We start from the raw sequence: 142,693 nt of genomic DNA, 5'->3' as shown, positions 1-142,693 counted from the left end.
CTACAACACTACTGCAAAACCCACCAAGTGTCAATGTCCCATGTCAAGATATGAAAAACAAATATCCTACGTCCAGAAATGATTTGTTGATTGAACTATTCATTCCCTTGTCCATCTGTAACCAGCCTAAATCACTGGATTTTGACTCCAACAAGTTCTCAAACAGCATTTTTCTTGCTTTCCTTATCTGTAAATTTCAATGGTTATTGATAGAAATATTTTGATGGGTTTGTGTGTGTACAGTGAAATCAACATTTAAGGATTAAAAATCTGATCTTTCCAAGCCTGCTTCTAGAGGCCATTCATATCCCTCACCTCACCAGGGATGAATTCTCCTGCACAGACATAGCATAGGGCTGTCATAAGCAGCCATCTGTTGCCCCCTCACAAACTCTGGCACGGTGGGTGTGCCAGGGATGGGAGGAGTTGGGTCCATAGCGTATGGCACTACAAGAGTTCTGTCTGGTAGTCCATTAGAAGAGCCTATCCAGGGCTGCTAAGCGGCCTAAAGGAACCTGTGGGCTACCACACTCCTTCATTCCCCCTCTTCAAGCTTTGCCTTCTCAATTTGACCCAGAAGCATCTGCTACCATTAGTGCATGCAGCACTATAGAGTTTTAAGGGTATACACTTGGGATTGTAGAAATGGGGGAAGAGGACTGTGTGGGAGAGAGGGCTCTTGCTGGACAAAATCCCTCCCACCCTACAAGCCCGAGATGTAGAGGATGGTTTGTTTGGGTCCTTCGCTTGGTTTTGTCTTGCTTTACCTATTTAAGGTCACTGTCTCTGCCTGCAGACTTAACCTGAGATCTGAGAGTCAAGCTGGGTTCTTTCTGACTTGTGCATCGCCATGGAGATTTTTGCCTTCAGTGACACCTATGCTGTTCCATTGGTAGAATATACCCTCGCTCCAGTTGCAAAACTAACCGTTCTACTAACGACGCACGAGGCAGAGCCGACTTCAGCTCTCTTTGAGCTGTGTAGGCTCTGCTGTGCTAATGGAATTCAGAAGTAGTAAAACTGGGGGAGGGTGTCTTCTGCACTCAAGTTGGCACCTCGGACTCTGCATACACCCAGAGAGCAGATCTACTGAGTGAGCAGCCATTGTTTTTCATAGTCTGGTGAACTGTATTACTAGGTGTCCACTGTGTAGCTTTCCTCTTAGAATGGAGCCCTTAGGAGCATCCTTTCTCAGTTTAATGTGCATGTCTTTCCTTTCAGGGACGCCAAACACGCCTCTCCAGGTCCGCGTGCTGTGCCTTACCTTGGGTTACTTTATCTTTGACCTCAGCTGGTGCATGTACTTCAAGACAGAAGGAGATCTCATGCTGTCTCATCACACACTGAGTATTTGTGGCATGGTGCTCGTGCTGGGGCTCGGCAAGTCAGCCACCGAAATCAATGCCATTGTCTTCGTCAGCGAGATCACCAACCCGCTGCTGCAGGCCCGCTGGTTCCTGCGGGAAACTGGGTGCTACCACAGCTTCGTCGGGGAAGTGGTGGATTTCTCCTTTGTGGCTCTCTTTATGGTGCTGCGGATTGGGGTGGGAGGCCAGATCATGTATTCCGTGATCGTCTCATCCAGGCCCATATGGCTAATCAAGGCTGGAGGCCTGGCTATGTACATCGTGTCCCTGGGGTTCATGATCGCAATCTGCAGCTTCGCTAGGAGGAAAGTGTTGAAAAAGTACCATGCCTGGAGGAGTGCGAGTGGTGGGTACGTGCCCCTGAAAACCAATGGGCATCTGACATCTCATTAGCCTTGTGCTGAATGGACTAATGTGTCTAACCTGGCACTAAGGGGCTGGAAATCCTGTCCTGGACAGTTGAGTCCTGTGAGAGAGAGAACCGTTCAACACTGGCAATAATGTGAAATGGACCATTTAACACTGGTTATCATGAGCTAGGCCTGGATGAGCCGGAATGAGATGGTTCTGTGGGTGTCTAGCAAATGCTGATGGGGAAGGGAATCCTACAGAAGGGTGTGAAGGTACTAACTTCTCCAGCACTGTTACAGACTCAAAAGGGAGGCTAGCTACCACTCGAGCTGTTCAGTCTGCTCCAGGCAAACTGCACAGTCCAGGCACACTCTGTAACTCCAACTTACTTCTCGGAGATAGTAGGTCTGTGGGGAGTCTGATCTTCCCAGCTCTGTTGGCTGTGTGAAGTCGCTTGCCGTCTGCCTTGCTTTTCCAAGCTGCATAATAACATAATGCACGCTTGGACGAGAGGCACCACACAAATGCCAAGTATTTATTGTGGTTAAGCTTGGTATCTTTAGAAGAAAAGTTGTTTTTTGAAGGGATGGGACTGTAGTTGGGCTAATAACTGAGGCAATGTCTTTGCCTGGTTGTTTCTAATGAAATGCCTCTTTCTCCCTTAGTCCTGCCTCTGCTATTGGTATTTATACTCTCACACAACCCAATTCTGGTTTTATTTGTGGCACTGTAACTTCAGTGGAGTTACTCTGGTGTCTCACTAGCAAAAGTGGGATCAGAATTGGGCCCATCTGCTTAGCACACTTCTTTTTAGAGAGGTCTTCCCATGGAGTGGTTCTTGTTGGCATTCTTGGCAATGCAAGACAATGGACTGAAGGGGCTATGGAGACCGAAGCCCACCCCTCACCCTGCTGCTAAAGGGATCCTTCCAGGGGAAGGATAATAGAGGGGAATCTTGTCCCGATTCCATACCTGCTCTGCATATGAACCATCTCCAGAGGTGTGAAGCCAGACGCTTTTGTTAGTGCTAAAGTCACATGAAAACCAGACACTGTTTTGCAGACATGACTGTTCAATGTCTGTGCGCAGGTGTGTAGGCTTCAATGCAGTGCCCCTTCCCGGGCCTTGTTGCCCTGGATCTGACGCAATGGGTACCAGTTCTCAGGGGCACGTGTGTTTTCATCTCCCTGCACTTGCATTTGATATCCCTCTGGCTTTACTGTGTGGATTGCATTGTGCTGAAGACAGCCGCTCACATTTCAGCTCTGCTGTAAAACCTCTCCTGTTACAGCCGAGGAACGAATGGCCATGGGTTGGCCTCAGGCTACCTAGGTTGAATTCCCCACCCCTTCTGAAAGTTCATCACGCTGGGAAGGGTGAGCCTTCCCCCTGCTCTATCAAAGCCATGGTGTCACTACTACTGGGGGAGTTTGAAGACAGGATGAATGACTATAGTGGGGAATACGGCTCCCGTGGTGATCAAGGGTCTTCTATTCCCCACCCCCTTATTCGGAGCCTATTGTTGCTGCCCGGCTTTGCGCTGTTATCTGCCTTGGGGTTGAGGATGGGGGAAGTGGTGCACTCAGGTGAATGAGGAATGCAACAGTGTGTGAGAGGTGGGGTAGTGAAGGGGAGTAAATAGGGGGAGAGAATCTCATGTGGGGACAGGAAAGGAAGCTGCAGTTGCAAGGAGCAAGTCGAAAAATGAAGGGGAATTGGAAGAAAAAGAGAGACGATGCAGCCTCAAAGGTGGTTAAATTTATTCTGAATGCGTTATGGCTGGCAATACAAATGGAATCTTTATGGAAATAGACGTGCAAATCAGCTGGAGCCCTTGGCTATGCTAAGGTTGTGTGACGGGATTAGCATGAGGCATGAACTCCTTGCCCAAGGATTATTAATGCTTGATTATTAATGCTCCAAGCTGATAAGATTTCTAATAAAGTGACAGTCTTTTGTAACATACATTTGCTGTGCACCGTCTCTCTTTAAACGCAGGATGGTAGGACCCAGTATGGTTGTGGCTTGCTTGCTGACCTCTCTCCTAAAGCAAATGCATTGCCTTCACCTGCTAGCTGCTGTACTCCAGAACCTTTTTGGGTCCAGTTCTGTTGGCCAAAGCATCTGCTTGACAGAGCTAGGAGCCAAGAGATGACCCAGAAGTCTGACCCTTACGGTACTTGCTTTTCTCTCTCTCTCCCCCCCCCCTCACCCCCCTGCATGGCTGTGGACTTGATTGGGAGATGGGTGCTCAATGGCTTAATTAGGCAGGAGGCTGATTAGCTGTTCCCAGCTGATGGACTGATGGTTCTGAATAGCTCAAGGAGAAGAAGGAAGTGCAAGAGGAAAAGGTAGGTGGGTCCAAGGGATCAGGATCTCAGGCAAGGAAACCTTTGTGTCAAAGACTCCAGAGAGTGGGCTAAAGTGTCCACTTGTATGTCGCTGCACAAGGCTGTACTGATGACCTGGTGGAAGGGACCAAACAGGTGGTTATAAAACTAGAAAGCATCCAGCCTGTTTTTGGTTGCCCAAAGGACAGAGAAGGTAGTCCTCTTACAATCAGCTTTGGGACACCTAGACTCACTTCTCAGAAGGGCCAATATGGTTCTGATAGCAAGTACTATGCAGTATGTGTATAGGTTTTAGGGGGAATCTTAGATGAGACCCTTTTAAACCAAGGTAGTGTCCGCTCTTGCTGGGCAGGAAAGGTCCTATGGCTCTTTGCCTAAAACAGAGGTCTTCTAAAATGACCTTGTCTAAAATTCCCTTCTTGTTCTGACTGTACCCTGTCGTCCACTGCTCCACTGCTGACGTCCAAACCAGAGGTGGCTGTGTTTTTTAGGAAAACCTTTATATAGTAAGCAGCTGGTAAAATGCTTCGGCAGGGACACTCAATTAACATTAAAAAGAGGGACTATGTGAGAGGCCTTTATGTCCCAGTCTCCCAGTGCTAGCAGCCCTTTATAGTTCTCCATCTTCTCTTCCAGGTGTAAGAAGATGAAGTCTCTTTATGCACCATCCCCTTCCCAAACTAGAGACAGCTGATGGATCTGAGTTAGAAATCACTGTTAAATCTGCTATTGTTTTGGATGATTTGATCCTTAATAAAAACAAGCAGGTCCCCGGAACGATGGGATAGTTGGCAGATAAAACTACAGGCTTTTTATCAAAAGGAAGTGCCCAGAAATCTTCAACTAACTCGGCTTGTAATTTGAGGGGAGCTACTGGGGCTCCCCTCAAATTACACAACTCACTGTTTGACAAGAAATATCTTTGAGATTTGTAAGTCATGCAGCCTAACAAATCTAGCGTTCTATTACTGTGCACGTTACGCCCCTCGTACTAACTGGAATGGAAAAAGGAAAAAATGTAGGTTGAAGGATAGCCTACAGATGAAATGACTGTCCTGGGACTCCGGAGATCTGGGTTCAAATCCTGGCTCTGCCCCATACTTTCCCCTGGGACACTGGGCAAGTCACTTGTTCTCTGTACCTGGGTTTCCCCATCTATAAAATGGGTATAATTAGACCTGGAAGAGCTAGATTTTTATTGGCAAATTTCAATTTCACTGACCACACCAAAACTGACATTTCCATCCATAATAATCAATTTATAGATCGGCAAAGTAAGAGAGATGCTGCTTGAGAACTTTTCAGAGCTTAATTTAAGGATGTTTACTTTGTATGTTTTGATGTGATATTGACCATTTATGTTTTAACTGTTGTAAAGTGGTCACTCGTTGAATCTCACTATCGACTATTAAAAAATTGTCTGGTCCCTCCTAATTTCCTGCAACTGTGAAAATTTGATAAACATAAACTTAATCATCACTTTGTACAACTGAAAATGTAAATTGATGCTTAAAAATAAATGTGTTGAAATTATTTTAAAAAATCAAAAATTGAATTCTCCCAGGTGTAGGTATAAAATTTCCTGTGTCTGTCCTGTCTAATAAGACTTTATCTACAGCACCTGGGCTGATGGGGGGCCCTGATCTCAGTTGGGCCCTTAACACTGCTGTATTACTGCCAGTCACGGTGCTGGTTGTTCCTCCCTGAGTCCTTCAAAGCAATGCACTACCTCCGACTTCCTAGGCTGTGGCTGTCAACACTGATTCTTGCAATCTATGGTACTGGCAGCAGCAGATCAAATGTCATGACTCTGCCGGTTTCTCAAACAGGATTTGAGCCTGGGGTCTCTACAAGCCTGGCCTACCTCAGCAAAGGCTCAGGCATGTAGAAATGGGGAAAAAGCTGTGTGGGAAAAGTAGGGTTGTTGCCTTACAGGAGAGGTTTAGTTTCATCACCCCTAAACTATGAGCTGCTTGAAATAATAGGAGCCTATACCTGATCTACCAGAAAGCCAAGTTTGAGTGATACATAATGCACGGCACAGTGCATATGGGAACTGAGCCATGCTCTACAGCACAAACCACACCCGGCCAGCCTTAAAAGTCTCATTAGGTAAAGCTTGATAAATGTTTCTCTTGTTGCAGATGTGGAGGACTGCTTTCATCTCTCTCTCCTGCGTGAATCTGAAAAACATACACCCTACCCTGAGGAGGATTTTGTGGGTGCAGTGATGAGCCTGGGTTGGATGAGCAGAGGCCACTGAGTGCTTCAGTGTGGTTTAAAAAAAAACCCATCAAAACGCTCACCATTTTCACTAGCTAACACAAGAAGGCCCTTTAGTACAGCAGCCTTCATTGTCGCATCCCCTGAAGAGGCAGATGATCTACATAATTTACATGTATTGTAGTAGCATCTACTGCCCCCTCCCCTCCGTGTTCAGGGCTCTAAAGGGTACGTCTACACTGCACACTAAGTCTGGGATCTGATATGAGTTTGAGCCCAAGTCTTCCTTTCACCACACACAGATCAGGCTGACTCAGGTCAGCAAGCCCCCAGGACCCAGGTTGAGGAAGGAGGGGGGGGAGGGTATCCGACCCTGAGTCCTGCTGTGATGTAGGTCCAAGCCCTCTTATTTTGCAGTGTGGATGCAGTTAAAGCTGCAGAACTACAGCAGCAGATCTGTCGAGGGCCGTAGGGACTTGTTTGCAAGGCTGTGAGTTCCAGGTCCAGCCGCTCTAAGCCTAAGTTTACGATGCAGTATAGACGTGGGCTTGGAAACACTGAATCTGTGGCCCAGGATCCCAGGGACAGTGTCAACATGCCCTGTGGGGCTAGGTTCTGTTCACACATCAAGGAGAAAAGGAGTCCCTGCCACAAGACTTTCCAATCAAAGCAAAGCTCTAGGTTTTATAACCACTGGGTGGATCTCTGTGGGAAGGAAGGTTGAGAAAGGGGGTTATGCTTTGCTGCCCCAGATCTGGGCATGTGAAGTTGTGCTTAGGGTGTATGGCTCTTTTCCCCCCTCTTGCCTCAGTCTTTACGTAAGGAACAGTGGCTGTATATTGATTTAATGGGACTGAACTATCAGAACGGACATACTGGGTCAGACCAAAGGTCCATCCAGCCCACTATCCTGTCTTCCGACAGCGGCCTAGGCCAGGTGCCCCAGAGGCAATGAACAGAGCAGGGAATCACCAAGTGATCCATCCCCTGTCGCCCATTCCCAGCATCTGGCAAACATCAGCTGTCTGAGCTGATGCAGAGTTGCCCCACCAGTGAGTCAGTAATGCAGCCATTCACTAGGTGAGTGTCTATTGCCTACAGGCGGGAGTTAGTGGTCCCTCCTTCCCCATGCTCTGGATCAGCACACAGGGTGGAGTGGGTTAAGTCGTTCTCTTTCCCTACCTCTATTTGTGCCTGGGGATGTCCTTCTCCATGGCCAAGCACCGCAAGGCCCTGATTCGGCTGGGGGGTGTCTTTGGGGGTGCTAATACTGTAATACACATCATGCCACTGTAAGTCACAGCCTCTTCTCCTGTGCGCTGGGAGAGACTGCGGGCGAGGGCACAGGGGGGCTGGTTGTGTTTCTTGTCCCTCCCGCGCCAAAATAAATAAATAAACAAATCCCCCCCCCGTACGTAGGGGTCTGGGGGGAGTTTGTTCTCTTCTCCCCGGCAACTTTCTGCTCCGCTGGCCCCGTGCTGCCGTCCGTCCTCCGCGCCAGCAGGCGACTCTAAGCCGAGATCCTCCCCGGCTGCCGCCGGCTGCCGGAGCCTCCTGCGCGGCGCTCTGTGGTTCCTGTGGCCGAGAGACGCTGTTCGCTTCCAGGGGCGGAGGGACCGGCGGGGTCCCGGCGGAGGCCTGGCGCTCTGGGCAGGTAACCTCGCCAGGCGCGCCCGGGGGGCCCCCTCTCTCCGGACCCAGGGGGCGCACGGGCGGGGGGGCATCTCTCCGGACCCAGGGGGCGCACGGGGGGGGGGCATCTCTCCGGACCCAGGGGGCGCACGGGGGGGGGCATCTCTCCGGACCCAGGGGGCGCACGGGGGGGGGCATCTCTCCGGACCCAGGGGGCGCACGGGGGGCCCCATCTCTCCAGGCCAAGAGGGTGCATTGGAAGCCCCATTCCTCTAGACTAAAGGGGGCGCACAGGGGGTCCCCTCTCTCCGGACCCAGGGGATGCATTGGAAGCCCTATTCCTCTAGACTAAAGAGGGCTCGCGGGGTCCCCCATCTCTCCGGCTCAAGGAGGCGCACGGGGAGGGGGTCCCGTCTGTCTAGATCAAAAGGGGCCCATGGGGGGGCCCCATCCCTCTAGACCTAAGGGGGCACACGGGGGGGTCCCCATCCCTCTTGACCAAAGAAGGCGCATGGGGATCCCCGTCTCTTCGGACCCAGGGGGTCCATGGGTACCCCATCTCTGCAGGCCAAGAGGGTGCATTGGAGCCCCATCTCTCTAGACTAAAGGAGGTGCACAAGGGGGGGTCCCCCATCTCTCCGGCTCAAGGAGGCACACGGGGAGGGGGTCCCATCCGTCTAGATCAAAAGGGGCGCATGGGGGGTTCCCATCTCTCCAGGCCAAGAGGGTGCATTGGAAGCCCCATTCCTCTAGACTAAAGGGGGCGCACGGGGGGTGGCATCTCTCCGGACCAAGGGGGGCGTACACCAGTTCATCCTGCCCGGGCTCAGGGTGGCGATAAGGGGTTCCCCATCTCTCGCCGCACTGGTTAGTACAGGGTGGGGGAAGAGACCCTCGGCATTGGGGGCTGCTTCCTTATTAGACTGGGCAGCCTCCCCCCGACCCCCGCCCCGTGGAGAAAGGCCATCCAGCTCTGCTCCTCCTTGCATCACGCAGGATACAGCGATCAGCTGCTCCTAAACTCCCTCCTAGCTCAGCAGGTCAGGGGGGGATGTTATTTCAAAGTCCTACTCGTGCTGTGTTCCCTTCCTGATGTATTATTTTGGCTGCATCCTTCCTCTGGCGCAGCCTGGTGCTAGGACGAGCTGAATGGCATTCGCCAGCTTCCAGCATGACAGGCTGCCTCTGGGAGTGATCTTTATTTCGTTATGTTCAGTGCTGGTCTTTACACGGGCTCAGGGCTGGACCCAAAGGCGATTCAGGCCCTAAAGATTCCTTCCTGCAGCTCAATTTTCTGTGCAATTTTGTCTCATTCCTCTCTTGCTCCCTCTGCTGTTTCCTGTGTCATGTAGGGAAAGCGTGAGCCCTGGTATCTGAGCTAGGATTCAGACTCAAACTAGATGGACAAGTCCTGCCTTGTACCATTAGAGTTGGCTTTTTCGGCCCCCACTAGTCCCAGCTCTCTACACCCTTTCCCTCAGCGATATCTTGGAGTACCAGTTACCTGCCCTATTCAAAAGAAACAGGAGCATCCATTTATTCCCAAGATTTTGGATCAGACATTTGTGCCTGCTATAACAGATGGAGAGACAAAAACAGTGACCAGCACATGTGCTGTGCACTCGCCTTCACCCTGCAACATTTTGAGTTCAGACTGAATATAAAGTAAATTGGAGGATATTGTGGTGAGGCGGGAGAGCGGCAGTAGGGAGGTGGAGCCCTGGTGTGATATGTTTTATCCTGGAGAGGAGGGAGTTACAGTACTGGGCTGGGATTCAGGAGATCTGGTGTCAATTCCTGACTCCTCCACGCAGTTTCTGTGACACTTTGGCCAAGTCAAGGATGATTTAGTTGGGGTTGGTCCTGCTTTGAGCAGGGAGTTGGACTAGATGACCTCCTGAGGTCTCTTCCAAACCTAATCTTCTTTGAATCTAAGTCACTTAGGCCTGGATTGTCAATGGGAGAAATCCCAGCTTGCTGTCATCTGTAAATTTTGTAAGTGTACTCTCCGCTCTGTTATTTAAGGCATTAATGAAAATATTGAATGGTACTGGACCTAATTCTGACCCCTGTAGAGCCCCACTTTGGTTCCTTCTCCCAGTTTGACAGCGAACAGTTGATCTGCTTTTTCAGTGTGGTCTTTCAACCAATTGTGTACTTCCCTGACAATTGTTTCATCTAGACCACATTTCTCTAGTTTGCTAATAAGAATTTCATGTGGCACTTTGTCAAACCCCTAAGTAAAATCTGGATACATCCCATCTAAAGCTTTCTGCCATCTACTGTACTTGGCCAGTAACTCTGTCAAAGAGGGACGTTAGGTTGGTTTGTCATGATTTGTTCTTGACAAATCCATGTTGGCTATTCCTTATATCCATATTATTCTCTCAATCCTTTAATGTTTGTGACAGGCTTCAGTCCTCGGGTGGCAAGTCCTGTAGGAGTGCAAAATATTTCTCTTGTTCCGGCAGAGGTAGAATTGAGACGCTGCCCTCCATGAGCAATGTTACAAAGCAGGGCAGGTGATGCGACTGGCAGACCTTTCAGAGGCAGAAGGCACGGGAGGAGAAGGAACCTTGAGGCCCAGGGATGACTCTCTTATTTGGAGCGCAGTCTTAAAGCTTTCTGAAAATGCAGCAGCCTGCCACTTAGGTAGAGTAGATGGCTGAGAACACATTCCACCTGTGCTCTGCCCTCTGGCTGTCAGTCTGATAATGGGTCTATTTCCAAGTCCTGGTCTTTAAGGACCCAACTGGGCTAGGACCTAGTGGCCTAGAAGACCGTCTCTCACAACACACCTCCTCACAACAGGTATGACTGGTGAGGTTGCTTCATCTGGCACTCCCCATGGGCTGCTTTCTCAATACTGGGCCAGCCACTGGAATTCACTCCTAGTGGGTCTAATTCTCATCACCTTCAGAGTGTTCCGGAGGATGCACTGCTTTCAGACAGGCTTTCTCCTAACAGAGTCATGGAGGGTTCCCTGGCAGTAAGGGTTAGCCTGTTCCAGAATTGAGAGGCAAGAGACCTTACATTCCAAACCTTGCGGATGAGTCCCAGTGTGACCAGGGGGAATTCATATCGCCTCTCTGTAGCTCAGGGTCTCCATCTGAAAAATGGAGATTATGATGCTGATCCCTCTTTTGGGAAGCGATTTGAGAGCTGGTGAGGCTGCTACTTATTGTATTCTATCCCATTGCCTGCAATGGTTCCCTACCCAAGTAAAATGGCTCTGTCAGAGGCAGGGGAAGAGAGAAGGTGGCAGCTGTAATAGGATTTGCTGCATGCTCATGTGCTATGGCAGCAGGTGCCTTCAAAATAATTTGTTATAACAAGCAGCAGCAGCAGAAAATACTAATTTATACAGGGGAGGAGTCAGAGCAATTTAGTGGTAAGTCTGGAAATGCTGTGATGAAGCCAACTGACTTTGCATGTGACTAGATTAACTAATCTTTCTCTGTCTCCCTGCCCTGTCCTAGGATGATGGCCTCTATGCCCCTCCGGGTGACCTGCAGTCTGATCTCCTGGCTGTCTCTCTACACCTGGTTCTGCCATCGGTATAAGCACCGTAGCTACGAGTGGAGCTGCCGGCTGGTCACTCTGACCCACGGTGTCCTCGCCACCTGCCTCTCTGCTTACATTGGTTTTATCGATGGCCCCTGGCCTTTGACTCACCCAGGTGTGTTATGGGAGTTTTGCCCCAGGTGACTGACCTCATGGCAGAGAGTAGTGTCTTCTGAGCAGCAGGAGCGCACCCATCTTCCTCAGTGGATCTTGCTGGCTGTTCCCTTCTTGAGCTCCAGCTCCAGCCAAAATGTAATTGGTTCCAGGAAGGGGGGATTCTAATTAGTGTTGTTAGTGCTCCCTTTGTCGCCTTCTTCTGGTCTCACTCTGAGTCTCTTTGCAGCCTGCTCCCTCTGGAACGGCTTCATTCAAACCCGCTTCTCTCCCCTGCCCTGCCATCAGATTGGCTATGGCTAACTCTCCCTGCTTCTTTGTCTGCACTGTATCTGTGCATTTTGCTGGGGATTTTAAACTCGTCAAGGCTGGGATCTCTCATTTATGCCCCAAAAGCAGACTGAAGTAAGTAGGTGCTAATCCCATGGAAGCCTCTGGGGCAAGTTCAGCATGTAACTGGTGTACACTGCTTTTGAAATGGGTGTGAGGGCAAAGTAATATTATTGCACTAAAGCTGTCACTCACCAAGCATGTAAGGAATATGAGAAACCTGCTAGTGAGTAGGAAACTGAGCCTGATTTGTTTGTACAGGGAGGGGGATTATTTCATATACTTCTGAAGAATATGAGCCTCCATTTAAAGAAAAAATCTTCTAAGTCTTATGGTTGCAAAGACAGCATTCCAAACGTGACCCGATGCAGTGCTGCCTTCCTGAGTGCAGACAGACAGCCCAAGTGCCTCTGTTGCTGCTCATAGCTTTGTCTAGGCAACAGCAGTGTGAAATTGACAGAATTCTTGACTCTCCTCACCCCTGCCCACAAGATTCTGAGCAGCTGCAGTGAAACTTAACAACCTCTTGTTAATTTCACTCTGCTACTTGGAAAAGTGCTGAGTGGTGATAGAGGAGGCTCTGGAGCTATTCACAAAGGACGAGGAGGAGGACACAAACATAGGCTGATTGATCATGGTGAGAAAGTACTAAACCCCTCCCCAACATGGGAAGAGAGAGGGAAGGTCCTGCTAGATTCCAGCAGCCTGAAGGGGGCTTCTAATGTATCAAATCTGTGAACCAGCAGCTGATATGCCCTAGTAGGAATCCCAGGACTTAGAGGATTTCGGGTAGTGATTTGCAGGGGAAAGGGCCTCTCCCCAGGCTTCTGCCTCTGACCATAGCTGTTGTGGTTCCACCTTCATCTCTCCTATCAGCCTCTGGCTAGTAGCTCTCTGGTAAGCATTTATAAGCACTATGACCATGACCGAGGGGACGGCCTAGAGTTATAAGCATCCGTTTCCAAATCACAGGGGCAGCTTCGTGCACCAGTGCAGGGGCAGAGTTGGGCACAGTTTGTGCCTCCCCTGTTGAGAGGCTGCCAGGGGTCAGTACGGGCTGGTGCAGCTCTGAGGGCTGCCTTAACTTGTGCTCTTTCTTAAAAGACCCCTGTGAGATTTTTGCAGGGATGCAGAATAATGGGGACATAAGAATCCCACCTCCCGTTCCACCCCCTCTGCCCCTGCCCGTCCACCCCAGAACAGCCCCATACCTGGCACTCCTGTGGAGGGGGAGCTAGTAGCTCTGTTCTGGTCATAGGAGGCCCCTGCACTGGAGATATTCCCAGGGTTCGGGGAGGGGGGTTACCTCTGTCCTGCAACCCCTTTCTGCCAACCGAACTGGCATAGAGGCTTTAGTGCTGTGAGGAATCGGGCCTGTGACCCTCTGGAACCACAGGTTTGAATTCTGGTAGGGCGGCCCCTCTCTTAGAAGCTGCGGTCCTGTCTGCTGTGAACGTCATAGCTCCCCATGATGGAGGAGCGCTGTCCCTTACAGGGAGGATTTTCCTCCCCACCGTCTTATGTGCCAGCGTGCATCCGAGTTCTGCCCTCCACAGGAGGCCTTGCTACATTTGGTAGAGAAGTGACTCATGGTGTGTTGGGGGGAGGCGCGTGTTTCTGTAATGCTCTCTGGGCTCCTTTTGGGACGGGAGGTGTTTTGCAAGCATAGAGGCCATTATTGTGACTTCCTCAGCTTTCCCTTGCTCAGTGCCAGGCGAAGCGGCCATTGCTGGAAGAGAACACCTTGCCCCTTCCGCAGATCCTGCCTGCCTGGTGTCTCCTCTCTTTAATGCACCAGCTGGTGTCTTTCCTTTCCAGGGTCACCGAACACAACCCTCCAGGTGCACGGGCTGTGCCTTAGCTTGGGCTACTTCCTCTTCGACCTGGCCTGGTGTGTATACTTCCAGGCAGAGGGCGCTCTGATGCTTGCCCATCACATGGTGAGCATCTTGGGAATCACGGTGTCTCTGGCCCTGGGTGAGTCGGCTGCCGAAGTCAACGCTGTCATCTTTGGCAGTGAGATCACCAACCCGCTGCTGCAGGCCCGCTGGTTCCTGCGGGAGATGGGGCTCTACCACAGCTTCACGGGGGATGTGGTGGATTTCTTCTTCGTGGCCCTCTTCACGGGCGTGCGGATCGGGGTCGGGGCCTGGCTCATGTACTGCGAGCTTGTGTCACCCAAGCCCAGGTGGTTCATTAAGGTGGGGGGGGTAATTATGTACGCGGTCTCCTGGGTTTTCATGGTTAGCATTTGCCGCTTCGCAAGGAGGAAAAGCATGAAGAAGTACCATGCCTGGAGGAGCAGGAAGAATGAGGAGCTGTACTCGGAAACAAATGGGCATCTGAAAAGTCATTAACCCTGGGGACACCAAGTTCACGATCTTGCAAGAAGGGGCTCGAGCCCCTGGTCAGGAAGGTCATTGTTGGGAGATGAGCCATTTAACATTAGAGAGAACTGAGCCAAGTTCATCCCTGGTGTAACACCATTGAAGTCAGTGGAGTTACACCATAGATGCATTGGGTTTGGGGGGTGTTACCTGGATGAGAATGGATTAGAGGTGTGCTGTGTGTATGTAGACATATAGCAAACTGCGTGAGGGGGGAAAGGGCTTAATTTACAATTAAAGCAGTTGCCAGGGCAGAGGTGTAAATAGCAGTGTTAGTGGCTGACTCCTTCAGCACTGATACAATCTTGAAGGAGATCAGATCTAGCACTAGGTCTCTGTGTTCAATGTACTGCACAGTGCAGGCACCTAGTGTGGCTCTGATTTCCTGTTCAGAAGAGGTGTGGTATAGTGGTTGGTGTGGGGAAACTGGGAGTCAGGATTCCTGGCTCTGTCACCAACTCGCAAGGTGAGCTGCTTAGCTCTCTTTGTGCCTCAATTTCCCCATCTGTAAAGTGGGGATAATGAGGCTGACCCACCTCTGTGAAGCGCTTTCAGATCCTTGAATAAAAGGGGGACTGTACATGCAAATGTGGTAGATATTTATTATTCTCTGGGCATTTCCTTTGGAAGAGAGAAGCTTGGTGGTAGAGCCAGAATGCAAGTGCAGGTTAGATAGCAGTTGAGTCAGTATTATTTTTCTTCTGATGGCTTGTAATTCTTTATTTATTGTTTGTTTTATTTCTGTTACAGTAGCGCCCAATCAGAATTGAGGCCTCAGCGTGGTAGGTGCTGTACAAACACACACAATGAGGCAGTCTCTGACGTGAAGAGCTTACAATGGCTTTTTCCCCCTAGCTCACTCCTTCCCACACTGATCATTAAAAACCAGACCCACAATGTCGTTCTGGGTTCCGTTTTTAGTAGTCAGGTGTCTAACCACTCCCATCACAAAAAGCCACATCAGCAAGTGGCTATAACTGGCCCCCTTGCTGACGGTCTCCGGAGGTGGGCTGCTCTGCCCATGGAGACTGCAATTCCCATTTGCAATGCTTCCCATCTGTCCGGGGACAGGGAATAGCACAGAGGAAGCTTGCTTTGCTGCTTCCTGTGCTCTGACATGTGGATAAATGACATACTTCAGGCTTGTCAAACCAACATCTCTCACCAGCAGTAAATGTATGTAAAAACTAAATCCTTTAAGTAGGATGGGACTGGCAGCTCGCAGAGTAACAACCAGATCCTGACCTTGGTTAACCTAGTGTAAAGCCAATGCATTCCCACTGTGGATTTAAACCAGTGTATCTGAAACCAGAATCTGGCCCAGTGTTGCCTTTGCGAAAGCCAGCTGACCTGGACATAGGAAAGCTGTGTTACTGACACTGGCCCTATGTACAGATTCCGCTGTGTTGGGGAAACTGCGTTCTTTCGGATGCTGTTGTTTTTATCTCGCTGCAGTCTCTTAAGCACAATTTGGTTTTGATCCTGGCCCTTTTACGTGTGGATTCCGCCACAAACTAATCTACAGTTCATATTTCAGTTCTGCTGTAGACGTCGCCTGTTGCAACCAAAGAACTGACCTGCAAATTGCCACATGCCAGCTTCAGGTGAAAATAACTGACAGAAGGGCAGGCCAGTCCTCAAAGGGAAACTCCACCTATTTTGCTTGGTGCAGTGATACAAATGTTCACTCTTGAAGGGAGAAAGGAGGTTAGCAGAGGTAAGTGGTAATCAGGACTTCTGGGTTCTATTCCTGGCCCTGCTGCTGACATGTTTGTCATGTGACCTCTTTGCTTCAGTGTACCCATCTATGAAATGGGTATAATATTGACCTACCTCACAGGGGTGTCTTGAGGTTTATCAATAGGAAAGCACTTTACTTACCTATGGTGGGTATTTTCAGGTCTCTGGTGAGCAGTGCTGTACAAATGTAGAGTGTCACTGCTGTGATTTGAGAACTTTCCCCCATGGTATAAACTGTGAACTATAACTGGGACTAAACTTTCTAACTCAAACATGACACTTCTCAGTCCCTGGCTTACTCAAATCACAAAACCCCAGAGGGATGCGATGCTTTTCAACAGTGATCACAGGCAGGTTTCTGAGAGATACCGATTGATACTGTGAACTGGAAATATATTTAGGGGCCAGTCCTGCAAACTTTTCTCAGGTAAAGTTCCTGTTTGATTAAAGCGAGGGTGGTGGGGTTGTTTGCCCACGTGGGGACTACAGGAGTACCTCTGGAGTCTCAACCACTTCCTGCAGTGGGCCTGAACCTGAAAATCTTTTTGGTGTGGAACTCTCATCAGTCAATAAAGGCTTTGTGCAGGGAAGGCTTGCAGGTTGGAGTCTCAAGTATGCTTAGAAGACAGCTGAGCCTGGTATGTTCTCAGTACAGTTTCTAACTACCGGCCAGGAATGGTTCCACATGCAGACCTAATGGTCTGGATTGAGACCTAGATCTTCAGAGAAGTTTGGTGTGCAGTTGCACTCACAGCTGATGCACAAATGGTCGAGTAGCCATGGTGGGTGAGTGCAGTGGAAGTAACAGCACATGCAAATTAGATATGCACTTTGCACAAGCCATTGTGTGCTTAGATAAAAATGAGCTGTAATGGCCAAGGAGTTCCTTTATTTGTGCTTCCGAGAGTAGAAAGGGGACCTTGTTGCAGAGCCTCTGATCAATATCATGACTGTTTAGCATGTTATACAAGGGTGCCAGAAGGAGTAATTGGCAATGGCTTTGCAGAAAAGAGAGGGCAAGGATGCTTCTAGCAAAGGCCTTGTAGTGGCTGCAGTGGGCACAAGTACAGAAGCATGAGCCCAGGGAGAGGGAAGATACCTTGCCATCTGAGTGAAGCACAGGGTGTGAGGGAATGTCCTAAATTACACTGAGTAGAAGGGCTAACCCATGGTGTCTGGAACAGATGTGTGGGACTAGTGTGAAATACTAACTTGTGTTTGAATTACTGTGTAATAATTACTGATGTTCCACCGGTGGATGGTGTTGAAGCTTTCTATGACATTTTATAAAATAAAGACACTTTAACTATACAAGGAACCGAGTATCTCTCTCTCTAATGCAGTTTCTTCTTTTGAAGGTAAAATGCTGGCTGCCAGATGAGTCAGCGTGGCCTAGATCCGGGGTTCTCAACCTTTTCCTTTCTGAGGCCCCCTCAACGTGCGATTAAAAACTCCCTGGCACACCTGTGCACAACAACTGGTTTTCTGCATATAAAAGCCAGGGCCGGCGTTAGCAAGCAGGGCAATCGCCTGGGGCCTCATCCCATGGAGCGCCTCTGAAACTATATTGCTCAGGCTTTGGCTTTAGCCCCGGGTGGTGGGGCTCAGGGCACAGGCTCCAACCCCATGTGGTGGGGCTTTGGCTTTCTACCCTGGGCCCCAGTGAGTCTAATGCTGGCCCTGCTTGGCGGCCCTCCTGAAACCTGCTCATGGCCCCCCCCAGGGTGGGCTCGGACCCCTGGTTGAGAACCGCTGGCCTAGATGAATGGGTAAAGCATTTGGGATCCATACCCACCAATCAATGAATAAAGTATTTGGATGTGCAATCCCTCCTCTGCCGGTTTCTCATTAAGGGGCTGTGAGCAAGTCCCTTTACCTCCATGTCTTTCAGTGTCTCCATCTGTAAAAGGAGGCTAGAGTCTACGTCACAGGAGTGTTGTGGAGAGAAAACAAGGAGCGAGAATGGATCATCTCAGGAAGAGAATAAAGGTCCCAAAGCCGGTCAGAACAAATGAGGCCATCTATAGGTATTTGGGCCCACTTGGGAGGTTTTCCACAGCAGCATATAGAGGGGAGGATTCTGGCCCTCATGCTGCCCCAGCAGTGTAGAGCTGTAGGAGAGTCCCAGCCTCGGGGATGGGAGGGAGAGCGTATTTGTGGCATTCAGCACTCTGGGAATTCTGGGCTTCCTGCTGCATGGCCTGTAGACAGCCCTGAGGAAGTTGCTGTATGTTTGAGCAGTCCTCGGGGCTCTTCTAACTTATGCTGGGTGCCACTGCAGTCCCCACAGCGTCCCAGAATCTGGAGGGTGCAAAGATGGTGTGAAGACCTATACCCGGGCTTTATTATCTGTGGGGCACCTCTTACGTGGCACTTAGCAGAATCTAGCCCTGAGCTGGGGGGGAAACATGGAAGCAAGTGGTGGGTGTGACAGTTTTCAGGGTATCCAGGTTTGAGAGTCACCTTGTAACCTCCCCCGCCCCCATCACCAGCATGAGAAAAACTTGCTTGTGCTTAACTGGGTGTCAGCTCCCTGAGGCCACCAGCCTGTCAGCTACCCGCACATTCACCTCTGGGCTAGGCCAGTCCTTACTGTGCCATGCAGGCTAGTCATCAGAGCACCTCAGTCCCCGAGCCCCTTTGGAACTGTATGTCCCATCTGTTACCCACAGAAACACCACTTCTGCTTGTCTCCACCAAGGGAACAGTGTGCACCCCGATTTGTGTGATTCAGCTCAGGAACAGCCCCTGACTTAACATCACAGCACTCAGATATATTTATAGTAAAAACAACAAGTTTAATATCAACTATTTGAGAGAGTGTGTATAGATAATGGAAGGAAACAGTTACATATAAAACAAAACTGTAACACGCTTTCTAGAGCCTAAACTCACCAGGCTAACCTCCTTGTGGCTCATTCTCCAGTGTCCTGCCTCCCCGTTGACTTCACATGTCAATAACTTGCCGTCGTGTTGGCTTACAATGCTTACTTTACCTGCTGACAGAGAGACAGGTCAAAGAACCTCTTTTATCTGGCAGAAAAAATCCTGTTTGTCAAGTCTGCCTTGATACAGACTTTAAAGCACATTTTCAGTAGACGTATGTAACTCCTGACCTGGTATCTATATGTACATTTCACAATGATATGAACAATCAGTGTGACCCTGGCTTTCATTTAAGACTTCACCTGTTGCTCTTTGGTGAACCAGAATGTATATTCCAGAATCAGGATATTCTTGCAACCCCCTTCCCAGTTGGCATTTGGGGGTTCATGGATAACAGTGGGTTTTCCAATGCCATTGAAACCCATCTCATTTTATATCTCCTCATTCTCCTTAAAAAGCTTTTTTTTTTTCCCCAAATGACCACTGTTGGCCCTAGAATACATATATATAACCTTCCCTTTCAATCCTCTGCCATTCTTCTGTAACTGATCCCCATATTTATGTTTTAAGAGGCTGGTATTTTATAAGATTCAGGGCTTTATTCCTTTGCAACAGTGGCCCAGGCACTGATGAAAAAGCCGAATGTTTTAAGACGTTAGAGTCTAGACTTAATACCAGCACTGTCAGTAGGTCTGTTTCTTGGATATGAAAGATGAGAGAATGTTTTAAGCCTCATGAAAGTTCTTTATGCATTTCTGATCCTTCCAGACCTTGTGTAGCTTGGCTGGAAAGAAAATTGCAAAGTCTGCTGCCATTTCCAAAGAAATCAAATTGCAGAGAGAAATTGTCTGCATTGGCCTTGAGTTGCATGAGCAATTTCTGGGCAAGGAGGGACTCTTTTGATTATCCCAATATACCGTCACTTTTCTCCTTCCAAAACGTAGTGTGCATGTGTTCTAGTGAATTAGCATAGAAGGAATTTGCTTTTTATGGGCCTGATCCTCTTCCCATTTTAGGAGTGGTTTGCTTTTGATGAGCATGAGCCTGACTCTGCTCCTGTCACACTACAATCAGAGTTTTGGAGTTGATTTGGTGGGAACAGAATTAAAGACCTTGAAATAAGCAACTTGAGCTGGTCTGTATTTAAGATTACTACAAAATGCTTTAATTAAAAGGAGAGTATAGATGCTGGAACTGGGGGTGCTGTTGCACCCCCTGGCTTGAAGTGGTTTCCATCATATCCAGGGTTTATAGTTTGGTTCAATGGCTCTCAGCATCCCTACTATACAAATTGTTCCAGCATCCCTGAAGGAAAGGAACTTTTTATTCAGAATTAATTCAGGAGAAGTGGAGAAATTGTCAATTTTTATGGCAACCCCAATACCTCAAGCTTTTGGGACAACCTTCCTGACAAGTATAGTGTTATCTTTAATTGAAACTCCTGTCAAAAGGTTTCAACTCCTCCAGCACAACTGACTGTCCCGGTACATGATTGGAAATAGTATTATTTTCCAGCTCTGCAGGAACAACACAAGCCAACTCACACTTCTAGTCAGAAGGATGCTGATTTCAGGGCTTGTCTATACAGGGACACTTAGCAAAGTTTGGAAATTAAAACCAAAGGAAGGCCATTTTAATTCTGAATCATTGTGTTCACATAAGGGTTTAACGTGGTTTAGCTAATCCACTTTAAAAGTTAATTCAGGTTAATTTTCCTGAGTACACGAGCCCTTAGAAGACCATAAAAAGAACAGGTTTCAGAGTAACAGCCGTGTTAGTCTGTATTCGCAAAAAGAAAAGGAGTCCTTGTGGCACCTTAGAGACTAACCAATTTATTTGAGCATGAGCTTTCGTGAGCTACAGCTCACTTCATCAGATGCATACCGTGGAAACTGCAGCAGACTTTATATATACACAGAAAATATGAAACAATACCTCCTCCCACCCCACTGTCCTGCTGGTAATAGCTTATCTAAAGTGAGCAACAGGTTAGGCCATTTCCAGCACAAATCCAGGTTTTCTCACCCTCCACCCCCCCCAACACAAATTCAGTCTCCTGCTGGTGATAGCCCATCCAAAGTGACAACTCTTTACACAATGTGCATGATAATGAAGTTAGGCCATTTCCTGCACAAATCCAGGTTCTCTCCCTCCCTCAGCAGAGCCATTGGCTCTTTAAAGGTACAGCATACAAAAAAGCATCCCAGTTACATAGCTCTATGCACAACAGCAAGAGCGCTCCCACTCACCCCCTTCCCCAAATTCCTGATTGCATCAAAATGGCCTTTAATAGTGACTGATCAGGCATCATATCAGCTTCTAAAACAGATCCTGTCTAGGTCGACATGAGGATAAAAGCAACAGCCAAATGTCTGACTGTAGAATCTCCCCTTTTGAGTTGTGGATGGCTCAATGGTTAGGTTCATAAGATACATGGCTGTCTTGCTTCTGGTCATAGCATCGGAGCCAGCTTAAAGCAGACTCAGAAGGTAAATCTCAGCAAAAGGCCAAGTTCAAAGTAAATTCCCAACTGGCTCAGAAGGATATAACCCCAAGTAAGTTCCCTGGGATCAAAGAATACTGAACCAAGCCCTAGCCCAGAGCAGATTAGATAATGCACAGGTGAACTCGATTTAATCGAAGCTCAGACAGTTACCAAAATCAATAAGGCAGGAAGATTTAAACTGTGCTAAGCGTGAGAGCAAAACCAGCCTTAACCTACTCCCAACAGAGGGGCAACTAGCGAGCTGTATGGAAAATTAATATAATCAATTGCATTTTGGAGCCAGCGAAAGGCAATGCTTAGTGCTCTATGCCACAAAGCCAGGCTGTGGTGAGAGCTTCCACTTACAGTCAGGGGACTGCTGTCCATGTTTTTAAACATAATAAGTGGGTTGGTAAGACCCAGCATTGTGATTTGTGGGGAGCAGTTGGCTTGGCAGCAGACGTTTCAGCTATGATGGATTCGTGCGTTGCAAAGTGAAAATAGCTGAAAAGCTGCTGATAGATCTGTTTGCAAGTTGAAACAAATGGATTAACTTCACCGCCTAGCTGCTCTGTTTCAGATCCTCATGCTTTGTTCCCTCTGGGCGCAGTTCTGTAGCCAGAGAGAGTGCTGGGGACGGTCTAAGCAACCAGTCTGTGTTAGGTAAACTTCATGGCATAGCAGGTTGCAATGCTAGCAGCATTACCTCAGCCTTTCATCCTTCCTCGACAACTTAAGGTCAGTGTGTGGGAGACTCTTACAGGAGACTGTTAAAAAGTCAAGGTTGAGGCCTTAGAAACCAAGGCCCTCTCTGTTCGTTTTATGTGTTAAAAGCTTAAGGCACATTTTGTAACATTAGGTGTTTCCGCCGGTGTCCAGAGGCAGAATTTCCCGTTCACACCCTGTTGTGGTAGGTCCCAAAGAGCTGTCACCGCCCAGAGGTGGCTGCACTTAACTGGTGCAGTGTATAGTTTGCAATGAAAGGTGTAATTTAAATGTAAAATATCAGTGTTTTCTATCACCAATTCTAAATCCATCACCTAACGGCAGCTGAGGTTGAGAGGGAGGCCTTAATCCCACAGATTACTGGGGATGGTAGAGATAATCCTCTCTACTCTCAAAATCTCACACAAGCTTCTACCCTTAAATGGAATTAGGATTAATAGAGTTTAAGGCCAAAGGGACCCATATGATTATGTAGTCTGTTCTCCTGTAGTTGCAGGCCAAAGGAACCTCATCCATGATTTCTCCTTGAAGGCAATAACTTCTGTTTGAGCTAGAACATATTTTAGAGAGATACCTGGTCTTGAATTAAATACTGCAAGTGATGGAGAAACCATCATATCTGTAGGTAAATTGTATTCATGGTCAATTACTCTCTCTGTTTAAAAATGTACAGAATGTAAGTATGTAGATTCCTCATAAACAGAATCTCTTTAATTAAACTTCTTGCTCTGTTTATACCTAGGCCAAGGTTAAAGCTTGAAATGCTTCCTAATGCTGATTTTGGGTTTTTTTTTTTTAAATTTAATGCTTTCTTCATATTTTTGAAAATAATACAAATGAAAACAACCAAACAGACCTACAAAAGAAAGAGATGTTTATATTTAATCTACAATGAAACATGGAAAGGAACTGACCAGAAATGCTATACATACCTCAGCCAAATGGACTGCAGCATATACTGGCTACCAAAAATAAGGAAAAGACAACTGGTCAAAAATTTTCAATATCTGAAATGCTCTGGAGAAATAATTCTTCAAAAGTAGAATTTTGGCGGCACATAAAAATAGCGTTGTGCACATTTTTCCTGTTTGTTTTCCCCAATTAGCTAGAGAGCTATTATTTTTTTAAAAAACTTCAAAAAATGAAATTTTTGTCCAAATTTGAATTTTTGGGGGAAAATTTTTGCAAAATGTTACTTTTCTGACTTTTTTACCACTTCCAAAAAAAAGTTTCTAACTTACTGATCCAGATTCGCTACTCACGTAAGCAGTTCTGGCTCAAATAATTCTCCCGGAGTTGCTCTTGTGGTTGGTTTGGATCATTGTGTGTAGGGGCAGTTAGCATCTTTCAGGCTTAAAAGTCACAGTAAACCCAGGCACACCAAACAAACCACAATGGACCAGATCCTCAACTTGTGTAAATTGCTTTTGCTCGGTTGAAGTCAATGGAATCATGACAATTTAAACCAGCTGAGGATCTGGCCCAGTGAATCCAGAGCTGAACCCTAGAGTGTCAGCAAACTGGTCTGACTAGATCGCCCATAAATTCCATAATCTGAAGTTTGATTAAAAGACTTATTGCAAAAGTGTGGATTTCCTTTTAAAATGGGTCCCCTGGCCAGATGGGTGGTTTTCCGGTGGGAAGTGTGATGCTGGGATGTTCCAGCAGATGGCAACAGGTTCCTAGTGTGAGCTATAGGAGTAAGGTAGATTGGATCTCTTTCTTTTCTTTTCAGAAATAAACATTGTGTAACCATTTTGACTTGGGTTTGTATTTCCAGGAGTCCAATGTAAGAGACCTCAGAGGAGTTGTCCTTCTTATACCATCCTTTACTGCAACACCACCTGAGGAGTTCTGATCCATGGGACAAACATCCTTCAATGAAAGAAGTTCCCAGTGCTTTGACACACTTACTTCTGGTCTGGACACTGGAGAATATGCTATAGAGAACAACCTTGCATTGCCCTGGAGAAACGGATTAGATCACTTTTAGCCCTTTTCCATTTCTAATATATGTTTCTATGAAGGTTCTAACTGTAAATTGCAGGCTAAATGCAATTTAGAACAAAAAAAAATCTATTTTAATTAGTAGTGCACAGTTTAATTGCTTATTGATTTTAGCTGCTGGATTTCACATTGTTAAACTGCACAAGCAGCAGAAATCTCATGAATACACACAGATATTAAATTAATAAATGTTACATTTGGAGGCACGCACCATTGGTTCCTAACAAAATCAACATTTGCTGAAAAGATAAACAGTACTTGCATAAGGGCTTGTTTTGATTAGCTGTTTCCCTTCTTAATTGTTGAATTAAAAATTAAAATGTCTATGTGAACCATGAGGAGAGAAAGTTAATCTCCACAACAGTGTCTTACATGGACATTTGTACTTCTTCTTGAGCGGGGGTGTGTTTTTGTAGAATGATTCTTTTAAACATTGAGGCAAGTCCTCAGTAGGGTGTAAATCAATTTAGCTTCATTGATTTTGATGGAGCTATGCAGATTTATTCCAGCTGAGGATCAGGCCCATTCTCTTTACTGTATTTGTGTTTACACTTTCTTGTTACAGACATATTAAGATAGAAGATCAGCAGGAATGCTGCTACCCAGCCAGCAACTGTGGTTGCCAAAAGCTTTGTTGGCATGATATGATCGCCAATGATGGGCCAAAAATGAAAATCCAGCCTGACCAACTTAAGGACCTAGCGAGTGATTGATCTGGGTGTGGATTGATCTGCAAGGAGGCTATGTCCCTCTGAGATTGGCGATGATGCTGGTGATGTCTTCCTCTTGCTAATTGTTATTGTAATGTGATTATTTTGTCATGCACAATAAAATACATTAAAGAAATAAAATAAAAGGACAACACCACCTGATATGCAATTACCAGCCCTGACAAAAAGCACAGGGTCTCCCAGAAACCCACCTTCCGTAAGATCAAGATATCAGCATCATCAGCTGAAAGGAAACCACAAGGAATATATAGATCTTCTACGCACCTATGCAAATACCATGCATCATCTAGAGAATGGTTTCATTCCCCACTTCCCCTCTTACAATGAATCATTTCGAAAGAAGAAGTTAATTAGATACTAATACTGTCTCTTGGCTCACGCTAACCAGATCCCTGGTGAAAAATGTTATACCACAAGGTAAAACAGTACTGTCGCTTATTTACAGTAGGGCACTGTGCCGTATCCCTAGTGATCTGGTCACGGGCCAGTGTCCTAAGTCGCTTTGGCCTTGCCACGAGCATTTGATGCTTGGCAAGAGCAGCGTGTACAACAATTCTATGGCATTTGGTAAGAAAAGACTGATAGGCACTCCTAGTCGTAGAATATTGCTGCTAAGCTCTTGGATTTGGGAGACTAGGCGCTGTCACCAAACTTTGCTAATGGAGCTGTGCCATGCACCCATGGCATAGTGCATGAACTCTTGCCACTTGATAACGTGGTAATAACTTGAATCCTTGGCACTATGCCACATGGTAATGGAATTTCATGAACTCGTAGTATAGGGGTAATAATCTTTGGCACTTACTAACATGGCACTTGGGTGGACGCTTGGTACCAACGGGGTGGGGATGAGGAGGAATGGTGGGTACGTGGGGTTAGATGATACAGAACTCAACTGCTGGGTTTATCGTTATTATTTATACAGTCTGTGCTACCAGACATTAACAATAGAGTTTAGACACAAACAGGACCAGGTGGGCAAACTGATGCGCAAATTTTAAACCTCTCCCCAAGCCTAGTATAGTCTATAAATGGTGGGGGGGACCATACAAAGGTATGGCTGGGAAGCGGTAGTTTTAGGGATTCAAGAGATGGAGATGGTTTGGGGAACAAGCGAGGGACAGCCATGTCCATGGAAGTTTAAATGTGGGAATGGGCATTAGGGTTAATTTATGGCTTGATCCTGTTCCCTTTGATGTCAATGGGAGCAGGGTGAGGCCCTTAACTGGAATATTTGGTAGGGGGTGAGGGTGCATGGCGCCCTTCTGGTCTATCAGCAGCAGTAGGTTTTCTCCCCACCCACAGGAATAACTCCCAGTGAAACAATTGGAAAACCAAGCATCAAAGCAAGACCAGAGGGTACCACTCGAGCGCATCCAGTTTGCCCTCCTGTTTATCACAGGCCACTACCAGCCCCTGCACCTCCCCGCCCAGCAAGCCCGCAAACCAAAATTAGCCCAAAGTATTACACCACTCAGGCAACAATATTATTAGGTGCCATCTGCAGAAAACAGGAGGGCTCAAGGTGCAACCAAATCCCCTGCAAGGGCAGGGAATTGATTAAGCGAGATATACCCAGATGAGGGGTATTTGCACTGTGATGTGAAGCCACAAAAAGCTCTGGTAATTCCAGCATCCTATTACTGACATTCCCATTGTTACTTTGGTACTGTGGGTACCCTCTTATTTTAGTTTATTTATTTACTTATCACACAATGGTTCTCCACTGCCACAGTTTCACACTTTACAGAGCATCAGCTACAGCAATAGACCCTCCCTGTCCCAAAGAGCTAATGAGCTGCATAAGACATGACAAGACAAAGCATAGGGTAGCTGCACAGAAAAGGAAGGGTGTGGGTGGAGAGAGATGGGGAAAGGAGGAGATATAGATGAGGAGATGTAGCTTATGGGGGCGCTTTGAAGGCAGTAAGAGAAATATTTTTAGCAAATGGTAATGCAGCTCACTGGAAGGAAATAGCTATTAATACTTAGCTTTTAGAAAAGGACAGAAAATCCATGTACTAGCTGAGAAGCCATCAAGGCTGCAATTTCCAATGGGGTAATTGATTCAGGGTTCTCCAGTTTTGGAAACTCCCCCCCTCCACCCCTGCCTTGAGACACCTTGGGGCCTGATTCTTCAGAGGTGCTGGGGACCTGCAGTGCCAACTCAACTCAGTGGGAGCAACATTAAAAATGGAGATTGAGAGCCTAACTTTAGGCATCTTTGCCTGAAAACTTTTCCCAACAGTGGGAGGTGAAGGAGTTTTCCTAGGCACCCATCTCTCCCTCCCCACCCTGAAATTTTTTTACCAGGGAGTCAATCTTTTTGCCTTTATTAGGGATAAGGTGGGGCGGCTGTCTGCAGTGAATTAGAATGGTAAAATCCCAGCTCTTCAGTGGATGGGGGTCGGAGGAGAGGGAATCTCCTCTCTTCAGTGCATTTGGGAGGGGTGTGGAGAGGTTCTGGCTCTACAGGGCTTGGGCGGGGGGGGGGGAATCCCTTTGCTTCAGTGCATTTGGATGGGGGGGTCCATATCTGCATATCATTGAGGTGGGGGATCCCCTCTCTTCAGTGCGTTCAGTGCTAGTGGTACCTTCTGGTCTTGCATGCTATGCCTCAGTCTCCCATCCTTTCATTGGGCGTGCATTTAGGGGAGAAGTTTCCTTCACTCCAGGGGTAGTCAATAGGTGGACCACGGCCCAAATCAGGACCGCCAGATGCTTTTGAATGGACCACGACATCTTTTATTTACTTATTAGCATTATTGGTGGGTTTTTTATTATTATTATTTTCTCTGGAGTCTGGACCTTGACTCTACCTTGACCAGGAAATTTGCACCTTTGAGGACCCCTGCTTTATTGCATTGCGCTGGGGTGGAGGCATTACTTCTCTTCAGTGCCCTGGGGTGGTCGGTGGGTTTCCCTACGGGCACTGCCTTGCCGAGGGGGTCCCTTCCCTTCAGTGCTTTAGGGATGGGGCAGGTCCTTTCAGACCCTTCCAGTATTGTGCCCTGGGGGCCCCCTCCTCCCCAGTCTGCTGGGGCGGCGGCGGGGGAGGGGGGGGGCTTGGTATCCCCTGCAGTGTGTCTAAGGAGAAGCTCTTCTCTGCAGGGTACGGGGGGGTATTCCCGGTCGTGTGCCGGGAGGGGGTCCCCTCTGCTCTCTGGGGCGGTGTGTAGCTGGGGACTCCTTTTCGGGTCGCTTCACTCCCGGCGGAGGCGCCGCGCAGGGATCCACAGGGGGTGTGTGTGTGTGATGCGGTCCCAGAAGTAACACACACACACACACACACACACACGCAAAGAGCCGCCGCAGCCCGGGAGGGGGGGATCGGAACCGGCGTCGAACCGGACCCGAGCCGGGCCGGCTGCCGCGCGCCACCCGCCGGGCTCTGAGCGGGGCCGGGACCCCTGGAGCCCAGCCGGGCCAGGGACGAGCCGGGCGGAGCCGCGCCGCGCCGCGCCGCGCCGCCAGGACCGGGCTCCCGGAGCGCCCCGGCCGGCGACGGACCGGACCGGACCGGGCCGGCGGCACCGAGCTGGGACCGGGAGCAGAGGCCCCGCCGGGCCGAAGCGGGCCGGGACCGCGCAGACCGGCCGCGGCCCCTCCAGGCCGCGGGGACAGACCCCGCTGGGGCCGGGCGCCGGGCCCCCAGGGAGCGGACGGAGCCCCCCGCCCGAGGCCGGGAGGAGAGAGCCGAGCGGGCCAGGACCCCGGCGAGCGGCCCTGACCCGGGCAGGGCTCCGGCGGCCCCCGCCCCGCAGGGGAAGCGGAGCGAGCCGGGCCCGGCTGGCGGGGATGGAGCCCTGAGAGCCGCGGAGGGGGCCACAGGCAGCCGCGGCCCGGGGGGGGGGGGGGCATGGGCCCCGCTCTGCGCCCCCCAGGAGGAGAGGGAGCCGCGGGCGCGGGGGGGCTGTGAGCCGCACCTCGGCGCCCCCCGCTAGGGGACCCCGGCGCCCGGAGGGGGCACCCCGAGAGCGTGACGGGCCGCGGGGGCACCGCCTGTCATCCCGTAAAGGGGGGTTGTGTAGGCTTCCCCACAGGGGAGGGTGTGTATAGGTACCCGCCCCCCAAATCCATAGGATTGCACACCCTGGTGTTCTGGGAGTGGAGACCCGTCACCCCAAAGTAAACAGAGGAACAGATACCCCTGTTGGGCCCAGTTAACAAAGCCCACTTAGGCTCAGATCAGGATCTCCCCGTAACCACGCTTTCCCCAGCATTTAAAGGTTTGGACGCTCTGAGGATTTATCACGTCTGAAGATTTCTCTCTTCCTTTTGGGACATTTTTGCCCCCGGGAGAACTTGTGTGTGTTGTTGGATTGATTTTTTTTTTTTTTGTAAGAGTCCCTTTGATCTGGATATTCTGACTGAGCTAAGGTGTTTTTGAACTGAATTTGCCTTCTGTGAGTCTCTCTTCTGGAGCAAGGCTGGATCTTGAACACTGGTTTATGTGTGGGGGCAATGCATCTGGGGAGATCCCTGCAAGAATAGTAAAATGCAAATTGGATAAAAAGACGACTCCTTGCCCAGGGCTCCAATGAGTGGCACACAGTCCACAATCACGGACAGGTTAGTATGAAACAGGATTTTGTTAAACAGAAAACCTATTTCTCTGCTCCAAAGTTGGTTGCCTTCTTTTTGGATTTAGTGACAGCCTGAAAGGTTGGGGGAAGAGGGGTGGCAGGATCAGGAAAGTGGGGGTAAATTGATTTTGGAATTGATAAATATTCTTGAGCAACTGAAATTAATTCATCTGGGTTAAGTTTGATATCAAAATATTTAAAACAGCTAATCCATATCTGTAGGAATTAGGGCATCTTCTTTCAGCCTCAGAGCTAGAGGGTTGAAGTACCCAAGGAAATCAGGTAAAATTAAGGGTTGGGGCTTCCTGGGAAAGGGATGTAATTTAGGTTACAAACATTTTGTGTATTAGGTGGGACTGTATACATATTTGTTCTTTATTGGGTCAGCAAGTTAGTCATTCAGGGAAAGGTCACTTCAGGTGAGGACAAGATCCATACCTGATTAACAGGTATGTCTGCCATATCATAGTGGTGTTTTCCAATTGTCTGCGTCAGGTGACTTCTTCATTCTCTTGGCTTCTGTGTAAAACACCATTTTCCCTTCTGGCAGTTTTTGTACCTTTTCATTTTTATTGGGTTCTTCAGGGATGGGGACTGGAATGTTGCTCTCTGCTAGGAGAGCTTTGGATGATATAAAAGCCATCAGATAATTCCACACAAACTTTCCATATGCGTTTGAGACAGTAGCATGATGTGAAGGAAGGAGTGCATTTAAGTTGTATTTCCATTTCTAGGCAACCAGGGAAAATGTCTTCTGAGGTTTTCAGGCAAGATCATTTATTTTAGGGCATAGGGGTGTGTGTGTGTTTGGAAGCGATGACATACGATGATAGCGGAACTGTGTGAGGTTTGGACTACTTGGGCCTTATGTGGGCTGTACATCAGCAGCTGAGACAGGAGCATGATTCACTGTTTCCAGTACCTGTGAGTAGCCTTGTAGATTCCAAAGGTGAGCAGAAGAGAGACTGAGCCTCATTCTCATGTACATTAATCCTTTTTACACTATTCTGGGAGTGTAAAGGGGCCTTAATGGGTGTTAAACTGCCTGAGTAGCATAAAGGGGCCTTGGTGTAAACAAGAATCAGGTCCACTATGTTCTGTTTATCGTGTTTCTTTTCAGAATATTGAGGATTTGCAATGAATTTTGCAATATTCATTTTTCTGGTATGATGGGTGGGACTGTAACCACAATTCTCTGAATGCTGGCTTGTTTTTCTTTTACAGAGCATGTGCATTAACACTGACATTTGTATGAGTGCTGTAATATACCATTTTCATACACAGCAAGGAGAGTTCTTTCATATTTAAAAGAAATGCGTTCCCTAAAACAACTTAAAGACATCATAGGGACAACTAGGTACTGGAACTAGGGTTTCCATCATATACAGGATTTACGGTTTGGTTCAATGACTCTCAGCACCCCCACTATTTATTTAAAAAAAAAAAAATTGTTCCAGCACGTCTGTAAGGACAGTAGGCTGTATTCAATTGCTGTATGTGAAGGGGATACATGAAGGCAGTGGATTTGGTTGTTAATAAAACACAAAATATTTTCCCTTATTGCATTAGAACTGCCAGTACAAAAACATAAGCACTTCCACTTCCTGCTGTTTTGTTATGTCACAGGCATGTTCGTGTGCAGTATTTAATTAAAAGCTTTGAATAAAAATATTAATGCTGGGAAAAGATACTGGCTTGACAGCCCTGGAAACTAAAGCTTTCTGTAATGACAGAGTACAGCATGGGCAATGACAGGTGTGGGGAGGCTTGTCCTTTGCCTTGCCACTGTGCCTCACCTCTGACCTGGAGGAACCCTTGATCTAATGGTGAGAGGGTAATTCAGTCTTCATGGCCCATTTGTTCCTTGGCTGAGACAGTTGACAAAATGCCAGATGTGACGGTGTGTTCTCGTGATGTGAACATCCGCTCACTAGAAATTGGAATGAGGCCACGCATTCATTCATGTATGGCACCAAACACCCTCAAATAGTGGCGTCTTTTTGGCCACCCCTGTCCTGGCAACCTAGCAGTGAAAGGCTCTCTGTCCCATTAGGCTAAAGAAATTTATATTTCCTTTTTATGTCTTGCTACTAATCGTGGGAGTATAAAGCAGGTGCAACCTAAATGCAGGTCACTAGGCCTAAAGAATATAAAAACATATTCCAGGTTCAACTCTCTCTGGTTGCCAGTGATGTATGTTAGCCTGGCTTTTTCACTCTTTCATGGAGTGCCTTTTTAAAAGTTTAGACATCCACACGTGTGCCAAATAGAAACATGAACATAGCAGGGTGGGCAGTATGAGCCAACATCCTTCTCAGTTTGTGTCATGGGCCTTTTGCATAATGATAGATTCTTAAATACCTATTAGGGAAAAGATCTGCTGTCCATATGCATAATCTTTTTCACTCCCCCGCCCTCCCCAACCTATTTAGCAGAGACCACCTTGAACTTTATTTGTGATATCTGATTGACGTTCCTTTTGTGCAGGGTTACACCGGCTGTCGTGCTCATAGCTGTTGCTGTTGATCTCATTTCTGGCACTAGTTTACAAGTTAGGACAAAGATAGGAATAGTCCGTTCCAGTGCTGCTACAGTGACAACAGGCCAAATCACAAAAAAGACAGCCCTCTCCTTTTTCTCTTTGTCTCATAGCTCCTTCTGTTTAAGACGCTCAGAGGATTCTAGGTATCCCTGCAACTGAATCTGGGTCCTCCCAGGTATGCAATGCAGCCAATTCGTGTTGGCCCAGTTTGAGATGTTGGTCTCTCAAAATGCATCAAGCAGTCAGCCCAGCTCTGTTTAATCAAAGGTGTTTTGCATCTTCAAGGTCTACTGTTATCTAGCCCACCAAAGTAGGAGTGTTTCCTACAGGACATTTTCTAGCATCTTTTCCCCCAGTGTGTAAATATCTCAAAACACTAGGCGTTGAGTTAAATGAATTTATAACAAATGCTGAGATTGGTCAGAGAGTTAACTCCTTATTTTCAAAGCTATCCCAAAAAGAAGATGGAAATATCTGGGTCATGTTAAGAATGAAGCCGGAGCATCTGTGCTATTGGACTACTGGGGAAGGAGGCAGCTGAAAGAATCCCTGTGTCAAACAGTACTTGGAGAGAGAATTTTGGGGATTTAATGACACAGCAGTGGTTTTCAAACTTTTTTTTCTGGCGACCCAGTTGAAGAAAATTGTTGATGCCCACTGCCCAGTGGAGCTGGGGCTGAGGGTTGGGGTGAGAGCTGTGGGGTGGGGCTGGGCATGAAGGGTTCTGGGTGTGGGAGGGGGGTCAGGGCTCTGATTTGGGGGTGCAGGCACTGGTGTGGGGGCCAGGGATGAGGGTTTTGGGGTGCAGGAGCGGGCTCTGGGTTGGGGGGGCTCAGGGCTGGGGCAGGAGGTTGGGGGTGTGTGGCTCTGGGCTGGAGGTGCAGAATCCGGGGTGGGGCCCAGGTTGAGGGGTTTGCAGTACAGGAAGGGGCTCTGGGTTTGGGGGGACTTAGGGCTGGAGCAGGGGATTGGGGCACGGACTTACCTCGGGCGGCTCCTGGTCAGCGGCACAGCAAGGGTGCTAAGGCAGGCTTCCTGCTTGTCCTGGCACCGCGGACCATGCTGAGCCCCGGAAGCGACCAGCAGCAGGTCTGGCTTCTAGGCGGAGGCATACAAGCAGCTCCATGCGGCTCTCACCCACAGGCACCGCCCCCCACAGCTCCATGAGAGTGCGGAGCCAGTGCTCGGGGTGGGGGTGCCCCCCTCCTCCCCCCCGCCTAGGAGCTGGACCTGCTGCTGGCTGATTCTGGGGCGCAGTGCGGTGTCAGAACAGGTAGGGACTAACCTGCCTTAGCTGGGCAGTACTGCCAACGGGACTTTTAATGGCCCATTTGGCAGTGCTGATCAGAGTCGCCACGACCAAGTGCGTGACGTTCCGTGACCCAGTACTGGGTCGTGATCTCCAGTTTGAAAACCACTCACAGAGAGGACATGCAAAGTGTGTTCAAAGATAGATCGGGGTAATGGAACCTTGTTTGTGCCCTAAATGACATCTCTTGGTGTGAGAAGGATTCAGATTCAGAAGCTTAAATACACCAAACAGCAAGGCTTCCCTCCCCTTCTTCTTTTGGGAGACGATTAAACAGCCTAGATCTTCTGTCTTTGTGATTGAATCCTGCCACCCGTTGGACTACAGGAAACAATTTCCCTTCACCCTTGGTGTTCACACCCTTCATCCTTGTAAATGATCATGCACCCTTCACTTAATAATCTCTTAACAAGGCTATACATATTTAGCTCTTTTAATGCTTTCCAGTCTTTCACTCTTTATTCAGTTCCTTGCTAGTTGCCACAGTTTTTCTGGTACTGAATGGTTTTTGGCTTGGTGATGTTCTGTTAGTGTTTCCAGCTGTCGGGTCTATCCTAGACTAAGATTAGCTGGTTACACTGGCTTTAGACCTGTGGGTGTGTGTTTTGGGTTTCTTCCTTCTGTTTCTATCAGAACTGCACATGAGCATGCTTTCTCTCTTCAGAGTCCCTCTGACCCCGGCTAAACTCAAATAGGCTGGCTTTGGGCGTAGCTCTCTTGCTGTTTGTGGCTGGCGACACATGGCTGAGCAAGATAAGGGTTTTATTCTCCCTTGCAGGGACTGCTGGGACTGGGTTGAAACTCCGCAACTTGCAGGCTGTGATTGGTCACCTAATGATTATCAGAACCTGGTTGTATCCTCTTATAAGGCTGCAGAAACGTTTGGATGCAGTAGTTTTTCCTTTTTTGTAACCCAGTTACTGTATTTTTCTTCCTGCAGCCGCTCCAGCCATATTGGAGCAAGGAGATTGCATGGTTACGTGGACTGTGCAGGTTTGTGTGGTTATTCAAGTAATGTAGCGAATGTAGATATTGTGTAAGATGTGAGTGTCTGTCTTCCTAGGCAGTTGCTGTCAAATGAGTTTTATTTATAATTGAGCCATAGCCTGTGCTACCATAATTGTAAAATAAGGTGGGGAGGGGGTAGAATTTACACATAATTACCCTTTTGAGGCTTTTAATTGCTGATTTTTTTTTTCTCATCGCTTGATATTAAAGTAAACCTTAATTGTTTCTAATCCGCTTAAATGTGCTTCCCCTCTCTGAGTATTTCAATGTCCCCGTGGTAATTGGGACATCTCTTTTAGCCGAATGGTGGCTAAATAACCCCTCCTCCTCTTTCTCTATGAAATTCAGGGCTTTCTCTGCAACAGTGTTACTGAATAGCTAGCTACACTTACAATTTGAGCAGTGTGTTCATTTCATTTTTTTTTCAACATTCTCCTTTAAATCTAGTACTCCCGTAAGATAGGTGTCATTGAAGACTTCCTTCTTAGTTGTAGAGTGGCCAGTTGCATACAGACATCAGTGCAAGCTTTCTTGAGTTTTCCAGTATTGTCTCCGTTTCATTTTGAGTATGAGGTGACAGTCTCTGTGCTTGCTTATTGTATTCTGTAGTTTTATTGAAGCTGTCGGGATAGGGTGCCGGTCGCAATGTGTACTGTTGGCTTGGGGGTAGACAGGAAGTGAGGTGAGCTTGACTCCCCCCCCAGTTTTAATAGAGCTGGGAACATCTATTGTGGTTATTTGTCTGGAGGCAGGAATAGCAGGCAGTGTGTTAGCCAAAGATGTGTAATTCTCTCTGTGAGTAACTCCTATTGTGACATAAATTAATGCTGCTTAGGGAGGTCTGAATGGCTCTGGACCTGCAAAGTGATGTAAAGCTTTCCCCTTCTTGATCTCCTCCTCTTTGCATCCAGTCCAGGTCTGCAGGAAGCAGGACCTGGAACACTGACCAGACCCCTTCTGGCCCGAGGTAGATACGAAAGACTTGAAGGGTGATAGAACTATCATTCATGTCCAGAGAAGCCCAGCCCCACACCCGGCTGCTGTGATTCCTGCCAGGTGAAGTCCTTGGACCCTGCTAGGGGGCTCTAGCTAATAGTGTGGAATAAATGTGAAACTCCTCATGGCCTCTGGAAGACAGAGGAACTCTTTCACTTTTCCACACCCATCTCATCTCGTCTAAAAAGATTTGTATGCTGCTTTTATCACTGTAGTATTTGAGTGCCTTCCAGCAGTGCATCAGATGACATGACTTATCATGTATGGTTCATTTTCTCTCTCCCTCAGAATTCTTCCCCTGGGGAGAGGATATGTGCAGTGGAGTGTTTTGTTTTGTTAAGGTTTTTTTTTTTTTTTTAAAATGTCCGCTCTGCTCAGACTGTATTAGAGAAGCAGGAAGGAGGAGTGTACCTTGCACTTGGAGCAGAAGGTGGTGAGGTTTTGTGAGAGTCCTCAACTCTTGTGGGATTTCATTCTACAATGGCGGACCAGCTCCCAAGAAAGCTCTTTCTCCTGCACAGATGAACTTTACCCATATGGTATAATGTTCTATTGTGCCTGTGGGTGGAGTTGTTGACCATGGTCTTCATTCCAGAGCTTTTAGTCATGCTGGGCTCAATCTTTTAGTTATGCTGGGCTCAAGCCATTGAGCACTTTGAAGGTAAGAACTAGACCTTGAACTTGACTCAATGTTCTGTGAGAAGCCAGTGGAGAAACTGGTGGGCAGGTTTGATGTTCTTGCAATAGCTTAAATTGCTGGGGAGGTTTGCTGCAGAATTCTTTACTAGCTGGAGTTTCCTAAGGGCTGATGGCTTCATGCCCATCTGTGTCCTCGAGTCTTCTGAATGTTTCGGGATGTGGGGTCCACAACTCTACCCTCACTTCAGCCTACTTTTTATGGGTCCTTCTGTTCAGTGAGGTGCTCTGGTGCCTGTTTCTGCAGCTGCTCATAGCATTCCCAAACAGAATTAGAGTGGGACTGACATGATTCTGGACCGTTTCACTGCTATCAACAATGTTCATAGTAGCATCGTTGGAGCTGTGACAGGCGTCCACGTCGCAAAAAACCAAAACCATCAGCACAGTTGGCACTAAATGGACACTCTACTAATAGCATCAGGAGAAAGGCCATGGTTTACCTTGGTAATAGGGACTGATTTCCCCACTCATACCTTAAGGTGTGGCTCTTTCGAGTTAGAGGGGAAATACATGGGCAGGGCTGTTTCAAGAATAAGTTTGAACTTCTGCTGCAGATGGTGTTAGTGTTCTGTGCATAAAAAGACTTCACTCTCGAGGGCTGTCAAGTCATTACCTTTCACCAGCACTAAATTCTTAACATCAAGAAGGATTATACTGGTGTATCCTCCTTGCGCTTCTAGGTTCGGGAACATAATGCAGTTGACATATATTGCATGGTGATATGTAACTTAAGTTTGTTACGTTAATCATTTTCTCATCCGTGAGTTTCTTGTAGCAGCCTCTCATTAGTATTGCTAAAAATTAGGGAGCTTTACTCCTAGTTAAGGCCGCGTAAGAAAGCCATTGTATAGACATGTCTACACTAGGACTGTAGTGTCCTTGTATAGACACTCACTACAGTGACGGAGGGAGTTTTTCTGTTGCTGTAGGGATTCCACCTTCCACGGCAATGGTAGCTAGGTTGATGGAAGCTGCATCTGCACTGGGGGTTAGGTCGGCATAGCTATGGCGCACTGGGATATGGATATTTCACATCCCTGAGCGCTGCTGTTGTGTTGACCTAACTCTTACAAGTAGACCAGGCCAAAGAGCACCCCCACATTATCTATTTTGTAAGGTCTGGGTTTATGTATGTAAGAGAGGCCAGTAAGAATTCAGAGAGACAAACCCTTTCTTCAAGCCAGGCCCGCAATTCTGCACGTATTGACGCTCTACAATCCTGCCATGGAAATAACCATTAGGCTTTAAAAATGTATATCTAATTTAAAATCTCACCTTAACAAAACTAAGGCCCTTAATTATTCTGAAGACTGAATGCAGATATTGTCTCCGCACAGAAATAGCGGGCTGAAAATGAGGAGGAGAGGGAAGGGATGCAAGGCTTTTTATAAGTGAAACAAGAAAGGGGTATAAAGCATATAGAGCTGTAATAAATAATTACGGGGGGGTGGGAAGGCATAAAATGCAAAACAGGCCATCAAGAAGTATAGAAATCAAGCAACAGGCTTAAAACAGAAGAGCAAATAAAGAAAAAGGCAGGAAGAGACAGTTTGTTTTAATTTTGTTTGTGTTTAAACAAAAAAACCAAAACAAAAACCATGTATATTTTTAAAACAAGCATGGTAGGAAAAGGCATTGTCTTTAGTTTACATTTAAATGTCAACACAATTATAAATAGTGAAACCAAAACAAACAGTATTGAACACAAACTGTGGAGTAAACAAAATGTGTGCCAAACATCCCCACTTCTGTCCTTTCCTTTTGTGCTGCATCCCTTTCCCCCACTCTTTGCCTGTCTGTATTTTGTCTGTTTGGTCTATACACCCATTTGGCAGGAACCTGGTCGTCTTGCATATCTGTGCAGCTCATCTAGCAATGTTTGACCCTATGTACATGATGTTGCTTCTTTCGTTTGTTGGCAAACTCTTAGAAATTGTCCACTGAGCTATTTTGAGCTTTGCTTTGGGATCCTTTAACTTTTGGGTTCATCAGTGTAAATTAGACTGAATTAAGAAAGTCACTCTCCAAAACTGAGACCGCGAATGACCAGTGTTGTCCCTGTGCTGAGTACCCAAGCTGGAAGATTTCAGAGTCGCAGCCATGTTAGTCTGTATCCGTAAAAAGAAAAGGAGGACTTGTGGCACCTTAAAGACTAACAAATTTATTTGAGCATAAGGTTTCGTGAGCTACAGCTCACTTCATCAGATGCATACCTGGAAGAAGCATTGATTTATTGCAGGTGGGCTCCCACACATTAGCGATAGTCCAAGTTCTAATCTAGCTCTGTGTAGTCTCATCTATCAGGATCATTATTGCTTGTTAATTATGTGTTGTCAAGTGTCCTGCTGATGATGGCTGAAGTGTTGCTCTGTCTGTCAGAAACAGTGTCCGCTGTGTGAGACTGTGGATTGCAACAGGATGCGGTGACTTGGGAGATGCACTTTGAGCCTCTACATTTGTTTAAACAACTCAGCAGAATTATGGCTTCTATGGTCTGAACTCTCTGGCAATGTAGAAGATGTGGCATGAAATGTGAGGTGTGAACTAACAAAAAGGGCCTGCCTTGGTGCAGATAATGAGGCTGCAGGATTTGTGCTAGCTGCCAAAGGGAGAATCTCAGGACGATGGAGTGTCTAGCCTGCTTAAACCCACATGAACAAAGTGTAGTTTTGCTGGGGCTGGACATTTGAGTTGGTTCAATTGGCTTCTGAGCTCTTCAAGCGTGTGCTTCAGACTTTAAGAAATAGATGGGGGAAATTTGACTCTTCTTATCTGAGTAATGTTTCTCTTTGAAGCTCTGTGCACCAGTCCAGCTAACAAAGTTCCTGTTTATCTATGAAACTGATCTCAAGTTCGTCTGTAGGCGCTGAGTCCTGTGATACTTGTGATATTGCAGGCAGTCACATGCCAGAGCACTTGGGTGACTTCCCAGTGTAGAGAGACAGAAGCCTGTGGCCTGTGAGGAGTTAGGTATGCTTTCATGGAATTTTGAATAATTCCATAGTGGCTGGAAGGGGGTTGGAAGGCATGAACTGACCTAAGGCAGTGTTTCCCAGCCTGGAGGGAGGTGGCCAGATCTCACTGATGGAGCACTAGACCGATTCAGGAGGGGCACGTTGCAAGGTAAAAACCCTGAGGAGTCCTTGTGGCACCTTAGAGACTAACAGATTTATTTGGGCATTAGCTTTCTTGGGCTAGAACCCACTTAAGGTGCAGGATCTTCAATCTGGTGGCACCCACCTGCAGGCATATGCTGCAACCTGCTGGTCCATATAAAGTGTCAGGTGGCTCCTTGCAAGTCTTCTCTTCCTGCTGTGATTGTGCTCCCTAATGTAGCTGGTTGGCAACTGCTCCTGCATGTTCCGGGATGAAGGCTCAGACCAAGTGTCTTTTCTCTGCGCTCCTGTAGTGCAGAAGCACCAGTAGATGTCCTGTCCCATGCCCAACAACACGTAACCTTCTGATGAATGGGGAAGGAGATTGAAGCCACCAGAGAGGGGGAAAGGAGAAGGGTTAGCGCAAAGGGAAAAAAAAAAAGAAAAGCAAAAGAAGAACAAGAAAAAGCTGGAGTAGGTGAGAACAGTGAAAACAGATAGGAAATGAGTGAGAGAGAACTTAAACAGGAGACAACCACAGGATATCGGAGGGGCTGCCCTTATGCCATTCCCAACAGCAGGCTCTAACTAAAAAAGGTGAGAACCATTAATCTAAGGTAAGGGAGAATTTGCTGGAGCATGACATTCCTTTCAGGTTCACAACATTCAGCTATGCTTTTCAGCAACACCATGGCGGTATATGGATGCCTGTTTGAAAAGTGGGGGTAGATATTCATGCCCAAAGGGGCTGCATGGCGGTGTTGAGAACAGTCAGTCCCTTCTGGGAGTGGTTGTGTTCTGTGTTTTTCCGTTTGCCCTGGCTTAAGCGGGTGCATGGGGACACTTAGGCATTGTTGGTATTAAATACTTTCTTGTGTTGTACAGTGGTTTTCAAGGTCAGTCCGTTTAGTAACATGGTCCTGACTGGCCTGTGTAGACAGGGGAAAACTTGTTGGAGATTTTTGTTGGCTCCAGAGATCAACTTCACCAATGGCTTCTTTAGGATTTACACCTACTTATACCTGGGCTGAATTGTTGCTTAACTCAAAACATTGTCAGCCATTCTCTTCCCTCCTTCTGCTCCAAGCTAGGCAGCCATGTTACCAGAAATTTTTCTGTGTAGATGGGGCCTTAATGGCTGCTTTCTGGAAGAAAAGTGGTGAGAGAAGGATATGTTTCACTGGAAACCGAAGGAGGTGTATGGGGGAACCAATGTGATGTCAATTGTGAACAGGACAATGAGAGAGCTCATCTGCTGAAGCATCTGTGAGAGAAACAGCGCATTCTGTATCCCAAAGATGAGTGACAAATCCTGTAATGGTGATCTGTAACTCTCAAATTGGTGATCTGCCCCTGCAGTCTGCTGAGACGCACAGGATGATAGGTTGTGGTTCGCCATGTGTCGTCGCTGTGGTTTCTACAGCGGAAGTGGTTCTTGTGGGTGACGATCTGATCTTAGAGATTGTTGGTAGTACGTGCACTATCATTTTGTTTCCATTTTTGTTGGCTGGTGGAATAAGGTGCCCTTGGGATGCTGCTGAAAGAGCCTTTTATAGTCTTAGCTATTTATAATTAGGTTTTCTTTAATTCTGTCACTCCATGCTGCAATGAAGGTGTCGAAGTGCAGAGAGACTCGAAGCTAACAGAACTGTCAGAGGCTTCTTCTCTACCACTGAGCTTCAGACCTCTTTGTAGTGGGAGGCAGCATTCTTGTAGTAGTTAGAAACTAGGTATTCTGACCCCTGTTCCTAGTTCTGACCTTGATTTGCTGTGTGATAAAAGCTGCTTCAATTTCGGTTCCTCAGTACTCCATTTTAAAATGGGGATAGCCTTGTACCCCACAGGAGTGTGAAGCATAATGTCGAGTGCTTTGAGCTCCTCTGAATGATGTGATAGAAGTGTGTGGTTATTAGTTAATCCCTGTGTAAGTTCTTTGCTCAGGTGGGTTAAATCTATACGTTGGATTTTCAGGAAGACGTCAGCCCACTGTTCGTGGTTGGTTCACCCAGTAACTTCCCTAACTTCTGACTTGAGAAAGCAAGCATGCCAGTCTGTCCTTCAAAATAGGGAAGGTTGAATTTAAAAATCATTGTGATCATTTTAAAATGGTAAGATTGTTAGCTTTGGCCCTTCACCAATGTTGTTGCAGCCATGTATGTTATACGACATATCTTTACCTTTCTCTTTTTTCGGTAGGCTTTATCATCAGGTTTTGGGCTCAGTGAAGGTATATTTATAACTAGATTTTTATCTAGGGCCATTTACACAAGGCAATCAATCCCATTTTATAGAAAGAAACCAATTGGGCATGGAATAGAAGCCAGAAGTCCTGACTCCCAGTCCTTCTGTTCTAAGCACTAAACACTCCCTGGGAATCTAAAATGCCCTTTGCAATTAGCTACAACTCCTTTTGCAGTTGTGGGTTGTAGTAATACTGGCTGGCAGGTGCCAAGAGAACGGGGAATAGTCAGTGTGTTCTGATCAGTGTTTATTTTGACAGTCAGGAAGAGGTCGTTCTGGAGGAGGCTGTGTGTTTCTCCCAGCAGTGTTCCTAGGTCATTGCTGAAGCCAGAAGCAGGCAATTAAGCATTGGGGGTGGAAATAACCTCGCAACAGGTCTGTGTTGTAGGCAGTCCTCAATTCTCAGTGATCTTGTTGTCTGGAATTCAGCCAGTTGAAAGGAATCCCATTTTGTCATTAATCCCATGGCTGCTGGGAGACTGCTTATTTATCAAGGCTGCTTATTTATTCCACTGACAAGAACGTCACGGTGCTTGTGAAGCACTTTTAAGTTCCTGCTCCACCTATTGCTGTTTGTGTTATGAGGAAACCACTCCTTCAGATCTACCCTGTGCTTCCTGAGATATTAAACATTGTGAGTCTGGATCAGCTGTAGAGGAATTGCAGAGGATCACCCCATTGACTTAAAACTCAAGTCTCTCTCCCCACCCCACCCCACCCCCACCGCTGAAGCTTCTGGTGGATGTCAGTGGAAAAGTTTTCCACCAAGGTGGACTTTTTATTGTAAAACTCTCTTCTGGAACACTGTGTGTGGGGTTTTTTTTTGTATTTTTTTTATACAAAAACCTAATTTTAAATCAAAATTGAGGTGAACCCCAGTACAACTGTCTGTCAAGTGGGCAAGGAGGGAAATAATCGCAAAGGAACAAGCAGTTAAGGAAGTAAATATAGTAACAGATGTACAGTGAAGTCTTGCAATGAACGCTGAAGAGAGCCACAACAGAACTCTGGTGTACATCTTCAGACAAGACGTTCTGTGTTCAGGGACCTCATCTATGGAAGTCCCTATCCCTAAACTGATTGAAGCAGGACTTCGGAATGGAGAACAGAAACCATTTGGTCAACCTCAGTTTGCCTTGGAGGTAGATAGAAGAAGAGGTTAGATAATGCGGTGATAAACTCCATACAGATGTCTGTAGATATGAAGGGCTTGCTCAAATACCTGGGGCCTACAGTGGTAGCAGTTTGTTCTGTGGATTTCTTTAAACTCTGTAGTAACCATTTCGAGGTATGTCGTCATTCAGAGGTTTCTCCTTCATTCGCCCCTTGTCTCTGTCCTTTCTCTAGCTGTGTGTGCAGAATCTCAGTGGCTAAATCTGTGGGCTGTCCTCTTCCAGTGACGAGGACTCCAGCCGCCACCAGGGCCCCCGGATCTGTTTCTTAATGGCAGTCAGCTCAGTTCAGAGGAATGATGATGTGCAGAAACAAACTCCCACTGGCAAATTAATTTTATCTTCTAAGGCTGCCTTCCCATCTCCCTTCTCTTCCATTAGGTTTGGAGATGCTTGCTTTAGATTACTGCACTTTTACTTAATAACCAAGTGGCTCCAACTTCCATACTGCAGTTAGAATAAATAATTTAATCAGACTATTTCAGAAGTCTGAGCCGGAAATACAGTAGGGAAATTGCCCGAATGCAGGCTATTCATAAATGGTTCCTTTCTTCCTTGTCAATAAATTAGTGGCTGATTTTTCTGACCTGTGTTTGATACCCTGTATGTGGAAATCTGGATTGTCTCAATAACCTATTCTGTGAAGAATGTGATCAGCTGTTTGCACATTACAGTGGAACACAACATTCTTAATCCTTTGAAGAGGGTTGATTGTGGGCAACTTCCCCTGGTTGTATAATGTGTGTGTTTTGCGCCTGGAGCAGATTGGGAATTTGAGAGCTAGGTTTATTTGTTGGCATTTGAATAATGCAGCCATACAGTGTTTGGAGAGTTGTGACTTCTAGCAAATATGCAGGTATCCTGAGACCTATGGCATAAGAGCAGGCAGTGCCCTTGAGAGTATTTCAGCAGATAAGATGGGTTTGTGTCCTGGCATGATAGAGGATGCAGTCACAAATCTAAAGTTAATGTTGAAGTATATGGAAAATCTTATAGTTAACCATATAAATTTAATTATCAAATACTAGCTGACCAATCTCAGTTATTGGTCTAAACTTCACTCAGTGGTTGAGGTTTGAGGACTGCTCCTCCTGCCAAGCTTAAAATAGGAAAAACTTGCAAAGGGGAGGGGAGAATGCAATTCTCCGCTAGTGAGCAAAGATTAAAAATACAGATGAATCATCTACCAGGAACTATTAAACTAGGGGCTTGTCTCACCAGTATAATTATTGTGGTGTATAACTCCCTGTATGTACACTCTGTCTCTTTTTCTGGACTAAGCTTGTCCACATAGGTATATACCAGTATAATTATAGAGGTAGCATAGTAAAATATGCCAGTAAATTTCCCCACGTAGACCAGCCCCAACATCATGTTTCTCTCCCCTCCCCCCTCCCCCATTTCTTTTCCCTGCCTATCCCCCTGACTGCTTGCCATGGCATCATTTCTGTGCTAGAGAAAAGTTACTGTTTCCCACTGCTGTGGTGGGGGGACTGGAGAGCCCTGGAAAAGACTATTTATTGTCTGGGTGCAAAAGGGGAATTGTCAGTGCAGGAAAAAAAAATTCTAATCATTGCAGCATCAGGAGTGACAAAAGAATTAAATTAGTTCTAGGGCATCTATCTCCTGATCCTATATTGTCTGGAGACACTGGGAACTTGGAATGTCAGCACTGGTGTTTTGGTTCTTGTCACATTCTGGGGGTAAGTGGGTGAATGCAGCCACTAATGCCCTGAGGGATGGATCTCTGTGTTTTCAGCATCTGGGAGTACAAATACAGATATGGCTGCCTTGGGATGTTGATTTTGGTGCATTCTGAAGTTGGGAGTGTGAGTCTACGCTTTAGTGACCTAGGCAGTAGATTGTAATGACATTTGGGAAAATACTTACTCTTGCTTATGGAGTCAAAATTCCAGTGCCTCTAAAGTTCTCTCTCCAGTATTGATTTATACTGTGGGGTGGAGACTGAGACAGGAGAGATTTCATAATAGGTTGAGAAAATCCTTGAAAAATCTTATCAGAACAAGGATCCACCATTTTTTCTTTCTGACCTTGGCCCATAACTAGTGTTGGGGCAAGTTTACTCGCTTTGAAAGCATTCATATTTGTCTGCTGAAGAGCTTCTAATGCTGGCTGGTGCTGTAGCGAGGTTCTGGATCTTAAAACCATGCCATTGTCTGTCTTGCTTCCTATTCTCTCTTTATTCTGACATGATTTTTGCTGCTATTGGGTAACTTGCTCTGGATGAGGGGATGTTACCATTGGGGTAACTGGGCATTTCAGCGTTTCTTTCTGTCTCTGGTTGTTTCATGAGACATCGATCTATAAAATGGTCGCTAGTTCCTTTAGTTTAGCATGCTGCTTCAGCAGTGGTCCCAGCTTGAATTTAGCAAGTACCAACCCTTGATCTGGTATAATTTTCTATTCCTAGAACAGCTGGTTGGTCTTTCTTGTAGCAGGCTTGCTGGAACCAATCAAACTTGGGGTAAGCAGAAATTTGCATACCAGATGGCTTTAAAATATTTAATACCTCCTTTGAAATTGGTCAAGATAAAAGATCAAGGAAGGCAATGTGACCATTTTTTTAAATGGCACCCTGCATATACCAGTGTTCTGCATCAGAAGCCAGCCCAGACAGGTGAAGGCTGCAATCAAGTTAGATCTCTCATGCAGGAGGGAAGTCCTTTGCTTTGTGCTTCTCCAGACTGTGTTTTCTGTTGGTTTGTCACTGACTTTGTATAATTTTTCAGCTCCTTTCTTTTCATGGACTAATAAACTTCCATTTTTGTAACAAAACTTAAAGATATTATTGTTGTTGTTAGGAAATCCAAAGAGTTGACCTAAAGCAGCCTGCTGTGTGACTCATAACTTCAGAGGTTGAAGGTTAGTACTCTTGGGCACTTCCCCAATTTCCTCAGATCAGCAGATTCTGTTTAATATCTATTAGTACTAAGTTTTAAGCACAGTTATTGTTAGTACAGTTTCAGCCACAGCATGGACACCGCTTCAAGGTTTCCACTACATGAAAGGAAATGTCTGAGCACTGCAGGTTTTGTTCAGTGTTAACACAGCCATGCATAAGAAAGAGACAGATATAGCTCAGTCTTGTAATGACTGGCTCTGTAGACTTGCCAGTCTAATCCTAACTTGGCTGATATGTGCTTGTCTTGGTGGAGCCCAGAAAGTGGGTTTTACTGAGTAGAGCTAGTGGATTTGTCTGGTGAATCACTCAGTGAGGTGAATGATAAATAGGGTCCTTTTGTGAGCTCTCACACGGAGACGGGCTTTCTTCCCCCCCCCCTTATTTTTTTTTCCCCTCACCCAGCCCTGTTTCCAACATCTCTGACCTTTGAGTTCTTACTGAGTTCCCTTGAAGTTGTTTTAGCTGTGTAGCGCTTACCCTGCATCCGATTGCTCTTCTCTCATTGCCTCTTTGGCCGTTGGTCATTTGAGATGAATTGCGTTCTACAGACGCACTCCTCCATTGCATGTATTGAATTGTGAAGCTGGATCCTCACCGAAACACCTGGGCACTCTGGAGCCCTCCTTGAAGGGCCTCGTTCCACACTTGGACCCTAAATGCTGTCCAGATACCTCTCCGGTATCTGAAACCTGGAGACTTCTACATCTTTCCCCATACTCCCCTGCTCAACGCTAGCATACAACTGAGATATCCTTTTGTTTTTCCTCCCTCAGTCTGAACATTCTGAGAGTTTATTTTCTGTATCCATAGGCTACAGCACTGGTTGTCTTAGGTATCCTTGCTAAGAGTACAGTACTGATTTAAGACAGTGTGGGGACTGATTATAGCACTGGACAGAATCTGGATTCTGTTCCCACATCAGCCACTCACTTGCACTATGATGGGCAAGTTGCTTCCCCCTTCTGGACCTCAGTTTCCCAATCGGTAAAGTGAAGCTAGAAACTTGCCTTTTAGAAATTGTTTGAGATTTTTTTTGATGAAAGGCCACGTAAGAGCTCAGTAATAGCATTTTAATGTTATGTTTCTACCTGACCTGCTCTAGAAACTGTATACTGTAAACTTGCAGAAGTTTCTGTGAGGAGGAGGCCTCTGTCTTGAACTTCCTCAGGTGGATAGACTAGTATCATGTAATGCAAGAACTTTCAAATCCCTAAATAGAATGTTTGACTGTCACTCGTTCGTTAAGCAAGGCATTTGTTGCTGTCTTTGAAAAGCATGGCAAAAGTGGCTGAGCCACAGTGCTTTAGACCCAGAAAAGGTTTGCTTTCTCTGTAGTGTGGATTATCGGATACTGCAGCGGGGTGCAGCTTTCTTGAAGAAAGTGATGGATACCCTCTTTGGGGCAGGGGGAGGGCATGGCACAGAGGACATATTAGCCCCACATTTCACTCTCTGTGCTTAAAATGTGCACAGCTCTACAAGTGGCATGAAGGAAGTGACTCGAAGGTGGTGGAACAAGTGTGTTGGATGACAGGTGCAATGCCAGCAGCATTTGTGTGTCCTTTGGAGGAGGATTAGTTGCAGTGCTATGACGTGGGAGGGACAAAGGCATAGACACATCTGAAGCAAAACTAAGGCTCTGAGTTACAAACAGGACAGCACCGGCAAGGGGGGGAAAAAGTGGTTGTAATGTTTATGCTTTTTGTAACAGATGAAAATTACAGTTTTGAATGCAGTATGCGGACTTCTTTTGTTTAAAAACTCTCTATTGCGTCTTGTGTAACGTTGGAGTGTGTGGGGAAAAATAAGGATAATTTAGTGAACCAAGAACTCTTCTATACTGTCTGATAACCCAACAGTATTTAACAAAAAGGAGTGGGAATCAGTCTCTAATATTTACTGAGGGTGCTCATCAGTAGCATTTTGAATGTAGAGGAATTATTCCATCTCTTCATATTTAAAAGCATGCTAGCTCTCGGGTATGTCAAAAAGATTGAATTGGGCTTGTGGACTATGTGACGTTGCTTAGCATCCTGCTGAGACTTATAGTATATCAGCCTGCAGCCTGTGTTAAAGTTACTGCATATTTTTTAAAAAGTATGCAAAACCAGCGTTATTTGAGGCCTTCTTTACTGTTGTCAATCAGTTGCTCCCAGAATATTCAAAATAAAGGACACTGATTTGTTGGCCATTGATGCAAGAGTTGCTATTAACAGGCCAGCTTTTAGCACCCTGTGTGGAGCCACTGTGCATTATATAATAAGAAAAAACAAGGACTAGGGCATAGACATGGAATAATATCTGTTATCTTATAAATTTTATTCCATTCCTACTGTGATCAGGAAATACAGGTGTCTAATTCCCACATCATATGTGATATAACTAAAGGAAATGGTGCCATAAAGATAAATGATTTATACATTAATGAGACGACCATGCAATAACAGTCTAGTGTTAAGGCTTTTTATAGAATTAAAAAAATGATTTCCTATCGTTCCATAATTTTTAAACAACTCTGTTTACTTGTAGGTTTTTCTTCGTCGCAACCACTTTGAACTTCTCAGTCTTCCACATCTGTAATGTCCATTTTTATTTCTTAAGAAATTGCTGACTACTTGACTCCTGGTATCTCTACAAGCACATGCTGTGATAACTTGCAAGTTCTGTCGTTTTAAAGCTCTGAATGAGCTTTAAAGATACAAGTTTAAGCCGCAGTCCCAAGTGGTGGTAGAGAATATGGGAGTTAGATGGGCTTTTGCAAAAATGTTGTTGTTACTTTAGCAATCTTAGAATCTTAATCGTTTATTCAGCTGGAGATTTTCTAACATAACGTTTTAAAATCAAATACTTGACTCTCTTTCAGTCCTATTTCAGTATCTCACTGCTGAGCAAATTAGTGCTGTTATTGTCTCTCCATTTTTTTAAAATGAGCTGATCATGATAATTATCTCGTGGTGGTGACTTGTTACCAAATAGAGTTCTGTTGTTGGCAGCCCCAATAGATTTCCTTTTTTATATTATTATTATTATTTATTATTATTGTTATTAAGGCCAGAACGGACCATTAGATCATCTACACTGACGTCCCGTATATCAGAAGCCATTGAATTCCATCCGCTTACCCCTATATTTAGCCCAATAACTTGTCTTTGACTGAAACGTAAGTTTTGTTTTAGGTAAAGCAGATCTTCCAGTCAGTCATCCACTCTCGATCTGAAGACATTGCGAATCCACCACTTCCTTTGGTAGTTCGTTCCTGTGGTTCATCTCCCTCGGTGTTAAAAATCAGGGGCTAGTTTCTAACTTGAATTTGTCGGGCTTCAGCTTCCAGCCATTGGTTCTTGTTCCATCTTTCTGTGCTAGATTAAAGAGCCATTTAGTACCCAATATTTTCTCCCTGCTAAGGTCCCTATATACTGCAATCAAGTCACTTCTCAGTTGTCTTTTCGATCAACTAAACAGATTGAACTCTTTAAGTATCTCACTGCAAGTCTTCAAATAATATTTGGGTGTATTTTCTGCATGCTCTCAAATTTTTCAGTCTTTTTTTTATATAAATCCGACACCAGAACTGGATGCAGTATTCCAGTGTCTCTCACCAATGCCCTATAAAGGAGTAAAATCAGCTCCCTACGCTTGCTCGCTATTTGCCTGTTTATACGCCCAAGGATCACCCTCTTATTGTCACAGCCAGAGCTCATATTTAGCTGCTTATCCACTGTGGACCCTAAGCCCTTTGCAGAGTTGCTGTTCTCCAGGATACGGCCTGCATTTCTTGTTCCAAGATAAATAATGTTGCAATTGGCTGTATCAAAATTCCATTTTGTTAGAATGGGCCCAGGTGAACAAGTGATCCAGATGGCTCTGTATGACTACGTGGTCCTCATTATTTACTACTCCACCAGCCTGTCGTCTGCAAATGTTATCCAAGGTGATTTGAAGTATGGGTATCTGCCCTAAGTTTGTTTTGTTTTCTCTGTCTCCTAACAGTTGCTTTGCAGTACAGATGGTAATTGTCCTCTTTCATTGTGACACTGGAGAAATGGGATAGTGAAGCTAGTTGAAGCAGCACTGTCTGGCAGTGTGCATGGACTTCACGTGGCTTGAGGGGTCCTTATGGAAACCTACATTTGTACATATTCGGTCGGGGGGTGGGGTGGAAGGGTTGTCATACAACTGACTGAACCTTGGATGTTCCTTCAGCACTGGCCTGATTCTGGGATGTGTGCTTTGCCCTCTCCAGTGGCATGGAAGCTGAAGACGCTCAGTACCATGCAGACTCAAGCCTTATGTGCTATAATATTGGTAGAATCCAGCAGACAGTTGTAAAAGGCAAGCTAGAGGCATTAGTGATCAGAACTGGAACTCTCAGTTGCTGCCCTGCAGCTTTTCGCTCAGATGTGGAGTCCGTTCCTTGGGGACCTCTCCACATCCGCTGTGTGGAGCTCTGGGAAGCTGCTCTTTTCCCATGCTTGGCTCCTTATTGGGGTAAAGGTCTGTGAATTCCGCATAAATATTTACCATATCCTATCCTAACCAGCAGAGAGCTGCTAACGCTGTTTCTTAGCAAAACAGGCAGAGTTCTGCTTGCTGTTTGCAGGCTTTGTGTCTCATGTGTGCTGAGCAGGAAAGCATCTCATCAGTAAAGGATGCGACGGGAGAAATGAAGGCCAATATGAAAGTTATTGAACGTTGAATAACGTACAAAGGGAGGGGTGGTCTATGGAAAATGGGTACTGATCCACAGAGACTACTGACCCCATTCTTTAGAAACACATGCGTAACTGCCAGGAAGATACAAAAAGGGAAAATAGAATTTGGCTAACCTATAAGGGTTATAAGCAACGTCTACTTTGGATTTTAGGGGGGAGTGTTCCTTTTTCCCTCACTCTCTCTCCTTTCCCTCCCTCCCTCCCTCAGGGGTCTAGAAACCATTAGCTAGATTGTAGAGAACAGCCCTGCAAAAGTTGCAGACGTGGACTAAATGGTCTAATAAATCATAGCCATAGCTAATTTCTGTTATCACCCAGTTGCACTGAACCTCTTTGCTCCATGGCATCATGGGCTGCTGAATCAGATTTTTGCATGATTGGGAGGTTTAATTTGGCACAGAGGGCACCAGTGGATGGAGCTATTGGGGAGTAGGGTTGTTGGATAAGATGAAGTGTATGAATGTTCATTCTTGGATCCCCTCATTTTACACCGTATCCTGGCATCTGCATTAATCCCCTGAAGCAGCAATCATGTGAAAAGAACACTCTGGACTCCTTTTTTTCCCCCTGAAAGTTTTTAATCACTTTATCTTTTGATTTATAACAGTATATTAGCTTTCATCACAAGTTGTGGGTACTACTTGCCAATGTCAGCCAGAAATAAAGGGGTCAGCTACTCCCTATCCCTAAAATGAATATAACCGATCACAATAAAAATCAAGCTGGACAATGCTGTCCTTCCCCACAGAAACATTAGCTCCGACTTTGCCTTTTCCTACAGTGAGTAAATGGGGGAACCTCACATCATGTCCTGAAGGTCGTCAAATTTGGGCTGTTTCAGATGGGGTAGGAACTAGGGTCCAACAATTGTCCAGGGTACAGTAGCTTTAGGTAGCAACTTGGTTCTGGTAATCCTAGTATTTCAGAATGTGTTGAATACACTTGGTCTGATTCTTACTTACGCTAAGGCCCTTTACTCCACTCGGGAAGTGTAAAATAAGCCTTAGTGTAAATGAGAATTGGGCATGTTGAATTTTGAGTTCAAAAATTGCAGGTGTCTCTCTTTTTAAACCCAGTGCTTGCTCTCTCTTGTAATAACCCTCCAAGAAGCTGTCACTTTATCCTGTACTCAAATCCCCCGGAAGCTTCTACCTGCTCCCAGGATAGACCCTTTCTTGGGTGCTTGTACAGCACCATGACCTACTCCCATGCTCCTTGCCACTTTTCCTGAGGGACAGCACTGTACTTCATCTAACTTTTTCAAATAAGGAGGTATTTTGGGGGGTTTCAGTTTTGATGGGCTACAGATTACGATGTGTAGTTTTGAAGCATTTAGGGTTCATGGTTCAGACTGAAAAGACAATTCAATATTTTCCTGTGTCCTGGTACCATCACAGGCTTTTTGATTTGAGGGGCCCGAAAATGTAACCACTGAGGTTATAGTAATGATAGATAGCAAGATTTTACAAGTTTAGAAATAAGATCTACTTATTGACCCTTACACTAATGAAGTAAAATTACATAATTTTAAAAAAATCAAGATTTCCCCCTCCCCCTCCGAGTGAATGGGCAAGTAGAGCTTTGTAAGGTTGTAATAATACTTCCTGGTGTTGCTGCACTTTTTTTAGGATTGCAAACACATTTTGAACCTCAAATATACCTCAGAAGTACATATCCCCATTTTAAAGTTAGGCAAACAGAGGTGAAATGATTTGATCAGAGTTGCACAGAGTGGAATAGATCCAGGACTAAATCTCGAGTTCTGACTTGCCGTTTTAGGCTCTTAACTGCTAAACCACATTGCTTCTACTACTGTAGGCTGTGACTGTTTCCACCGGTTAACTGTTTAGTGAAGTCAGAGATGCTGAATATCAGCATCAGTGTTTTAAGAAAAAGTGTTTGTGGTAAATTTTGCTCTGCAGTGTTACTATTACTGCATAGATTTTATCCAAATGCCAATGGGTGTGGCAGGAGGAGGGGGGGAAATTTAGGAATCCTTGACTTTAAAACAACCAGTGTTAAAAATAGCTTGCCTTTTGACACCCTGCTCCAGTTCTGAAGGGAAGGGTGGCTCTCTGGCACAAGTGATGCATGAATAAAGTAGATGTGCAGGCTCTGCTTTGGGATTTTAATTTTTTTTTGTTTGTTTTTCTCATTTCATTGCATCTTAGGACACTTGTGTTTTGAAGAGCACAGGTTAAACATCGCTGGCTGTTTCAGTTCTGCTCTCTAGGGTAGACTGGATTGTGTGCAATGAGAGGTGCTGGCCAGTGAATTTCTGAGCATCTGGCCAGCTCTAACAAAAGGGAAAAAACAAAAAATGGAGTCCTTTGTTTTTGTGAAATCCCTCAAAAATGAGAGAGACATGTGTTTCAGAGCTGAAGACCCTGCTAAATACAGCCACTACTATTTAGAAACAGATAATGAAAACCACAGGAAAAAATCTAGAGGCATGGAAAATACATTCCCTGGGAATGTATGGGTGGGAATTTTTTGCATATTTAGAGCTGTGGAACAGATAGATTTAGAGGTAGGAGTGGATTCTTTTGGCTCTGTGCCTCCTACATTATTTCCTTCTGTAGCCATGATGAGATCATGGTTTTGTCAGATTGTAATTGGTCAGTGTAATTTTGGTATTGACACAAACTGGGCTGAGGAGCACTGAAGTTGCGATGAATGGGTCGTTTTGGTGAGATTGCTCACCACTGTTCTAGCCAGTTCCATTGTTTTGACAACTGCAGCGACACGGGAAATACGTGGAGTTGAGTTAGGAACAGTGTTCAGAGCAAATGATTGTAACCTCTTTAGGTGACATTAGACGGTTTCAAAGGAAAGGCTTTAAATGCACGTTTCCCTTTCCTTCTCTCCTCTTGCTATCTGCAGTGGCATAGATGCTTTGTTAATGGAGTGCTGGCCATCACATTGCCTGCGGCATGGTTAGAGCCCTGAGAAGATTTACATTAATCAAACACAAGCAGGCAGTGTAGCGTGAAGAAATTTCTATCCTGCTAGCGCTGCTCAGGAACCTAATTAGGTTATTGGGGCAGAAAAAGAAAACAACCCCTCCATCCCACTACTACCTTCTTTCCCTAGGGCTGAGCCTGTCATATAGCCAAAAAGGCAGCGAGCTTGTTGCCCTCTGTGTGGACCTGCTGATCTCTTTCCAGAAAAGAGAGAGGATTTTATTCCCCTTCTTCTCTTGAAAACAATAGGGAAGGTCCATTCTTCCGAGAAGAATTCTGTGCTTTCAGGTATCATTGTGTGTGGGTGCCTTTAAAAATGTCTGTAAACAAAATAAACCATGTGATATGCGTGTGGGGGAAGGCAGGGCTGTGTGTGATAAGACCTCGCAGCCCTATTTGGGTTTTTTTAATGAAATAATGCACTTGTACATTTCATTCAGTTACCATGCTCCATAGAGTGATCTGATGCTTCCTTTTTTATATCCCTCTTGGTCCCAGGACATGCTGAGTTTTAAACCCCAGCTCTCCTCCTTTGTTGCCCTGCTGCATGCATTCTCCCAGAGAAGTATATAGATGCTGTTCTCTGCCTGTCCATTAGTAGCGCAGTGTTGGGTCTCTGTTGATGATGGGGGGAGATGGGAGAGAAGAGGTGGAGTTTATTCCTATCCCTCAGATGGTTAGTAAAATAATCAAATGCCTTTCCAGGAATGTCAGATGAGCATTTAAAAAAAAAAAAAAGGCAAAAACCAGAGGTAGCTTGGAGAGGACTTGGGCCTGATATTCTATTCCATAATAACGAGCCTTTCGAGATCTCGCTTGTCTGCTGTTTTGTCCTGTGATCCAGGTAATGTCTGGAAGCCTTTGTTCCCTCTTGCTCTGTTATATGAATGTGGTGAGAGACTAGAAAATAGCATTTCTGAGTGCTGGGGCAGGGTGGGGAAGGAATGTTCCTGTAATATTGATGAGAATTAACTGTGCATGAAATACCCCTTTCCCCTTTATGTTGTGATCCTGCAGTTGCTCTTTTTGTATGTGTTGGTTTTTAATTTACCATTTAAATACACTAATTTTGAAAACGCACACCTTAGTCTCTGCTTGAGAACAAAGGTTTTGACAGCTAGAAAAGATGTCTTGCAAAAAATGCAGGCAGCCCTATCCTTGTCAGTCCTCAATGCTGAACGGCTTGCAAGCCCTTTTGCATGCTAGCAGCATCCTCCTTTCCAGCATTTGTGATCTACCTGAAGTGAGATTTGATGATATAATGCTTTTGGACAGCAGTGATAAATTACTTCCCACTGAGTGCTTGCGAAACCATTTTAGAGGAGGAGGAGGAGGTGGTGGTGATGTTTTGAATGTTTTCCTATAATATTTCCATTTTTGTGTCTATAATTGGGACTTTTTTTGTTGAAAACAAAAGCAGCAATGGAAGAGAGCTGAGCTGACAGTCTCTGTTCAGGGCGATGATGCTGGTACAGAATTCATACAGCATTAATCTGAATAATTTTACCACTTATTCAGTGTCTAATGTCAGCACCATCGTGCGTATGAAGACACTACTGTCTTGCTTTGTGATGGTGTTGGGAGGTTCATTGTATCCATTTGATCATATCTGTTAATGTATGGATGTTGGGATTAGATGTGAAGAGTGAAGATGGTGTGGAAAAACACATCACTGCATTTCCTTTGATGGAATATGCTATAAAAGAGGCACTTAGCTTCTGTCCAGAAAGGGAACTTTCCAGAAAGGCAATGTTTTAGGTGGCCCTGGCATGAAGAGGCAGCTCTGAGAAGTATTGGGACATGATCCTGAGTGTTGTTGCAAGCTCTGTTCTCTCACTGAAGTCAGTGGGAGTTGAGAGTTCTTAGCACTGCACTGGTCTGGGTTTTAAATAAGAAATGCTGAGGACGAATATACTCTGCCAAGCTGGGGCAGAAACAACTTGAAGCAGACACTGCGATTTTTTTTTCAAATGGTTTGATTATCTCCATCCTGCTGACTCGAGTCTTGAGGAATGTAACTGCTCCCACCTCTCAACAGCTGGTATATTTCTCAGGAATAAGGCTTTCTTTTAAGATGGCTTCACAGGAGAACTTGGGGCAGGGCGAAGAGAATATTCACATACAAATGTCCTTAGAAGTACTGTATAATTATACTTTAGCTGATATATAGTCATATGCTTTCTGAGCATCCCAAAGTATGTTACTGTAACCTCATTGCTTTATTATAGACTGGTTTCACTATTTTCCACCCTTCCCAACTCACAACAGAAGACACTGGACTTGATCCTGCAGTGAAACCAGAACCTGTTTGGTCTAGTTTCTGACAGTAGTTTGTCATGGATTCAGCATCGAAACTTCACTGTAAGAACAAATTAGGGTGACCAAGTGTCCCGATTTTATAGGGACAGTCCCGATTTTGGGGTCGTCTTATATAGGCACCTATTACCCCCCACCCCGTCCCAGTTTTTCCACATCTGCTGTCGGTCACCCTAGAACAAATTGAAGGGGAATATGGAATGTAAGGGAGCAAGGCCTTGCTTAAATATACCTGGAGAATTTGCACTCTTCACGCCTGCAATATGCTGTGCCTCATTTTGCTTCTTGACCTCTAGCTCGGGCTGCATTTCAGTGGTGTGGAAGATAGAAGGGTTGCATATTATGTGCATTTGTTTTGGTTCCTTTGGGTTTGTAGGAGCTATACAAAAATATAAGATACCAGAGAGAGCCACTGCTGTCTGTATAGTTCAGACAGAAATTTAGTTTTCCAGCATAAGCTTGGGTTTTTTCCTTCACCCTACTTTACCTCCCTTTGCCAGAGCTAAGAGAATCCGTCTAAAACTTCTCATGTGATCTTGTGCCAGGGTAGAAATTTTTCTGGAAAGTTTTGAAGCAAATAGGATGAGACCTTAGTGGGATTAAAAAGAGATGTAATTCACTTCTGAAAAATGCTTTTTTTTCCCCCTTCTTTTATTGGTTTATATCTCAAATGTTGTGGCTTACAAATGACATTCTCATTTACTCTCTCTCTCTCTCCCTCAGTGGTTGCATCTTTGCTAGCCAGCTTTGTAGCATCAACTCAACGCCAATGCAATTTAACCAGTAGTAGAATGGGCTGCAAATCAAGTTGTATCTGAGACTTTCTACAATTGTCAATAACTTGGACCCAGTAGAGTGGAAGCTGCAGATAGGACTGAAGTGTTACTACCCACACTGTAGGTTAGAGAGCACTGTGGTCATGATTCCCAAGACTGTCTATGCTGTAGATTCTGCTGGTGGAGCAGTATGTGTCCAGTTTCTTTCCTAGTGTAAATGAGGCCACTGTGGAGCTCTTTGCCTTGGGCTAGTTTTGGACACATGATGTGTAGATTAGTTATTGCTGCAGGCGAATGTTAGGAGTCTTGCAAAGGTCATGAAAGTGCATGCCATCCGTTCAACGCAGGCAGATGAGCATGGTTTGACAAATGGGTTAAGGCTTGGGGGGAGGGGCTTGGGCATGGTGGTTGAGGATGCTTTTTATTTTGGTTGCCCTTTGGCTGAAAAGAGACAGTCCTGGGTTGGCTGGCGCAAATTCTGATGTTCCAGCATTGAGGTACCAAACCAATAACCTACATTAACTATTGGAACAAACGGCTAAGAGAAGTGATGGATTCTCCATCATTTGATGTCTTCAAATTCAGACTTTGATGCCTTTTTGTCAAGGCTGTGGGGCTCAATACAAGAGTAACTGGAGGGAATTCTGTGGTCTGTGTCGCACAGGAGGTCAGACAGTATGAGCTAATGGTCCCTTCTGGCCTCGAAACTTGGCTCTATGAGTTAAGGTGTAGTTGAGCTACTTCACGCTGTTTTTGTCAAAGTTCCCAAACCAAAGGAAATGTTCTAGTTGAATATTTGCATTAAGATGTAGTTAAGGTAGATGTACCTCTATAATCTCTGGGGGGGGGGGGGGGAACGACGACAACTTTTTAAAATGAAGTTTTCTAAAAATAAAAACAAGTATCTAAAAGACCATAAATACAAAGATAAAGTCACACTTTGAAAATGGAAAGTATATAAATATTACTATAATTTGGCAACCCTGGGAAATGGTGTTTTTCAGGTGTGTAATCAGTGCCTAGATATAGGATAGAGGAAATAGAGCTGAGTCTGCTATGTCGGCAAGCTTTCTGAGCTGAAAAGTCCCTCTGCAGAGGGGCCTAATCCTGCTCCCATTGAAATTCATTGCAAAACTCTCATTAATTTCAGCGGGAGCAAGCTAGGGTTGCCAGACATCTGGTTTTCTACCGGAATGCCTGGTCGAAAAGGGACCCTGGTGGCTCTGGTTAGCATTGCTGACCAGGCTGCTAAAAGTCCAGTTGGCAGGGCTAAGGCAGGCTCCCTGTCTGCCCTGGCTCTGTGCAGTTCCTGGAAGCGGCAACATGTCCTTGTGGCCCCTAGTCACAGGGGTGGCCTGTGGGTGAGAGTCCTGCGCAGAGCCCCCATGGCCAAGCCTACACCTGTGGGCTGCAGGGACATGTCGCCGCTTCCGGCAGCCACCTGAGGCAAGTACCACCCAGAGCCCGCACCCCTGCCCCAGCCGTGAGCTCCCTCCTGCACCCCAAACTCCTCCATGTCCAGCTCCACCCCAGAACCCGTACCCCCCAGCCGGAGCTATCAACCCCCTACCCCAGCCTGGTATAAATGAGCAAGGGTGGGGGAGAGCGAGCGATGCGGGGGCGGATAGAGTGAGTAGGGGGTGGGGCCTCGGAAAAGGGGCACGGCCGGCCACAGGGCAAGGGTGTTCGGTTTTCTGCAGCCAGAAAATTGGCAACCCTAAGCAAGACTGGTCTGTTAGTTACTGCTTTGAGTGTGCTCATCATTGGGTAACAGACCCAGTTCCTCACTGGTGGCTAGAACTTTCGTGTAGGACAGATGTGATAAATGAGTCTGTTGCGTGTACTGTCTGTGTGTGGTTTTGTTCTGCCATAGGTATGTATATTTACTATACCAACTGACGAATGATGTGTTTTCAGGGACAGATTGTCAAAGGGGATTCAGACTTGCCTTTACTTTTGTGCACACAATCACAAAAGCAAAATTTGATATTTAGAGACCGTGTATAGAAAATGTGGCTTTCAAAAGATGGTGTATTACGTGTGAAATGTTTTCTCCTTCCCTTCCAACCCATGTCTTTGCTGTTTTAAAAGCTGTCTTCACACTTGTTGCTAGTTTACCACAGCCACAAATAAGATACAGCATTAATAAGGAAACTAGGCTGTGTCTCTAATGAAACACGAAAGCTGCATGATACACTAGGGCAACATGACTGATCTCCAAGCCCTTGTGCATGTTGCGTGGAAGCAAATCCCATGGCATTTGAACACTTTAGATTTCCAATGATTGGTTTAGCAGAATAAAACCCTGTGTGTAGGCCGGGTGCTGGTGGAGGAGTAGCAGAGGCGTGTCTCCCGTGAGCCAGCTTTGTATTGCAATTATTGTCAGGCAAAGCAAACCTTTCATTTCAGCAGTAATTAACCTGCCTTTCTCAACTGTAGCTAATTTTGACTGCCTGGCCCTGTCTTCTAGAGGAACTTAGTTGCGTTGTGGTCCTTGTGCAGTGGGGTCATCTGTGGTTGTAAGAATTTTTAAATTTTTTCTTATTAATGGATACTGGAGGGAGAAAAATGCAACAAAAGATACTGGTTGCGTTCCTGAGAGGTGTAAATTGGGCTTTTCCTCATGAGCAGAAACTCACGGTGCCAAGAAGTGCAAATGGAAAAAGGCTTTCTTCAGAGCCTTTCTATTAGGAACAAACCAGATACTACAGAATTCTTTTCTAGTGTCAAGAGGTAAGTAGGGGGTATGAATTCTGTAGGTCTGAGAATCTTTGCCTAAGAAAGCACAGTCTTTACTCCTGGATTTGAAGGGCTTGGCCCTCTTACCTTATTGGTGCAATATGCAATGCAATGGATGCTTGTAGCAAATGGACAAGTCTTGTTGATGCTTGACCACCAGTTCACAGTGGCATAACCTCTCTCTTGACTACAGCAATTTCTTTCAGGTAAAGTAATTCTAAGAAAGTGGCTTTCCTTTTTGAAAATAATTGATCATGTATGTTTAATTCATTTTGTCACCCCCTTCCATGTGTTCTCTCTCTCAGTTGGAAAAAAGGTGAGCCAGTAACCCCTGACTGGTCACCCCTTTGCCTAACCCCAGCATGTGCTCCACAGACTGGGGTAGTCCACTGACCACAGTTTGGGAGCCTCTGCTCCAGAATGATTTCAGAATAAGAGTATTGCTTTGGGTCTCTGATGTATCATTTTCCCTAGATGAACCTGACACTGTTGCTTGAGCCTCTTGTTTTCAGGCTTCATTTATAAAGCCGCAGGGATGAGGGAAAACTGAGCAGTTTGTTACATTACTGTCTCTTGTATTTTGTAGTTATGGGTTGTGTTCTGTATAGCTGTTCCTACCCAATAGTGCAGATACTAGACAATAGCTGTCCTTGTGCTAGTAAAGGACTTTAACTTCAAGCCCTGTAGATGGGAAACTGTGATGCTTCTAAACCTTGGAAGTCCGGCACTAGTGGAAGAATAGTATTTGGTGCTGAAAATATTTCTGATTAAAATGTCCCCTCCCATTAACAGAATTTCTACAGTGACTAAAAGCTCTCTCGCAGGGTCCTGGCTTCAGCAGTAGAACAGTACAAAGGCCACATTGAGAATAGCTGCTGGGGAAACCCTCCTTCCTTGCCTGCCCTGTAAATGCAGTCTTTCTCCATGAAAAGCCCTGACATCAGCTCTTGGAAAAATCCAAACGCTTGTGTCATGGAACAGAGTTGAGGCACTTGGCTGGCGTGGTACTGAATGGCTGAACTGTGGATGAAACTTCACTAGAGATGCTTTCTCCTCCCCTCCCCTAACCCATACTGCTCTGAGAAACATTAACCCACACATTGGAAAGCTGCCCAGAAAGAAGAGACTAAGAGTGGCTGCAAAATTGCAATAACTTATCAGTATTTTCTGGACACTCACCCCCGCACTAGCCCCTTTCTCCTTCTCCACTGGTTATACACCTCTTTGAGAGCTGAATACATCTAGCTACACTGTTGTTTCTCAAAGCTGGCAAAAGACATCCCACCAGCATTGTTAGTATCTTTCATATAGCTCCTGGTGTGGAAACCAAGACATTGTTTTCTTTTTACATGAAGTTCTTGAAGAACACTGATGCCTCCCTTCTGTTCTTTCATGCTTTTTTTTTCTTTTGCGTGTTCTGTTTCTCCCCCATGCGCGCCCCCCCCCCCCCCCCCCCAATATCTGCTGGCAGCTGCAGAGAGAGAGCTTGCCAAGGTCTGTGGCACTGCTGCACAGCAATGGACATTCTTCCCACCCCCAGCGTGCGCCAGTTTAACCACTTTCTCAGAGTTGCCAGCAGCATTGTTTGTGAAAATCCCAAACGTTCTGCACCTAGTTATCGGAGACGATACCTCGCTGTGGTGGTAGGGTGCTCTTACTAGTATTGCTGTCTGGACTTTTCCTGTGGGGAGTCCCGACCTTTTGGGAATCTCTCCTTTTTGATGATCCACTGGAAACAGTCATGTAGCTTTCAAAGCTCTGGGGAGAGCGTATTTATTGCCTTTGACTTGTGATTGACTTCTGCTTATTTCGTTCCTGCCCAGTTTTGCTGCCAAAACAATACTAGCATCCATTGGTAGAGACTCTTTTTAACTTTACTCATCATGGGCATTTCAGGAAAGCTATTGGTGGATTTTTATAGTTTGCCTGTCACTATGATAGTGAGGTGCTTATTTCTGAAACTTAAAAAAATAAAAATGCATAAACTACCCTCAGTGGCATAACATGAAAAGATCGCTGCAACAGCCCACAGGAATGTTACCATATTAAAGCAAAACACAGTGGAATCTAAAACTAAAAATACTATGAGCCAAATCCTGAGATCTTTACTGGCTTTCTACTTGGGCAAAATTCCCTTTGGAGCTGATGGGATCATGTGGGGGGAAGAGTATCATGTGGGGTCAGCACAAGGGGACCGAACTAGACAGGCTTTCCGGCCTTCTTCAGTCATTAGTTTCATATGTTCCTGCATTGAAGGTGGAGATTAGATCCATTCACAGAGCTGCCAGTAATCTAAAGCTAATAATGCCATGAGTGATTCTTCCATGAGTCATTCTGTCAGCTGTGGCTGCTGCTCTGGACTCCTACTAAAATAACATGGATGTTTTTCTTTATCAGCCAGTTCAGTTTCCCTCCCCCTTGCCGCAAGTGTACCAGATCTCTATATGGCTGCAAGGGGTCCTAGCTATGTGTACCACTTGGCCACTCTTTCTAGCTCAGTTTCTTCTCTGCAGCCTGCATTTGACAGCCCTTGTCCTCAAGGGCTGTCAGATTTTGTTCAAGAGAAGACTGCATGGTTCCCACAGCTCTAAGCAGAGCACAACATTTTGTTGGTGATGGTGGGAAAGGGGACACTGCGCCTAAGAAACTGATCTCTAAATGGGTACATTCTAAGCCATAGATGGTTTCTGCACTGGGTCAGTGGTGTCTAGTGAAAGTAACCTAGATAAGCTGATATGGTCACAGCAGGGGTTTGTGGGTAGTGCAGTGAAATGCCATATTACTCTCTGCATTCTCTCTTGGTTTCTAATAGCTGGCCACTTGCCACATCTGCATTTCTCTCTGTCCGCCTGTCATTTGCAATCTCATCAGTTCCTCTTACTCAGCCATCTCTCTCGTACAGAACATGTTCGCCCAATTTTGTTGCGACAGAGGACTGCCTTTAGCTGTATGTTAAGGTCATAATGGTGCTGCAGTAGTTCAGGTCGTATGGGCATTCTTGTATAAGCCTTGTCTTCTCAGGGCTTTGACATTCAGCAAACAAATGCCTTCCTCAGTTTAGAGAGAGAGACTATGTGTAAAATGTGAATAGCACACATCCATTTTTTAATGGAGATCTATTCTGAAAAATTACTATGAAATGGCATCACAGTCTTCCATGTTTGTTTGTAGCTCAAAGACTCCAGTTCAAATGTGCTCAGTTTACAAGTTAAAATATAGGTTTCAGAGTAACAGCCGTGTTAGTCTATATTCGCAAAAAGAAAAGGAGTACTTGTGGCACCTTAGAGACTAACCAATTTATTTGAGCATAAGCTTTCGTGAGCTACAGCTCAGCTGTAGCTCACAAAAGCTTATGCTCAGCTGTAGCTCACAAAAGCTTATGCTCAAATAAATTGGTTAGTCTCTAAGGTGCCACAAGTACTCCTTTTCTTTTTAAGTTAAAATATAGCTTTTTCTGACCACCAGCACTATAAACTCAATCTGGGGTCTGAGAGTCAAATTTGAAGTGTCTGATGAAGATGGTGCAGGCTGTTCAGTGGTCTGGCATGGGTGGGGGTGTGGGTGTGAGAGAGAGAAATTTTAGTCCAGCTGTTAAATCTTAATTACCAGATCTGTTGGTGCATACATGAGCCAGAACAGAATCCAGCTACCCCTCTGAGCTACAGTTGCTCTGCAGGACTAAATGGAGGAGACAGCACTAAAAACTTATTGTTTTGTTACTAAAGTCAGCAGATTCAACTCCTAAATATCTACCAAGATCCCATTATTGACTAATAATGCCCAGTGATAACCTGCTATTGGATAACAAGGTGCCATTTTAAATAGCCTCTTTTTAGAGCAGAACCACTCTTGGAGGTGGCTTTTTGTGTGTTTTTTTTTTTTTCCTTTCAGCACTTACTCTCATGAAAAAGTAAGATGGCTTTATGATTTTTTTTCCTTTCCTTCCTGTTTAAGGTTCTGTAAAAAGCAGCCTCTTTTTCTAAATGACTACTATAAAGTAACCACGATGCTTTCAATACAACTATTCTTCTCCTAATTAAAGATTATTTCTGTCAAGCAAGCAGTTTTTGCTTATCCCCGTTGAGCAAATTGCATGTTATAAATTACTCATACCAGCACAAGCTGTAATAATTTTGATTGAAATCCTGCAAGCAGTAACTTTACACACAAGCTTAACTTTAAGCATGTGAGTAGGCTGAGTGAAGTAAATGAGGCTAAAGTTATGCAAATGCATATGTGTTTCTAAGTTTGGGGCCCAAGTTTGAATCAAAATTTCTCAGTTTTTGAGAAAGCAGGTACTAAAATCTTGCTAGAAATCAAGCCGGAATAAAACCCAACATGGTTCTGTGAACAATGTGCTATTTATGGCCTGATATATTTTCAACCTTCAGGGCTAGAATGGAATGCTTTGTACTGTTGGAAAGCTGGGAATCCTTCCTAGCCCTGGTGTGTTTTGACACACAATCTTAAAACTATTATTTTTCTCTTGGCTTAGGTGGTGGTTTTTAGGCACTGGTCCAGTGCAGAGTGGGGGTGAATGTGTGAGTGAGAGAGATACTTTAGAGCAGTGTACTTTTCAGTCTCTAATATTACAGGTTGTGTATTTTTGTTCAATTTGCTTGTTAACTTATTTTACTTAACATACTTATGGCTGATAAAGGCATGCTTTTAATGGTCTGACACGTTAAGTCAAATAAATCAAGTGATTTTTTAAATGTCTTGCAAATGAAATTTGATATAGTTCTTAATCACTTCTGGTATTTGGGAGTCGTAGAGAGAGCAGAACGACTAGTTTGAAAATGTGCTGATGCACAACGGCACATCAGACAAAATGTCCACAAAGGTTTTTATCAGTTAGATTTGGAGTTGAATCTCCAGCTGTTAGCCTCAGCCTGCAGTGGGTTTGCAAAGGTAGGTGAAATGCACAATCTACTGTGTTGTTTGAGCACAAGGGGGTAAGTTCAAGGTGAGCTTTCAGCACTACCTCTGAACAACTTTTTGGCTTTTGTGGGGTGAGGGGTGAACATCAAATAAAGATTGAGTTAAAGCATGTGAACACTTGCTGAATACCTGCCCATTGTGGTGGGCATCTGGCAGAGAAATAAGATTATATTAATCACTCAGAGCTTTCTTTATCTTTTTCTCTCAGTTAAGCACCATTCCTCCCTATTTCCCTGAAAGAGAAATCTTTCTGACTCTTCCTGGTGCATGCTTGAAGGTACCTCAGAGTGCAAGAAAATCCCGAGAACTGCTGGACCAGGATCCCATGCAGACATTCCAAATCGTACTGCGTCACGTGGCAGCTCTGTCTGCATCATTGTGGAATCTCTCTTGATGTACTTTCAATATGCATCATTTCTCAGTCTAATTTTTTATACTGTGGCTATTACCATAGTATAGAAGTGATTTGGTATTTAAGCATGGAAGGATATCTTCAGCAAACCAAGAAATGCTAGGAGTTATTCACAGGGGGAGCATGTGGGAAGAGGAGAAACTTCGCCTGTGCTGAATGCTCCCCAGTCTGATTACTGAATGTCTTAAACTCCGAAGATCTCTTCCATCCCTTAATTTCTGTGGTTCTATAATTCAGTGGTCTGGAACTGCTTCAGGGCTCGTTGAGAGTTTGTTCTATAAGGAAGATTATCTCTGGTTCAGCTCTAACACATAGCTGAACAAAGACCAAGTTCCTATCCAGTCCTGTTCTGTCGGCTGGACTAGACACTTCTGAAGTAAAGTTCAGTAATTCAAGGCAGAAATGTAGTGATTGTACACTGGAGGAAAGAACCTTGAGGTCTCCTCGTCTCTCCCTGTATTTCTACAGAATTTGCTGGGTACGTACGCATAGACTTGTGAGAGGCTTCACTGTGATCATGACCTGCTGCCTGCCCTGCTTTCCTCTCCTTCTCTCCCCCCCCCCCCCTTTTTTTTTTTTTTTTGAGAAAAAAGAAACTCAGGAAATTGGCTTGCAGCCAGTGGCTGGGGAGCTTCCGGGAATCTATCCCAGAATCCTTCTGGAACAGTGCACCACTTGACGCATGCGGCATTGTTCTGGAGAGTGGAGTTTTCATGAGGGAAAGACAGAGGCTAAAGGTGATAAACACTGTGTTTGTGCGATCCCAGGATTAGTGCTGAAGCCCATGGAAAAGAAACCAATCTGCTTTCTTCTCGGGTAGCAATTCTGCCAGGATGAGCAGGCCCATTGTAAACATTGGATAATAATCACTTGTCATCTAGGAATGCTCTGAGGCTTGGACCCTGCCTGATTCAGCAAGGTGCTTAAACACATGCCTAACTATTAAGCACATCAGCTGTTCCATTGACTTCAAGTACATGAACAGTCCCATGGAAGTTAAGCTTGTACTGAAGAACTTTGCTGAATCAGGGCCTTAATTAATTATAGGAAAACCCTGAAGTCCATAAGCATGTATTCTTTTTGAAAACAAATTGTAGCATAACACTTTACATCACTAAAACTCAATTTACTTTCCTCATTTCTGCTGTTAGGTGGAGGATAGAGAAGTGCAAAAACTAAAACCATTTTATTTTGGTTTGTGATCTGTTTTGCTTTCTGGCTGCATTAGTATGATGCGGCAACGTTTTGAGTTAGAAACGCTGTAGGGCAAAACTGTTTTCATTGAAATGTTTCTATTTAATGTTAGGTTTTGCAAAACACGTTATAACAAAATGTAAATTTGGGTGCCTCAGCTATCAGATGCCACTCAAATATTTGTGACACACCCTGTGACACTGTAAGTTTTTTGTAAGAGGAAATTATTGCATCTGGCTTTGGCAAGTTAATGATTTGCCCCTCCTGTTCTCCCTAGATCCACTGTCAGCTCATTTTACTCTTGAGTCAGACCCTTTGTTATTGCATCTCAGTTGATCACTGAATCTGTAGGACTAGGTTAGATTTTAGCTGCCTGAAACACCTTCTCCTTTCCTCTGCACTGGGTTCAAGGCTGTCTCCTTTATCATATTCAACTAGTTCTGTGCCAGCCAGCCAGGGATGATGTACAGACTGAGAGTGGGAGGGTGAACTGTCCAGGTGGAGCAGAATGGGGAGAGGTGGGGCTGGGTAAGTATTTCTTATTTGTGTCTTTCAGATAGGACACAGTTCTTAAATTTTTAAGCAAGAGATCTCCTCCTAAACTTTTGGGGGAAGGAGAAGCCTATAATGCATTCTCCATGTTTGGATCTTCACAGCCTTTTGTTTGGATTTGTTGCTATATTTACAGCCAGTGTGTTTTGGCTTGGTGTATGCATGTCTTTTTAATGGAAAACATGCTCCTTTAGAGAGTTGTAATCTCAATTTGTTTCCTCTCCTGTCACCCTTTTGTGGGAAGGGATGGATTTGTTTATAGCAGTGTGCTTGAATAGAGGATTGGCACAAGTGGTGGGCATTTTGTGTATGCACACCTTTTATGTGGGTTCCTTTTACCTGAAGAGAGGGATTAGGTGAATGATAAACTCAGGTTGAATTTAATTACCATTTTAAAGTAATTGTGCTCATGTCACAGGTGTATAAAGGCTTCACTTCTGTTCAGGCCACTGGAGATGCAGTTGGTACTGGGCAGAAAGCAGGTGGTCAACTGCTTTTTCCTTGGGAAAAAGAAAACTTTAAGCATGAAGCAGCTTGTAAATTGTCATCTTGTGTGAGGAGACTCCTTGCTAGTCCAGAAAACCATTTGGGAGAGGAGGCTGATTCTGAATGTGGCCCAGTCAGTCAGTTTGATGGGCTCAGGGTTCAACTTGCTTATTGAATCTGAGGGTGGAAATGGTAGTATCAGGACTGGCCCGCTTTAATAAAATGCCTTTCCTTTTTTTAACACAACCTTTCCACAGGAGACTTAGCAGATTTTATTAAAGGAACTTGGTCCAGTTAAAATCTGTTAGATAAAAGAAAATCAGTTAAGTGTTGCCTTCCAATTTTTATTGTATTACATTTGCCTTCTTTAATTTAGTTGTCTTTTCCTTTCTTCTGTTGCTGTGTGAAAGACCCAGACAAAACAGGAAAAGCCAACTCTATGTTAAGTGCTGTCAAATGCACAAAGCAAACAAACTGGGGGGGAAGAGAGAGGAAAATATTTCCCTCTAATCTTTCATTTGTGGTAATCTTAAGCTTTACTAGTAACAATAATTTAGGCCAAGATGTGACCTTAAATGATCTCTGTCAGTTTTACTATACTACTTTTCACTTCTGTACTGCTTTCCAGATACGAATCTAAGAGCGCTTGACAAACAATATTGAATTTGGCCTCCTAAAACTGCTGAGAGTTCAGGAAGTATTATTACCATTTTGCAGATAAGGAAGCTGAGGCACACAGAAGTTAAGTTACACGCTAAAGGTCACATGTGGGAATCATGTGGCAGTGCTAGGAAGAAAATTTCTAGGTCTCCTGATTGCTTTGCCTAATTGTCTAAATTGCTGATTTCCATCCTTCTCCTTTGAGAGAGGATGCTCCTGGGAGGTATGGTGTTTACTGATAAGAACATGGGCCTGGGGTATTGGATTCAAGGGTTCTAACCCCAGATCTTCCATTGGCTAGCTGTGAGACCTTGGGTGAATGTTAAACTTTCTTTAGTTCAGTTTACCCAACTGTAAAATGAAGATAGTGATAGCTCAAAGAGGGAGTGACGCTGGAAGGTAAAGGACTTGGGGATCTTCTTACGAAAAACATTTAGACATGCAGAATGTCTTTATTAACGTTAACTATGATATTAAGAAGCAAAATGTATTTCACGACACTTTTTTTTTTTCCAGGTTTCCTCTCAAAAAACCTACAAGGTAAGACAATGGGGTTTTGGTTGCCTACCTATACTGCAAGCTTCAAGATGGCGTTTTTGCACAATAAAATTACTTAAAGCATATTTGGAAGCAGTGTCCGTAGCTCACTTAAGTAAATGAAGTGCGCAAATTGATCTGTGTTATACAGAAGGTCAGACTAGATGGTCACAATGGTCCCTTCTGGTCTTGGAATCAGTGGGACTGAGTGTTCAAAATATAGCTGGTGACATTTATAGCTCATGGTTTAGTGTTACCATTTGCAGTTTCTTTAGCATTTTTGCTATGCACACTAACTCAACTTATCTGGGATTTGAGATGGTCCTAGAAAGTGACTCTAGGTTCGTGCCTGATATACAAACTCTTATTGTATGAAGGCTTTTTGTTTTAAATCTTTCTCCATTTTGAAATGAAGTTTTAAGGCAGGGTTGGGGGGACTGGTGATTTTGGGGATGCTCTTTTGGCCCTTTGTAAAGTATAAATTGGCTTCATTTTTAAAGTGAAATTTGGCAAATTATTACACAATCAATAAGCTTAATTGCTTTTGACACTTGGAAAGGTAAAAGGTTAAATGCACTGTTTATCTGGGGGAGAAAAAACTTTCTTCTCCCCTTCAGAATTTGGTGTCTATCTTTGACTGTTAACTTAAATGTTGCTTAATGTCTTTTCAGTATCTTTTTTTTTTTTTTTTGGTTGTTGGTTTTGTTACTGAGGCTACTTGCAGTTTCTTTGTGAAGTTTTAGCTGTAACTGATGCTCCTGCGGTGAAGTGATCCCAAATCAGTTGCTTTTGTTTGACGTAGGCATGGCAGCATTCTGAGCAGAGAGACTCCAGCTGACAAGAAACAGAAGGTTGAACGCTGCAGTAGCACACACGACTTCGATCCGACAGGTAAAGGCCTCAAAACTTCCCCGATGAGAATGCAGGATTTAAAAGTTATTGGGGGTTGGTTGAGCTCTAATCGGCATAATATTCAGGAGCCATTGTTCTCTATTTGATGATTGCAAAGGTTTTTTTTGGTTTTTTTTCTTCTTCTTCTTCTTCAATATTATACCCAGACTTTGCAGCAAAGGTGAGCGACTGATTCTGGCATGACCTTGCACGAGGTGGCTTTCATCTGTGCAAAAACAAATCTAGACCAGTAGCCCCAGTCAATGACCTAAATTGTTTGTTGTTTTTAAGAAATAAAATAAATAGCCCAAATGCTCAGGAAGCAAATATTTTAGCTTGTGGCTGGTCTTACTTGGTTGAGGAAATGTGGACATGTAAAAGGTCGTGTGGTCACAGCAGCAACTGACCTCCAGTTCCAGTGGGTTTTGAACCCTCTCTGCAGCCTTAAGGATGAAGCTGCACTTGAATTTTTAAATTAAAACTTAATTTTGATGGAGGTGGTATCCATTTTTTTTTTCTCTTTCATCCTCTTCCTATGCCCTTCTGTGAAACTTGGACCATCTTTGTTAGTTTTAGAGTCTAACGCTGTCTTGGGCACTGGACTGCATGCAAAGATTCTTTCCTCTCTCCCTAACCCAGTGACTGTTGTGTGTTCTTAAAACTGTCTGACAGGCTCTTGCGTGTAAGCCTGCTGGCCCCATGCAGTGTGTGTTTCTCATGTTTGTGCACTCTGGTCCTGCTGTTCTCTGGGGACTGTGGAACAGGTCAGAGTAGAATCTGAAGTTTGTAGACTGGGATATGAAGGATGTGTTCTTGCACAGAGTGGATCAAGCTACTGTTTGCAAACTGTGTTGTAACATTTCTGCCACTAGCTGCGTGGTTCCTTTCTAGTGTGCAGAACAAATACATTTAAAGTGGGCTTCTAAAACGCACTTTTCCGGAGGCAGGGGGAATTTAATGAGTATCTCCATTCTCTTTAGGGTTAGGTAAAAGTAAAATATTTTGATTTGAGTTGCGTCGGAGACGGTCACAGGATTTTGAACTTCAGGTTTAGAATTTGGCTGCCTGGAAAGCAAAGCAGATGATCCTGGGACCTTTTAATCCCAGTACCCATGCTCTTGCTTTTAAGGGCTGTTGGTCTGCCCTAGCATTTAAGGTATCTGTGGTCTAGTCTTGTAGATAGACTTTTTATTCCAGCCTCCATAATACTCTTGCCTTTCTAAAGGTGGATTCCAAGCATTGTGCACTTCCATATATGCAAGCTGTTTTATGGTAGGGATGAATGCCATGGCGTCTGTATGACCCCAACACTTCTATCTAGAGTAACTTCTCTAATTCACTTGTTGGCATAGGAGAGAACTTCGTTTACTGCACTTTGTCTTCTGTGATAGACCCTCTCAGTATGTGGTTACGTGTGTTCACACTAACTTATTCCAAGTGTTATCACCTATGTGTTGTTCGTACCCTATTTGTGTTTTTCACGATTTAACCTGATCATAGAAATCATTCTGTTTTTTCCTTGAAGTGTTTTTTTTCTCATGTTTGGTCTCCATATTTTCTATATCTCTCTTTCTTTCTCCTTTTCTCCTGCTCTTGTGCAGATAGCTCCTCCAAGAAGACAAAGTCTAGCTCGGAGGAGAGTAGATCCGAGACGTATGGTAAGCTGAAGCAGCCACTGTAGCCTTGCATCTTTCCTGTCTGCTCTGTGCTGTCTGCCTGTGCGCCCAAGGCCTTTGCCTTTTACTTGCTCTGCATGGCTTGCTTTGCAGTAGGAGAGGGAAGCTGGGTTTTTAATGCAGTTTAAATGTGCAAGCATGTAACTGCTGGATACTAACCCATGTGTAAGAAGTGTAGACTGTCTTCTATATTCTCCTGTCTTCTGTTACCAGTTGGGACAACTTGCTGGGCCTGCTGCGTTTGGAGAATCTCTCTACCACCAAGTAGTCAAGGCAGTTTATTAACACACTTAAGTCAGTCCAGTCTGGTGCTGATGCAGAACTGTCTACATCTTGTTTTAACCATGGTGGTTGAGCTGTCTGGGACAGTGGGTTTTTTTTTAAATGATTTGCAGTTTCACTTTTTTCAGTTTCGTAAAATGGAGAAACAGTTCCTCATGAATCCCTTGCAGAGGATTTAACTATATAGATAGATATTCAAAATGATCACATTAATTTTATTTTGGTGAGAACGTTCACTCTATTTACTTCATTCTGGTAAGGTAGCATCCCTTGAACTCCCATCTTGCTGCACCCTTGTGTTCTCAGAGTCTTCAGGCCCATATAAATCAGCACATGATTCTGCCAGGAAAAGCTCACATCTTCTAGTTCCCATTTCACCCAAGATGTACCATAACAGAACATCTTTCAACGAAGACCATTTACCACATAGCCCATGGTTGCTCATCTTCCCCTTTTAGCCTCCCTCAGGAGTGCTTCTCTTTTGACTGTCCTCCCCTCCCCCTGCACAGTACACTTGTGGCTTGCTGTGTCATTATCACTGCTAAAGAGATCCGTAGTCAAAAGGTAAGCTGGGCCTACAGCTGGTATGAGTCTGAGACCTATAGGGATGGTAGATGATCAGTCTGTCACTGACCTAGCTGACAGGTTTCAGAGTAACAGCCATGTTAGTCTGTATTCACAAAAAGAAAAGGAGTACTTGTGGCACCTTAGAGACTAACCAATTTATTTGAGCATGAGCTTTCGTGAGCTACAGCTCACTTCATCGGATGCATACTGTGGAAAATACAGAAGATGGCTTTTATACACACAGACCATGAAAAAATGGGTGTTTATCACTACAAAAGATTTTCTCTCCCCCCCCCCCCACCCCACTCTCCTGCTGGTAATAGCTTATCTAAAGTGATCACTCTCCTTACAATGTGTATGATAATCAAGGTGGGCCATTTCCAGCACAAATCCAGGGTTTAACCAGAATGTCTGCGGAACAGTTCGGGGGGGCGGGGAAGGAATAAACAAGGGGAAATAGGTTACTTTTTATAATGAATCAACCATTCCCAGTCTCTATTCAAGCCTAAGTTAATTGTATCCAATTTGCAAATTAATTCCAATTCAGCAGTCTCTCGTTGGAGTCTGTTTTCGAAGTTTTTTTTTGTTGAAGGATAGTCACTTTGAGATCAGAAATCGAGTGACCAGAGAGATTGAAGTGTTCTCCAACTGGTTTATGAATGTTATAATTCTTGACATCTGATTTGTGTCCATTTATTCTTTTACGTAGAGACTGTCCAGTTTGCCCAATGTACATGGCAGAGGGGCATTGCTGGCATATGATGGCATATATCACATTGGTAGATGTGCAGGTGAACGAGCCTCTGATAGTGTGGCTGATGTTATTAGGCCCTGTGATGGTGTCCCCTGAATAGATATGTGGGCATAGTCATGGTCTGTGTGTATAAAAACATCTTCTTCTGTATTTTCCACAATATGCATCGGATGAAGTGAGCTGCAGCTCACGAAAGCTTATGCTCAAATTGGTTAGTCTCTAAGGTGCCACAGGTACTCCTTTTCTTTTGACCTAGCTGAGGCTCTGTACTGACAGTCACCCGACTGTAATAAGTGGACCAACCTTTGGATCCTGCATGCTTCCAAGTGAGCTGGAGCTGCCTGGGCAGAGCCCAGGCACTGTCTCTAGCTCTGAGCCTCTGGGGAATACGTCAGGGTGCAGACTCCCTACCTGAAACCCTTCCTTGGGACTTGGCTCTCTGCAGTGCAATTGCCCTAGTCCCAAGAGCAGTACCGAGACTTTCCAAACCTCAGAGTTGCTTGTGCATGCTTCCCCGGAGTTCCCCCTCCTGTGGCCGCTCTGATTTGTAGTTTAATTCTTTGGGGACATATGGTACGCAAAGTAAGGAACACAGGCTTTGCACAGGAATCTTTCAATGGACTCTTACTTCAGTCTTGGCAGGAGAGTTACAGATCTATGCAAAACAAATGCCAGAATACAATCCGTCCCTCCCACCCCCATGAGGAAAGGCATGCCCCGCCTGCCACCAACCTCCCTGTCTCTTGTTTTTGGAAATTGATACACACACTAAGCCAAGAAGCCAGTCCCTTTAAAAGCAGTTGGAGACACCTTTTCAGTTCTTCCACTGAGAATTTTCCATGTTCTGACCCCTCACTATTTCCTTTCAGGCAGAGGTTGCTACGTCAGTGGCTCTGCCAGTAGCAATCCTAGTGTCCCGTCAGGATAGAACTGTGCAGTGTTGATGGCCCTATTTCAGCTGCTCAGACAGTCTGTTTCTGCTACCAAAATGGGGGCTCTCATACACACTGAAAAAGTTCAAATCATAAACATTTCACAAAACAGAACGTTCATAAGCTGAGACAAACTTATTTCCCAGGTTGCCGCACCACCTTCCTTAGAGACAGGGCCCCCCAGAGGATTGAGGGGGCCTGGAGTCTTCGGCAGTGGGGGTCCTTCTGCTCTGGGTCTTGGCAGCACTTCGCCGAAGACATGGAGCGGAAGGACCCCTCGCCGCCAAATTGCTGCCGAAGCAGAAGAAACGGTGGCGGATCCTTCACTCTGGGTGTGTTGGCGTCACTGAAGGACCCGCTGCTGAAGTGCTGCCGAAAACTCTCGTGGGGGCCCCTGTGGAAAATTGCCCCACTTGCACGCCCCTCCCCCCCCGGGGCGGTCCTGCTTAGGGATCTGAATCTGGTCTTGAGAGAGTATGGGCTGTTTCGGTGCAGCTGGAAGCTGATGTTGGGTCAGGCCTGCCCTGCTGTATATCTGTCATCTCCAGAAGGAAGGAACAAGGAAACGACTTGCCTGAAGACCAAACATAAGCATTTTAGAATGTTCCTGCTGACAAACTAATGCTGTGGAACCCTTTACCAATTCCTAGCTAGCCAGGGCTTCTCCATAGTGAACGCTGGCTAGTTAGTGACCCGGCAGCCATGCTGGCCATATCCAAATACCTTGAACCTCAACTAACTTTTTTCTTAAGCTGCTTAACTGTCACATAGTCAGACTGTTCCCTGTTAATTACAGGAAATGTTTGGTATGCCTAGTGGAATGTATCTGTGTTTATACTATTTGCTCACTCTGTGCAATGTCCTGGCTTTTCAGTCTTCATAGAGAAAGATGACTTCCTGACTTAAGCCTTCACTTCCGCCAAAATTTCCTGCAGATGCTCTGTCTGTGGCCAGGAGCTAGCCAGGAGAACAGTTTCCAGTCCTCCTTCCTTTCCAGTGGCCTTTTGCTGTGTTAGACCTCACCCTACCTTCTCACTTCTCTCTCTATCTTCCCCAGCCCTGTGATACGTGTGGAGAAGCCTGCTGTTTGCTCTGATGGGACCAAACTTTTTAAGAGCCTACAAGCAGAAATACTGCACTAATATATATATTTTTGCTAGTAACTGGCTTGCCATTGGGCGCTTAGTAATAGAAATATCTTGAGTGGCAACAGGAAAATGAGGTGTGTCTTTAATATATGTGTGTTCTTTGTAACTCTTGACATTTTTATTTGAAGTAGCAATAAGCCAAGGTCCTTGAGCAACTCTTTTCAGTGGGTTGGGGATTAGGCAGGCAACACCAGTCTAATGACTAGAAATTGATTGTGATCGAGCAAACTTAAAATGTTTAACTTTCTGTTTCATAAATCCAGCTACCCTTCTCCTGTCTGTGTATTCAGTGAAGTTGTGAACATGAGAGTAAAAGATTCCCAGTGTGGTCTGAGAACTGTATCTCAGTACTGTTTAGTGCCATTATAATGCAGCTGAATCTTTTGGCATATCTCATGTCTCTTTCATGGAGTGTAACTTTAGTCCATATAAACTGCTTTTAGATCGAAAATTACCAATCAGGATCTTGGGCTCAATGCCAGCTAGCTTAGTTAATTTTTCAGTTAATTTGTGGCAAATAGTTTTTGTGATCTTGAGAATTCTCTTTACATCCTTTTTAATTTTTTTCTTCCACAAAATATCTTTTCTTGTACATTTAATGATGTGGGCATTCTTGCAGGTCATTGCTCCATAAGGCGGACTAGACCCACTGAGTATTAATTTCCTCATTCCCACTCTTAGGATGTGAAGGTTGTTTCATTTCATTTTCTTTTGAAAATAGAGTTTCTATCCTTATGTCCCTGATGGAGCCCTGGAGGATTCTTCTTTCTTCACTCTTCCTGTTTTGTTCACGTTAGTCCCTCCCATCTTTTCTGTTCTGGGTTGTTTTTTTTTTGTTTGTTTTTTTTTGGTATAGGGTTTTTATGCAATGCTTGTCACTGTGCTATCTGAGCACTTTCCAGTAGTGCATTAAGCCACGTGACTACACATCTGTCACGTCTTGTTTGTTCTTTTATCCTCTCCCCCAAGGGAGAAGGGTGTGCAGTGGAGTGTCTTGTTTTGGTGGTGTCTTTTTAAAACTTATTTATACAACCGTACGTGTTGCTTTGTTTTCATTAGAGAAGGCAAGGTCAAAGAAATGCACCTTGCACCAGGAGTGTAAATTAATGAGATTTGTGATGGTCCCTGGACAGGTTCATTCCACGGTCCTAGACCATCCCTGGAGAAAGTTCTGTCTCCTGCACAGACCAGCTTTACTCTTATCGTCGACAGTTCCATCGTGCCGGGGAGCGAAATTGTCGACCACGGTCTTTGCTTGAGATTTTTCAGATATCCTGGGGCCAAGCCATGGAGCGCTTTTGAAGTTAAGGTCTGAGACCTTGAAGCTTGATTCGATTCTATGGGATGCCAGTGTAGGGAGCCATAAAGCCCTTGTGGCTTTGACACAGCTACTGTTTTTCCAGACAGTGAGGCCTTGAAAGGACACTTGGGAACCCCTCGTCATTGCACTTAAAATGGCCAGAAATGGCTTGGAGTGTAATGAGGCACTCAGCCACAGGGGTTGAATGTGCTGTTTCCAGGGAAGCAGATGCTCCTATTTGTAATGATTAAAAGTTCCAGGCCTGTATATAGTAAGGATATCCAGGCGCAAATTGTGAATGCTCTTTAATGCCATTGATACCAAGTCTTATCAAGACATTATATATTGCACTAACCTTTCCATGTGAGTTGGAAGAATGACTTCTGTTTCCGATGAATAGAAGAATCTCTGAACAATTCTGATCTCGGAGTATTTGTGTGAAGAACCCATACATTGAAGTAATAACTAGAGTTGAGTAAAATTTGAAACTTCCATCCTGTGGGACATTCCAACATTTGTTGTCATTGCAAATTGGGACAAAAGGTTGACATTTCAAAATTTTGCGTGGAAAGGAAATTCAGAATTTGTTGCCATTTTTTGATTGAAACAAAACATTTAATAATTCTTGATCAAAATGGCTGGTTTCGGTTTGTTGAACTGACCTGAAACACTTCGTTTTAAATCTGTTCAATATAAAACTGCATTTTTCCACTGTGGTACATTGCAACATGGGAGTCGTTTTCCCTTATGGGTCAAGTTCCATAATGCACCCAGCGACATGTCACTCCCATGACCACCACTCAGTCTGAGGGAAATCTGCAATGCATTATGGAAGATGTAGTTCAGACTCCCATTCTCGCCTGTGGACTGGGCTTCCTGAAGGACTGTTACAACTCCTGTAAAGCAATGTGCTGATAGGCAAATACAGTTTAATGTTATGTAGAACCAATTCAAAATGAAACTTCTGGGGTCAGTTTAAAAAGTGAAATATTCAAAATTTGGAAAAATATTGATTTGCTGCTGACCCCTCCACCCCCTTCATTTTCCATCAGAAAATCAGACAGACAGAAAATTCCCAACCAGCTCAAGTAATAACTAACACTTAAAGATCCCAAAGCACTTTAGAGTTTCTCTAATGGATCAGACTCACTGCTGACTGTTCCTGGGTGGTGAAATAGAGCTGTTCTGTTCATGCAGTCTTTCACATGTATAATAATGTGTAGGAGGGGAAATTAAGAATAACCTCTTCAGTCAGAAAGTAATTGTTCAAACAGTCAGAGGTCAAACACCCTTAAAAGTACCATGAAATGTCCGTCACCATGAAAAGCTAGGACCTTGACTCTTCCTGTTGTCCAGGAGACCGCACCTCCAGAATCACAGCCCTTCCTAGCATTGTGGTATTGGTCCGGTAATGAATCAGAGGGAAAAGTGCCACCTACGGAATGGCTAGTGTCTAGGCTTTCCTTGGAACTCTCCATTTCTAATATGGGTCGAGCTCAAACCTGTGTAAGTAAAATATGAATTTCTTGAGATGATATGGCCTAAGGCCAAGAGCCCAATAGGTTTTTTTGTTGTTGTTCTCCCTCCCTCCCCCAACCCCCCCGCCCCCCCCCCCCCCAGTCTCTGTAATGGATATGAGAAGGGATTTTTTCTTAATTTTGTCCTTTTAGAACTTAAGTCCCCACTGGGGACTGCATAATATGAAATTAAATACGGAAATCACAGTTAAGGTGACACCTCTTCATTCCCCAGCTCAGACTAATTTTCACTTCTTGCCCCTGCTGGCTTAGAGTGGGATTAAGGTCGGTTGTTGAGGGATGCAAGGTGTTCCCTTGGTGATAAAATGTAATTATTGATCTACAGTACAACCTGGTCCTTGGCTGGAAAGATGGAGACTGCAAAGTGAGGTCTCCCACAAGAGGTCTCAAGACACCTTTACAAGCATAGACTCCTACTAAGGAAATAGAAACATCAAGGATTGGAATGAATTCTATAAAGGCAGGAGAGATGACTGAGGGCTGCCACTTAATTATTAACTTGTTGCTCTTTCTGTGTCGCACTGAATCTACAGACTCCACATAATCAAGGTGTGCTGCTCTGATATTTCATTGCAACATTTCCATTATGATATTTCATGAATTTGTGATACTAAGTCACAAGAGTGCCAAAGCTCCTTGAAAACAACCAGCAACATGTCTTGGGTGTGGTTTTTCATAACTCCAGTCAGTCACAGTTCTCCAGATCATCAAAGTTGTATGCCACTGGATTAAGTATCCAATGCAAGATTGCATATTGTTACGAGATCTCAGTTTCATAAGAACAGAGGTGCAGGAGTCAAGAACAGAATAACAATGTTTTCTTAAAACTCCCTAGTTCAGCTGTTTAAGTTTAATGTATTTTAATTAATAGAAGTGAACAAATGACCAACGTTTACATGGTTATTCTTTCTTGCTGCCAGGGCAGAGTGAAACAATGCAGTCGAGTCTTGCTCTTGTTCCCCTCCCTGGCACAGGCATAGATAAACTGGGTTAGACCAGGGTAGTCCAGGATCCTTTCTGACAGTGGCTAGTATGAGGTCTTTCAAAGGAACATACAAGAAACCCCATAAAGAATGATCATGGGATCAGTTTTTTGTTTCCAGCACATGTGATATTGGTACCTTTGTCAGCTAGCTGTGGGATATCCAGTACTCAAAGCGAAGACTCGAGTTCCGGTTTAATGTCGAGCTCTACTTAAGATTAGGGAAAGGATCAGGAGCACCTTTCTCTGTGAATGGTTGTAGGGAGGAGATGGTGATTAATAAATTCTGACCGCTGTGGTCCTAATTGGACTCCTCTGCCATTCATCTGCTGGCTTGTTCTGTATCTGTAAAATCCAAAGAAGACCATCTTGGGATGTAAATTACATGTCAGGAAGAAGCTCTCAGGTAGCGTATTACGCTCCCTTATGTATTACTCTGCATTTGGCACCAGGTTAAGTTGGCGAGAAAACTCCTCAGTAGAACCATCTCCAGTATTATTGATTCTAGAAATAAAAGCCAACCCATGCAGGAAATAAAGGGACAATGCATTGACAAGATTATGCTGTGCCTTTAAACTGGGAAGGTTCTTACTCGTAGAAAGACTACCTGTTTTCATAAAACCTGAAGGTCTGGCAGCAGAGTTTAAAAAGAGCTGTTTGTTTGAAATAGCACAGGTTCCCTCTCCTACACCCTGCCCTGGGGCATCATTCTTGTGAAGTGAGGCTGCGAGAAGATTGGTCATGTAGAGAAATTGGAGGTGAGCGAAAGAAAGGGATATTCTTTCACGGAAGTAAATGTGGGGTGTAAAGCTCAGTGCTTCTCTTTAGCCCTGCTTCTCATCCCCCCTCTCTTGGTCCCATTCCATCAATTTGCTGCTTGTCACTGAGGAAAACATAAGGGCTTTGGCTTTGGGGTGGAGGGAAAGATTTGTTGCTAGATGGTGATGTGAGTAGAAGGCTGCAGTGGTTCTGGCACCACAGACAATACAGGGCGGAGCGTGTTCTGATTATACTCCTCATTTACATTAGTAACTCCCAGGGAAGTTAGTATAGCTACGCTGGTGTAAAAAGTGGCGAGAGACCAGGATCGGGTCCAAGGTTTCCTTCACACCCTACTACCACTCATCCTTTCCAACAGAATTCCTACTGGGATAATATTTTCATCGCCCTATTTATTCCTTCCTTCCTTCCTTCCCTCCCCACAAGAAATATCCACAACCTTAGGACACTGAATGATGCTGGAAAAGAAACTCCCATCTCCCCCCACTGGCTCCCTGTAGCAGAAGAGTTTTGCCTGGTGTCGCTGCGTAAATGAACAAGTAGAATGAATGTTTGGAAATAAGGATGGTCCCTTGTTTTGTTAACTGGTGGAGTGTAAAATGCTTTAAAGATGATTTGTATGACACTAAGTGCTAAAGTCCCCCATCAGAGTAGGGCCCTATTGTGCTATTCAGTGTACGAACATTCAGGGAACGCACTTTCTACCACAAAGACTATGTAGTCTAATACAAAGAGCTGCTGGTTGTTGTTTATTAGTTATATATTAACTAATAAGGGTGGTGGATAGCTCAGAGGATTGGCTATGGGAGGGATATGGAACCTTTGACTGCAAGCTCACAAATGTGATGAAGCTCATCTCTTTAGTAATCTAAAGTTGTTCAGTGGAGTATATAAAATGAGTTTGGGTTCAGTGGGCAGGTGTCCTTATTGGAGACTCTCACCACAATTAGCAAGAATTGGTACTCAGAGCAGAGAAAACTAGGAATGAATGGGCCGCTTCCCTCTCACCTGTGAAAGAAGTGTCTGGTTTTTCTTCATTCCATTTCCAAGAGAACACTAGACGTCCATAGCACTTTAACTCCAAAAAAATGCTGTACAAACGTAAACAAATTAATCTCAGCAGCAGTATTTATATCCCTACTCTGCCGATTTAGACATTAAGCCACAGCACAAGTAGGTGACTTGCCCTAGGTCTCGCGGCAAATTGAAGGAAGAGCAGAGATTAGAATTTCCTAGCTTTTGGCCCTTTGCTTTGATCACGGGATCACTGCCACTCAATGGGAAATGGGATATTACTAGTTTCCGAGTGCTGGCAGGCCAAAATAGACATGGCTTATGCCTTTACTGCTGTTGCCCTGTCTCTGCCCTGTTGAATAACCCCATGGGATTCTTCAGCTCCAGAGGTAGGGTAGTTGGTTTGCAGAGAGGCATGAAACAAGGAAAGAACAGGATAAAGGATATTTAGATTACTAAAATGTATTTAAATGGGCATGACCTGATGAAGTTCATGCTAGAGTACCTAAGGAACTAGGTGAAGCAATGTCAGAATGGTTAGTAATTATCTTTGAGAATTCAAGGAGGATGTGTGAGGTCCCAAAGGACTGGAGAATGGCAAACATAGTACCTATATTTAAAAAGGGGAACAAAGAGAACCTGGAGAGTGGAGTGGGGTTTGCAAATGGGGGTTACAAGCACTTTGGAGAACAAGATTAAAATTCAAAAAGACCTTGACAAATTGGAGAATTGATCTGAAATCTGCAAGATGTAACTTAATAAAGACAAGTGCAAAGGACTTCCCTTCGGAGAGAAAAATCAAATGCACAACTACAGAATGGGACGACCTGGCTGTGTGAGGGATAGTACTGCTGAAAAGGATCTGGGGGTTACGGTGGATCACAAATTGAACGAGTCAACAATTAGCAAAAAGGGCCAATATTCTGGAGTGTATTAAGGGACCTCTCGTACGTAAGACATGGGAGGTAATCCTCACGCTCTGCTCGGCACTGGTGAGGCCTCAGCTGGAGTACTGTGTCCGATGCTAGGCGCCATGCTTTAGAAAAGATGTGGACAAATGGGAGAGAGAGTCCAGAGGACAGCAACCAAAATGATAAAAGGTTTAGAAAACCAGACCTGTGAGGAAAAGTTAGAAACAAAACAAAACTGAGCCCATTGAGTCTTGAGGAAGGAAGACTGAAGGGGGGAACCTGATAAGGCTTCAAAAATGTTAAGGGCTGATACAAAGGGGATGGTGACCAATTGTTCTCTACATCCAGCGAAGAAGGTAGGACAAGAGGTGATGGCCTTAGTCTGCGTCAAGGGAGGTTTAGGTTAGACATTAGAAAAAAACATTATAATTAGAAGGATAGTTAAATTCTGGAATAGGCTACCAGGGGAAGTTGTGGAATCTGCATCATTTTCAGGTTTTTTAGAACTTGTTGGACAAACACTTGTCAGTGGTTTTCAACCTGTTTTCCTTTGCAGACCCGCCAAAAATGTTGAATGGAAGTGCAGACCCCTTTGGAAATTTTAGACCTAGTCTGTGGACACACAGGGGTCTGCAGACCCCAGGTTGAAAACCACTGCTCTAGGTTTACTTGCTCCTGCCTTAGCATGGAGGGAGGGATTAGATGACCTTGAAGGTTCCTGCCTGCCCTATGTTTCTATGAAGACTTGTTTTGATTTGTAAAAGTTTACAGCACAGTCTGCTGACTTTAGTTTGAGCTATCTGTGGGGGTGTCTGTGTTAATTTGGTCATATGTAAATATATTATTTGGTACTCTTTGTTTGTCAGGTGCCTAGAGAATTATGGCAGATACAGGTGGTGTACAGGGAATTATTGGGGTGGGGAGAGGGCGATTGTGCACAATGATTTGTGTTCATAGTTGCTTTTCTTAAAGGTTGCTTTTACCTCCAGTCTCGTCTGATGTGGCAGAACTGTCAGCATCTCTGCTATAGATCTCTGTCGTGTAACCAATTCAGTGAGCTTGACCTGTCTTGACATACGTATCTGTTTGTTTCTGGACTGATGCCCTATTTGTTTCTTCTAGCACAGATTTCACTCAGTGTTTTGCAGTGTTCTAGCAAGATAAGTTTGTGGACTGATGCCTAGCTTGTGTCTTTTTTTGTATTTTTCCCCTCTCTTTTCTCCCCTTTCCCCACCTTACTTGTGCAGGTCTCGTTCAGCGTTGTGTTATTATCCAGCGGGATGAAAATGGATTTGGGCTGACAGTTAGTGGAGACAATCCAGTCTTTGTGCAGTCAGTCAAAGAAGGTAAGCTAACTTGCTAAATATGCTAGCAGACAGTAGTGCACAGGGCTTCTGTCTAGGGCAGAGGAGCATGAGAGGGGTAGGGAGAAGATTCTAAAAGTAATCCTCCAGGGCAGGGAGCTGTAGTCATCACAGATGGATGATCAGATGCATGAGGACAAGGGTAGCATTGCATTGCTGCACTGCATGGGGCCTCCCCTCTCCAGTGTCTGAACTAATCAGAAGCAGTTTCATATCCTGTGCAGGCCAGGAAATAAATGAGGTCTGTGTTTATAATGTTGTGGGATTGTGATAATGATGTGTCACCTGCAATCAGGTGAAACCATAACTCCTGGAATCTGGAGACTCATGAGATAGTAATCTGTGGATACCTGGGTTCTGGGGGAGTGGAGGGGGGGTGAGGGCATGTATGAGAGGAATGGTTTTTGTACAGGGTTAGAAATAGGATGATGTTTCTCTCGTCACTGAAATGGAAAATTACTGGATATAATTGTAAATGACTAATTCTCTCCTTCTCTAGATGGAGCAGCTATGCGGGCTGGAGTGCAGACAGGTGATCGAATCATCAAGGTAAGGGTGCTTAGTGTAATCAGTTAAATGGATCATGTGCATTAGAGAAATGTGCAGTTCAGGAGTCCCCATTACAATATCTGCATTTGTCAAAAGTTAATAGCAGTTACTACCATATTCTAGATCTGAGAAATCTATTTTCCTATTTCAATACTAGCCAGTAACTGTGTCATAACCGTGAAAGGCCAGTAAATGTGGCGAGTGGGAGAGGGAGAGCCAATGATACTTAGCTGTAAATTGGAACACACTTTTTGATTTCCCCCCCTGTATTCTAAATCCAGGCTTCCTTTTGGTCACAAACAAATAAGAAACCTAGGTATTTGGCTGTGAAATCCTCCAGGGAACCAGTGCAAAAATCCTACCTCCATTGAAGTCAATGGCAAAACTCCCACTGACTCTGGTCCAGCTGGAATTTCAACCCCAGTGAATTAACTAGTGAGTTAAATGAGCCAAGGCTAGATTTTTTTTTTTTTTTTTTTTAACTCTGCTTCCCTGCTGTTTTCTTCACAAGATTTGTTCTAGTGCACTGGGCCTCTGCTTCCCTGTGCAAGAGATTCATCAGCATAGGGGAAGCATCGTATTTCTCCTTTCAAACCAACACTGCATTTTTAACATGTTTACAGGGAGAAGGAGGGCTTATCAGATTTTCTCTGTAGCGTGACATCCAAAGGTGGGAGTAGCCTGTTAGTACATTAAAGGGCATGAAGAAAGTGAGAGCAAACATGAGTCTAGTTGCTTTTCTCCGAGTTTGTGTTGAGACACGACAGAGCAGTTTCTCCAAGGTCAGAGACCAAAAAGTTTAATGCTCTTCCTCTTCTCTTCTCCCCCCCCACCCAGGTGAATGGGACTCTTGTAACAAACTCAAACCATGGGGATGTGGTGAAGCTGATAAAGTGTAAGTTAATGCAGGCTATTGCTTATTTTCAATGTACTTCTTGAAACCATTAAAGGGATGACTGTTTAAGAGGTCAGACTACCAATTTAGCCGTCAGGTAGTTAATAGTGGAGTCTAGCTGTGCTGTTGACCATTATTCCACCTGTCTGATAGTGCTGGGTACGTTCAAAGTAGAAATAGTAAAGTGGCGTTCAAAATCTCTTTGAAGGGCGGGGAAAGGTTTAATCATACGTCAGCAGATAGAATTTTGCTCTCTTTTCTACCATTGTCCAATGGCTGAAATTACCCCCCACCACAACCCATCTCCTGCATCTCCCCTTGTTTTGCCTTTCAAGTGTCAGTGCCTTTGTATGTGACTAATAGTTGTCATTCAAGCTGTATCTCCTGTAGATTGTCATAAAGGGATAGTGGAGTTTGGGCTGGTTCCTTCATGCAGGAAACAGATGTTATTAGTTCTTCCCAATGTAGCCTATCTTAATTCTTTTGGTGACTACAGACATGTATCCTAAACACAGATTTGTCTAGCAGACTAAAAGTATTTTGTCACTGATTAACTGATGTTGATAGATTTTGGCTACCTGAAGTTTTAAAAGCAATCTCTGGAGTGGAGCGAACAGCTTTTTCAGGCTCTTTGGTGTGAGTAAACACCATTTGACAGATTAACAGATGAAGTGTAGTCTGCTACTTGTCTCGGGGACAGAAAGGGCCATGAATAGTCTAGTGTAAATGTATGTGAAATAAGAATTGTTCTTTCTCTGCACAGCGGGTTCCTATGTAGCTCTCACTGTGCAGGGGCGCCCACCAGGGTCGTCCCAGATTCCATTAGCTGATTCTGAAGTGGATCCAGCAGTATTTGGGCATATGTCTCCCATCATGACATCTCCCCATTCACCTGGCACATCTGGAAACACAGAGAGGATTACTAGCCCAGTGCTGATGGAGGTAAGATTCAAAGGGCCCTTGGGAGCAGGGTTGGTTGTGAAATGGGAAAATATGCTAATGTTCAGTCTCGGGAGACCTGTTTTCCATTCTTGATCAGATGGAATTTGTGTTCATAGTGGACGCTTGCCAATGGCCAAACTACCATTCAGCTAAGCATCATGTCTATGTGGAGAGAGCAGGGCTGGAATAGCAGGGAGGCACTGCCGACCACTTAGAGATTTGCTAAGAAAATTGCATGATGGATGTTTGCACTATGGCTGGCTTTAGCCATGGCTGCCATTCCATAACATTTATTAGCATCCAGTTGCAAGAAACACAAGCATTTAGGGATGAGAAAATGAGTAACTGGTTTGGGTGAATAATTTTTAAGAAAGAGTTGTGGCAGCTATGTTCAGATAGAGAGGCGGGTGTACACAGTCACTGTAGGATAGTGACCTGAGGAAACTTTTATGAACCCATTTGGAAAGGTTTGTAGAGACCCTATATTTAAGATGGGGGGTGAGTGAGCATCACCATATTTTCCTTTCCAAGTTCATTAACCTCTCTCCATTTTTCCCAGGAGGAGAACAATATTGTTCACAACCAGAAAGTGGAGATTCTGAGAAAGATGCTGCAGAAAGAGCAGGAGCGGCTGCAGGTACGAGAGGGCTGGGCCTGCAGAGGGAAGAGTTGAAGAAAATAGAGACCAGCTATTGAATCTTTCATTAGTAAGGTCTTGATCAATTTCCATGTGGTCTGTAATGTGACTGCCTAAGAGAGTGCCTATATCCCAGCGCAACAGCGGAGACCTGTCAAGGAGCTCATGCTTGACAGTTAAATGCTTACGAGTGGAGGAAGTCTTCTCTTTGGGAGGCATCTATGTGCCTCCCATCCCCTCTGGTCTAATCCTGAGAGATGCGAGCATCTGAGAGTCCTGTTGGAGAAAACAGGAGTTGTGGGTGCGCAGCACTTCTCAGGATTAAGCTCCGAATTTGCTGACACCTTCTACCATAGCCAGAGGTATCTCTTTAGTTGAGCAACTATGTGAATATGTCTGTCTGAATATGGCTATGACTGGGAGTTTTTTCTTAGTTAGGTCAGGGAGAAGAGGGAGGAGCTCTCTATTAATAGAGGTGCTGCAGCACCCAGTTGCAACAGCAATGGGTGTACAAATAATTCCATTTAATGGCATTTGTAATTAGTATTTCATAGACATGTTGCTGGTATGAAGATGAGTCAGTGACTGCAGCTCTAGGCCTCAGTGTTGCAGGGATAGCTCACCAAATGCTCATTAAACTTTTCAGTCCTTGCAAGAAGATTACAGCCGAACACCTACCCCACGACTGCTTAAGGAGATACAGGAAACTAAGAAGCACATCCCTCAGCTGCAAGAGCAGCTGTCCAAAGCCACAGGCTCTACTCAGGTAATGGGAGTGTTGAGAATCCGATCGGTCAACTCCAGCTGGACATGCTATAGGGACAGCTGTATGTGTGTGGGAGCAGGGTGTTCCCTCCCATGTTCTTGCCAATTTCCACAAGCAGACTTGCCACCGCCTACTTTCTGTAGCTGTCAAGATGCAGGCATAAGTGACTGCTTTTTTAAATTTGCAATTAGGCTCACAAAGTTGATAACTTACAGGTTCTGTATATGGTGAATATTACTGTATTTAATCAGAAGTTATAGTGCACAGCTCCTCTGAGTCCTAGGAGATTGAAGGAGGCTGTGTTTAAAGCAATAAGATATAATTGTATGTTAGTGATTTGATCTCTAATTTGTTTCTGTATCTTAAGTAAAAGTGAAATGAAATCTGTAAAATTTATCCTATAGACTATAACAGGGTTCAAAAAAGAACTAGATAAGTTCATGGAGAATAGGTCCATCAATGGCTATTAACCTGAATGGACAGGGATGGTGTCACTAGCCTCTGTTTGCTAGAAGCTGGGAGTGGGCGACAGGGGATGGATCACTTGATCATTATCTGCTCTGTTCATTCCCTCTGGGGCACCTGGCGTTGGCCACAGTTGAAAGACAGGATACTGGGCTCGGTGGACCTTTGGTCTAACCCAGTATGGCTGTTATGTTATGTTCTTATATCCTTACAGTTAAGAATAAATTACTTGAAGCTCTAAAATAGTGTCTTTACTGAAGGGATTTTTCCCCATTGCCAGTTGACCAGTAGAAGCCAATTTTTCCCCCTTGCATGTTGTAAGGCTGTACATGAACACTCTCTGCTCTTGATGTTTCTTAGAAAAGTATCCCCCGCCACTTTAAATTGGAGTTTTATGGATCAAGCAGATGACGTAAAATTTTGAACTAATTTGAGCTAATCATAGAGGCATAAAATCATAGAAGATTAGGGTTGGAAGAGACCTCAGGAGGTCATCTAGTCCAACCCCCTGCTCAAAGCAAGACCAACCCCAACTAAATCATCCCAGCCAGGGCTTTGTCATCATAAGTGTTCTTCTACTCCTTAAACATCTGGTTTTCATCTCATTGCCCTGCTTTGGGCAGTCTCTTAATATATTTTCTCTTTCTTAGGATGGAGTTTTGTCCTCCAGATCTGTGACGGAGTCACTGCAGATCAGTGAAGTAGAAGCAGAGAGTGGGGATGGGCTGAGCAAAATAGACTACAGCAGTGGTGATGGCTCCCGGCCAAACAGTGACATTGCTGATGTGAGTATAGGGTAGCTCAGAAGCTCCACCTTTGTCCCTTTGAGTTTGTTTTTCCCAACATAGGTTTTAGGTTGACAGCTTTGTCCTCTGTGTGTTATGCATATGTTCTCTCTCTCTCTCGCACACGCACAGTACTAGAACAGTGCTTTGAGGGATGTACCAAAGACGCTGCTGTGAGGAAGCTTGCAGTGCCAGTCTTCCCTGAGACACTGGGAAAGGAAAATACCATGTTTTTCAGGGTTGGGTTTTCCTGGCACATTCCCTGTTACCAGGCTGAGAAAGATGAATGCCAGTGTCTTACAGAAATGAGAGACAAACTACAGTATCTGGAAGAACACGTTAATGTTCCATTTGTGGTTAGAATGACTCAGACAGCCTCACAGGGCAAGTTGCCATGAGTGTGAGGAAAAGCATCACTCCTACCCGATACACATCAGTCATTAACCAGTAGTTAGAGCCTTTTCTTTTATTAATCAGTCTGCTAACTATCTAGGTACTAATAAGACCCCATTGCTATACTGTTTTAGCACTTAACCCTTAATTAATGTGTTGCCTGGATAGTACCGGGGAGTTGGGACTGGGGCTGTTATAAAACTTATGGGTCAGTTTCCTGATCTTCATATTGGGGGGTATGATGATTTCTACGTCCTAGTGGGTTGTGTGGGGTTTTGATAGTTTTGTAAATTTGATTTCCATGAGAGAGAACTGTCATGCAAAATCAGGTAATCTGTGTTTCCAGTTTTAGGCTTATATTAACAAAATCTCACTGAAGTGTAAAGTTGAAAGAAGACTTGATAAAAACTCTGGACAAAAGCTCCTGAAACAGACAATCTTTGCAGAGTTGAAAATTGATTTATAGAGGGGAATGGTGAGCCATGGGGTTCTACCACCCTTACAAGGGAGCTGAGCCCAAGAAATGAAAAGCTTTGAAGGGGGCCTGTTTTTTTGGTTTGTTTTTTTTCTGTTTTTTTTTTTTTATGACTGCCACCGGTAGTCACACCCCTTATAGTTAAGGTAGCAAATGACTTTCCATTATAGCCTTCTGTTTTCACAGGCTTCAAAATCTTCACCTATTAGGTGGAAGGCCTTTGTCATTAAGGGAACAGTGGCATGGGTTTCCTTTCATTTTGCGGGTGTCAGGGAAAAGTGGGAATCGTATTGTTGTTTGATGCTTGAAAAATCTCACCTGGCCCCTCTCCTTTTTTTTCTTGATTATTAGCAATGACGTAGGAGTCTAGCCGGGCGGGCTTCTACCTGCAATTGGAAATTAAAGGAACGGGGGCCAGAAAAAAGATCAAGATTGTCCATTCACTCCCTCTTGTTTTTATGCAATATAATAGTGGTTTTCAACCTGTGATGCACAGACCCCTGAGGATATGCAGACTAAGATTTCCAAAGGGGTCCGCACCTCCATTTGAAATGTTTGAGGTCTGCCAATGAAAAAAGGCTGAAAACTACTGCAATATAACATCAGTGAGACCTGCATTTTAAGGGGACTGGGCAGGGCAAAATTACCATTTGAGGTAGTAGCCTTTGTAATGAAAGAAATTCTGTCAATATTAGATTAATTTACTCAGTTCCTTTCATGTGTCCTAGAAACATAGTAAGTTACTGGTTTTAGATAGTGTGTATGTTGGTGTCTGTTTAGGGTTTAGCTGCCAGAAATAGGCAAGAAAAGTTATTTAGCAGTTCACTGAATTTGAGCGATGTGAAATTTGTCTGTTACTCAAGAACATACTCTACAGTTCTTATTTTTCTGGGTCTGCTGACGCTCACCAGAAATTGCCCTTCCTTACTTCCCAGAGTCCCCGCAGTGGCCTGAAGGAACGGATTTACCTGGAGGAGAGTCCAGAGAAGAGTGAGATTCAAGATACTGTGAGTCCAAAACACACACTGTGACTACAGCTGCTGCTTCTGTATTGAGTCCATTAAAATCTTTTTTTTTTTTGCCCCCTGTTGTCTAAATTGAACATAAATTGAATTTTTGCCTTAGAAAATAAAATGCAATTAAGAATTGTGCAGGAAACTTTAATTGGCCAAATAAATGTTTATGGAGTTTAAAAGTGGGTCCATTAAAGGATCAGAAGTGTGTAATCTGCTGTAAAACAGCTGTCTCTCAAATGGCAGGAGCTGTCACCTATGTCTGTACTCCTTCAGCCCCACCCTAAATGGAGGAAGGCTTTCTTGCCTTGGGACACTCAATCACTGTGTGACTGGGACCATCGGGGATGCCCTTGTGAATGGGGAAAAGAGAAACGTTGGTCAGCAGTAGTCGTTAGTGACGCGAATGAATAACTTTCCCGAGGAAGAATTCTGAGGGGGTATGCCTCTCTCTCCCGTTAGTTCTCACTTGGGTCCCCAATTGCGGTGCGTGCGCCGCTGGTGATATGTCAGCTTGATGCTCCTTCAGCTCTCAACAGGCTTCTTAAGAGAGTGCTACGTGAACCACTATTGTTTGGGAACTGTTGCGAGTCAAAAGCCACCATTTGCAGAAAGAAGTTGCTAGGCGTATACCACCTCACAGCGTGCCTCGTTGGAGGCAGTCTCCCTTTGATGGGTGACATTCAGAGAGTACAAAAACAGGCTACATAGACTATGGGTTTGAAACCTGCTAATTGTGGCTTTTGTGAGCATTCTTATCTTAAGAGGGGGAAGATCCTCATGTCACAATTCAGGAACCTGCATTTCCCCCTTGTGGTCCAGCTGTAGGCTCCAGGCTGTTCGGCTGACAGCTCTCTTGGGCATGGGGGGAGACCTGCAACTCTCTCCCTCCTGACTGGGGTATTACCAGACTGAACAGCTCCCTGCTTACACTTTAAGCTCCCAGCAAAGTCAGGCTGCCTAAGCTGGACTGCTTTACTTTTCTCCTCACAGACAGTAAATTGTGTAAGTGCCACAGTTAATGTGCTTGCTTATAAAGTGCTCAGTGGTACCTTTATTCTTAAGGTAAACGCATTACAGAAAAAGTCTAAACAATAAAAGAACCTACCCGCATGCTAATCAGCTTCCCAGTGATCTCCCCCTGATTCCAAGGGCTCTGACCAGTGAAATGTCCTTCAAACTCCACACTGGGGTTTTTCTGTGGTCACAAGTTCATCACAGCTTCAGCTCAGAACAAGCCCCTTCATTCATGGGCCAAAGTCCTTCCAATCCTTCCCTTAGGATTGGTGCCCTCCTTGGACCAGAGGTCCTGTTCATTAGCTGCATCAGAAAGAAGGCCTGGGTCAGTTTAAACTCAGACTATTTTTACAAAAATCCTTTTTTCTGTTGGTCCCTGGAGAGTCCAATTTGAACTAGTATAGGTGACCTTCTCTCCAAGTGATGACAGCTCTCTGGATGTGTTACAACCTGAGTGAATTTGGTTAACCACCCCTACTGTTCTTAAATCCTGAAAGGCGATGGTCCCCCCTCCACCATGGAATTACATACAACCACTCTGTTATACATAAACCTTTTCATTTTTAATACAATGAACTCCCAAAATATTTAAACTTAAGTCAGTAAGGTTTGTCCAGGATATTGCAGGATACTGTACTATCTGTCACACCTAAGGTGTCTGTCCATTAGCCAGCTCTAATACATCCCCACTGAGGGAGAAATATGGGACAAGGAGCTGCTAAAGACCAGATTGAGTTCCAAAAGAGTGACTGCTTGAAAATGAAAATGTTGTCGTCATCTCCTTATAGACAGTTGCCAAAGAGAAACCTTCCCTGAGACATTAATTGCTCATTGCATTTTTTTTTCCCCCACTCTCAACACCCCAGGATTTTCAATCCAGTATTGGGAGTCCCTCCTCCCGCCTGGCACCTCAGATCATCGGAGCAGAGGATGACGACTTTGACGCTGAACAGGAGCAGGTGGGTTTCGCTCTTCTGTCACACAGCCATTTCTTTGGGATGGGGCACAGCTACATCTAAACACTTTCCTTATGCCTCAGTTGTGGCCACGTCCTGCCATATTGTTAGCAGACAGCGCTAGTCTAGTAAACTTAAAAAAGAGAGAGAGAAAAGCAAGGATTCATTGTCACTGTTGGCCCTAACAAATGGGAAATGGCACTTTCAGAGTCTGTGCAAAAATAGTCTGATTTTGTTACCCCGTCTTTTTCCCCCATAACTTCAACCTCACCAGAAATTAATCTTCTTCATTGTATTGCCTAGCTTTAATTGGCTTTTTGTAAGCTGCAGTGTTGCTACAGCAGAAATCTTTTCTAATACCTTTGTACTGAAGGGTTTTAATAGTAATTTGCTCTTGATTCTATTCCATTATATGTCTTGTGTGAAAGTGTTTTAAAGTACTAAACTGTATGGAAAAGACCAGGAAGTGGGCTGATGCTGAGCCCTTCCTGAAGGGCTAGAATGGCAGTCCATGAGTCGTGGAATTAGGCTGGTTCTGCTCTGTTGCTTACCAAAGAAAGGAGAAACCATTCAACTGGGATGAAGCCTTCCAGGTTTCTCACGGGCCTTTGTGTGTAGTTGAAGTGGACTGTCTGTGCCTTTACAGATCAATGGGCAATGCAGCTGTTTCCAGAACATAGAGCTGCTGAAATCTCGCCCGGCTCACTTGGCTGTGTTCCTGCATCATGTGGTGTCCCAGTTTGACCCGGCAACGCTGGTAAGATGTCACTCTGGAATGGTTCTGCTGGGCCAGATATACGGGGTTGGCCTGAGTTGTCTGGAGTCACCACTGCTTTGGCAGTGAGAAAAATGCAGCTCTCAAATGTGCATCAGGCTTTTGAGTAAATGTCAAATAAATAAAATGGCCTCTAAAAGTATTGATTCATCTTTTCAGCACAGCCATGTTGCAAGTTCTTCGCCAGTAACTGGAGTTTTGAGAGGCTTATCTCCTCTGAACATTTGAGAGGAAATTCACAGGTAGAATCTGGAGAGTTCTCACTCTCTCTCTCTCTCTCTCTCTCTCTTTTCTCCAGCTCTGCTATCTTTACACGGACTTGTACAAACAGACCAACTCCAAAGAGACTCGCCGTGTCTTCCTTGAGTTTAACCAGTTCTTCCTGGACCGAGCTGCGGTAGGTTCCAAGACAGGTGTGCCCTTTTTCTCCCCTGCAATTGCATTCAAGAAACTGATTTTTACCTTTCTCATCCTGATGTGCTGGAGAGATCTTAAAAATGCTCTAAGCACTGTGGAACCTTTGTTCGTATCCAGGCGGGGTAGACCTAGCCTTTAGTTTTCTGGGGTAAAAGCTGTTGCCTGTGGGGGTCTTAAATACCAGAATACTGTCTGTCTCTTCATGAAAGATCCCATGAGCCATTTCATAAGAGTAGGCCAAAACTCCCCTTGGTCCCCACTCTATGCAGATATTGTAAAGTATTCTGCACTCCAATTATTTGGTGATTTCCAACCTAGAGGTGCTGCATTTCATTGGTGCTCTGTGTGTGTGTGTGTGTGTGTGTGTGTGTGTAATTGGAGCTTCACAATGAAAAACACTACGGAAATGTGCTGTGTGTTGCTGTGGATTAAAGCTGATACAGCCTTCTCTCCAGTCACCTCAAACTTCTGAAGGTTTACATAGTGTTTCATCTATTGCTCGCAGCCATTATACATTATATATGGCTTCCCTATTGGTTATCATTTGTGGTCTGTCAGGGTTGAGATTTACTTCTGCCATGTGTAAAATGTATGATCATTATTTATAGTTGAGTAAACGGAAATGACTAAATGGCTGAATTGACTGTGCTGTCATAGCGTTGCCACCAATGCTCAGAAATCTGAAAACTGAAGTAAGTTTTCAAACATAATTTTTAAAAAAAAGTTACTCCTGGTTTTCTAACCATCTCTTCTCCCCCTCTCCCTCCCCCCCGCCCCGCCCCGCCAAACAAAAAAAAAAAACAGAAAAGAAACCCAAGGCTGTACACAGGCAGAGGTGTTTCTTCCATCTGTCTCCTATAACTACTTTAGTTCCTTGTTAAAATCGCAGCACTGAATGTAAGAGAATAAAGCTGGCCACAACCTCAGGACTCTGGAAACCCCCTGATTCACGAGCAGCGTGTTCTTTGATAGGAAATGGAATGAGTTTGACATCCGCGATAATCCGGGCAGTCGTCCATTGCAGTACAGTTGGATTCTGCTGCTTAAATTGAAGTGACCGTTGCTAATGTGGGAATTTTGTGTATTTCTTTACAAAGATGAGGAACCTCTGTTTGGCCATAATGGTTAAGACCCATGGACAGGCTCATCTCATACCCTGCCTGAAGCAGGGGTCTGTACACATGCCTTGGAGGAAGGTGAAACCACTTCCATGGTGCAGTGCTATCTAAATATCTGCTGTGGGAATTTATTTTGGGGAAATTCAATGGCCTGTGTTATACAGGAGTTCAGACACGGTGTTCACAATGGCCTTAGAATCTATATGTTCTGAGTGGAGGGAATTGTCTTTGTGACTCCTGCAAGTGCTCAGAGGTGATCAGCCTATGGGGAGAGAAGAGCCTGTCATGTATGGTCTCACTCTTACATTTACTTTTCTTTTTCAGAATCTGAAGGTTCCTGTTCCAGATGAAATTTGTATAGATCTAGGTAAGGTCCTTTTTATAAGGAGTGTCCGTTGGCATAGATCCTACTGTTTGAGACCGTCCTAACGGATCTCTTAAAGAACTCTCTCGGTGGGTGTCTCTTCATCTGTGTGTTTGCTATTTGTACAGTGTGTGTCAAACTTGGAGAGACAGGTTGGTGGTCGTGTTGGTGTTTGATTGGGAAGAACATTCTATACGCTCTTGTATAGGACGCTAGATGGGAGGCATGGGCACCTACATCTTGTATTTCTTTAGTGTGATATTGGGTATAGCTAACACTGTGGGCGCTTTAATGCACTTTCACATAGTAGACAGCAGGAGGTAAAAGGTCACGGCTACAAAGACTGAAGAGTTTGTGAATGGCTTTCTCCTAGTACAGAGTAACTATTCTAATAGTGTTCTAAAGTGAAACCCTGCCTCTTCTTCCTCCCTTCACCTGCAGAAAAAAGAAGGCCAGAACTCATTCCAGAGGAATTGCACCGCCATTATATCCAAACTATGCAAGATAAAGTCTATCCAGATGTCCAGAGGCATCTGGAAGATTTCAGGTATGTAGATTCTTTTTTTTCCTGCAGCTCATACTGAGCACTAAATTTCATCCCTGCCCCAAGTTAACATTCTGTTAATATAGCGGGAAGTTCAAACTTCCAGGATTTAGTAGTTCATCTTTGGCCTAGATGAATCCTCCATGTTAGCAAGTCACTGTGGGAATACTCTAGAATTTTGGAGCTTACTTGTTCCTCTGCTGTGTGTGGTCAGAGCAATTCCGTGGTAATCTATGATTGCTTGGAAGGACAGCCCTGGCCTCTTCAAATGCCCACTTTATTGTTACAGACACTGAGTGCACAATGCTAAGAGCCGACTTCCTCTCTTCCTTGGCCATTATTGCCCGTCTCTGCCTCTCCCTATATGGGGCACAGCTTATTGTACAGCAATCTGGCTGCCTCCCTTGACCTCAGAAGAGGCTGCAGTTTCATGAAGCTGTATTTGCAGTTTGTGAAGCTGCCTTGCTCTGTGAAATGGTATTGGCTGCTTTACTGCTTGGGCCAATGATGCACAGAGGTGAAGTGACTTTCCCAAGGCCACAAAACATTTTGGTAGGAGAGGTGGGACAGGAACCATCGAGCATTCTGAATGCTGGGAGGCCACTTATTCACATCACCCAGGTATGTTATTTCATTCGCTTATTTTCTCTCCTTATTTAGACAGAAGCGTAGCATGGGATTGACGCTGGCCGAAAATGAACTGACCAAGCTGGATGCAGAACGTGTCCGTGACCGGATCACGCTGGAGAGAGAGAGAGCGTGTGCAGAGCAGATAATTACCAAAATCGAGGAGGTGTTGTAAGTAGCAGTGTGTGTGAATGTGGGGGTAACGTACAGACTGCCTTCTATCTACTCAAGGCTTGACGAGAGCAGAGCAAAGGAGTTAAGAACTGAAAACAGCTCAGGGTCAACACCTTTCCCCTCCTCCCTAGTTTGCTTCTGGCAGCTGCTGGATTACCCATCAGTATAATGGAAGCCACTGGAAAATGAATCCAGAGCAAATATCCCCAGATAGTCTGTGGTGGAATTGCTTATTTCTGGAATACTTATTAAACAGCAGCTCCAGGGCTTCCGTTCTTGGCATCTTGAGTGTCAGATCCAGAATTTTTTCAGTTGGCTCAAAGAAACTTGCAGCCTCAGAATTGATTTTAAAGGGGGGTGGGGGGGAAAGCTGCTGGCTTCTCCCTATGGAGTTTGGCTGGGATTTGTCAAGATTCAAGGAGGAGGCATTATACAAATAGGTACTGTCGTGCTGGATTATTTTGACTGTGAGAGTGTTTGGTTGGGAGTGGTTTGTGTTCTTTAACCTGTCTCTCTCGCTTTCAGGATGACTTCTCAGCCTCTGGAAGAGGACAAGAGGTAATGTACCATTTTTGTGGAGTTGGCATGTGGAGTAAGATCACCTCACCTAAGTGCTGACTCTTGACTCCGTGTCTGACTTTTGCTGAGCAGGACAAGATAGCCCCCTGCTGGCTGTAGCAGCAAACTTCATATTCTAGAAGTGTTCTCTGTCAGAGATCTGTCTGGATGGAGCCCTACTGTATCAGGGCAAGTTTTACTGTGGCTGACGCTTAGCTGCATTGTGGCATTAATAGTATGTTCACTGTTCTAGAACTTCTGAAAACATTTTCCGAATAATTGCCTAGATGTTGCAGAGCAGTGGTTCTCGATCTTTCCAGACTACCGTACACCTTGTAAGAGTCTGATTTGTTTTGCGTTACCTCCCAGTTTCACTCATTTGAAAAACTACTTGCTTTCAAAATCAGACCTAAAAATACAAAAGTGTCACAGCACACTGTTACTGAAAAATGACTTACATTCTCCTTTTTACCATATATTTGTAAAATAAATCAATTGGAATATAAATATTGTACTTACATTTTGGTGTATCGTATATAGAGCAGTATAAACAAGTCATTGTCTGTATGAAATTTTAGTTTGTACTGACTTCGCTAGAGCTTTTTATGTTTGTAGTAAAACTAGGTAAGCATTTAGATGAGTTGATGTACCCCCTGAAGATGTCTAGGTACTCCTGGGGGCACAGGTACCCTTGGTTGAGAACCACGGCTGCAGAGAATGTATCAGTCAGCAGGTATCAGGGACTATATTTTGCACTTGCAAGGGGACAGGTTCTATGATGGGCAAGATGTTTTCTGGTCTCTTGTGACTGAGTCATATCAAAAGGAATTGGTGCCCCAATGCCAGAGAAGGATTTTAATTTGAAAATCAGGAGTTAACCTCTGTACACAAACTTCTTAATTAAGAGGTTTCCAAACTCAGTTTTTACCAGTTTCCCTCTTTCTCTTTCATTTTGTCTTGCAGTTCAACCATGCAGTATGTGATTCTCACCTACATGAAATATCTGGGCGTGAAAGTCAAGGAGCCCCGGAGCTTGGAGCAGAAGCGTGGACGTATTGGTTTCCTGCCAAAGATAAAGGTAATAGCAGCACATGCAGAGTCTGTGGCCAACCTTTTCAAACGTGGGTGCCTCCAGTAAGACTTGTGGCACCTTACAGACTGACCAATTGATCTGAGCATAAGCTTTCGGGAGCGACAGCCCACTTGGTCGGATGCGTTCAGTGGACTCCACTGAACGCATCCGACGGAGTGAGCTGTAGTTCACGAAAGCTTATGCTCAGATCAATTGGTCAGTCTGTAAGGTGCCACACGTCCTCCTGTTCTTTTTGCGAATACAGACGAACACGGCTGCTCCTCTGAAACCTGTCAGCGGTGCTGGGTGCCTGCAGCTTCTAATGACTGCAGTGTGGCGCAGCCCCAGCTCCCACTGTCGGGTGTCGGGTGTCTAAAGATGGATTTAAGAGTCTATGTTTTGACATGTTAGCTTTGTTCCTCTCTCACTTGGCTGCCTGACTCCTGGTCACCCTCTTCTTGTATTTTGAGTCCTGTAAAAGCTCTGGGTAAGGAAATGACTCTTAGAACCTGCTCCTCTCTCCTTTGAAATCTAAATACTGTTGTGAACTGTCCTGTGCTGACAGAGAGGGATAGGGATAGACCAACTAGTGTGAATAGGTCTCTACTATCTTGAACTTGTAGGATTCTGAGGTAGTAGCAGATATATCTATAACTGACTCCAGGAGAAATGAATTACTCATCTGGTTTTTCTTTGGTTGTGTATTAACCGCAGCAAAGTATAAAGAAAGAGAAAGAAGGGGAGGAAAAAGTGAAGAGGAGAGGCTTCCCCAGTATCCTGGGACCCCCAAGGAGACCCAGTCGCCATGACAGCAGTGCAAGTATGTTGGACTGTGGAATGTGCGTTCTGCTTCCTAATGGTCTGTCTGAAAATCAGATGGTCTCTGTACCCATCATCACCCTGTGTCCCAGTGAGACTTAAAATCTGTTTAGGCAACCTCCACAATACACAGAGTACTTCAGATGTCAGCTAAAGAAACCCTCTGAACAACATCCTTGTATCGGAGCTTGACTAGCATTCATTAACTGGAGACTCATTCGGTTTGAGATGTGATTTTAAAAAACAAAACAAGCTAATGAAATTATTCATTGAAATCTCGCTGAGGATTTCTGGAGGCAGGAAGGCCTCCGGCAATCTGTCTTGTCTGTCTCTGTTCAGTTGGCAGGGCCATGGAAATGCAGAAGCAGCGCCATCCAAAGCACTTATCCACAGTCTCTTCAGTTAGTCCAGAGCCACCAGACTCTATCAAGATGCGCCAGAGTGGGTCCTCTAGCGATGGCACAGACATGACATGCCCTCCTGCCAATCCCATGTCTCCTTTAGCTATGGGGCCCTTTACCTCCCCGGAGGGAAGCAAGGACAGCGAGACAGGTGAGAAGATGCTGGAGAGGGGAGTGTTCAATGCTGTATTGTGGATAGGATGTGCAAATTGCCATCCCATTTTAAGAGCATGTTACTAACGTTGAGGCCCTCAGACACTCTGACTCTTCCTGTTCAGTGATCTGTGCTGAGTTATGTCACTGGGTTCTTGAATGTGGCTTGTCATTGGCTTCCAAAATACTGTATTGTTTAATCATCCTGAGGAAGAAATAGCCCCAACTTCAGTGCTCAAGTACCCAGCCCTGCAACAACAGATGAATGCAATGTTAAATGCTTCTCTGTTAAGGCTTCTTTCTTTCTAAGATCAGGAATTGTTGGTTTCCACCCCCTCAGCCCCCCTCGAAAGCTAGTTTTGTGTTTTGATCTCTCCTGGAAACTCTTGACGGTTCTCTTTTCAGGCCCCAAGCAGTCTGGAGATGCTCCACCTCTTAGTGACTCTGTGGATGGCGCACCCCGCACCCCTAACACCGTCTTTGATTTCCCATCCCCTCCGCTGGACCAGCTGCAAGAGGAAGAAGGAGAACTTGATAGGTATTTATGGGCACAAGTGATTTGGAGCTGGGAAGAGTGTAGCAAAGAGAATGAAAGCAGTTACATTGGGTCTGCAGAACAACATCGGCAGCGTGGCCTATTTTGAACATTATTCAGGGGGGAAGGGGAGAGAATGGAGACACTGCCCTGAGATATTTTGGTTTCCTCCCACTATAATTGTACTAGAAGACTCTCTTCAGTATCAGGGCTAAAATGTCAAGTTTTTGGCTAGAACGACAAACCAGTCCTTAAGATTTCACTCTGGAGCTCTGCTGACGGGAATGAAATCCCATTACTCAAGCTAATTTTTGTTTTTCAGATTAGCTGACTTGGGGACACCAAAACCTTTCCGAAAGTGAGTATGGCTGTGAACTAGTTGGAAATAAGAACATTACTTTATAGTTAATACCTGATATAGCACTTCACAAAGGAGGTCAGCCTAATTATCCCCATTTCACAAATGATGGAGCCTGAAGCATGGAGAAATGAAGTGACTTGACCAGGTGCACCCAGGCTAGTGGCAGAGCTGGGAATTGAACCCAGGTCTCCTGAGAGCCAGTCGAGTGTGCTGTCCACCAGGCCACACTCTTATAAAGTAGAGCTTAGTGATATTTTAATCCGTCCCTGGTCAAAATAGTTTCAATGACCTAGATAATAGTGCGGGTGATGGGGATATTAATACCCACGCTGCGTGATGTCTGGATAAAAAGCACTAATTATTATTACCACTACTTATAATGGTTGGATTGGGAGTCAAGAATACTGGGTTCCGTTCCAGGGCAAAAAGCTGCTTTACTGTGCAGAAACTTGCCAGTGTAGACAAGCCCTAAATCTTTGTGGCAGTATCTGCAGATAGTGGAAAGGGGTGGGGGGGAAAAAAAAAATCATCGCTTTTCTCCATCTTACTATATGACCTTGGGCAAATGACTTCACCTCTTTGTATGTCTGTTTAGCCATGTTGTAAAATGGGGGATTATAACACTCAGTGCAGATAGTGTTGTAAGAGTGAACGTTAAGCCTTCGATAAAGGTCTCTGTAAAAGGGCTAAGTACCAAAATGCATCTGTAACCAGAAGGCTTGTGGCAGCTTCCCTGAGTATTTCTTCATAAAATTTTCAACTGTGGTTTTGTTTTGTTTTTTCTCCCTCCTTCTGCCTACACTTTGTCATTTTCTTCCCTGTGTCGGTGCTTGAATCAGAAGGCATCTGACTGGCGTGTTCTCTCTCTTCAGGATGGACAGTGTGGGCTTTGGGGATATTCAGAGTGAGGATGAGCTGTTTGATTTTGACACTGAGACTGATCCTCCCAACTGGCAGCAGCTGGTGAGCCAAGAGGTGTTGCTGGGGCTGAAACCCTATGAAATCAAACGCCAAGAAGTGATTAATGGTGAGTTCACGTGTTTCTCTTTGCTGACCCACCAAATCCTGGAACCTACAGTTTCCCAACACTTAAAATGAGCACTTTCTTCATCTGAGTGGCTCACAGTTAGGAACAAGCTGTAGTTTCTGGCCTGCAAACTTCAAGAATGTGCAAACTGCTGGTATGGCGTTTATATATCAGTAGGTAACATGCAGAGATCCTAGACTGGCTCAGTCCCAAAGCAGGAGCAAGCAGTTTTAGATGGCAAAACAAGGACCAGCTTACAGCATCCTGGGAGGGAGTAAAGAGGCGGGGAGGACTATGTACTGCTTTCTGGAAAAAAAAAAGCACAATCTAAGGGAATGGCTCCTATCCCAGCACACTCATGGAGACTTCACCTTGATCTCAAATCATACAGCTCTATGGAGCTGTGTGTGTGACTGAGTGAGGTGATAGGTGTTACAATTTACCCCAAGTAGATGGGTTAATTCAGTAACAAGTTTGCTTCCTTGCACGTTCCTGTATCTAGGGTAGCTGAGCATGGTTTCTGATTCCTTAGTGCACCAGAATCTGGGCTGGCAAGGAGGGCACAGATGGGGGAGAGATTTTTCGCAGGTTCAGGTTCCTGACCCCAGAGTTAATGTGTGCTCTCTCAACTGCTTAATTTATTAAGTAACTCAATTGCTGGCAGATTCTGGCTTCCGCTATAGACCGCGTTGGAATCCATGCAGGGTTACTGCATGAAATCAGTAATCATCCTGTATTTCTCTTCCTCCTCTTCAGAGCTGTTCTACACTGAGCGAGCTCACGTCCGCACTCTGAAGGTTCTGCATCAGGTCTTCTACCAGCGTGTATTCCGTGAAGGCATCCTGACCCCCTCTGACCTGCGCAAAATCTTTTCAAACCTAGAGGATATCCTTCTGCTCCACAGTAAGGGCAGATGAGGTGCCTTTCAGCTCTGCTAGCCTCCCGACAGCAGTGATGGATGCACACACCTGAGATATACATGCTTGCTGATGCAAGTATGCATAAGTTTATCCATATATAGTGGGCATCCACACACGGCACTTGAATTGCATGCACGCAATCATTTCACACTTGGTTCACAAGCATATCTGTTGCCAAGGTGCCAGATACACTCTTGTTCTCATGCACATGCCCAAGGGGTCTTAAGGTGATATACACCCCCTCTTTCATAAACAGAGCAATACTGAGATGAATACTCATGCGAAAAAACTAACCAGACAGGTGCTGGCCAGGAGGTTCATAGGCAGAGGGCTACTAAAGGGAGCAATATGCATTTGGATGCTGATGCTTCTGAAAAGCAGGGTTTCCTAGTGGTTAGAGTAAGGGACTGTTAGGATTCCAGTTGTATCACTGTGTGACTTTGTGCAAGCCACTCGCTGTAACCTTACTGTGTCTGTTTCCCTGCATTTTAAAATTAGAATAACATTAAGCCTCTCCTCCTTGTGAAGTAGACAAAGTAATGTTGGAAAAGTTCTCGGAGTGGTTATTTATTGTTCGTTCTTATTAATGATTCCTGTTTATCAATATTAGCCTACCATCTGGCACTTCTCTGTTTCACTTTAATTTGCCGTGTGATTATTATTGTAAATCCAGTCTCCTTTTTGGTTTGATCCCATTTTGAAATAAATGACCAATTGAGACCGTATTAATTACCCTTCTCTTGCTTTTTTCCCCCCTCCTCTAGCTGGTTTGAATGATCAGATGAAAGCTGTCCGTAAACGGAATGAGACCTCTGTTATTGATCAGATTGGGGAAGACTTGCTAACCTGGGTAAACTGAATTTCTTTTTCTTCCTGTTCAGAAATGTAAATATTCCTGAAAGTAAGAGTCCAATAAAATAGTAAATAAAGCCCCAGGGAAACCAGTGTAACTCACACCCACTAAGAACGCAATATCTGAAATTGATCATTTCTTTGGAGCTAATATGGAGGTGGGGACACAGGACTGTGAGAAGGTGGAGGGAGCTCAACATGGAGTTTGCTGATCGCTTTATCTAGCGGCATGATTTATTCAGTTAAAGATAAATACGTGAGTCATTTCTTTAAAGGTGACCTGCTTAGAGGGCAAAACTTGTCTGCCTTTTTTGCTTCTTTATGATGTGTGAAGGACAGAAAGTGGGGCTGGGGAGGGGTGAGAGAGAGAGAGAGAAGATGAATGGGTTTTGCTGGGTGGTTGGACTACTTATATTTTTACCTTGGAAATATTGAGACTATAAAGTATTGTATTCCCTGTGTGTTTGCTGGAGGATTCATAAAACTACTAGAGAATTGGAGTGGGAGTTTCCTCAGACCCGAGTGGGAGTATCTGAGTCCTTCCAAAAATGCTTGTATCCCAAGGGTTAATCTTTCTGTTGCTGTCTGGTGAAACCTATTTAATTCAGAGTTTCAGAGTTTGGCTAAAACTACTTCACTTTTCAGTTGTTCGGTTTTCAGTCTCTTGTGATGTCTTATCCAACCAGTTCTCCATTGCCCTAGCCAAAAGAAAGTAACACAGACCTGATATTTCGACTGAAGGGAAGCCCCAAACCTGTTGGCTCTCCTCTGTATATTGTAAAGAAGCAAAAAAATTGCGCACACGTTCCTTTTTCCTTTGCAGGTCACCTTTCAAAGTATGCGGATGGAAGGCTTGGGACGTCAGCAGGCTGGGCATTGTTCACCACGCCGATGCTCTCCCCGTGCTGATGCCGTGTCTACACAGCCATGTTAAAGCGCTGCCGCGACAGCAGTTTAACGTTGCTAGTGAAGACATTACCCCTAGGCTGGCTCAAGGGTGGGTGCCAAGGAGAGCAGATAAAGGGGTTTTCAGCACAGTCTCTTGCAGTCATCAGCCCGGCTCGTTTTTTTTTTTTCAACTCCACCTGCCATCTCGGTGCAGAAGTTTAGGGCGGGCAATCAGATCACATGTGAATCCTGGGAGCTTGCAGTGGATGGCCCAACTACATGGTTTCACAGGCAACCCTGGACTTGCATGTACAGGGCAATGGTAAAGTAAAATAGGCCCAATTCATCCCTCATTATTTAGATCAGTGTAGTTGTACCTGCTTACACCAAGGCTGATTGTGACTCAATGGCTTGATGGATGAAGCAATGGCATTGTCTCCTCTTCTGAGTCAGCAGTGACCTCATGCCTTGCAGTACATTCTGCCTTTGGTATGGATAGAAAGACAGTGATTGTGAAAAGTGGGTTGTGTAAAAGCAGGCCTAACGGGAGATCTTCTCAGCTGCCAAGGGTTCCTTGGCAGGTTGGGGTGAAGAAATCTGAAAGGCAGTCTGTATCAATTAGAGACGAGGAGGTGTAAACGTGGCTATTTTGTGGGTCTGGGCAGCCTCTTTGCCTTCTGAGAGCAATTCCAGTGTGTGCCAGAGCTCATGTTGGCATGTGTCCAGTTTGTCTCTGTCTAAATTTGGCTTCCTTGGTTTCTTGACACAGTTCAGTGGAGCAGGAGAGGAGAACCTGAAACACGCAACTGCCACCTTTTGTAGTAACCAGCCTTTTGCTCTAGAGGTGATCAAATCACGGCAGAAGAAAGACTCTCGCTTCCAAACCTTTGTGCAGGTGAGTTTCACTCAAAAATTGGAACTGGTCCCAAATTTGGATGATGATCAGTGAAGGATAACCGGGGGCTGTAAGTAAGGTTAATACAATTAGCAGGATCATATCTAAGATTGCTGTTGGATCGGCATTATTTCCAACACCAGATTGTCTCTGTTAATCACTTCTGGACAGGTGAACCTTTAATGCTGTGGATTAAAGATAATGTGCTGGTAGAGAGAAACCTGTTCAGTTACAGGACTTAGATACCCATCCCTGTTACACTGTGCACATGCCTGATTGAGAACAGGTGTTCTGTGTAGCACAGCAGGGCAAAGTGGGTGTGCGCCCTGAACTCAAGAGACATGTGGTATACCTATCCCACTGGGAAGGACCTCAGCATGTGTGCCATCTGAAGAGGAGAGCATTATCTGCATTACTGCTGGATGGGAATTCTGGTAATACAAAGACTGGTGTAATTTTGAAAAATGTAGTGTCCACGCAGTGTGAAAGACTAAGCTGATGTCTTCCCTGTGTGGCAGTGACTGAGATTGATTGATTATGGAGGGTACCAGCCTGTGTGAAGTAATGAGGGAAGGAAGCCACTGCTTTTGTGATGAGCCTTTCCTATATGTAATTGCAAATGAAACCGGGCTATGTAGTCTGAGTGATAAATCTAGGCATTCCTTGTCTTGTATTTAATTACTGGAAATGTGAAGTAATAGACATTTATATGATGAATAGATGGTACATGTTCAGGTAATTATAGTCTTAATAAAAATGACAAATGCCATTATTACCCTGTTCAATTTTAGGATGCTGAGAGCAATCCACTGTGTCGCCGGTTGCAGTTGAAAGATATCATTCCCACTGAGATGCAGAGGCTGACTAAGTACCCCCTTCTGCTGGATAATATCGCTAAGTATTCAGGTACAGCATTTCCACGAGGGAGCCATTATCTTTGTGCCTGCTTCTTGGCAGTTTTGCCAAACAAATCTGACTCTTAAAAATATATGCATAATGGATCATTCACTGCCATGGGTCAGTGACTGTTCTCACCATGTGTCCTCCACCCTTTCTCACGCCTTTTCTAACATCCACTCACAATGAGAAAAGCACATGCACTTAGGAAATAAGTTTCAAAACAGATTTGATGCCCACAAGCTTAAACATTCTGTCTTAAGCATTTTTAATATATTTCTCATGTTAATATCTAAGTTCTGGAAATAGTGTGAATGTTACAGAGGTTCTCTCTTCACACTGGATGCTAATGGACTTTTAATCTAATATTGATCCTCTTACCACCCTTTAAATCTTCAAAGTAATGTTAGATACACACTGCAGAACCTTGCTCACCTGTACGTTGCTTAAATGCACGCTGTGTAATGAGAGTTGGGTGAAATTTTTTCAAATGCAGTTTTGATTGACCCAAAACTATTTGTCAGCTCACGAAGAGTTCGCTGAATAGTTTCGACCAAACCAAAAAATGTGACCAAAATGGTCATGTCAAAACAAAACCTTTTTCTTTCTGCTTGATTAGAAAAATTTCATTCCGGTTTTGGGAGGTTGACTCTCTCTAGCGTGATGACCGTAGCACTCTAGTCAGGATGTGGGAGACTCAAGTTCAAATCTCTGCTCCAATGACTGTTGTTTGCTTTTATACAATGTGTAGAACACCTTCAGTGGGAGGAATTAAGAAAGACTCATACAGAATATCCCATAGCCCAGTGGCTAGGGGACTCTACTAGGATGTGAGAGACCCAAGTTCAGATCACATCAGATAGAACCCAGGTCTCCCACATCCCAGGGAGTGGGAGACCTGACACTAGTGATATGCTTGGTTCTAAAGGAGTTACTGGCCTCGTGGATAGAGGCAAAACTGTAGATATGATGTATTTTGATTTTTAGTAAAGCTTTTGACACAGTCCCACATGATATTTTTCATAAGCAAACTAGGGAAGTTTGGTCTAGATGAAATGACTGCAAGATGGGTGCACAGCTGGTTGAAAGACTAGAACAAGAAGCAATGGTCTCAAGTTGCGGTGGGGGAATTCTAGGTTGGATATTAGGAAAAAGCTTTTTCAATAGGAGGGTGATGAAGCACTGGAATGGGTTACCTAAGGAGGCAGTGGAATCTCCATCCTTACAGGTTTTTAAGGCCCAGCTTAACAAAGCCCTGGCTGGGATGATTTGGTTGGTGTTGGTCCTGCTTTTAGCAGGGGGTTGGACTAGATGACCTCCTGAGGTCTCTTCCAGTCCTAATCTTCTATGATTCTATGACTATTCAGAGTAGTTATCAGTGGTTCGCTGTCTAACTGGGAGGGTGTATCTATTGGGGTCCAATCCTAGGTCCAGTACTATTCAATATTTTTATTGAGTGGGATAATGGAGTGGAAAGTATTCCTGTAAAATTTGCAGATGCCATCAAACTAAGAGGCGCTCCAAGCACTTCGGAGAACAGCATTAGAATACGAAAAGACCTTGACAAATTAGAGAATTGATTTGACATCTTGCAAGGAGAAATTCATAAAGACAAATGGAAATTACTTCACTCAAGAAAGAAAAATCAAATGCAGCACTACCAAATGGGGAGTAAGTGGCTAGGGGGTAGTACTACTGAAAAGGACCTGGGGGTTACAGTAGATCACAAATTGAATGAGTCCCCAATATGATGCAGTTATCAAAAAGGCTAATATTCTGGAGTATATTAGCAGGATTATGATATGTAAGACACATGAGGTAATTGTCCTGCTCTAATCAGTACTGGTGAGGTCTCCACAGGGTTACTGTGTCCAGTTCTGGGCACCACGCTTTAGGGAAGATATGGACAAATTGGAAAAAGTACATGGGAGAGCAACAAAAATGACAAAAAGATTTAGAAAACCTGACCTATAAGGAAAGGTTTAAAAACTGGGCATGTTTAATCTTGAGAAAATAAGACCTACAGGGGTCCTGATAGTAGTCCTCAAATATGTTGAGGACTGCTACAAAGAGGACTGTGAAGTAGGACAAGAAGTAAGCTGTTGAGTGTACAGCAAGGAAGATTCAAGTTAGATATGAGGAAAAACTTCAACTGTAGAGGTAGTTAAGCACTGAAATAGGCTTCCAAGGGAGGTTGTGGAATCCCCGTCATTGGAGGTTTTTAAGAACAGGTTAAACGCCTGCCAGGGATGGTGTAGGTTTACTTTGGTCCTGTCTTAGCACGGGGGGGGATGGGGGGGTGGACTAGAGCAGTGGTTCCCAAACTTGTTCTGCCTCTTGTGCAGGGAAAGCTCCTGCTGAGTCGGGCCGGTTCGCCGCTCCAGGCCAATGGGAGCGGCTGCCAGTACGTCTCTCAGCCCACGCCGCTTCCCACAGCTCCCATTGGCCTGGAACAGCGAACCGCTGCCACTGGGAGCCACGATCGGCCGAACCTGCGGATGTGGCAGATAAACAAACCGTGCAGGGGCTTTCCCTGCACAAGCAGCAGAACAAGTTTGGGAACCATTGGAAGAGAGGAAGCCTTGAGTGTCCCTTCCAGTCCTGCATTTCTCCAGTTCCGTGGTGGTTACACGAAACGTTTCCTTTAACCCTACTCAACATTTTCTTTACTGAAAATTTCCAAAAAAACCCATTTTGGATTTGACCCGGAACAATTTTTCTTCCTTTTTTTTTTTTTTTTTTTGGATGGCCAGCAAACAGCAAAATCTATTCTTGGCCCAGCTCAGCCTGGAAAGTACACAAAAGCTTGATGGTAATCCCACATGCACCCTTCTCAACAAAGGTTTAATAACCGATGCTGGCTGCAGTGAGACCTGCTCCGTAGGAGTACTTTCATGTTGACACACACATTTTTTTCCCCTTCCCATTTTTAAAATGTTTGCCTTTTCTAGCAAAGGCAGCAGTTTTTCTTTTACTCTCTAATTTTATAGTCATGGTTACTTGCCGTTAACCATTTATCACTTTTTCACGTTGATTTCAAAGTGTGAGTAGTTTGATCTGATGTTATGCATTCCCCACTGAGCCAGCTCCTCCATCTCTTTAAACATTAGACAGCACATGGGAAAAAGAGATGCTTCTCTTTCCTGTGTCTTCCCCCGGCCTTCAGTCTGCCCTGACCAACCTCGCTGGGAACTAGAATGGAATTCTAACCAACTTCTCTCACAGCTCAGAATTGTCTTTGGGCAGGAATTGATGAAGTGAAGAAATTTTCTGGAAAGTCCTTATGTCCCCGTTTTGGGTGATAGAATGCCGTCTCTGCTTTTGATTGGTATCCTGGACCTGTGTCCAATGGGATCCAGACCTGGATCTCTCTGACATGAAGCTAATTTCCATCATTAATCTGTGAAGCGATGAAAGCTAATTGAATGTTTTACAAAGTCCAGCTCCCCCTTTGAACTTGGGGGGGGGGGCGGGCAGTGTGTTGCATTAGATACTAGACTAGATGGACCATTGTTCTGACCCGTGATGGCCATTTTTATGGTTTTATGTTCTTAATTAATTCTCCCTTTACCCCTCCTCTGGAGCTCACCTCTTCTTTATTTCTTTGCCCTGTTGTAGAACGGCCTGAGGAGAAGGAGAAAGTGAAGAAAGCAGCAGATCACTGCCGTCAGATCCTTAACTATGTGAACCAGGCTGTCAAAGAATCAGAGAATAAGCAGGTGGGAGGGAAGGGAGTGAGGAGGGTGGAGGATGGGGAGATGAGAAACAATCCAGAATCGCTAGCACTGTGGTTGAAGGAATGAAGCGCATTTTGTGGTGTGTGCTCATACTACTCCTAGAGCTGGAATGCCAAGCCTCTATGATCTTGTTGAAGTTCTGATAGTCACCTGTTACATACTTTGACTCTTCCAAGTTGTCCCAAACCAGTATAACCATGACTTCATCATGTGTCTTCCAGCATTTGGAAGATTATCAGCGTCGCCTTGACCTGTCCTACTTGAAGCAGTCGGAGTACCCTATGCTGGATGAGATTAGGGTGAGTGACGGAGCGGAAGTGATTATTGAGCCATGATAGTGACCCCCCTCTAGTTAAGCTGGTCATACTTCCTGCTATAACTTTCTGTTGTAAAATCAAAAAAACCTCATTCCACTTGAAACTTCTCATGAAGAGGCTCTGGTGAGAGGTAAATTTATTTTATACAAAGGTTAAGTGGAACATTTATTAGATATGAAAACCTGAACCTCTGGTTGCTCTTGGAAGGTCTCCATGAATTTAGTAACTTGATTTTGCAAAACAGAGTGTCTGTGGAACTTGTAAATGTCATGGAACAAAACTGCTATGGAATACTAGGTTTTTCACTTGTATGTCACATGAGAGATAACTGGTTCACGGCATTTATATCCCCCTTCTGAAACAACCACTAGAGCATGTACACCTCATGGTGGGATAGCTCTACATTATTTCCTACTTCAGAGTACTGCTGGTAGAACGGGGAAGTCCTCTGGGAGAACCAAAGCTTAGAAATTCTCTTGGCTTCACAGGTAGAACTTGTAGCTATGCTTGATTCACATTGACAATCCACTGGTGTAGGCAGCCAAGCTTCTAAATCCAGAGCTAGAGTGCTATGCTTCATGTCCTGTTTAAACTCCAGCATGAGTCACCGTGGAGCTTGTAACTTTTCTGATACAGTTTTTTGTTTAGGGGGGGCACAGATATCTAGGGACAGGGTTTCACCTTTTGGTATAAATGTACAAACAATACTCAGGATATACACTCTACATTCATCTTTTCATAGTAGTATATACTGTCTCTTGCACTGTTAGTGATCATGTGGAAGTTATAACATATTATAATATCTGAAGAGGTTTTTGTGTTTCAAGGCTCATGGAGTTCACTCTAAAGTTCTTTTGTATGGTCTGCCAGCATGCTAGAAAAGGCTCACAAACTCTTTAAGTCATGAAATAAAGGACTCCTGGAAATATGAAATCTGCCATCTTGATATAAACTCTGAAACTTGGAAGGCATGGCTAATGAAAATTACTACCTCTAATAGCTTGCCTGCAGATCTGTCAGGAGCCCTGACATGAATGAATAACTCAATGACGTTATAAAGTCCAGCAGATCTTCAAAACAATTCATTCTTCAGAGAGCGTGCTGTAGGCATTCTTAACTTTCAGTCCACGTTTTGAAGCACTAATGAAGTAAAATATAAATTTCCAAACATTTGTTGATGAAATACTGCTGGAAACAATCATTGTCATGATGATGCCTCAGAACTTCATTTAAAAGAAAATCCTCCCCCGAAAATTTCTAAGGTAGTGTAAGGCTGTACGCATAAATCCCTAGCCCAAACAAAACCTAATTAGAACATTCTAGCTTGAAGATACTTATGTGGCAAAGTCTCAAGTTTTTACTTTCATGCTGTATCTAATTTTCAGAACTGTAGGCCACAGGATCCAACCCAACTTTCCATATAGACTTAAACTGTCCCCTCTACTAAAAATCCTATACATCCACCCACTACTTAGAGGCTAAATTCAGTCATCAAGTACCCTGGATTTTGCTGGTGACCACAGCCTCTCCCCTATTATCCTTTACCTAGACTACCCAGGAGCTTTCACTTGTCCCACTTATCCCTGGGAACGCCGTTCACCTTCCCAACGCCCTCTTGCCACAGGCAGGAGATCCCAGGTTATCACATTCACCAAGGGCACTGGAACCTTTGTAGAAGTGGGGGGGCCCACCGGTGCTGGGACTGGGGACCATGCACCCCACTCTTTAACAAAGGCGTAGTTTAGGGGAAGGGGCAGTGTACCACCACCTGCCCCTCTTCTTGCCTCCCCCCCCCCCCCAACTGCAAACCTCAGGCAGGTGTGGAGCAGAGCTGGCTGGGGCTGCATTTTAAGGATGGAGAGCTGATAACAGTGATAAGTTCCCCTGCTGTGTAGCACTGCTCCGCACCTGCCCGAGGCTTGCCGTTTGTGGGGGCGGGGGAGGCATGCTGACCCCTCAAAATATGCCCACGTTAAAAAGTAGGAGGGGGCATGGCCTTCTGGCTCCCTGGTTCCAGTGCCTACACATAAAGCTTCCGTTCCCTCCCCCTTTACAGGCTTGACATCCACCTGTCCGTAACCCTATCCTTTCACAATCCCTGTCCTTTCACAATCGGGAAAACAGAAGTTTCTTTCAGAGGTCAAAAGAAAAGAAGTACTACTGGCACCTTAGAGACTAACCAATTTATTTGAGCATAAAAAGTGAGTCCACTGAATGCATCCGATAAAGTGAGCTGTAGCTCATGAAATGCTCAAATAAATTGGTTAGTCTCTAAGGTGCCCCAAGTCCTCCTTTTCTTTTTGCGAAAACAGACTAACACGGCTGCTATGCTGAAACCTTTCAGAGGTCAGTGAATGCTGAAGAGTGAAACAACCCACAGGTTCTAGGTTCACACAAATACAACAGATTCTAAATCTCATTTTACCTGCCTTTGGATTCAGCTACTGGTCTCCTGACAGGAGTGCCTTTACCTTGACTTCCAAAGTTCCCATGCAGGGAACCCCCTATAAAAGCTACTTTTTTTTTTTTCCCTTCTCCCCCTTATTGACAGAACTTGGATTTAACCAAGAGGAAGATGATTCACGAAGGACCTCTGACCTGGAAGGTTAATCGGGACAAGACTATTGGTGAGCCTTATCCCACCAGCCGACTTAAACTTGGGTTTGTGACCAAGGTGGAGAAAAGATGTGGCATAGCTGTGATTCCCAATTATGAGTTGTCCTGCTGCCTGTATGAATGCAGGCCTGCTCCTGAAGCAGATTCAGTTATTCTTGTCAAATCTGAAATGTGTCCGAGTATCATTAGGATCATGTTGGGGCCCCATCTGCTGTGGTTCTGATGAGAGAGATTTTCAAGCTTCGCTTAGGCTGGCATAGCCTCTGCATATAATAGAAAATACAGCCCTTTTTTTTTTTTTTTTCTTCTATGTGCCATGAGGTGTGATGTGAGGGAGTGACTCATTAACCCATTCCAGGCCTGTTTTTGCCCTTTACAGATCTCTACACGCTGCTCTTGGAGGATATTCTAGTGCTGCTGCAAAAGCAAGACGATAAACTGGTGCTGAGGTGTCACAGTAAGATTCTGGCATCCACTTCTGACAGCAAACACACATTCAGTCCTGTTATCAAGCTGAACACTGTGCTGGTTCGCCAGGTGGCGACAGGTCAGTGCAACCAATGGGCAACACTTAGAGTAATCTGAATGCAAAGGGAAGGCCATTTGAGGAAGGAGGTTTTGTCTAGGAGTTGGAGCAGGACACTGGGAGTCGCGACTCCTGGATTTAATTCTCGGCTGCACTTTTGATTTGTGGTGTTACCTTGAATGAGCCATTTAACCTGCCTACACCTGTTACCCCTCTGTAAAATGGGGTAGTGTCTTTACGGAGGTGGTGTGAGCTCTAGTTAATGTTTGTAAAGTAAAGCACTGTGAGATCCCCTGAGGAAAAAGGGCTTTAGAAGGGCCAGGTGACTGAGGAAGAGGGGGAAATTTAAAGTGGCGTGAGGAGCAATAACTATTTATTTTTTGTCAGGTCTGGAAGCCAGAGTTCCATTTGTGTTAGTGAATTAAACTTCTTTGTATTTATGTAGTTTGCCTGCTGGTTTGTTTCACAGAATCTTCCTGCAGTACACCTTTATTGGGTAATAAAAACATCTGAGTATCTGCCTGGTTTCAGTGAATTTGGGATACAATTGTTCAGGACAAAGCATCCGATTAAATTACTCTCCTCTTGTGTCTCTCCAGATAACAAAGCTTTCTTCGTCATCTCCATGTCCGAAAACGGCGCCCAGATTTATGAATTGGTGGCACAGACTGTTTCTGAAAAGACTGTGTAAGTGATGGGCTCAGTCACCTCTGCTGTGGTGGAGAGAGGACTCTTACGCCCCACTGCCTGAGTAGAGGTTTCACTCTAGAGGGGCTTGTGAATGATCTTGAGCTCAGCTCACACACAGAGCTAATGTCCAAAACTCTCACTTGTCACCCCGTCGGGAATTTTCCTTAATTCTTAAAAAGAACAACAATTACTCTTTGCCAGCTCAGGCTGTTTCTAGAGCCTGTTTCTGTTTCTTATGTCTCGTCTCTCACTCCTAGCCCTTCTCTTGCCTTACAAGTGCTTCTTGCTTCTTTTTTAAATCTTTGTGAGTTGGAGCTAATGAGACCCACGCGGTTTAACTGTCAGGTGAACCAATGACCAAGACCTGCATCTCTATGCAGAGTCGTAGAACCTGCCATCTGTCCTGGGTACTCTCAGGACTCTAGGACATGTTACAGAGTGGCAGGAAACTCACAAGCGCTATAATTTATGAATTCCAGTCCCTGTCTGAACTGTTCTTCATTCTGCCTTTGATAGGAGTGCTTTGCCTCTGGACTGTGAACACCTTAGGTTGTGGATTTGTTTGTATGGTACTTTGTACCTATTGCACAGTGCCATGTGCATCAGCACTGTGTAATATAAAATGCATGGTCAGTTGGAAAATCCAGGATTGCTAGCTTTGGTACAAAGGTGGTGATACAAACTGCTCGCGTGCATGAAAGTTTGAAACTAGCTGCATCAATAACATTCTGGTACCCCCATATTATGTCTTGTAACCATTGTAGTTCAGGAAAATACTGTCCTGGGAGACTTGATGGCTTCTTAGAGGTTGGTAATGAGATTATGTGCCTTCTGTTGCTATGTTAGGGATTTGAAACTGACCCCTCATCTCCAGTAAGCAAAACTTGCCATACAATGGCAGAGTGGCCTGCGTTACGTGAGATTAGTTAGTGGATCTCACCCGAGGTCATTGTGGACAGGTGTTGCAACATGCGAACTACCAGCAGTTTTGGCAGTAACTGTCCACTGTGATTGTCCATTTCTGCACAGAGGCCAGAGGACAGACTGAGCCATGGGGTGAACTCACCCGGGCCCCCTAGAGAAAATCCATCCAGAACTCGGTTTATAAATCGTGCAAGTAGAGAGGTAGTTTTCACTGCTGCTGTCTGTGCTGTACTTGCTCTTTGGCAATAGAGAGAAAATTTAGGTTCCCAGGATTGTCAGTCTGGCATCTCTTAACGAGCACTGCAATTCCCTTTAAAGGTAAAACATTAATTAGAAATTTTAAATGTTCAATACGGACAAAGAAATTTGTTGGCCCTTCCTTCAAGTGAAGTGCAATTAGGATAACAAAGACTTCTTCAGCGTCACCAAGCTTTTGTTCATTGAGTTGGCATCTCGAATAGAATATTAAACTCTGAAGTGCAGAAATTAGAGCTGCCTTTCAGGAATGTCTGAGTGTTCAATGCATTTTCAGTTAAAGTCTGGAGACAAAGCGCGCTTCTAGGGTTATATTCATAGAACTGGTTTTGTTCCAATAGAAATCCTGTAGAAGCGAACCACATCCAGACTGCAGAAATCCCTCCCCCAAATGTTCTTACTGTGTTTTGTTACCTTGAGAACTTTATGGAAAAGAATAAAAATCTCTTTTCTGATGCTCTGTGTAAAATGACAAAATCCCAGGCACTCGCCATCCACTGTGGAATAGGTTAGCTTCAGGCATTGCATACAATGTTCTACTTCTGGCTTCATTTTTTGTTGTTGGATTGAATCTCCCACTTTTGCATCTGTATGGTTTCTGCTGAGCTTGTTGCATTCGTTTGTCAGGGCTGGAGCATCTGCCTTGTATCTGGTGAGGTCACCATCTTTAACCTGTGGAATTCAACTCATTGTCACAAGATGTTGAGGCAAACAATGTAGCAGGATTTAAATAAAATAGAAATGTCTATTCCTTTAAGACTATCCACAGTTAGATTAGCTAGGTTAAAAAACGTTACATGAGATATCATCGTTTTATGCTTCAAGTGTCTCGTGTCTATCTCATTTTTGGCCTCTCGCAGATGGCAGGACCTGATCGCTCGGATGGCAGGGACAGTAAAAGTCGAGGCATCTAAAAGGCCGATTCCATTACCACAATCAGGACCTGGCGAGTAAGTAAAAATCACCTTCAGCTTTGGTTTTCCAGTGGCCTTTGTCCATTCCTGGGATCTCCAAAGCGTTGATGATGCTGTTAGAGTGGTAGAAATGCATGGGATTCACAGAATTTGGTCCCTTTTCCCCTTCCTGCAGCGAGGAGCGTGAGGAAGAGGAGCAGCAGAAGCTGAAAGACGAACAGCATGATATCCCTGTCAGTGGTATGCAGAGTCCAGGTAACTGCATAAGTCGGTGTGCTGGATGCAGTATGAGAGTGCTGGGCTTTTTCTTCCACATTATAGGGATCTTTCTGCTGCAGTGAAAGTTGGTGGGGGGGTTGTTTTTGTTTTTGGGCTCAGAAAAGCCTTCACTAGAAGGCCCGTGGGAGAGTGAAACCTGGTCCGTTGAAGTGCTGGTGGAATCTCCTTCCTTAGAAGTTTTTAAGGTCAGGCGTGACAAAGCCCTGGCTGGGATGATTTAATTGGGGATTGGTCCTGCTTTTGAGCAGGGGGTTGGACTAGATGACCTCCTGAGGTCCCTTCCAACCCTGATATTCTATGATTCTGTGAAGTATACCTGCTAGTCTTTCCCAGCTATCCTTAAATTGCAGGGAAAGGAGATTCTGCAGAGTTTCAACTAATTAAAAATAATAGCCCATGCTACAGATATGCATCCTCAAATTGTCCTTGTGAAAGAGAGTGCCATGTGGTTTAGTTTTCACCCTATGGGTAGTTCAGAATATGTAGTGGGACTTCTAACTGGATTGGCTCTTCTGTTGGCTAGATAAAGATTTGGGACTTGAGTCTCCCTTGATGCTGAAGGCTCAGTCTCCTTCAGCAATCATGGCTGAGAAGTCGGAGGTGGTAGATCTTCTTGTGACTGAAAGACATTTTGAGAAAGAGCAACGGGCAGAACTGACTCTCAAAGAACCCTCTGGGCACTATGGACCAGCGATCCCTTTCCGAATCTCAGAAGAGCGGTGGGCACTGGATGCACTAAGAAACTGTAAGTAACTATGATGCTATGGACAGAAGTGGCCCTGGTGAGTCTTGATTTGGATCTGGGAATTTTCAGGGCGACAATTTGATCCCATGGGTTAAAACCGTATTTTCTGTCTGTTCGTAGTAGAAGTTCTTATGTTCCCATCTGGGCTGCAAGGTAGAGTGGGCTAGAAATCAGGCATTCCTGAGAGCCACCATCTGCAATATAACTGAAGCTTTCTCTGAGCATGTCCTCCTCTGCCTTGGTGTGCCCATCTATCAGACTGGAATAATAATACTGATTTACAAAAAGAAAAGGAGTACTTGTGGCACCTTAGAGACTAACCAATTTATTTGAGCATAAGCTTTCGTGAGAGCTTATGCTCAAATAAATTGGTTAGTCTCTAAGGTGCCACAAGTCCTCCTTTCCTTTTTGCACATACAGACTAACACGGCTGTTACTCTGAATACTGATTTATGAGGAGTTCTTCATTCTTGTCCATGAAGCTCTTTGGGGAGATGGAGTAACACTGCAGTGCTTTATGCAGGCTATGCGAAGTATTATTGTTTCAGACGCACAGAATTTTTAATACAACATACAATTAACCAGTGGGACTCATTGCCACAAGGTATTATCGAGGCCACCATTTTCAAGCAGTATTCAGAAAGGGATTGTATATTGATTTGGATAACAAGAACACCTAGAGTTATTTAATTAGTAAGGTTTGGGGTGGGGGGGGGAAAGAGTGTGGAAGTCCTCTAGAACCTTATGCCTTAAGCTGTAAACCAACCTCTAGCTGAGGAATTTAGGAAGAACTTCCCCTATGGGCAGGTTATTCCATATTTTATCACTTAGAATCATAGAATCATAGAATATCAGGGTTGGAAGGGACCCCTGAAGGTCATCTAGTCCAACCCCCTGCTCGAAGCAGGACCAATTCCCAGTTAAATCATCCCAGCCAGGGCTTTGTCAAGCCTGACCTTAAAAACTTCCAAGGAAGGAGATTCCACCACCTCCCTAGGCAACGCATTCCAGTGTTTCACCACCCTCTTAGTGAAAAAGTTTTTCCTAATATCCAATCTAAACCTCCCCCACTGCAACTTGAGGCCATTACTCCTCGTTCTGTCATCTGCTACCATTGAGAACAGTCTAGAGCCATCCTCTTTGGAACCCCCTTTCAGGTAGTTGAAAGCAGCTATCAAATCCCCCCTCATTCTTCTCTTCTGCAGGCTAAACAATCCCAGCTCCCTCAGCCTCTCCTCATAAGTCATGTGTTCTAGACCCCTAATCATTTTTGTTGCCCTTCGCTGGACTCTCTCCAATTTATCCACATCCTTCTTGTAGTGTGGGGCCCAAAACTGGACACAGTACTCCAGATGAGGCCTCACCAATGTCGAATAGAGGGGGACGATCACGTCCCTCGATCTGCTTGAAGATGTCTTGCACCTTCCTCTGAGAATCATAGAATATCAGGGTTGGAAGGGACCTCAGGAGGTCATGTAGTCCAACCCCCTGCTCAAAGCAGGACCGATCCCCCAGTTAAATCATCCCAGTCAGGGCTTTGTCAAGCCTGACCTTAAAAATATCTAAGGAAGGAGATTCCACCACCTCCCTAGGTAACGCATTCCAGTGTTTCACCACCCTCCTAGTGAAAGTTTTTCCAAATATCCAACCTAAACCTCCCCCACTGCAACTTGAAACCATTACTCCTTCTTCTGTCACCTGCTACCACTGAGAACAGTCTAGAGCCATCCTCTTTGGAACCCCCTTTCAGGTAGTTGAAAGCAGCTATCAAATCCCCCCTCATTCTTCTCTTCCATAGACTAAACATCCCCAGTTCCCTCCGCCTCTCCGCATAAGTCATGTGTTCCAGTCCCCTAATCATTTTTGTTGCCCTCCGCTGGACTCATTCCAATTTTTCCACATCCTTCTTGTAGTGTGGGGCCCAAAACTGGACACAGTACTCCAGATGAGGCCTCACCAATGTCAAATAGAGGGGAACGATCACGTCCCTCGATCTGCTGGCAATGCCCCTACTTATACACCCCAAAATGCCATTGGCCTTCTTGGCAACAAGGGCACACTGTTGACTCCTATCCAGCTTCTTGTCCACTGTAACCCCTGGGTCCTTTTCTGCAGAACTGCTGCCAAGCCATTTGGTCCCTAGTCTGTAGCGGTGCATTGGATTCTTCCATCCTAAGTGCACGACTCTACACTTATCCTTATTGAACCTCTTCAGATTTCTTTTGGTCCAATCCTCTAATTTGTCTAGGTCCCTCTGTATCCTATCCCTACCCTCCAGCGTATCTACCTCTCCTCCCAGTTGAGTGTCATTTGCAAACTTGCTGAGGGTGCAATCCACCCCATCCTCCAGATCATTTATGAAGATATTGAACAAAACCAGCCCGAGGACCGACCCTTGGGGCACTCCACTTGATACCGGCTGCCAACTAGACATGGAGCCATTGATCACTACCCGTTGAGCAGGACAATCTAGCCAGCTTTCTATCCACCTTATAGTCCATCCAGCCCATACTTCTTCAACTTGCTGGCAAGAATACTGTGGGAGACGGTGTCAAAAGCTTTGCTAAAGTCAAGGAACAACACATCCACCGCTTTCCCCTCATCCACAGAGCCAGTTAGCTCGTCATAGAAAGCAATTAGATTAATCAGGCATGACTTGCCCTTGGTGAATCCATGCTGACTGTTCCTGATCATTTTCCTCTCCTCTAAGTGCTTCAGAATTGATTCCTTGAGGACCTGCTCCATGACTTTTCCAGGGACTGAGGTGAGGCTGACTGGCCTGTAGTTCCCAGGATCCTCCTTCTTCCCTTTTTTAAAGATGGGCACTACATTAGCCTTTTTCCAGTTGTCCGGGACTTCCCCCGATCGCCATGAGTTTTCAAAGATAATGGCCAATGGCTCTGCAATCACATCCGCCAACTCCTTTAGCACTCTCGGAAGCAACGCATCTGGCCCCATGGTCTTGTGCACATCCAGCTTTTCTAAATAGTTCTGAACCACTTCTTTCTCCACAGAGGGCTGGTCACCTTCTCCCCATGCTGTGCTGCCCAGTGCAGTAGTCTGGGACCTGTTCGTGAAGACAGAGGCAAAAAAAGCATTGAGTAGGTTAGCTTTTTCCACATCCTCTGTCACTAGGTTGCCTCCCTCATTCAGTAAGGGGCCCACATTTTCCTTGACTTTCTTCTTGTTGCTAACATACCTGAAGAAACCCTTCTTGTTACTCTTAACGTCTCTTGCTAGCTGCAACTCCAGGTGTGACTTGGCCTTCCTGATTTCACTCCTGCATGCCCGAGCAATATTTTTATACTCATCCCTAGTTGTTTGTCCAGTCTTCCACTTCTTGTAAGCTTCTTTTTTGTATTTAAGATCAGCAAGGATTTCACTGTTAAGCCAAGCTGGTCGCCTGCCATATTTACTATTCTTTCTACACATCGGGATGGTTTGTCCCTGTACCTCAATAAGGATTCTTTAAAATACAGCCAGCTCTCCTGGACTCCTTTCCCCCTCATGTTGTTCTCCCAGGGGATCTTGCCCATCAGTTCCCGGAGGGAGTCAGTCTGCTTTTCTGAAATCCAGGGTCTGCATTCTGCTGCTTTCCTTTCTTCCTTGTGTCAGGATCCTGAACTTGATCATCTCATGGTCACTGCCTCCCAGATTCCCATCCACTTTTGCTTCCCCTACTAATTCTTCCCGGTTTGTGAGCAGCAGGTCAAGAAGAGCTTCGCCCCTAGTTGGTTCCTCCAGCACTTGCACCAGTCTGATATTGTCCTGTGTCAGAGACAGGACTACCCAGACCACTGATCTGATCCAGTATGGTCATTACTTTGTTCCTAAATATGATCTCCGAGCTGTCGTCTTGATGTTCAGGTGACACACAAACATGCTTCCCTAGTAACTCTGAGATAGATGTGGCGCCTCTAAATAAAACTGAACTGTGCTACTGGGAGTGGTCTATATCACTTCTTTATTGGCCCTCTTAGCTCAAGGTATACACATGGTTTGACTGAGTTCCTTGCCTCATCCCTCTCCACAGGTCTCTTCAGTCTAACAGGTTATCCTGGGTCTTTTGATCCATATTTATATCAGATTTTTACAGAATTCAAAGCATTGTTCTAGGGCTGGGGGCTTTCAAGTATTTCTCTAGTGCTTGGGTTCTTAGATTGTTAATGGAAGCTCATTCGGGGGGGGTGTTATCTCACATCAGTGACCTAAGGTCTGTCCTGACTGCTAAGATTTAGTGAGAAGCCCTCTAGCAATAGTAATGGGTCACTTCATGTTTCTGCAAGTACCTTCCATTTAACTGAGTGGCTGCTTTGTTTTAGGAACTGATAGCATTTCTCAAAATGTGGGTGTTATGCGAGTGGGAAGTTATAGCTACATGAAGCACTTGGATTGCATTATACCTGTTTGTTCTTAAGTGTTGTGGTTTGAATGAGAACTAAAGCATCATAGGACAAAGACCAAATAAGAATCTCCCATATAATATAGAGATTCTGAATGTTTGTGTGAACTTGCAGAACTAGAAGGTTATGCCATGGAAAGGTAATTTCCCTTGAATCTGCAGCAGGATCTTTGCTTCAACCTGTGATGTTAATGTTCGGATAACTTGAACATTCCCAATACACCTTTAGCCTCAGCATTACTGGCATTATATAGCAGTTGGGACTGGAGGTCAGGGGATTTGGGTTCTCCTCATGATTTCCACTGACTTGCTGGATGATTTAGCTAAGCTACTAACCAGTCTGTGCCTTAGTTTCCCCATCGGTGAACTGGGGATAATACTACGGTACTTATTCACCTTTGTGAAATGATTTGAGATCCTGTGATATAAGGCACAAAGTAGTATAACAGTGCTCCCACCAATTCTGTGTACTTCTCTCCCCGCCTTGGCAACTGTAACCGTGAGAGAGCTGGTCATAGAGTGAACTCTTTCAGAAAGAGGCATCATAACATCCATTTCATTGAGTGTACAGCGGAGACAGCTTATACAGTTCAGTGAAGGTTCTGTGTTTCCTTTCCTTTCAGTGGGCTTGCTGAAGCAGTTGTTGGTGCAGCAGCTGGGCATGCCTGAGAAGGGGACCCTTGAAGACTGGCGATGTTTTCCCAGGTATAGGGCCATTTCCCGGGGGGCCCAGGCAGAGAGTGGGATCCAGCATGGACTACGGCATTCTGGTGACAAGATGCAGCAGCCTGGAACAGACCAGAGGCCTCCCGGAACAGGAACTAGTGAATCCGCAGCTTGTTATGGTCTCTGGACTTCAACCGAGTTTCCAGCTCCACTGGATGCTGTGCAGCTGGGGTCTAGAGACACCAGGTCTAGTAACAATTTAGTAATAGACCATGTGAGCATGAACCTGGAGACCCCTACCCTGGAGCTGGAAGGGGTGGGTGCTGATGACAGCGGAGAGCACTTCTTTGATGCTCGTGAGGCCCACAGCGATGAGAGTCCATTGGAAGGTGAAGTAATGGAGAGGAAGGAGGATGAGGAGGTGCACTTACGGATCTCAGGTGAGCATATCCCACTTTAAGTTACGGCCAGTCCAGCTCAAATGCCAGAGACTGGATTGTGTTCAGAGACCAGAAATGAATAGGAAATATGTGATTTTAAAAAAGCACAATTATGCTTTCCTGGTAGAATCTCCCTCGCTGACTCAGTACAGGACACTTAAACGTAGCTCTTCTGGTTTTTAGAAGTCCTTTTAGCGTTGGATATATCAAAATAGCTAGTGCTCTACACTTCAAAAGTGATGTACAGACATGAACTAAATGATTACCTCAACACCCTAAAGGGTGGCTAATTAAGAGAGACTGAGATACAGCTTATCGTAGGCTACAGCTGAAGAAATTGAGAATTCCTGGGTCTTGCCCATGTGCATCAAAAGGGAGAGTGTTCCATTACAGTCTGCATACAGCATCCAAGGACCTCTCCAAAGCTGTATCCTCCCAGTCTCCCGCTTTAGACTCCCATCAAGTGGTGGTGCATAACTCCTCTCCCAAAAGTCTGGCAACATATCCTTGTTTCCCATTATCAACCCTCCGTCTCTCTCCAGAACACCATGGGGACTTGACTGCATGCCCAAACTTCCAAAATAACCTTCTCCTTGGATGTATCGCTTCCTGAACTGTTTTTCCGCCATACACCCAAAGTTCTGACTCTGCTACATTCTGCCCTGCAACTGGGGATGTAATTTGTAATCTAGCTAACGCTCTACACGTACAAGTGAGGGTGCCGGCGTCAATGTAGGCTAGCAAAGTGTGTATGTACCCAGGGGGTTAGGCTGCCTTGTACAGCTCTTGCCTGAAGCCCATGCCGCTGTGTCTTCACTGCTGTTTGTAGTGAGTTAGCTTAAAGTTATCACAGGAACGTCTACGCAAGCTGCAGATTACACCCCTGGTTGTATAGAAATAACCTATGAGGCATGATTATATGTACACAGAGATCCTTCTGGATCACCTACAGAAATCATCTGTGGACTAGAATGTCTCATTATCTGTGTCTCCTGTTGATGCATACAAATATGGAGACAAAACATTTTGTTTCCAAAGTAACATAGGGATGATGGTTTGGTGCTCTACAAGGAGTCTCAACAATGCAACATATACAGTGTTGTCGCTTTAAATGTGTGATCCCTGGGGATAACTGTGTGGGGGGATTTTACAGTTGTGTGAGATGTGCCACTCTACGGCCACTGGTTTGGTTTCTCTTTCTTGAGCTTCAAAAAGGAACTTTCTCCAGTTTGGGCTTTGCTTGGTAATAGTCTCCACAGACGACCTGTCGCCAGGTCTGAAGCTCTTAAAAGCTTTTCTTGTTTACATATCAATATATAAAGTAATGGTTTCCTGAACGGCAGCTCAAAACAGATCTTTTTTTAGCCATGCAGAGAGGACGTATGCGCTTGGGCCTCGCTAGAATGGTAGTCAAAGGTGGCAGCTGCACGGGCTTTCCTGGAGCTTTTCAGGGGCTCTGATGGATGGCCCTGTGGTCCTGCTGTGCAAATGAAGTAGTGGTGCTGCCCTGAATGGATGAAGATGCAGTTAATTTGTCATGTGCATGTTGCAGTGCAAGCAGCTGTCAGACTTGGAACACCTTATCCATAACTGCTTCATTTAAAAAATTGGACTTTGTGTGATAAACTTGTTTCTGACTGGCTGAATGATGCCATCCAGTTATAAATTGAAAATCATATTCCCTTCTTTTCTGTGGTGTTAAAACACTTTAAATTATTAAAAGCGATCCAACATCTTCAAAAATCGAATTTTTTTTTTCACTTGTACTGTTTGCTTAACTAAGCAGGGACTTTGAAACTAGATTGACCTATTCTGGTCAATTTCTGCTTCTGGTTTTCATAGCTGCAACACTGCAGAGAAATTAAGGACAAAATTCCAGTGGCACATGCAAATCGTGAAAATAGTTAAGATCATAAGATTGGTCATATTGGATCAAACCAATGGCCCATCTAGCCCAGTAGCCTGGCTTCCAGCAGCAGCTGGAGCCAGATGCTTCAGAAGAAGTGAACAGAACAGGGCAATTTATCGAGTGATCCATCCCCTGTTGTCCAGTCCCAGCTTCTAGCAGCCAGATGTTTAGGGACACTGGAGCATGCATCCCTGTATCCCTGACTATCTTGGCTAATAGCCATCGATGGACCTATCCTCCATGAACTTCTCTGATTCTTTTTTGAACCAAGTTATACTTTTGACCTTTTAACAGCATCCCCTGGCAACGAGTTCCACAAGTTGACTGTGTTTTGTGTGAAGGACTTCTCTCTGTTTGTTTAAATCTGCTGCCTCTGAATTTCATTGAATGACTGACCCTTGGTTTGTGTGTGATGTGAAGGGGTAAATAACACGTCCTTACTCACTTTATCCCCACCAGTCATGATTTTATAGACCTCGATCATACCCCCTTCAGTCATCTTTTCCAAGCTGAACTATCCTAGGCTTTTAAATCTCTCCTCCTGTGGAAGCTGTTTCACACCCCAGTCTTTTTGTTGCCCTTGTCTGTATCTTTTCCAATTCTAATAGATCTTTTTTGAGATGGGGCACCCAGAACTGCATGCAGTATTCAAGGTGTGGGCGTACCATGGGTTTATATCATGGCATTATGATATTTACTGTCTTATTATCTGTCCCTTTCCGAATGGTTCCTACACACGCTCTCTCAGCTTTTTTGACTGCTAATGCATATTGAACAGATGTTTTCAGAGAACTATCCACAATGGCTCCATGATCTCTTGAGTGGTAACAACAGCTAATTTAGACTTCATCATTTTGTATGGACAGTTGGGATTATACTTCCTAGTGTGCATTACTTAGTGTGTATCTGTGTTGAATTTCATCTGTCATTTTTGTTGGCCAGTCACCCAGTTTTGTGAGATCCCTTTGTAACTCTTCGCAGTCAGCCTTGGATTTAACTATCTTGAATAATTTTGTATCATCTGCAAACTTTGCCACCTCACTGCTTACCCCTTTTTCTGAATCATTGATGAATATGTTGAACAGCACAGGTCCCAGTATAGATCCTTGGTGGACCCTGCTATATACCTCTCACCACTGTGAAAACTGACCACTTATTCCTGCCCTTTGTTTCCTATCTTTTAACCAGTTACTTGTCCATGAGAGAACCTTCCCTCTAATCCCATGGCTCCTTACTTTGCTTAAGAGCCTTGGTGAGGAATCTTATCAAAGGCTTTCTGAAAGTCCAAGTACACTATATCCAGTGGATCAATGTTTGTTGATCCCCTTAAAAATTCAGATTGGTGTGGCATGATTTCCCTTTACAAAAGGTGTTGACTCTTCCCCAGGACATTGTGTTCATTTGTGTCTGATTATTCTGTTCTTTTACTATAGTTTCAACCAATGTGCCTGATGCTGAAGTCGGGCTTACTGGCTTGTAATTGCCACAGTCAACTCTGGAGCCTTTTTAAAAAATTGATGTCCCGTTATGTCTATTAATAATACTGCCTACTTTATAGAACCTTTTATTAACAATCTAAATTTGAGTGTAACCTAGCAGAAAATATCTCTGAAACTGAATAGTGAAGGCCAGTTAAACACCCAGCAGTATGATTGCTGGCTAGCATGGATTCCATTCTTGTATTTAGTAGCATGCATATGAATATTCTGAAGATACCTTCTTATGAGAGAAACACAGAACAAGAGATAGAAAAACCCTATTGGGTTATCTAATGCTATGGTTCTCAAACAGACCCTACGTACACCTCTAGTGTTCCCCGTTCAGAACCAGTCTAGTCCAAACCAGTTCAGGGCTGGGCTCTGATGCTTTATCTAGTCTGTTTTAAAACATGATAAGAGATGAAGCTTTCATCGCTTACCTTTTTTAAAGCCCAATTAAATTGTGTCTCTAGTTCAGTGATCCTTGGCGATTTTGTTGACCTCGTGGTGCTAGTGCAAAGCTGTTCTCTTAACAGGAAATTATTTGATCCTTGATGGGTATGGAACCGTGCAGGAGAGCTCTACAGATGAGGACGTGTCCTCTCTAGTTCTACAGTGCACTGCAGGCCATTCCTCTTTGGACTCAGCACACCAGCAGCTGATTTCCCCACAAGATGCCCAGTCCGATGAAGGGAGCTCCCTGTTTGCCGAGGAATTCATGGCGTCACGCTGGGGGCCAGTGGACGAATTGTGCTCCGATGCACCGAGCCCCCACTTCTCCGTAGAGTCGCGTGTCCAAATGATGCAGTACATTCAGAAGATAGAGGCTGACCTTGAACACTTAAAGGTACAACACATTTTTATTTGAATTAAGATTTCACCTTCACTGTTTTTAATTTGGGGGAAGAACGCAAACCAGGAAAAGTACAGGGTTGTGAATACAGGTGCTTGTGTGATAAGAGCCGAGTGTGTATGTGTGTATATGTATCCTTGGATGATCTCTACTGAAGGGACAGGAGAAACCAGGAGCTCTATCTAAATATGGACATATGTTAAATATATGTAGTTGCAGACAATTTGGAGATGCAGACAGTTCTCCAAAGTTATGAGAAGTGGAAATTAATTTTGTGGGTGTTAGAATAAGGCCGCAAAAATGGGGAGCGGGGAGGTGGACCCATCGCCTGGGGAATATGAATAACTGACCTGGAAATGCTTACCCAATTATCACTTCTTGATGCTAATGTAAAAACAGAGTCAAAACCTCCTTTGTGCCAATAGTAAGTATTTAAAACCCACTAATTTCCAAGTCACTTTCCCTGCATTCTGGGGATTCTCTGTCCCATCTTAAGGGTTATACTTAGTCCTCACAGCCAGAGCGTCCAAAGAAATGGGGCCTGTAGTACTGTTCGTTGAGACGTGCCAGCTCATTGTGGCAATAGCAGACTGCCATGCTTAGTTCTAATGTAACCAAGATCCAAAAGGAGTAAGGAATTGCACAGACTTTTCCCGATGGAGGAACTTCTCACCGTGCTAGTGATGGTTTGAGAGCTGGCGATGGAATGTGTTTAGTGATGTGTAATTACAATTCGGTCAGCTCCACTAAAATGTTTCCTATTCCAAGAGAAGAGCTCTCTAGAGGTTCATTAGGAACAGAAATAAAGGGCCACATGGGTTTTGTCTTTCAGGAAGTTGAGGAAAATTACACCACTCTCCTTCGCCAAAGGCTGGCTGGCTCAGCCCCCACAGATGAGCATTCAGGTATGTGAACAGCACCTCATCCCTTCTCCCAATGGCTCTTTCTAAATGGTAATGTATGTTAAAATATCGTTGAATTCTGGCACCAAGGACAATGAACAAAGCCGGTTATTAATCTTTCAAACAAAAGCCTTGAGAGATGTCATTATGGCTTCAGCCTTTTGGAAGCTGCTGGTTTCACATCATCATAAATCTGCTGATCATGTATTGCCCTCTCTGAGGATGTGTGAAGTTGGAGGCATCTCTCTCCCCCACTTTCCTTTTCCCCACTGCAAGCCCATGAATAAGGTGTTGGGCTTGTCTTTCAAAGGGGTTTGGATTAATTTAGGGACTGAAGTCAGATGAGTTATGGCTATTAGGATGGGCTGGGATGGTATCCCTAGCCTCTGTTTGCCAGAAGCTGGGAGTGGACGACAGTGGATGGATCACTTGGTGATTACCTGTTCTGTTCATTTCCTCTGAAGCACCTGGCATTGGCCATGGTCGGAAGACAGGATACTGGGCAAGATGGACCTTTGCTCTGACCCAGTATGGCCATTCTTGTGAGTTAGATTGTAAGAGCCCGCTTACTTTTGTGTGTAAAGCCCCATGCACACCATTGACACTGCATAAAGGAGCCATCACAGCTCCCTTTAAATTTGGTTTGAGCAGATCCCTGTGATGCCTGCAGATGTGTTCTCCAAGTCAACTGTGGCACATAGTTATCCCTGCAGACAGTTCTGTCTGAACTGGCTGTGTGTTTTGAAGGGTTGGTGATGCGTACTTCTCTTGTGGCCTGTTTTTCCCCTTGCATCTCTTTCCTTTTCAGACAAAAGTTAGTCACGTTTTCTGGAAGTGGCTGAAAATTGGATGAGAGCATCAGCCTCACATCAGCGCCTACTAGCTTTCATGCGGACTCTGAGACAAGAGCGTTCTGTCTGTGGACCATCCAAGTGCTAACCATGCTCTAGCAGAGTGGGGATGGGGTGCTTTCTCTGTGGGGCATCTGCACTAGATTGTCAGTGGGGGAGTCTCTTCCATTCTCTCCTCCTCCTCCTCCTCCTCCTCTTGCTACCGGAAATTTTTGTTTTTGATTCAGAACAACAACAAAAATAACCAAACCAAATGTACAGAGCTTTGGGTGTAGGATATAAAAATGTATTTAGACATTTAAAAAATCAATGTATTTATTTGACTTCATTCCATGTATCAAAAGCACATTTTAATTTTTTTTATTTGCTTTTGTTTTAATTGGGTAGTGACAGTTCTAGCCCTTGAAATCTAGTGCACTCTGGATCCCACTGCTCCAGAAGCAAAGTTCAGATCTGAGAAGGGGGGGAGGGGTGTATTTTGTGTCTTGATTTCACTGGATTGGACTCCAAGCTCCCTGCTGGCAACCCAACTGCCGCACGCAGAGTTATTTGCAAAGGTGTTCTGATGACCTTTGATGGGAACGGGCTACATTCAACAGCCTGTGGACTGGCTCCATTTGGAGCGAATGCCTGTTCTTCGTAGCTCATGTGCAATGAGAATTCTCCATGCACTAAATAGCCAGGCACTTGAAATTAGCAAACCATTTTTCCCCTTGGTGGTCTCCTTCATTGACTGGGGGATCGGACAGGGAGAGGAGAAAGTTGGGTTTAATTTTTTTTTCTTGACTTTATGTTGGCCTTGATAATTTTCTCCTATTTAAAGCGATAAACAATATTTGGAGCTCCAGCACTTGTGTAACTGTTCACCAGATCAAGCAGGAAAAAATGCAAACCTAGAAATGTGGGGCAGGTGGGGGTGTCTCACTAAATCACTACTGAATGAATGTTGGCTGCCATTTGAGTTAGCCACAGGTACTGCTGATTATAGGGCCAGTAAATGTTAGTACCTGGAGGTGTGTCTTGCTGAGTTTCATGGGGGGTGAGGGGTGTTTGTTTTTATTGGGGGTTTTTTGCTTTTGTTTTTTGCACTGATTGTACCAAAGTGCTCTCAGATTGGAACAGATAGGTGCATTGCAGAGAAGGCAGAACTGCTGGAACCAGACCCGATTCTCTAGCACTTCCCATAGGCCAGTTCCAACAGTTTTCTGTTGGACTTCATTCCAGACTGACCCTGCAAAATGCAAGCTGATAACAGAACTAGCACTGGACATCCAGACTGGTTATTGATAGTGCCTGCTCTGAAATTGGTACTAGGATGGGCACTACCTGCTATGGGACAGTTGGTTCAGGACGTTCTTAGCCTCTCAAACTTCTGGAATCACAAACTGCTCATTTAAAATATGCATGACACATTCTTTCTGCACCGGGTACCCAAGGTTTAGACTATTTTGCCAACCGGAATTGAATAGTATGCCAAACCAGTCAATCATCTTACCCTCTTAGAACCATTACAAGAAAGGTGTGCATTACTGCATGGACCATGACGTGTGGAGAATATCTTTGGTCAGTGGAAAGGTCATTCTCCCTGCTCCATTTTCCCTGTAGCTAATGACAGAGGATCAAAAGTGCTTTTCCACTCCTGTGAAGCAAAATCCAGTTCTTGTCCTTTTCCTTAAGAGAAAGAGCTTATCCAGGTTATCAGTTGAACTGAGATGATTTTGGATCCGCTTTACAAGTTGGGGCCATTGGAGAGCAGGGAGGATTCCCTTGCAGAAGCCAAGTGCATGGAGCACTTCACCAGCAGGATTCCCCACGTTCCCAACGCAAGCCCAAATGTACCTTCTGGACTGGCAGTGGCATCTCGCTGGTGCCAAGCTAGGGGCTCCTGTGTTACACCTGTATGAACATATGATCAGCATCAGATAAGAGCTTCCAGTGTCAGACAGGCAGGAGCTCAGCCCCAGCCATATGGTTCTGTTAGTTTTAAACATCTAGACTTGCTCTAATGAACCCAGAAATTAAACCGTTGTAACAAATGGTGCCTGACGCTGTGTGGAGTGTCCCTTTTACCCAGTCCTCCCCCAAAGATCTCTTGGTCCACGTCCAAGCTTAGTTTTTGATGCCATTTTTGTTTTAGAGCTACTGTTTCTTCCCCCTCTAGCCTCTTCTCTTTATCAGCATGTGTCTCTTACAGGGATGGATGGAAGAGTTGATTTTCCTGCTGCATGAATTGGAGCAGTTGCTATAACCCTGCCGCACTAGCCTTTATAACCCATTTCCCGAGCTGTCCAAGCCATGCTTGAGCGTAGACCCTTCCCTACTTTGGGCTGCATTTAATAAACAGAGTTGAGCCCCGTTGTCCAAATGCAGGTTCAAAGCCCAATGAAGATGGGTTCTAGGAGAGCATCTTGGCCATTATCACTCAAGGCCAAGTCCTGAGATCTCCAGCCTCCTTACTAGGTGCAGGAAGCCCAACGTTCGTGATGAGCAGCATGCTTCATAAGCAGCGGAGAGATAAGTGTGTAATGATGGCCTAGTGGGGAATGGTCTGCAGTTCCATGTCCTGGCTTGTCTGACTCCTCTGCCTTACGTGCGCTAGCATTTGGGGAGAAATCCCCCACCACTCTATTAGCGTCAGTGCAGCTCCACCGGGCTGGGGGGGTGGTGGTGGTGGAAGGGCTCGTGAAGGTAGAGTGTAGAAATTGACCTTAGCGTGTCATCTAGACTTGAACTCAGGTTACCATCGCCGGAGCTGCAGGGGTGAGAGAGTTCCCGTAAAACGCTAACTTAGCCATAGCCTTTAGTCCAGCGGGAGGTGGGATGGACTATTATCTCAGCAAGCTCTCCAGATGTATAGGGGGAAATGTTGACTGTCCCATTCTCAGCTGTGGTAGTGGTGGTGACACTTGAATCTTCGGGATGATTTGGCTGATAGGAGTGGCATCGAAGAGATACTGGGGATCTTCTTGAGCTAGCAAAGAAAGGTACACTACGTAGACCCAGCTTTATGGGAAGTGAAATGACGTGCTGTGTTGTACTTGGTCCTACTTGTTTTTCCTTATTGATCAATCTCATGTTAAGGGCATTATTCCTTGGTGAGGGATAAGGGATCCTTCATTTCCCCAGCACCGTGACCTGAAATCACTGGGATTCCATTTCATTCCCTAGCACATCTACTGTATCGCAGACCCCAGGCATGGTTCATTTTGAAGTGGGGTGGGGGGCTGATGTTCAGATGCACTTTTCAGTTCTCATTTTTATTTTCTTCAGTAGCCATGGGTTATCCCTTCTGTAAATTCCAGTTTCCAGTCCAGCACAAGATGACCTGGCCTGTGATTGTACGTTCCCTTGTTCAGATTGGACAGCAGGGCACTGTGTTCTCTGACATGAGCCTGCCTTTTTCTAAATAAAAAGATGACCCAGGGTTTCTCATCTTGAGAGTGAGGAAAGGTTGCTACAATGCACCCTGCAGTCCCTTCTGAGAAGTGTGTTCATCTAGTGTTATGGGATCTAGTTCGTAGGGCTAGAAAGAATTGGGTTGTGTGTGTTTGTAACAGTGTCTTGTCCCACAAAAAGGGGAGTGATACAGATGGCAATGCTATTTAGGCTACATTTGCTCAGGTTTCTCTCTCTGGCTTTCTCTGTAGGGAGAGGAGATGAAAACATCCAAGGGGCAGGATCAGAAAGGAGGATCAGGTGTGAAAACCCAAGGGCCTGAGTAGCCTAGATACCCTCGTCCGCTTTTACACCACATCCCTCTGCCTAGTTTCAGTGTTTCCAATAGAAACACATCATCTATAAAATGTAGATACTCGCTGACTCTTACAGAAACTGTGCCCCTTTGGCTAGAAAAGGTGTCTCAGTTACCTGTGTAGGTGATCCTTGATTAGAATTTCAGTGCTGAGGGTAATTGGTATTGCCTTTGCCCCCTGGACTCCCCCAAGAAATCCCTTTTCTTTTCCAGGTGCCAGCTGATCAGCAGATGTACTGCAAAAGGGATACTGCAGCCAACACTGGTTTTATTTTGAATTAAGTCTTTTGGAACTCTCTTCCTACTAGAATATTTTTGTTTTCTTTGTACACCATACAATCATGTACTCTTAACAGAGATTTACTTTAAAGAGAAGAAGGAAAAAAAATCTGGAAATATTCTTTAAAAAAAAAAATACAAAAATATCTTTATTAATAATCTTGTATTTTTACTGATCATGTTTGAATGTCTAAGAAAAGACTCTATTGTTGTATGTTTGTAAAATAGCTCTTTTATGACTTAGCGGATAAGGTTGTATGTTTTGGGAATTAAATATTGGTCATTTTAAAAGTATTTCTGTTTTCAGGAGCTGGAAAATAGAAAATTTAAGCATTCAAATATCATTAAATAAGCTTAAAGGAACCAAGTCCTTAACTGGCTGCTTTTTGTTTGGGTTTTTTTATTGCCTGGAGCTTGGCAGGACAGACTGTTCCAAAGAGAAAACTTGATGGACAGTGCAAGCTTTTATTTGGTACAAATAACCTATCGGAGTCCATTGATGCAATTGCTTGGGGAGTGGATTCTTTCTCACAATTAACACTATTGTTCTTATTGATTAGTAGCTCTTCCCTGCAGAGCCCCCTGTTGGTATCTGTGACAGTTTAGCGATCCTGCTCCAACTAACCTATGCCTAGACGTGGTGTGCACCCTTGCCATCTGGAGAAGGGTATGCCACTGTTCTGGTAAGAGAGAATGCTTTCAAAGCCTGGTCATGCTAAGAAGTCTGATGTAGCACTCTAGTTCCAGACAGTCCTTCTCTCCCACTGAGCTGCCAGCATGTCTGCTCCATACAGGAAGTGTCCCCTGCTGGTTCCATAGAAATAAGTGTGAATTCCATAGAAAAGTGAATTACTTTCTTGTGTTCAGTGAGTTCGCCTTCACTCCTGACGCCTTCTTTATCTCACCTTCACCCTAAACTTGTAAGCAATACAGTGTAAGTAGTATTTTCAGATACCAAAATCTCTCTCCTGCTAGATGCTGTCTCAGCATCTGCCATCAGTGCACTTCATTTTGTATGTCTTCTCCTGATGTCTGTGGTCAAAGATCCTTTATTACCGTGGGCCTGATCCAAACGCCTTGGAAGTGTGTCAGAATCTTTCCATTGATTCCCCTGGGCTTTGAATCCCATTTCCATTGAATCCCCTGGGCTGTCTATGGTATCTGTAGCACACTCCTCACTCTGTAAATGTTCCACAATGCCAGCAAGATCACTTGATTCTCTCCCCCTTTTCAGAGCATATGGTTAGATTGGGTTTGTTTGCTTGTGTCCCACTTTTCTCTCAAATAATCGGTTTGGTATAAATGCCCCATAGCTTTTACTAGCAACGCTTTCTTTTTTATTCTCCACACTTCCTAACCCTTAACACTTTTTTTCACTTGACACTTAGTACCCCTGAACCCTCGACCCCATACAAGTACCCCCTGCTGATAGTGACCGATATTCCAACCCCACTCTGCATTTGTATGCCTTTTTATGGCTGGGTGGTCTGTACCCCACACAGTTCCTGATAAGACTTAAACACCAACTTGTTGTTAAGTGACCTATTTCTGTTCGTTCCAGTGAATTCTAGTCTCTGAGCCTTTAAAATTGCCTGAAGCTTTAATGGAGTGAGTATAACATTTTTCTCAGTGTGTCTTGATAAAGCAATGGAGATGACAGAGAACAATCCTATATCCGGTGGGGATGGACAAGACAATCTAACAGGTCTTTCCATTCTTGTCTATGATTCCCCTGAAAGGTTTTCTAGATACATGCTAGTGATTTTTTTTTTAAATACTCCTGTTTGCAGTGTCCAATGAATGCTCAGGCTTTCCCTAAAACCTGTCATGGCACCCCTCCCTCCAATGTTGGTTACTCTGTGGTTGGGAAGCTATTTAATGTTCTTGTGCTTGTCATGTCTTTGTCTGTGGTTCTTCGCCCCTGTGGGCTGAGTGTGGCAGTCTCGATACAAAGTCCACATGCTTGCTCTTGTGGTCTAATGGAGCAGAAGTAGTAAAGGGCTGTGATGCCTATTCAAAGGGAAGCATTTGACATAGGACATTAACCACTCTTCTGCACCAGTAACACTGTCCTAACTCCCCTAGAAAGGGCTACCCTTGGTGCCATCCCACTTCCATTTGCTTTCTTCAGCGTTAAGGCCACGAATATCCCTGCATGGTGTTCTTGCTCAGCCCAAAGCCAGAATTCTCTTTGTCATGGAAGCCAAACAATTGGACTTTCAGCCACAGTGAGCTGTAGCTCACGAAAGCTCATGCTCAAATAAATTGGTTAGTCTCTAAGGTGCCACCAATACTCCTTTTCTTTTTGCGAATACAGACTAACACGGCTGTTACTCTGAAACCTGTCAAAAATAACACTGCACCTCAATCGGTAAACTGCTGAATTATAATGCAGGAGGTTCCCAATGCTAAGTGATCTATTAGTATTGCTACTCACGTCTATAAGATGCCGGTGATCATCATCAGTTGTGTTTGCGGAAGTGAATGGACACAAGATGACTTGCTGGTGGAAGTTTAGCCTTCATACTGAATTTTGGATGCAGCCCCATTGTATTACTTGACTGCAAAATGCTTGTTTTTCACCATTTCCTTCCCTGTGTCACAAATAGCAACTTCATGAACACTTCAAACACATGGACTTTCTGGTCCATTTGTTCTGCTTTGACAGAGAAATTAGAAAGTCAGTTTCACTTCCTATTTCTAATCAGTTACATACTCCTGCATTTAACACATAATGAGGTTGCCCTTAGGTTTCTAGCACCACAGAAGGATGTTTAAGTCCAGCCAGAAGCATTCCCCAATGCAATTAAATACTTGGGGTTTTATTTAAAAACTCTTTTGTGTTTTTGTTTTTTTAAGTAAAATCTAAATGTTTCGGCATAAAATATTCTGACAGCTAGAGGCCTTTTAACAAGGTGCTGTAGTTAAGGAATCTGGCAGTCTATTCATTATCAAGGTTTTTTGGACTGTTTTTCCTCCTTACGCACATAAGTATGAGCACTTCAGCTGTCTTGCTGAAAGGCTGAAGCTTTATACAAAGTGTCTGTCAAACTATTTCTCAGGTGGCTATAAAACGGCATTAGGCCTTACGTTATTGCTTGTTTGCTTCCCTGAAAGTGAATCATCATCTGTTGAATCTTTGCTTTTTTTAAACTTAGCCCTTCATGGAAGAAGTCCAGATGTCTTTTTAAAATGGAGCTGCTAACAAAACCAGCAGGACGTATAAAGAGCTGTTGTGTTCCTGGATAGACAGACTCCCACAAGTGGGGCTCGAGCTAGCATGCTGAAAATTGCAGTGTGGATGATAGTGCACTCCAGCGGAGACTCAGGCTAGCCACCTGAGCTCGGAGCCAGGGGATCGGGTGGGCTTGAGAGCCTGAGCTCCTGACTAAGCCATACTGTCCACATTGGTTTTTTGTTTTTTGGTGTGTTTTTTTAGCACCTTTAAGCTCAAGCCCCACGAACATGAATCCATCTGCCCGGGCTGGGAGGCATGCTGCTAGCTGCAGTGTAGAAGTAACCTAGGTTGACAAGATGGCCATTATTTTTCCCCTGCAGCCTCTGCTTTGTTTTCCTCCAACTCACTCTTCCCAGTGAGTTTGAACTTCTCTCTTGCTGTTTGTCCTTAATTCTTCTTCACAAGTGAGGGGACATCAACTCTGCAGTCGAGGTGCTGGTTGCAGCTCGGGTGGACGTAGTAGTGCTGGGTGGAAGTGTCCAAGCATGGATAAAAAGAGCAGTGTAGATGCTTCAACGCGGGTTCTATAAGCATGTGCTTGTGTTGGTGACCTGCACTGAACCTCATGCCCCTGCATCCACATGTCTGTTTTTAGCTGCGCTAGCATGGGTATATCCACCTGGGCTCGAATCCCTCATTGGATTGGAGCGTAGACAAACCCTGAAGATCGACAGTGACTTTCCCATGGCAGAAACCACATTACGGAAGACTGCATATCTGTGCGCAGGAGTGTTACAAGCTCTGAATTTTTTTCATTTTTATTCAGCAGCAGTTTTTCCTTCCTCAGGATCGAATAGAAATTTGAAGGGGAAGCAAAATTTGAACTTGCTATTGTACTTGGAGATTTTAATAGTGAACATCTGTGCTAAGATGGTTGTCCCTGGGCCTATATTTTATTGTTATCTGCAGAGGGTGATTGACACATATTCCCATTATTTAGTTCTGCCCTTCACCCCACCTTTTGGCTTCCCTGGCATTTGACATGGCACCGAACCAGATAACAAATCTGAAAAAGCCAGGTCTCTGGTATTTTTTTCCCAAACTTTTGGAGTCCTGTTTCTCCCCTTCTGCAATGTGTCTCTACAGCTCCTTGAGAATGGCTTTATTACAGTTGGTAATCTGAGCTCTGTTGTGCTTTGCGAATGATGCTGTTTGTGTTTTTTGCCTATTTAAATGTTTTATCTATTCCCTCTGCTGCACGATTGTAAATAAATTTTTCAAAATAAACCAATCAAGTGCTGCTCTGTGACTTCTCCTGCAGCCAGTGCCCTCGAACCCAGCTAGGGGGAGAGGAGGACTGTAACGATCAGAAGGTGCTGTGTCTTCCAGGGCTCTTTCGGCTGCAGGATCAAGTCTCTCTGGGATTCATCGCCCTGCTGGCTGGCTGCCACGGTTATTGGAGTAGGGAAGTTGCAGCCAGGACTCAGAGTCTGACACAGATTTGTTACACTTTGGACAAGTTTGCACAGATTCTCTGGTGCGCTATTTGTAGCGTTACAGTGATGTAGCCTACCCGACAGGGATGCTGGGGCTTTGGTAATATTTATTATTTGTACCTAACAGTGATGCCTAGGAACCGCAGTCATGGACCAGTGGTCTCGATGCTGTACAGACTCAACAAACAGACTGTGTCTCAAAGAGCTTGCCATCTCAAGTTTGCAAATGGCTTTGAGATCCTCTGCTATAGAAGTGCAGTGTGCTCCACTCCCAGCTCTTTCCATGGGGCCTTTAAAATTATCCTTCACTTCCTTGGATTTTTTTCCCTACCTTGCTTTGCATCCTAAGTATTTCCTTGTTCTCAGTAAACTGGCAAGCAGGCTAGTGCTGCTTTCCAAAGAGCAAGGGCAGGATTTATATGCCATCTTGTTCCACTGAAGATCTTTCATGGGGTAGGAGGGCCTGTGCATTCCCCCCGCCCAGCCTGTCTCTAGGTGACCTTCATCAGCTAGTCGATGCAGTTATTTTTCCTCAAATATTTATGAAGGTTGGACTAAAATGAAAGCTGTCTAGTCTCTGGCATGTGATCCAGCCAGCTGGTCTGATTATTGTGAGTGAATGTATCATCTGAGAAACAGGCTCAGCCAGTGAGAACATGTCCCACAGAAGTAGAAAGCTCTCATATCTCCAATTTAGGCATGATCTATGGACAGTAACCGCCCAAGCGAACTGGGAGGGGTTGGAGAGGGGCATCCAGAGTGTGTCTGCATTTTGATGTTGGTAGTCTCATGCTTCAGAACTTTCCAAATGCATTTGATTTTAAAAAGAGGAAGGAAAATCCTCATCCCCACTGGAAAGTGCTGGGGGCGGTATGCCTTTTGTGTTGATCGTTTGCCTCTGGATTCTTTGGTAATGTACGACCGCAGTGTCCCTTTAAAGATTTCTCCTGCCCTGCTATACAGGAGGAGGATTATTCTTTGAAAAGACAAACTTTGTTATTCAATAGAATACACCCTGCAGGACAGGAGGGATTTTAAGGGCTAGGACTGGGCATGCAGCTGAAGGAGTCTCTTTGCCTGTGCATAGGGAAGATTGGAGGGACATTTAACGAAGGCTGAAGCCATCCAGTGCCGAGTTCAGGCTAGCAGGGGAGTTCTAAGTGCAGGCTGAGGATCAAAGACAGCTGCAGCGTTATAAAATGTGGACCCATGGCTGATCTGTCGGTCTCTCTGTAACCACAGGGTGAGCTTAATGCTGATCAGCTGTGTGGCAGGTTTTCATTGCTGGGGAACTTCCATCAATTTTTATCAAGAAACCTTGACGTGCAGGCAAAAAATGTTTGGTGTTTTGTTTGGTTTTGTTTTTTTGCTTACGGGCAGCTCTCTGCCTCCTGGCCTGTTGCCAGCACAGCCCAAAAACTGCCACAAAGAGGGCACCCCGGTGACTGTGGCACCTGGAGAACAGAGACTAGGTCCCCTGGAGACATGCCCTAGACTGGAAAATGTAAGGGGATTTCTGAGAAAGGGGAAGCAGTGCATCCACTGGAGGAGTGAGAGCCTCTGCTACCGTTAGCACCATCCAAATGATCCTGGGGAGGCCTGTACGTCCCTGTTGGGGCTGAGAGTCTGGCAAATAAGTTTTCAACCCCACTGACCCCCTTGACCACCTCTTTGCGATCAATTTTGGACACTGTGTCCTGCACTATCCCCGTCCTTGCTGGGCAGGACTATGCACGTAGCTTCTTGGATTGTGCCATGAAAAAGCAATACACTGAAATGTGCCTCCCTCGGTGTTTCTCCAATGTGAGCGCGTCTATTGGTCCCCCACCCCCACAGCTGCTATTTTATGGCTGCACGTCATCAGCTGGGCTTTCAGTGGACTAAAACACCCTGAATCTCTCCACTGCTTCCTTGAACTGGTTTGTTTCCAGATGTCTGTGGCTTATTTAGCATGAAGCGTTTTCCCTGATCAATGTTTTAACTTTCCCTTTCATATTTACTCAGAGCTGCTGAATAAACGACATTAAATGGAGCTCCATGGATGGGAGAGTAAATCTACATTTCTGTCGGCTCTCTGGAGGTTTTGCAATAATTCAGACTACGGGAAGTTACTGTTATACTATGATATTAATCAGGGTGGGGGTGGGGGTTTTTTGTGTGTGCCCCTCCCCCCACTGAAATTTCAATACAGGTTCTGCTTCCTAGCCTGAAACAACACGTAGTGTCTTAAATTAACATGAGAAGGAAAGCTCTGTATTCTCCACTCACCTCCTCCCTTTTGGAATATTGCCTTCTTGCCATTTCAAAGGGACTCCTTCTGTCCTCAGTGTGACCCTTATGAGGGCCATGAGATTAAATGCTCCTACGCTGTGGGTTTTTTCATTTTGCTTTGAAATTGTATCTGCGCACCTCCCCCAGCCTGTCCCAGCTCTGAAGTCTTATTAGGTGGCATTGAACAACTGAGGGGTTTGCTACCTTTTCACCATGTATCCTGGTGTCTTCTGATTTACAACCAGGTTCCTGTGTTGATCAAACTGCCCGTTCAGTGATGTGTGCCCTTGCCCTATCTTTTACCTACAGTTATTGATATTTATATGCAATCGTATGTAATTTCCCTACACCGAGAACCAGAGTTATTCCAGGGGACCTGATACAGCCCCAACTCTCCCTTGCTATAACTGAACTGGTGGTTGAAATGTTTTCAGCTTTGGCCTGCTTCAAACGAAGATGCCCAAGGATTGTGTGTCTGGTCAGGTTCCGTAGTAATTAATTGCCAACTGTTGTGATATTTGGTGGTTTTCTTAAAGCCTCAGCTGCTAGAGTTGTGTGAATGTAAGAAACTCCGCTTTCTTTTCCTAAATGCATTTGTAGTCCTTGTGCTTACAGAGAAAAGCTTGAAAATGTGACCCAAGAGCACCCTAAAGGCTCAGAAACTGGAAGAAAAAGGTGGGGGAGGAAGCAAATATATAAAATTAAAATCTCAGTTTTAAGCCAGTCTTTTTTTTTTTTGGTAGGGTTGTATGATTGGGGGTGGCCTTACTGAAATAATAAAGGGAGTGTTTTAACCTGGGCCAGATCCACAGCAGTTGTCCATCAATGTGTTTCTACTGATGTCTGTGGACTCTGCTGAGTTTTATATCAGCTGAGGATCTGGCCCTGTGTCTATAATATTTTTCCTTTTTGAAGCATTCTATCAGACTTAGTACTCCAAATCCCCATGAGATGGGTACGTATCTGATATTTCACAGGTGAGGAAATGCAGATGCACAGCGGATACATTTTCAAAAGCATGCACGGATTTGGGACATCTCATTGGGTAAGGATCCAACTTTGAGATACTTGGGGCCTGATTTTCCACGGGGTTGATGTACGTACGCTTCTAGTGCGAAGCACTGAGCTGCAGGTGCTCCACGTCTCTGAAAATCAGCCCAAAGAGGTGGACACAAATTGAGGCATTATATATCGGTGGATACTTTTTGAAAAATAAGACCAAAGCAATTTGCCTGTCGTCCCAAAGTGAGTCATGTTCCAATGTGGGATTAGAACACGAGTTCCTGGAAGGTATCCCTCTGCTTAGACCAATAGCTTAGCCGTATGGCTGTTTGAGTGTGTTGAAACAAGGCTCCCCTCCCTTTCCTTTCAGGAACAATTCTGGATTTGAACTTTGGCTCCTAAATTCTACCCAGCTTTTTGCAGCTGCTGCTTCATTTGGGTTCTTCACTTCTCTGGCTTCATTCAAAGGGTTTTAAAATGCTTTGTAGTTCAGGGAAAGGAAAATTCTTCCCATTTCAGCCAGATCCAATCGAAATCTCTCTTCTCCAGTCTTCATAGTGGTATTTTTACAGTCACAGCTTTGGTGTCCACAGTTACTATGCCTTGAAGCTGTTGAGCAGATATTTAGTGTTTGTCATAAATATAAAGGGAAGAGTAAACCCCTTTAAAATCCCTCCTGGCCAGAGGAAAAATCCTCTCGCCTGTAAAGGCCCAATGCTTTCCTCATAAATAAACCCAGATAAACGTTTGGTAGTGGCAGTGCAAGTCCAAGGGCAAAAGGGTAAAACAGTTTGTACCTTGGGGCAGTTTTAACTTAAGCTGGTAAAAGTAAGCTTAGGAGGTTTTCATGCAGGTCCCCACATATGTACCCTAGAGTTCAGAGCAGGGAAGGAACCTTGACAGGTGAGAGGATTTTTTCCTCTGGCCAGGAGAGATTTTAAAGGGCTTTACCCTTCCCTCTATACTTATGACAGTGTTTATGCTACAGTACTGCCTGGAGGGCCCTATTCTGCTAGCACTGCACAAACGTAGCAAGAGATGAGCGTGGGTTCAACAAATTGTCTTGTCTGTTTAGACTGTAAAAGAGTCAGAGGGGGCACAGAGAGCAGAAATGCTTTTACCAAAGTTTTGTGTGGCATCACTGGGCCTAGAACCTGCATGTTCTGACTTTCCAGCTCTGCTCTGCTCTCTGGAACCACACTGCATCTTGGCTCTCTGAAGTCAATTTCATTCTTCATGCAGAGGGGGTCCTATTGCTGGAACGTTTCTCTTTTTAAAGTCTTAATTCTTATGCTTTCACCACATTTCAAAGAGGAGTGTTTTTCTTTAATGACTACTTTTAATTTTTCTTTGGCACATGAATGAAACCTATAGAAGAAAACCTCTTTTGATAGCAGTAATTACAAGGGAATGAACACCAGAACAATAAAGAATCTGACAGATCTGAATCAAGGACAACACTTTGCAAACAGCAATCTGGTGTTTTTATTACTCTCATTTAAAAAGAAAAAAACCTCCTATGGTTACAGTATTGTACTAGGCCTTTAGCCATCTGAGTTCAATTCCTGGCTTTGCATAAGACTCCCTGGGTGACCCTAGGCAAGTTATATAAGCCCAGATCCGCAGTGGTATTTGGGCACCTAACTCCCACTCAAAATCAGTGCGAGCTAGGTCTCTGGACAGCTTTGAGGATTTGGGTTTAATGGCTCTGTGCCAGTTAATGTCTCCATGCCTCAGTTCATAATCTGAAATATGGGGGTAGCAATCCTTCAATTCTCCTACCCTTGACTTGTCTATTGATATAAGCTAGTTTGCATACAAACAATCTCACTGTGATATAATCAGCACCTCCTACACTGCAGCTCCACTCTCAGTGAGACCTCTTGGAGAAACTGGAATAGAAATGAAGGTAAAAAGAGAGAGTTCAGGCAATGGGTGGTTTGAAAGATACAAGTCAGAGATTGGGGACAGGGGGGTTATGTGGGAAGAGTAGGATTTTGGCTTGGTTGTAGCAAAAGTTCATCTATTGAAGGAATGAATTTGTGTGAGTCAGAGAATAGAGCTGTGTTCCAAGGGAGAAAAAAAATCTTTGTCATGATTGCAAAGCTACTCATTCAAAGGTTAGGAAATGCCAGGAGGAGGGGAAGCTACTGCACAGCTCTGGTGAGTAGGCCCCTAATGAAGAAGAGGAGCGATGTAGGAACTGACAATGGGATATGGAGTCTTCCTGGTGCAGGCCATGATTTGAATGTAGTCCAAGGCTGTAGTGGCTGAAAGCTGTCACTCCGGAACGATGGCTCTGTTTTTATTTGCATGAACGGAGCCTACAGGTCCTACTGGTGATTTAAACCCTACTGTGCAAGGCTCTGTATGAAATGAAAAGACAGTTCCTGTCCCAAACAGCTTACCAGCAAAGGACCTGGCAAACAACTATTCACTTCACAAAACCCATCATAAAAAGTGTTTGCATTAGTGACATCTACAATGATTATTTAGCGCTTTGTTTTTTCTTCCCACTTATAGACCTGTATTCTGCCAACGCTCATCTATTTAATTTTACCTCTGTGAATAGGCCTGTGGGACTAACTCCCCAGCTGCTGTAAATCATCAGAGCTCCATTTATTTCAGTGAGGCTACACCATTTTACACCAGCCGAGAATCTGGCCTCATGTCTTCAGTGGAGCTATTCACATGAGTAAAGTGACCTACGTCTGTAAGTACTTGTGAGATTGGGGTCACAGCCCCTCTTTGGACTATAATCCCCTTTTACATTTGAACAGATTTTCTTTTACTTTTTCAAATAAAAACACCCCAGTTTATTTTTCACAAATGTTCCTTATTTACACAATTGGTCTAGTTAACTCATTGGCGCGGTCTCTGGTTAGAAATATAGAATTAGGTCGGGTGTCTCGTGTGTGTGTGTTTGTTTGTGTTTTTTTTGCAACTACCATTACCTAGAGCTGTCCTTTCAGTGCTCAGTCTGTCTGTAGAATTATGTAATCTGGACATGTTCTCTCATTGGCAAAAAAAATAATTTTGAACATTAACGAGGAAAAACCGTACCCACAACAGATGTTTGCCTCTATATTTCAGTGAAGGGAGATATATTGGATTCTGTAACGCCTTTCATCCTGAAGGATTTCACAATGCTTTACCGATTTAACTAACTCCTATGCAGTTTGTTTATTCTGCCACTGAAATGTAGCCACCTCTGGAGTTAAGTGCAGCAGCTGTTTACAGGGTGCAGAGCTCAACTACATGCCTGTTTAAGATAAGAAGAGAAAAATACCCTGAGTTCTACTGAAAATGCAGGAGTAATTTGTTTTGCTATATAATAGGCACCTAGATGAACAAAATGTTGTTACTGAGGGGGTTGTGGGGAGAGAGGAATTCGGCGAGGCTGTTGGGGTTAATGGATGATGGACTATTAGATGGGCCAAACTGTTTTGCAAATTTCAGTGTTAGTTATAAATTGCGGAAATTATCCCATAACTACCTCTGCAGGTTTTTTTGCATCTTTCTCTGAAGCAACTGCTGCTGGCCACTCTCAGAGACAGGTACTACACCAGCTTGAGCACTGGTCTGGTACAGTAGGGCAATTCCTATGAGCATCACTTTTGGTCCTCTATTTTGATCACTCCTTGCATGTGTCTGATTTTCATTCTGTGCCTTGTAGGCTTCAGTCAGCATCTTCACAACATCTCTTGAAGAGGGATTGCGAGGTTTGGTCTACATCTAAAACAGGTTGAACTAGCTACGTTCCTCAAGGGTGTGAAAAATTTACAGGCCTGAGAGAGGCAGTTAAGCCCCAGTACAGCCATTGCTAAGTCAACAGAAGAATTCTGTCATTGCCCTTGCTACCAGTTCTCTGGTGGGAGGATGCATTACACCACCAGAAAACCCCCTCCATCGCTGTAGGAATGGAAGTATCTGTGTTACAGCACAAAAGCTCTGTCACTGCAATGTACAATGTAGGTGCCTTTGAGCATGGTGATCGGTGACTTAAACGTAGGCCTGGTCTACACGCCGG

At 44.7% G+C, this 142,693-nt stretch overlaps 3 protein-coding genes across 7 annotated transcripts in view; all 3 read left to right on the top strand.

Moving 5' to 3' along the window:
- LOC144278551 (TLC domain-containing protein 5-like) overlaps positions 1-1,760 on the top strand; it is a 3,014-nt gene extending 1,254 nt beyond the window's left edge. Inside the window, exon 2 of the mRNA XM_077839904.1 lies at positions 1,222-1,760. Coding sequence (XP_077696030.1) covers positions 1,222-1,760 — 539 coding nt within the window. The remainder of the gene's footprint in view (positions 1-1,221) is intronic.
- Positions 1,761-7,909: 6,149 nt separating this feature from the next.
- On the top strand, positions 7,910-14,356 carry TLCD5 (TLC domain containing 5). The gene is made up of 3 exons (XM_077839789.1): positions 7,910-7,946; positions 11,404-11,603; positions 13,751-14,356. The coding sequence occupies exons 2-3, from the start codon at positions 11,405-11,407 to the stop codon at positions 14,287-14,289; spliced, it is 738 nt and encodes a 245-aa protein (XP_077695915.1). The 5' UTR covers positions 7,910-7,946; position 11,404; the 3' UTR covers positions 14,290-14,356.
- Positions 14,357-28,605: 14,249 nt separating this feature from the next.
- On the top strand, positions 28,606-131,079 carry ARHGEF12 (Rho guanine nucleotide exchange factor 12). Of its 5 annotated transcripts, none has more exons than XM_077839908.1 (41): positions 28,606-29,466; positions 67,733-67,756; positions 68,556-68,644; positions 70,246-70,302; positions 81,776-81,874; positions 82,392-82,441; positions 83,279-83,336; positions 84,100-84,278; positions 84,838-84,915; positions 85,562-85,681; positions 86,797-86,931; positions 88,735-88,806; positions 90,696-90,788; positions 91,432-91,542; positions 91,859-91,957; positions 93,420-93,462; positions 93,901-94,006; positions 94,664-94,801; positions 95,330-95,362; positions 96,326-96,440; positions 97,149-97,254; positions 97,593-97,805; positions 98,213-98,345; positions 98,665-98,700; positions 99,576-99,730; positions 100,487-100,633; positions 101,415-101,500; positions 103,160-103,285; positions 104,077-104,191; positions 107,801-107,901; positions 108,141-108,218; positions 110,788-110,863; positions 111,232-111,399; positions 111,978-112,065; positions 114,108-114,197; positions 114,337-114,416; positions 114,964-115,185; positions 120,211-120,693; positions 124,617-124,927; positions 125,766-125,838; positions 126,644-131,079. In XM_077839908.1, exons 1-41 carry the CDS (start codon positions 29,435-29,437, stop codon positions 126,652-126,654), a joined length of 4,629 nt encoding a protein of 1,542 aa, XP_077696034.1. In that variant the 5' UTR covers positions 28,606-29,434; the 3' UTR covers positions 126,655-131,079. The 5 variants fall into 5 exon arrangements, with proteins under 5 accessions (XP_077696034.1, XP_077696035.1, XP_077696036.1 ...); XM_077839912.1 differs by lacking the exon at positions 28,606-29,466 and adding an exon at positions 34,300-34,324; XM_077839909.1 differs by lacking the exon at positions 70,246-70,302.
- Positions 131,080-142,693: the final 11,614 nt, after the last annotated feature.

The sequence above is a fragment of the Eretmochelys imbricata genome, chromosome 22, assembly GCF_965152235.1.
Source record: "Eretmochelys imbricata isolate rEreImb1 chromosome 22, rEreImb1.hap1, whole genome shotgun sequence".
Taxonomy (NCBI): Eukaryota; Metazoa; Chordata; order Testudines; family Cheloniidae; genus Eretmochelys; species Eretmochelys imbricata.
Note: the sequence above shows the minus strand (reverse complement) of the source record. Positions and strands in the feature narration are given on the sequence as shown.

Coding starts and splice junctions, on each gene's coding strand:
- TLCD5 (XM_077839789.1), top strand. CDS start 11,405: ATGATGGCCTCTATGCCCCTCCGGGTGACCTGCAGTCTGATCTCCTGG. Junction 11,604..13,750: donor CTGGCCTTTGACTCACCCAG/GTGTGTTATGGG, acceptor TTTCCTTTCCAG/GGTCACCGAACACAACCCTC.
- ARHGEF12 (XM_077839908.1), top strand. CDS start 29,435: ATGAGTGGCACACAGTCCACAATCACGGACAG. Junction 91,543..91,858: donor AGTTTGACCCGGCAACGCTG/GTAAGATGTCAC, acceptor TCTTTTCTCCAG/CTCTGCTATCTTTACACGGA. Junction 120,694..124,616: donor GGTGCACTTACGGATCTCAG/GTGAGCATATCC, acceptor TTCTCTTAACAG/GAAATTATTTGATCCTTGAT.